The sequence below is a fragment of the Acomys minous genome, assembly GCF_964271855.1.
Source record: "Acomys minous genome assembly, chromosome: 4".
NCBI classification, from domain to species: domain Eukaryota; kingdom Metazoa; phylum Chordata; class Mammalia; order Rodentia; family Muridae; genus Acomys; species Acomys minous.
The window spans coordinates 64,993,174-65,137,352 of record NC_140486.1 but is presented as its reverse complement, the minus strand read 5'-3'; the positions used below and the strand labels follow the sequence as shown (position 1 = coordinate 65,137,352).

At 36.3% G+C, this 144,179-nt stretch overlaps 1 pseudogene across 1 annotated transcript; it reads right to left on the bottom strand.

Annotated features, from left to right (window-relative positions):
- Positions 1-30,181: 30,181 nt before the first annotated feature.
- Positions 30,182-32,620, bottom strand: LOC311596268 (histone acetyltransferase type B catalytic subunit-like; annotated as a pseudogene). The gene is made up of 2 exons: positions 32,516-32,620; positions 30,182-31,334 (listed from the first exon to the last, which is right to left on the bottom strand). The product of its transcript is annotated as a histone acetyltransferase type B catalytic subunit-like (transcript).
- Positions 32,621-144,179: the final 111,559 nt, after the last annotated feature.

The window sequence follows — 144,179 nt, the reverse complement described above, 5'->3', positions numbered from 1 at the left end:
GACCAACCTGAAGGCTTGTCTATGCATAGACTTTCATATCTCAGCCAGTCTCAGAGCTGTTCTCATGTAGTGGAATTAGCAATATAAATTATCTGCTTGTTTTGCAGTTTGAATTTTTTACATCCCGACTGCAGTCCCCTCCCCCATCACCTCCCGATCCCATCACCTCCATCATCATCCCCTTTCCCTTCCTCCCTTAGTCCTTAGAAAGGGTAGCCCTCCTCCCCTAATGTCTGACCTCAGATTATCCAGTGTCCTCTGTACTACTTGTAACCTCTTCCTCTTTGGCTTGGCAAGGCCACCCTGCCAGGATGGAAGTGAACAAGATTGGGAGGCCTGAGTCCATGTCAGAAGTAGTCCCTACTCCTCATATTGTGGGAACCACAAAGAGACTATGCTGCCTATCTACTACATCTAAACAGAAGGTCTAGGTCGACATTCCAAATGGACCTTGGTTGGCGCATCAGTCTCTACTGTACTGTGGTTAACCTGAATTAAGTGGCTAGTGTCCACTTATGAGTGAGAGTAGCCATGTGTGTCTTCCTGGGTTTGAGTTACCTTACTCAGGATGATTGTCTCTAGTTCCATCTATTTGCCTGAAAAATTTGATTTTTCTTTGTTTTTGATTGATGAATAGTATTCTATTGTATAAATTAACCATAGTTTTGTATCCATTCATCAATGTAGAGATATATAGGTTGTTTCCAGATTTTGTCTATTATGAAGAAGGATCAACATAGTTGAGTAAATGTCCTTGTTGTATGGTGGACCCTCTTTATGGTATGCTCCAGAGTGCTATGGCTATGTCTTGAGGTAGACTTATTCCTAATTTCTTGAGGTAGACCCAGTTTGATATGCAAAATGGTTGTCCAAGTTTGCACTCCCACCAGCAATGGAGCAGTGTTCCCCTTTCTCTGCATCTTTGCCAACAGGTGCCCTCACTTGATTTTTTTTTTATCTTAGCCATTCTGATAGATGGAATCTCAGAGCTACTTTGATTTGCATTTCCCTGATGACTAGGGATATTGAACATTTCTTTAAATCTTTCTCAGCCATTTGACATTCCTCTGTTAATAATTCTTTATTTAGCTCTGTACCCCATTTTTAAATTTGAATATTTGCTTGGTGGTGTTTCATTTCTTGTGTTCTTTATATATTTGGAGATTAGCCCTTTTCAGATGTAGAACTGGTGGAGATCTTTTCTCAGACTGTAGGATGTTGTTTTGTTCTGTTGACAGCTTCCTTTGCCTTACAGAAGCTTTGCAATTTCATGAGGTCCCATTTATTTATTGTTCACCTTAGAGCCTGGGCTGTTGGTGTTCTGTACAGGAGGTTGTCTCTTGTGCCAATGGGTTAAAGGCTCTTCCCCAACTTTTCTTCTAATAGATTTAGTGTGTTTGGTTTTAAGTTGAGGTTTTTAATAGATTTGAATGTTAGTTTTGTGCACAGTGATAAATATTGGTCAATCTGCATTTTATACATATAACCCTTCAGTTAGACCAGCACCATTTGTTGAAGATGCTATTTTTCCATTGTATGGATTTGCACTCTTTGTCAAAAATCAAATGACCATACATGTGTGAGTTTATTTCTGGGTCTTCTATTAGATTCCTTTGATCAACCAGCCTATTTCTATGCCAATACCATGCTCTTTTTGTTGCTGTTGCTCTATACTACAGCTTGAGATCCAGGATGGAGATTTCTCCAGAAGACCTTTAATTGTACGGGATTGTTTTAGCTATCATGGGCTTTTAGTTTTTCCATATGAAGCTGAGAATGATCTTTCATGATCTGTAAAGAATTAGCTTTAAATTTTGATGGGAATTGCATTGAAACTATAAATTGCCTTTGGTGAGATGGACATTTTTACTATGTTAAATCTCCCAATCCACGAACATGGAAGGTCTTTCAATCTTCTGACATCTTCTTCTAATTCTTTCTTTAGAGACTTGAAGATTTTTTTCACATAATTCTTTCACTTTTTTTGGCTAGAGTTACACAAAGATACTTCAACTCTTTGTGGCTATCACGAAGGGTGTAGTTTTACTAATTTCTTTCTCAACTTGATTGACAATTGTATAGAACAGGGCTACTGATTTTTTTTAGTTGCTTTCATATCCAGCCACTTTATTGAAGGTGTTTAATAGATGCAGAAGTTCCTTGGTGGAATTTTAGGGTCACTTATGTATATTATCATGTCATCTGAAAATAGTGATAATTTGACTTCTTCTTTTCCTATTTGTATCCCCTATATATCCTTTAGTTATCTTATTATTCTGGCTAGAAATTCACATACTATGTTGAGAGATATGGAGAGAGTGCACAGCCTTGTCTTATCCCTGATTTCAATAGAATTTATTTCAGTTTCTCGCCATTTTGTCTGATGTTGGCTATAGGCTTGCAGTATATTGCCTTTATTAGTTGAGGTATGTGCCTTGTGTTCCTGCTCTCTCCAAGACTAAACATGAATGGTTATTGGATTTTGTCATATGATTTTTCTGCATCTAAGGAGATGTTAGTGTGTTTTTTAACTTTGGTTTACTTATATGATAGATTACATTGATGAATTTCTATATATTGAACCACCCCTGCATGCCTGGTATGAAGCCAACTTAGTGATGGTTAACATTATTTTTGCTGTGTTCTTGTATTCAGTTTGCAAATATTCTATTGAGTATTTTTACATCAATGTTCATAAGCGATATTGATCTGAAATTCTCTTTCTTTGTAGAGTCTTTCTGTGGTTTAAGTATCAAGGACACTGTGGCCTCATAGAATGAGATTGATAAAGTAATTAATGTTCTTTTTGTTTCTATTTTGTGGCAAAGTTAAAGAGAATTGGTATTAGCTTATCTTTGAAGCTCTTTTAGAATTCTGTGATGAATCCATCCAGCCCTGGGCTTTTTTTAGTTGGGAGACTTTTGATGACTTCCTCAATTTCCTTAGGAGATATAGAACTATTTAATTTGTTTACCTGATCTTTGTTCAATTTTGGGAGTTGGTCTCTCTCAAGAATATTGGCCATTTGGTTTAAGTTTTCAAATTTCGTGGCATATAGGCTTTTGAAATAAGACCTAATGATTCCTTGGATTTCCTCACTGTCTATTGTTAAGTCTTCCTTTTCATTTCTGATTTTGTTGATTTGACTACTGTCTCATTGCTTTTTAGTTATTTGGCTAAGGGTTTGTCTGTCTTGTTGATTTTCTCTAAGAAACATTTCTTGTTTTTGTTTATTCTTTGAACTGTTTTTGTTTCAATTTATTGATTTCAACCCTGAGTTAGATGATTACCAGCCATCTACTTCTGTTTGGGGTGTTGCTTTCCTTTTGTTCTATAATTTTCAGGTGTCCTTTTAAATTTCTCATATGGGACCTCTCCAGTTTTTTTATAAGGTCACTTAGTGCTATGAACTTTCCTCTTAGCATTGCTTTCATTGTGTCCCACTAGTTTGGGAATGTTGTGCCTTCAGTTCCATTGAATTCTAGGAAGTTTTTAATTTCTCTTATTATTTCACCCCTTACCCAGATGTCATTGAGTAGGGAGTTATTCAATTTCCATGAGTTTGTAGCCTTCTGGTTGTTTCTTTTGTGGTTGAGTTCCATCTTTAATCCATAGTGGTCCATAGGATACAAGGAATTATTTCAATTTTCTTGTGTCTGCTGAGGTTTGCTTTGTCACCAAGTATGTGATAAATTTTGGATTAGGTTTCATGAGGTGCTGAAAAGAAGGTGTATTCTTTTGTGTTTGGGTGAAATGTTCTGTAGATATCAGATGGGTCTATTTGTTTAATGATGTCTATTAGTTTCACTGTTTCTCCATTCAGTTTCCATTGTGATGATCTATCTATTGGTGAGAGTGGGGTGTTCAAGTCTCTTATTTTTAAAGTGTGAGGTTCAATTTTGTGATTTAAGCTTTAGTAATATTACTTTCATGAATTTGCATACTCCTGTATTTGGGTCATAGATGTTCAGAATTGAGACATCATGTTGGTGTATTTTTCCTTTGATGAATATGAAGTGTCCTTCCCCATCTCTTTTGACTAGTTTTGGTTGAAAGTCTATTTACTAGATACTAGAATGGCTATTCCAACTGGTTTCTTTGGTCTGTTTGCTTGAAATACGTTTTTTTTTCCAGACCTTTACTCTAAGGTAATGTTTATTTTTATTGCTGAGTGAATTTCTTGTATTCAGCAGATTGATGGGTTGTTTTTGCATCCATTCTGTTAGCCTGTGTCTATTCATTGGTGAGTTGAGGCCATTGATGTTGAGTGATGTTAATGACCAGTGGTTAATGGTTCCTATTATTTTGATGTTGGTCATGGAGAGAGAGAGAGAGAGAGAGAGAGAGAGAGAGAGAGAGAGAGAGAGAGAGAGAGAGAGAGAGTGTGAGCGAGCTTCCTTTCTTTTGTTTTTTGTGGGTGTGGGCTTATTCATTTCCTTTGTTTCCCTTAGTAAAATTACCCTCCTTGGTTTGAAGGTTTCCTTCTAGTATCTTCTGTACAGATGGATTTGTGGTTATGTACTGTTTGAACTTCATTTTGTCATTGAATATATTGTTTTCTCCATCTATGGTGATTATCAGATTTGCTGGGTAGTCTGGGTTGGCATCTGAGGTTTCTTAGTGTCTGCACGACTTCTGTCCAGTCCCTTCTGGCTTTTTTAGTCTCTTTTGAGAAGTCAGGTGTAATTCTGATAGGTTTGTCTTTTTATATGACTTGACCATTTTCTCTTTCAGCTTTTAATATTCTTTCTTTTTTCTGTACTTTTAGTGTTTTCCTATTATATGGTGGGAGGATTTTCTTTTCTGGTCCATTCTATTTGGAATTTTGTAGGCTTCTTGTATATTTATGGACATTTCTTTCTTTTAGGTTAAGAACGTTTTCTTCCATGATTTTGTTGAAAATATTTTCTGGGCCCTGCAGTTAGGAATCTTCTTATTCTTCTATCCCTATGATTCTTAGGTTTGGTCTTTTCATAGTGTCCAAGATTTCTTGCATATTCTGTGTCATGAGCTTTTCAGATTTAGCATTTTCCTTTACTGCTGTATTGATTTCTTCAATCATATGTTCTATCTCTGATGTTCTTTGTTCCATCTCTTGAATTCTGTTGGTTACACTTGTGCCTGTAGATTCTATCCTCTTCTCTCAAGTTTCCATTTCCTGGATTATCTCAGATTGTATTTTCTTCATAGCTTGGATCTCCTGTTTTAGGTCATGAAACCTTTTATTCATTTATTTCTCCTGTTTGATAGTAGTTTCTGCAAGTGATTTGTTCATTTCTTTCTTTGTGTATTCCAGTTCTAGTTTGAGGGATTTATTTTCCTCCTTTAAGGTCTCTATCATTTTTGCAACCTCAGATTTGAAATCCTTCTCTTGTGCATCAGCTGTGATAGTATCTCCAGGGCTTGTTGTGGTGGTGGGACTGCTGGTTTCGGTTTCTGGTGTATCAAATGGTCCTGGGGATTGTTATTTCGGTTCATACAGTGACCTCTTCCCATTGTGATGTCTCTGGTTGGAGTGTATGCCCAGTGCCTTCTTGGACCTTGGAGCTTTTTGTGGTATTTCTGTGAGACTTGAGATCAGATCTGCTTGTAACCCCAACTATGAGGTCTGTTTGGTGGTAGAACCCATAGACACTGGTGACTTTGCAGATTCAAGCTAGAACTGTGCAATAAGAGTTTAAATGGCTGCCTGCTAGCAGGGCGTTTCACCGGCGCTGTGGCCGGGTGGCTGTTAAGGGACCCAGTAGTTCTCTCTGTGGCTTTTTTGGCTTACTTGAGATCAGATCTACTGTGATCCAGGCCTTGAGGTCTGCTTGGTCTAGGACCCACAGACGTTGGTAGTTTGGATGTCCCCAGCTATTTCTTTGCACTAGGGAATTCACAGACCTGCTTACCAGCAAGGCATGAGGTGGTAGCTTTTGGAGGCTTTTTACCCGTTCTGTGGAAACTGTGGCCAGAGGCTAGACACAACCATGCTCCAAAAAATTTGTATTCCTCTCACCTGTAACTCACCACAGTTTATGTTTTTTGAGTCTGAGACCATCCATTGGGTTGTTGAATAATCACAGCTATCCTGTTGACCAGACAAGGTGTGTGTTAGGCGCTGCCATCTTGGATCATCTTTCTATTCATTCTTAGTATCAACCATACATGTTCCTTTTGTAAGTTTTTATCTTACCTTTTTCTTAAAATTAATGTGCTCCTTTGGTAATTACTACTTGTCTAGATAATAGATTATATTGCTAGCTTGTTATCATTTGTTATCAAAAAGCTATGCATTTTGAAATGTATGTATTTGAAAAAACATTTATCATTGTAATTGTATTGTGTGTGTATATATGCCTTATATATTTGTACATATAAATAATACTTATTTATATAATTATGTATGTAAGTATGTAGGTATGTATATGTGAAGTGAGAATTTTGGGTTTCTTTCAAAAGACATAACTATTGGGATATGTCTTTTGTTTGGTTTACTTTTTATAAATATATGATTTATTCTGATTATGTCTAGATTGTTATCTCCTCACTTGTATCTTCCTATTCCCCTCTCCCTCCCTCCCTCTTTCACCCTATTCCCCTCTCCTAGACCTCTAACAGAATGGGACCTACTTCACCACCATATAATCACAGATTATCATCTCTCATCCAGATAGCCTGCCTCCCCATCCTGTGTGTGTCGCGGGGTCTCCCCACCAGAAAGAAGTGATCAAATTGGGGACCTCATGTCAGAGGCAGTCCCCACTCTCCCTATAGCTGTCCATTTGGCAATATCTGAACAGGAGCTCTAGTTTTAATGACTGCCTTCTCATTGGTTGATAGAACAGTTTGTTCAGGTTCCCATGGGTCCAGATCTGCCATCCTTGATGGTCTTCATGCGAAGCTCCTGAATCCTCTGTGTCCTTCCATGCTCCAATTCTTGCTGGAACTCCAGTTGAGAGCAGTATTGTTTATTTGTTTGTTTGCTTGATTGTTGGTTTGTTGGCTCGTCTTCTGAAACAAGGTTTCTCTGTGTAACAACTCTAGCTATCCTGGACCTACATTGTATACCCGGCTGGCCTCAGACTCATAGAGATCTGCCTGTGTCAGCCTCCGGAGTGCTGGAATTAAAGGCATTTTCCATCACACTAGGCTGGGAATATGTTTTTGTTTTAATCCCAGGTGTGGGAAATAGGGCTGTTTCAGATTGTCCACAGTAGCTGACTGATTTGCCTTGGGCTCTAGGAGGGGCAGAGTTTTTGACAGCTACAGACAGTTTCTGCAAGTGTATGACATTTGGAATTTGGGGACTCTTGAGAGTGTATATAAATGTGAGACCCTCCAAGAGGGGCTGCAGTAGCTGCTGCTGCTTCTACTGCTGAAGCTGCTGCTTGCTGGTTACTAGTTGCTATTGATGTGGTTAGTCAAGTGGTCATACATAGAAATGAAAAGAAACTAAAATCCTGATGGGGAAGGTCAAACATGCCCCGAGGAACTCAGTATCCCCAGTCAGCAGCAAGGAATCTAGCAATAATGATGCTCTCTGTCCCCTCTATCCTTCTTTCTTTCCTACACAGTGTTGAGTGGTTGTAGGGGTGAAAAAATTAAGTTCAAGCAGAAGAAAATAGGTGACTCCATGATATTCGGCTAATTGCACTAATGGGCATGTCAGTCACTATTATAACTTGCAAAGTTCAGAGTTGGCTATGATTGATGGTCCCTTGATTCATATGGTAGCTTGCATTGTATATTCCAAAACTACAAATAAACAGGAAAAATCTTTCGATTACTTTCTGTATTCTATGTTATATAAAATGAAACATACAGAGAAGTACCAGCATTATTGTTGTGTGAAAGCAGAATTCATGAAAATATGATTAAAAATAAGGAAGTAAATGTTTATGAGCACATGTATATAAAGACACACAGGTGCATTTTGTGAGTCAATTTACCATTACTTTAACACTTCATCATAGACAACTATGAAAGAAAAGTTTTATTTAGTCTTTCTGTTTTATATATTTCAGCGTACATTGTGATGGATTGGCCCATAGTTTTTTGGCTGTAGTAGAAACAGTGTGTCACAGTGGGAATGCATGATATACTGAAATACTTGCATCATGGAGTGCCAGAAAGACAAAAGAAAACAGGAAGAGATAAATGTCCCCAAATTTACTCTAAAGGCTTGGCCCAGTGACCAAAGCCAGGCATGATTATGTCACCACAACTCCCAACAGACCCAAGCCAAGGGCTATGTCTTACTACAAATGTACTGGTATAAACTATAGATAATTTAACAAAAAATAAAATAAAAATAAAAGTAAGATTTTAAATTATTTATATACTTCTTTTAATTTAATCTTGGCTGAGGTGACCTGTGCTATTTCAAGTAAAGAATTTTTAAACTCCTGATAATAATTAGTCAGTAGTATGACTTAATTTAAAAAAAAGATATTTTTTTAATTAAAAAAAAGATATTTTTGATCTCTACTAAATTTAACTTCCTTCTGAATTTCAGATTTCAGATTTAGAACTGTTAAGATATTATTTCTCTCTGCCATCAAGTTTAAGGACTCTATTTTCTTCAGAAAAGATCACAATGATGGTTGTGGGGTTCTATTCATCCCGACACCTTGTCAGCTTCCTGTTTTGCAAAGCAGCTTTCTTTCCTAGTCACTGAAATTTGACCATGAAGAGACAATATGACCAAAGTGGTTCTTACTAAATAAATAAATAAATAGATAGATAAATATTGATTTACATTATGAATTTTGGACTTACCAAGATAGGAAATATGTTTTCTTCAAGGTTGCCAAATGCAAATAGCCAAAACATAATGAATGTAACATTAATATAATTCCTGATTGTTTTGTACTACTTCTTGCTGTATGTAGTTTATTTTATATGTGTGTGATAATAAAAATGTATATGTAAAATATATTTTTTAAAAAGCAGTTAACTGGGAGCTTGTCTGCAGCTACAGAGGGGTAGATCCCTTATCATCATTCTGGGAAACAGGTGGGTATGACAGGGGATGGGTAGCTGAGAGGTATACAAGCTGATCCACAAGGAGCCCAGTAAGAGACACTGGGCTTGGTGTGGGCATTTTTATTTGTAGTTTATTATAAATATATTACAACTCAATTGCTACCCCCTTGCTGGTGTCTTCCCATTCCCATCTTCTCTCCCTCTTCTGCCTCATTCTTTTACTAGACCTCTAACGGGGGAGGGGACTTCTCCCCCACCATCTAACTGTAGCCTATCAGGATAGGCTCCATCCCCTGCCTCTGTATGCCTGCAAGGCCTCCCTGCTAAGGGTAAGTGATCAAACTGGGGCACTAGAATTCATGTCTGAGGCAGTCCCTGTCCCCCCCCCCCCGTTCCCTATTGTGGAGAATGAGCTTTCCATGATGTGCTAGCTCTGAACAAAGGGTCTAGGTTCTCTGCATGCAAATGCCTTGGGCTTTTTAAACTTCAGGGCCACTTCCAGAGACACATCCTCAACAAGACCACACCTCCTAACCCTCTGTAGTCAAGAGGGGTTAAGCATGTCTGTATATGAGCCTATGGGGCAACATTTTCATTAACTACTATGGGGGCATTCTCACTCACTATGCTTTATATTGTGATTTGACAAGTCATAAACTAACCAAGAATTATTGATAAGTTGTATATGAAAAAAATGAAACTGTTCTTACAGTGCTTCATTTGCATAAATTCTAGGTATGAAATTCTCATGAAAGTCTAGATCAATGAGACCTAAAACAAACATGGCATGAGACCTGGATCTAATTTCAAGTTCTTTAAATTTGCCTTTTTTTTTTTTTTTTTTAGTGTTTGAGTTTCTCTCTCCAAATCCTTAATGTAATATAAGTCCTTATATTATATCTACCTAATTAATACCTTTTATCCACTATTACAAGATTATATGTGTATGTATATACATATGTGTTCAAAATTACAAAAATACAACCTGCCCAGTTTGTAAATGCTGCTTGCATGTATGTTTTCAGGGTTGACAATTAAATATTAGGCAAACAGTATACGTCATTATTTAAGTATCTTTTTAATGATATTCATAATTTTATCTTAAAACAACTATTTGGCATAGATAACATTTTCTCTCTTTTGTTGTTGTTGTTTTTTTTTTTTGAAACAAGGTCTCTCTGTGTAGCCATGTGCATCTCAGACTAAATTTGTAGATCAGGCTGGCCTCGAACCCATAACAATCTGCCTGCCTCTGCCTCTCGAGTGCTGGGATTAAAGGCATGCACCACCGTGCTAGGCACATTTTCTCTTTTTAAGAATCAAGTTTGCATACTTATGAGGTAGGTATGATTTTTTAAATTTGTATTGTCTTTGAGAATGTCAAACATATATATAATGAATACAATTATATATAAAACATTTCTCCTTCCTAATTCTCTCAAATTCCCTTGGTTCGCTTCATGGGAAAATAAAAGTAGGATGATAAAACAATATAGTAGTTTGATATAAAATATCTATCAATTTGATTCTTGGTGAAAGGTCTAACAAATACAATACTCTTTTTGAAGTGTCAGCCATAAAAAAGCCAAGGAAGATCAACAATAATACAATAGCTATAACATTATTAAACAGTAATAGGTAAATAATGAATAGAGTAAGGAGCAAAATAATAAATAGTGAAATAGAAATTTAATGAAATAAAAAATAGCCATGACAATAATAGTAAGATGCATATTTTTTGGTTTTTAAATTTTAATTAATTTTATTTAATTAATGTTCAACCCATTTTAAAACTAAGAAATGAATGTCAGAGGGACACAGAGTCAAATCATCTTGGTGACACATGGATCTTAATTAGAATGGATGGAATATTCCTAAAGTGACTTACTGTTGGGAGGTGACAGTAAATGCACTGTTACCATGTTTATAACAGATACCCAAACATTTTTGTTAATTTTCGAGATTAAACTGTGTATTCCTGAGAAATAATTGATTTTACTAGAATATGTACCCATGAGTTATTATTTTTTCCAAAGACATTAATGAATACAAGTAAATCTGAAATAACAGAGAGCTTGAATAAAAGTAAAGGAATGATGTTACAATAGACATGTTAATACATGAGAGGGATAACAGCTAATACAGCTAATAAACTAGCCAGCCAATATACTTCAGCTAATTTTCTAAGTTTGACAAAAGTGTATGTGTTCATATGTATTTCAAGCAACTAAGAATAAATTTTGACTTGTTTCATCATAATTTTGTACAAGGAAGCTACACAATGGGTACTTGATTAAACGTATAATTATTTTCCTTTCCTAAATAAGTTGCATTTTAGTTGCTAAGGAATATGTTCTAGTTATTTGAAATTTAAAATACATATAGTTATTAGTTCAACAGGGGAAAGTGAGATTTTTTCATTTTTATGTTTTTTAATTAAACATTTTTTTGTTTTACATATACATTTATGTTATTGCACATATATACAATAAATTACCTATTGCAAGAAAAACCAAGGCACAATCAGGAATTATATAAATGTTACATTCTTAGTGGTTTGGCTATTTGTATTTGAAAGCCTTGAAGAAAACATCTTTCCTATCTTGGTGCATCTAAAATTCTGAATGTAAATCAATCTCCATCACATCATGTCATTATCAACTTAAAACACCTATCTAGACCTAAAGACATCTTATGACCTAAACAATTAAGCTTCATTGTACACTAAGCTACCTGGTCTTCAACTCCATGTGTGTGAGGAATAATCTAACATTTGAATTCTATACCACTGTATCTAAAGTGAAACTATATTGAACCCATATACTAAATTCTTTACCAGTGAATTAAAAATAAACTTGTGAGTGACAATTGAGGCATTATGTTGAGGAGTAGATTCACTAATCTACTTTTTGTTCTATCTTCTCTATATGTTTCTATATCCCCTATTGTTTCTTTTTCAACCCCTGTCCCCAAACTTAAGAATGTAAGATAATGGAAAAGAGAGACACCTCTGAATCTAATCTTCTTTTCTCCTCTAAATAAGACCAATAATAACTCAAGGCCAACCCCATTGATAATAACTCTCTATAGACTAAGAAGCAATCAAAAACCAAATGAACTCCCCTTATAGGAAAAGGGACATTATACTCTTATGGTTTCTTCTGCCTGAACTGGGATGAATAATACTTTTGTATGGGCCAAAATAAAATTGGAGAAATGGCTAAATAAGATAGGAGTAGCAATTTTGGTCAAATTTTTAAAGCTTGAGAAATTCCAGGCTTAATTAGAATCCTCTGTGGGACAATGTGTAATGCTGGACCAATTGGGATTGGAAGGTTTTTGTTTTGTTTTTTTGTTTTGTTTTGTTTTGTTTTTTGTTTTTTGTTTTTTGAGAAAGGATTTCTCTTTTTAGCCTTGACCTTCCTGGACTTGCTTTGTAGACCAGGCTATTTTCAAACTCACAGCAATCCATCTGCTTCTCCCTCCCAAGGACTGAGTTTAAAGCTTTTTTTTTAATTAATTTATTCAGATTACATCTAAATTTTTATCACTTTGATTGTCTCTTTCCATTCCTCCATCCCCCCTCTTTCACTCTGTGACAGAAGGGGACTTCCTCCCCCACCATTTGTTCACAACCTGTCATTTCTCATCTTGGTAGCCTGTCTATTCTTTCTCTGAGTGCCACCATGCCTCCTCACCAAAGGGAAGTGTTCAAATATGGGGCACCAGAGTTCATGTCTCAGAGTCAGTCTCTGCTCTCCATATGACTGTGGATAATGGCCTGTCCCTTGGCTAGATCTCTGTAGGGGTTCAATATTTACTTCATGTATTGTCTTTGTTGTGCAGTAGCTTGAGCAGACCCCCCTGGGTCCATGTCTGCCCATCATGATGTTCTTCTTGTAGGTTTCTAGAACCCTCTAGATCCTTCTATTTCCCATTTCTGCAGTACTTCTCTCACTTAGAGTCCAATAGGAGGTCCCTGCACCTATTGTAATCTCCTACTAAGTGAACACTTTCAGGGGGACATCCCTGCTGGGCTAGAGTTCAATTTTAAGTGAGTGTATACCATGTGATTCTTTCTGAGTCTAGGTTAATTCACTCAGTTTGATCATTTCTAGTTCCATCTATTTGCCCACACAACTTCAGGATTTTCTTGTTTTTAATAGCTGAGTAGTATTCCATAGTGTAAATGTACCAGTTTCTTTATCCATTCTTCGACTGAGGGACATTTAGATTGTTTCCATGTCCTGGCTATTAGGAATAAGGCTCCTGTGAACATGGTTGAGCATATGTCCTTGTTGTGTGGTGGTGCATGTTGTGGGTATATTCCAAGGAGTAGTATAGCTAGGTCATGAGGTAACCCTACTCCCAGTATTCTGAGAAAGTGCCAGATTGATTTCCAAAGTGGTTGTATATGTTTGTACTCCCATCAGGAATGAAGGAGTGTTCCCCTTTCTGCACATCCTTGCCAGCATGTGCTGTCACTTGAGTTTTTTATCTTGGCCATTCTGATGGGTGTAAGATGGAATCTCAGGGTTGTTTTGATTTGCATTTCTCTTATGGCTAAGGATGTTGAGTATTTCTTTAAGTGTTTCTTAGCCATTTGATATTCCTCTGTTAAGAATTGGCACAGAAGACAACTTCCAGAATAGATCTCCAACAGCCCAGACCTTAAGGTCAACAATTAATAAATGGGAGCATATGAGGCTGAGAAGCTTCTGTAAGACAGAAGATACTGTCAACAGAACAAAGTGACAACCTACTGACCAGGAAAAAATGTTCAACAAGCCTACATCTGACAAAGGTCTAATATCCAAAATATATAAAGAGCTCAAGAAATTCAGCACCACAAATCCAGATAACCCAATCAAGAAATGGGGCTCAGAACTAAATAGAGAATTCTCAACAATAAAGCTTTCTTTTAAAGTATTCTGGGAGTTGTGTTGTTCTGATGAGGAATAGCAACTGAAGGACTTGGTGTTGGAACATGAAGAATGCAGGATGTCAGTGTTCACCTTGTTGAGAGGAATGCATCCTGTCAAGTCTGATTCAATTTCAGTATCCAGCTGTTTTGTTCTGAAAACATAATTTCTCACAAACATTATACAGTCCTTTAATTATAGTTGTGTATGATGTGCATTATGCACAGAACAATTAAGGCTGGTTTTCTGCTTTTTGTATGTACAGAAAAAAAGACATCTGTAAATCATTCATGCCATATGAAAAATGATATCTAATAATAAGTTGTAGGGGTTCTTTAGCCAATAAGAAGCATTATTTATGCCTAGACATTCATGTCTCATCCAGTCTCAGAGCTATTCCCATATAGTGGGATTATGTTACCTGCTTCTTCTGCAGTTTAAATTCTTCAGATTCGGATTGTGTGCCCCTTCCTCATTTCCACCTGATACCCCCTCCTTCCTTTATCCCCTCTCCCTTCCTCCCTCAGCCCACAGAAAGGGGAGCCCTCCTCCCCTAACACCTGACCTCAGCCTACCAAGTCCCAACTGTACTGCCTGTAACCTCTTCCTCTGTAGCCTGGCAAGTCCATCTTGCCAGGGGGAAGTGATTCAAGTTCAGTGGCTAGAGTACATGTTTGAAGTAGTCACTACTCTCCACATGTAGTATCCACAAGGAGACTGTGCTATTACATCTAAGCAGAGGCTTTAGACCCACATCATACATAGTCCATGGTGATGTTTCAGTCTCTGTACTATAGTGTAGTTATCCTGTATTATGCAGCTAATATCTGCTTGTGAGTGTGTTTATTCGATGTGTGTCTGTCTCTCTGGGCTGGGTTACCTAACTGAGGATGATCTTTTCTAGTTCTATCTATTTGCCTGCAAATTTCAAGATTTCCTTGTTTTTAAGAACTGAGCAGTACTCCATTGTATAAATGTACCACAGCTTCTTTATCCATTCTTCAGTTGAGGGACATCTAGGTTGTTTCCAGATTCTGGCTATGACCAAAAAAGTTGCTATGAACATGGTTGAGCAAATGTCCTAGCTGTATGGTGGAGCGTCTTTTAGGTATATTCCCAGGAGTGATAGGACTGGGTCCTGAGGTAGAATTATTCCCTATTTCCTGAAAAAACACCAGATTGATTTCTAAACTGGTTGTACAAGCTTGCACTCCCAACAGCAATGAAAGGGTGTTCCGATTTCGCCACATCATTGACAGCATGTGCATTTTTTATCTTAGCTATTCTAATATGTATAAGATGGAATCTCAGAGTCATTCTGAGTTTCATCCCCCTGATAACTAGGGATGTTGAGCATTTTTAAATGTTTTTCAGCCATTCAATATTCCTCTGTTGAGAATTGCCTGTTTAGTTCTGTACCCTGTTTTTTTAATTTGGTTACTGGTTTTTGTGGTGTTTAATTTATTGTGGTTTTATATATTTTAGAAATTATCCCTTTGTCACATGTAAGGTTGGTAAAGATCTTTTCCCAGTCTGTCGGCTGTCATTTTTTTTTCTTAGCAGTGTCCTTTGCTTTGCGGAAGCTTTTCAGTCTCATAAGGTCCCATTTATTAACAGTTAATCTTAGGGCCTGAGCTGTTGCAGCTCTGTTCAGGAAGTTGTTTCCTGTGTCAATGAACTCAAGGCACTTCCCCACTTTTTTCTAACAGATTTAGTGTGTCTGGTTTTATGTTGAGGTCTTTAATCCATTTGGACCTCAGTTTTGCTCAAAGTGATAGCTATGGATCTATTTTCATTTTTCTACATGTAGCCATCCAGTTAGACCAGTACCATTTGTTGAAGATGCTTTTTTCTATTGTATGGACTTGATGTTTTTATCAAAAATAAGTGTCCATAGGTATGTGGCTTTATTTCTCTGTCTTCCATTCAATTCCTCTCCTTACCCAGTCTATTTCAAAGCCAGTGCCATGCTCTTTTTAATACTGTTGCTCTATAGTATAGCTTAAGATTCAGGATCATTTTAGCTATTCTAGGTTTTTTTGTTTTTCCATATGTAAGTTGAGAATTGATATTTCAAGTCAGTAAAGAATTGTGTGGATATTTGGATGGGAATTGCATTGAATCTGTAGATTGCTTTTGGTAAGATGACCATTTTTACTATATTGATTCTCCTGATCCACGAGCATGGGAGATCTTTCCATCTTTTGAAATCTTCGTCAAACTCTTTCTTCAGAGATTTGAAGTCTTTCTCTTTCACTTTCTTGATTAGAATTACACGAAGATACTTTATATTATTTATGAGTATTGTGAATGGTATTGTTTCACTAACTTCTTTCTCAGCCTGTTTGTCACTTGTATACAGGATGGCTACTAATTTTTTTTAGTTGGTTAGTATCCAGACACTTTGCTGAAGGTGTTTATTAGCTATAGGAGTTCCTTGATAGAATATTTTTGGTCACTTATATATACTATAATATCATCAGTGAATAATCATAGTTTGACTTATTCTTTTCCAATTTGAATCCCCTTGATCTCTGTTAGGGGTCTTATTGCCCTAGCTAATACTTCAAGTACTATATTGAAGAGTGGACAGCCTTGTCTTTTTCCTGATTTCTGTGGAGTTGTTTTCAGTTTATCTGCATTTACTTCAATGTTGGCTATAGGCTCACCGCATATTGCCTTTGTTATGTTTAGGTATGTGTCTTGTATCCCTTCTCTCTCCAGGACTTTTAATATGAATGGTTGTTGGATTTTGTTGAATGCTTTTTCGGCATCAAAGGAGATGATCATGTGCTTTTTTCCTTCAGTTTGTTTATATAATGAATTATGTTGATGGATTTCCAGATATTGAACCACCCCAGCATGCCTGGCATGAAGCCTACTTGGTCACAGTGAATGATAGTTTTGATGTATTCTCAAATTCGGTTTGCAAGTATTTTATTGATTATTTTTGCATTAAGATTCATAAGAAAAATTGGTATCAAGTTCTCTTTCTTTGTTGAGTCTTTCTATGGTTTAGGTATCAAGGTGACTGTGGCCTCATAGAATGAGTTTGGTAATGTTCCTTCTGTTTCTATTTTATGGAATAGTTTGAAGAGAATTGGTATTAACTCTTCTCTGAAGGTCTGGTAGAATTCTGCACTGAATCTGTCCTGTCTTGGGCTGTTGTTGTTGTTGTTGTTGTTGTTGTTGTTGTTGTTGTTGGGAGACGTGATGACTGCCTCTATTTCTTTCAGTGTGATAGGATTTTCATTTTGCTTACCTGATCTTGATTCAATTTTGGTAGTTAGTAGCTATCAAGAAAATTGCCCATTTCATTTAGGTTTTCAAATTTTGTAGCATATAGGCTTTTGAAGTATGACCTGATGATTCTTTGGATTTCCTCACTGTTGTTAAGTTTCCCTTTTCACTTCTTATTGTGTTGATTTGAATACTCTCCTTTTGCTTTTTAATTCGTTTGGCTAAAGTTTTATCAATCTTGTTGATATTCTCAAAGAACCAGCTCTAGGTTTCTTGGTTTTGTTGATTCTTTGAGTTGTTTTCTTTGTTTCCAATTTATAGATTTCAGCCCTGAGTTAGATGATTTCCAGCCATCTACTCCTCTTGGTTGAGTCTACCTCTTTTTGTTCTAGAACTTTTAGCTGTGCTGTTAAATTGCTTATATAAGATCTCTCCAGTTTCTTTATAAAGGCACTAAGTGCCATGAACTTTCCCCTTAGCACTGCTTTCATTGTATCCCGTAAGTTTGGGCAAGTTGTGCTTTCAGTTTTATTTAATTCTAGGAAGTTTTTAATTTCTCTTATTATTTCACTCCTTACCCAGATGTCATTGAGTAAAGAGTTGTTCAGTTTCTAGGAGTTTGTAGGCTTTCAGTTGTTTCTTTTATTGTTGAGTTCCATCTTTAATTCATGGTACTCTGATAAAAATGCAAGGGATTATTTCGATTTTCTTGTATCTTTTGAGGTTTTCTTTGTGACCAAGTATGTGGTAAATTTTGGAGAAGATTCCACGAGGTGCTGAAAAAAATGTATTCTTTTGTGTTTCGGTGAAATGTTCTGTATATATCAGTTAGGCCCATTTTTTTCATGATATATATTAGTTTCATTTTTTTCTCCATTGAGTTTCTGTCTTGATGATCTATCTATTGGGGAGAGAGGGGTGTTGAAGTCTCACACTATTAATGTGTGATTTATGAATAGTAATGTTTCTTTATGAATGTGGGTGCTCCTGCATTTGGGGCATAGATGTGCAAACTTGAGAAGTCATCTTGGCTTATTTTTGATTGATGTGGATATAGTGACTTTACCCAACTTTTTTGATTAAGTTTGGTTGAAAGCCTGTTTAATCAAATACTAGAATGCCTATTTCAGCTTGTTTCTTGGGAACATTTGCTTGGACTACAGTTTTCCAGCTCTTTACTCTGAGGTAACATCTATCTTTATTGCTGAGGTGTATTTCTTGTATACAGCAGAATGATGGATCCTGTTTTCACATCCATTCTGCCAGCCTCTATCTTTTTAATTGGAAGTTTAGGCCATTGATGTTAAGGGTATTAATGACCGGTGGTTGTTAGTTCCTTTTGTCTTGATGTTGGTAGTTTTAGAGTGTGTATTTCTGTGTTTTGCATTTGTGGATGTGGATTTATTTACTTCCTGTGTTTTCCTGGGTGTTGTTAGCCTTCTTGAGTTGGAATATTCCTTCTAATACCTTCTATTAGGATTGCTTTGTGGTTAGGTACTGATTAAACTTGGTTTTGTCATGGAATATCTTGTTTTCTCTATTTATGGTGAATGAAAATTTTGCTGCATGTAGTACTCTGAGTTGGCATCTGTGGTCTCTTAATGTTTACATGACTTCCATCCAGGCCCTTCTGGCTTCACAGTCTCCTTTGAGAAGTCATGTGTAATTCTGCTGGGTTTGCCTTTATATGTAACTTGACTCTTTTTCTTGCCGCTTTCTTTGTTCTGTATATGTAATGTTTGGATTAGTATGTGACGGGAATCTTTTCTTTTCTGGCAGGATCTATTTGGAGTTCCATAAGCTTCTTGTATGTTTATGTGCATTTCTTTCTTTAGCTTGGGAAGTTTCTTCTTTGATTTTGTTGAAAATATTTTCTGGGCCTTGGAGTTTGGAGTCTTCTCTAATTTTTCTGTGGGTTGGCTGGGTGGTCAGGGGTCGGATTCAGCTATGCTTCACACAATGTGGATTCCTCTAACCTGGGAATCAGTTGCACTGGTGTTTTTATAACTCTCAGTTTGGTCTTTAGATTGCTGTACAGTCCTGGTTTTCAGATGAAGTGTGTGGTCAGTGCCACCATTTTGGATAAAAGTCATAAATTTGATTTTTTTAAGAAGGCAAAGATAGCCATTAAAAGCATTTTTCAAAGAAACATATAATATATATATGGAAAAATTGCCAATACTCTGGATAAAACATGAAAATGGAAAGTAAACCCATGTCACATGAATTGTGGTAGCCATTACACAGATATTTTATGTTCTTCATAAATATTTAGAGTCAAAGTAAGGAAACCAAACAAATAAGTTTCAATAGAGGGTAAAGTGTGAAAGAGACACATATAGACAATGGAATATCATTTAGCCTTAAAGAAGAATTGATTTCTTACAGACGTCACCATATATTTGCCTTGAAGATGTTATACTAAGGGAAAATATTCTGATTCCAACACTGTCAGAGATGTGGGCAGGGGAATAGGTTGGAAGAAGGAGGGAAAGTTGGAAATAGAAAATAGAACCTTGAACTTAACAATTGGGATATAATATGAATAAATTATAATAATTTAAAAATTTAAAGAGCCTTGTGAATGTAACTAAATGCTGTTTTTTAAATATATAAATTCATAGAGATGGAAATAACAATGATTGTAATCCAGACCTTGCAAGGAATATGCTATATGGATGGTTGGATATGAAAGAGAAAATGGCTCCTAAAATGGATCAATATGAGTGATGGAATCATACAAAATTGTAAGTTCAAAGAACTCTGGCTACTGGTGTCAAAAAATTTGTTTTAATACCAGTGATGTATGTATATGTTTAAAATGATTCAACTAGAAAGTGTATGAAGACATACATAAAAATAAATTAGACATAATAATACTTTAGAAAAATAGAATTCCCACATTTAATAGACAGTGAAATAATTAACTACTTTGTTTCTCTTAGTTGGTCAGTTAATAATCAATAATATAGTTTAGGTAGTGTCTCTAAACACTTAAAGAATTACTTTGACATTCTCCTCATCTCCTTCAGGTATTTTCCTAAGCCATTAGTAACTATGGCATGAGTTTTGTAAATTTTCTTGACTCTATTAACTAGATAAGGAGAAAGAACAACAAATAACTTCCTTCCTTATTTTTATCGTGTAATTTTCATTAAATATTTATTGACTGTAATGGCTGTTCACATGATGCTAGGTCCACTAGTGATGTATCGGTTGCTCTGTTTGACCCTCTTCTCTCTCCTCCATTTTTATTCCTTGACTCCTCTTGCTGTTTGTTGTCATTTCCTCACTATAATTTTGTCACTGGAGATTCAAAAAACTTGCAATGCCAACCTATTATATAATATTAATTGAACCTCACATTTATTTACCTCACACACACAAATAAAACATGAGTGTAGAAAGAAGCACCATAATAAACAGGGATAATTTGGAGTTCTGTGCAAACACAATAATTGCCCATGAGAGAAGAGACTTGTAGTTGATCTTAAACATAAGTTAATGATAGTAAGTTTGATTTGATAAATTTGTTCCCAAACCTTTATAGGCATTACATGAAATATAACAGATTTTTCTCTTCACTGTGTTGCTACTAACATGATTTTCGAAAGAATGTTTTATATTGCTGCTTTCAGCATGAGGACAGTAGCTCCAGTATGTTCTCTCATTGCAAATTAGAAATGAGCTCTTTAAGAATGTTGAACCTAGGTTAGCACTCAGCACTCACCTAAGCCTTCCTTTTTTTTTTTCCAATACAGCAAGTAGAAATGTCCCGCATCCCTTCTCTTCTTCTGTTCTTTCTTGATTAGTTTTATTCTTTATTGATGCTGAATTATGCTTTTGCTCCTGAACTTAAGTTATAGACAAAAAATATTATTTTTTCACCTTACTGTGTGCATCATACTTCTAACATGACTTACAACTCAAGAAGCATAAAGTAAAATGATATTTTTAGTGAGGGAAGCAAAATAGATTTCAGAGTAACTCCAAGATAGCAATGCAAATTAAATGAAAATTGGAAGAACAAGATTTTTTTTTCAGATGAATAGGTATTTTCTTACAGAGTAAATACAGGGTTGCTTGAGCGGAAAAAGCACTGATTGGCAAAAGACAGGAGAAAGGCTTCTCTACTTTACATATAAATGAAACCAAGATTTTAAAATATGTTTATTGAAGTTACAGAACCAATTTCAACTCCTAGCAAGAATTTCCTAAACCTTCAAATTACCCATAAAAGAATTATAAATCTAATTAGCAAGTGAATATTTTTGACTTATTTGTGGAAGCACGAAAATGCATTTAATCCTTGTCCATAAGATAATTAATATATGCAGTATAAATGAAAATTTCAAACTAGAATCATTCACAGGATTATGTAATCCCTTTTTAAATAGATAAAAATTACTATGTAAGAAATATATCCATTGTAGCATTGTGGTAATCAAAAAACCCAACAACCATCATTTTAGGACATACAAATTCTATTTCCTAATATTTTTAATGTTTATGAATGTGGATGTATGCAGGGACATGTCCACAAGGACTGTGTGTCTGGTCATAGGAGGTTCATATCATGCCACAGGACATGCAAACTTTTCCTTTCAATTGTGGCTGCAAGAGCTTTTATCTGCTAATCCATTTCTCTGACCCCTAATATAACGTTCTTAATATAAAATAACATAAACACACCGAAAATGCATTATTCATGTAGGCAAACATTAGCACAAATTCTCGCTCTCAAGCTCTACTGATGAATCTCCAATATGTATTTTGTTTACACCTTGTAAGAGAAATTAGGCGGAGAGGCAGACAGCACTATCTCAATAGGCTGAGACTATTTAATGAAACAGGGAAGAGCTTCAGCTTTCCTGTGGGATGAAAGTTGAACATTCTTAGAGGGCCTACTAGGTAGGTGTATATGCCTTCAAAAAAACACACACAGGCATGCACATACACACACACACAGCTGAGGAAGTTACATCACTTTTTGTTGTTTTATTAGAAGCTGGGTGGGTTATTTTTGATAGCTGGACATATTATTCCTCAGGTGGACCTGGACAGTTAGGCTTGGGCCAAGTACTTCTTTATGGCTAATGGCTATTGGCCCATGCAGCCTGATTCACTTCATCATGGCCTGTTATACAACACACAATACACAGTTCAATAAAATTGGTGCATTTTTAGCAATTATTACTGGGGTGTATTGCTCCTTCCAGAAGCTATATTTTATTAACTTAACTTTTAGAAATGCCCAAGTAAAAATACAAAATTTTACTTTAGATACATTTAAAAATATAATAAAAAACATTCCTTAGTAATGTATATTTAAATTAAAAGTAATCACTAATTTTTTGGGGGATGGATATGCATTTCAAACTTGATAGTGTTCACAGCAAAATTATTTGTTAGCAATTTTAATTAGATTGTTACCATTTAGAGCAGTTTAATGAGTTGCATCAGTATAGATTTAAGTTGCTGTGGCAAATACTATGAACTAGATGACTTATCAGCAGCATACATTAATTTGTCCTTTTAGGTTTTGCCTTCTTGCTTGCTGTACACATTTGAATAAAAAATATAATGACAATTATTTGTTGATTTTCTAGATGCAACAAAGCCCTAAATTATTGCCTTCCAATATTGCTGTTTACTAAGCATCTGTGCCTCATGAATGGCTTTCTAGCCTCACATGCAGAGAAAGGGAAGAGGCACTCTGGAATCTCTTTCTTTTTTATTTTTTTTATTTTATGAATTTATTCATATTACATCTCAATAGTTATCCCCTCCCTTGTATCCTCCCATTCCTCCCTTGCTCCCATTTTCCCCTTACTCCCTTCCCTATGACTGTGACTGAGGGGGACTTCCTCCACCTGTATATGCTCATAGGGTATCAAGTCTCTTCTTGGTAGACTGCTAGCCTTCCTCTGAGTGCCACCAGGTCTCCTCATTCAGGGTCAAATATGAGGCACTAGAGTACATATGAAAGTCAGACCCCACTCTGCACTCAACTATGGAGAATGTCCTGTCCATTGGCTAGAAGAATGGATAAAGAAACTGTGGTACATATACACTATGGAATACTACTCAGCTGTTAAAAACAAGGAATTCCTAAAATTTGTGAACAAATGGATTGAACTAGAAATGATCATAATAAGTGAGTTAACCCAGAAGCAGAGAGTTAAATGGTATATACTTACTTATATATGCATACTAGCCCAAGGGGCATGTCCCAAAAATATCTTCACTAACCAGGAAACTAAACAGAGGGAAGGACATCCTACTGGCACTCTAAATGAGAGAAGCATGGGAGAATGGCAAAGTTGAAGGATCCAGAGAATCCTAGAAACCTACAAGAAGAAAATTATGATAGGCAGATTTGGGCCCAGGGGTCCCGCTCAAACTATGGCACCAGTGGAATCTCTTTCATAAGAACAGAAAACCGCCCATGAGGCCGTTGCTCCTGTGGGATAATCATTCCCCACATCTCCATTGCCCAAATCTATCGTCTTGGGAGATATTACTTCAACATATGAGCTTAGGGAGAATAAAATTATAGAGACCATAGATGATGGATGAACAAATTTAAAAGAAAGAAGATAAAGGGATAGGTAGATGATAGACAGACGGATGGATAGATAGATAGATAGACAGATAGATAGATAAATAGATAGATAGTTTGAATTTTTCCTTTGCAATTTGTATCCACTTGATCTCCTTTAGTTGTCTTATTGCTCTAACTAGGACTTCAAGTACTATAGTGAAAAGATACAGAGAATGGAGAAGGTTGTCTTATTCCTGATTTCAGTGGGATTGATTTAAGTTTCTCTCCATTTAGTTTGATGCTGTGTATAGACTTGTTGTATATGCCTTTATTATGTTTAGTTATGTGCTTTGTATTCCTTTCTCTCTAGGACTTTTAACATGAATAGGTGTTGGATTTTGTCAAACGCTTTTTCAGCATTAAAGGAAATGAATGATCATGCATTTTTTCTTTCAGTTTGTTTATATAATGAATTATATTAATGGATTTCCATATGTTAAACAACCCCTACATGCCTGGGATGAAGCCTACTTGGTCATGGTGAATGATATCTTTGATGTATTCTTGACTTCAATTTGCAAGTGTTTTATTGAGTATTTTTGCATCAATGTTCATAAGAGAAATTGGTCTGATATTCTCTTTCTTTATTGAGTCTTTCTGTGGTTTAGGTATCAAGGTGACTGTGGCCTCATTGAATGAATTTGATAATGATACTTATGATTCTATTTTGTGGAATAATTTGAAGAGAATTGGTGCTAGCTCTTCTCTGAAGATCTGGTAGAAAATACAATTCTGCACTGAATTAATTACGGTTATTTTGTTTTTGTTTTTGTTTTGTTTTGTTTTGTTTTGATTGGGAGACTTTTGATGACTGTCTCTGTTTTTTTAGGTGTTATGTCATCTTCTCCTTTGGGAAGGTGCTAATTGTACTCTCTGTATACTCGGGTAATTAACTTTATTCCTTCTCAAATCTCTGATAGGGTTTAAGACCAGATAGTTTAGTTTTACATTAAGCTTAGTAGTTTAGGGGTTAAGATGTTTTTACATCTAGATAGATGTTTTAAGTAGATACTGATGAGATATGATAGATATTGATACATTAAGAATTTTAGTTGAACCCAGATAGGAAAGATATTTTCTTCAAGTCTGCCAAGTACAAATAGCCAAAACATCATAAATGTAACATTTATATAATTCATGACTGTTTCGTGAATCTTCTTGCTGTAGTTAGCTTATTGTATATATGTGTAACAATATAATTGTATATGTAAAACTTTTAATAAAAAAGCAATAGTAGATAGATAATAGATAGGATGTAGATAGATAGATAGATGATAGATAAATTGTAGATGCTACATAGATAGGTGGTGGATATAAAATAGATGGGTTAATGTGGAAGGTTGAAAGATCAAAAAGGATTGATAGATGATAATTGACAGATAACAAAGACTGATATACGACTGGTGACAAATGTATAGATAGAAGGTAGAATTAAGGAAATAAACTAATAGGCACATGAGAAAATTCTGGAAAAATAGGCAAAATCCAATTCATTTAAGCATATTATAAGAAAATTATAGCAAATGAACACCTAAAATGAGGCCAAACTTAAATACATGTGTATAGGTAAAATCTAAATAGATTATTGCTAGTATAAATACCTTTCCTTAAGACTATCATTGAGAAACCTTTTATTCTATTTTCTGGTAAAATATTGAATTTAAAGATGACAAAGGATTTCTCATGCCACAAATTCAAAACAAGCAAAGAAAGACCCCAGCGATAATGTTGCATGGTGTATGCAATGAAATTCAGGATGATCAAATATCCACAACTTCACGAAAATATAATGGTGTAAATGAATGGAGGGGTTGATTATATACTACGGTTAATTCTTTGAGTCATCTTAGCTAGAGTGTGGGTCCAAAGTCTTTCATCTAATTCTTCTATGCAGTTTCAGATATAAACAATATTTGTGACTAGTTGGTTTAAATTGCCCATCTATACTGTATAATGCAGGGGGTTTCTCTTACTTATAGTCAAGAATAAAGAATGAGATGTCACAGAGGGAAGGTATTCTGCTTCATATTTGAAGCATAAATATCTTTCCATGGTTTTCATCCAGCAGATATACCTCTAATGGTTTGAATTAAAGGAAATTATATCAACTATATAGTTCATTTTTAGCATGCTGCCCCATCCTTCATATTTTGTGCTTTTAATTCTCACAAAATTATACAACAATTATTTGAAATATCTATAATTTTATCAGCTATATTCTGTACACCATGACTTTATCTCCCTGTATGCTTGTCTCATAGCAATAAAGTATTACAAAACATACACACACATATATATATAGTGATAAAACACACACACACACACACATATATATATAGTGATGAAACTAAAGAAATATATAAAACAGATAATTAATTACTCTCTACAACCAAGTAAATTCTGCAAGATGTATAGTCAAACAAATTATGCCTCAGGTATACTTCATCATGCACCAGTAGTCTGTAGATCATATATTCTCATATTAAATAGTGAGTGTATGTGATGAGCATTAAATAAATTGCCTAAAATGATCACATTTACATACACATATCACTCTGAAGCGAAAATTTCACATTTTATTGTATGTTGAAATGATGAAAGGTTTACGTTTTTCAATATTTATTGATGGTCATACAATATTGCCATCATTAAAATTTACCATTACTCTTCTGGTTAAATTTGACAAGCTGTTCATGGCATCAATACTTGTACTCATTAGGCTTATAATTATATCTGTAGGCATTTATCTTAGATATGATATTTTCATCATGTCAGTCTTTTAAAAACAGACTAGTAGCAAGAATTCATTCCTATACCAGAGATACAGTGTTTGGGGGTGGGGGGGAAGGACAACAAAAACAAAAAACAGAAGCCAGATAGTAGACACTTATATAATAAAATACAGTTTAGTTCATCTAAGATAATAAACATGTACTTAAGTTTTCTGATAATCTGATTTATCTGTATAAACCAATAATTTCATATAAATTTAGATTATGATTTTTGATTAATATGTATTGGTTATTCATATACTTGTAAAATATCTTTATTGTGATTTATATACATAGAGAAGGTATGTCAACTAGTTCCATTATATGTTAAAATATATGATTTAAGATGTTATATTAGTTTAGTTTATAACAGGCAAATTCTAACCAAAGTTACATTTGTTTTTCTTTCCCATCATTAATTATTTTCAAGATGATAAGAATTAGCCACATTGTAATGAGCACTATGTATTTTGCAATGATTTTCCATTAAGTATAATTTATGACATAAATTTGAATTCTCATTCTATCTTAAAATACTTATTGTGACAAACATATTGTGGTATGCATTTTCTGGGGATAATCTAAAGAAAGCAACAAATAGTGTGTTTCTCATGGAAATTAAAAAGCAGAGAAATTTCATACATTATGTATTTTATAAAGTTCACATGAGATGAACTTCTTTTTTAATACAAATTTAATTCCAATGGTACATTTTAAGCCACAGTTTATGGGCCCATTTTGAATAGATAAGTGTTTTATTTTATTTTTATTTATGCATCGAAGCGTGCCTGTGTGTGAATATGCACATGTAAGAGCACTTGCTTTTAAGTGCAGACATAATGGTGATGTAACTCTACTGGTATTTTAATTTGTTCATACCATCGAATGACACAATAACTGATTCAGGAACCACAGATCTCCACACAAGAAGAAAACAAAAGCAATGACAAAGCAGCAGCACCACCACACCAACAAAGAGGAAAAAGTGAGTATCAGCCAAGATTTTTAGTCATAATGCACTCTCTTTCCATCATTCTAAAATCATCTGCTCAGTTTGTGTTGCCTTTAAGTATTTATTTTACCTTATAGTTTACATGATCAAGGAAGCCATCCTTCTAAGAGAAAAGGGAGGAGAGATAGTGACACATTCAGCATACCTAAAATGTGCTAAAAAAAAATGTTAAAATATTTTCAAGTTCCTGTTCAAGAGTTTCACAAATATTTGAGAGGCATTCCAGAAATAACTCAGATGCTCCTATGGTTGACATTCAGCATTTAAGAAATAAACTTGGGCTCCAGCTGAAACAGATATCTCACTGAAACTGATAGTACGAAGTCAGAACTAGACACAGAAGGACCGCTAACAAACCTTTTCCAAGGCAATAAGGCAATCATACTTTGGATTAAAAACTGGGTGTTTCAAGTGGAAAGTTCTACTTGACTCACTGTATCGAATGGTTTTCTTGCAGAAAACGGCTAGTGGTTCAGAAAACAAACACTTCAGAACTCAAAACAGAGACAAGTGAATGGGAGGGAGAGATAAGACAAGACACTCTGAAGGGAGCCATTTTTCAAACTCTTCACAGTGTGAAGATTCATCACATATTTATCTAAAGCAAAGAACACACTTCAAGTGAGGTTGGTTGGCTCCTGTATTATCTTTCATACATTATTCAATACTGACAACAAAAAGAAAGTAAAAGTTTACCAGTATATCTTTGAAAGAAAAAATGTGTTTTTATTTTAATTTTCCATGGTTTACTTAGATGAAATTATTTTTAAAACTGGATAAATGAGTTGTGGATACAAATTAAATACTAGAATGTTTGCGAAATGAAGATGCAGTTTTGCATTACAGTAAGTTCACTGGAAACCATTCACTTAACAGTTAATGTTTTATATATATATATAGTCTTTGATTATCTCACTGCTTAAGTGCCATGCTAACATGCTTATATTCTGATTCCCAATCAGTCCAGAAAGAAAAGGTGCAAGATTATTTTGGGCCTTGCAGAAACCAGGGCTTCACACATCTGACAACACTTTAATCAGGACACTGAAATGAATGTAAAATCATTTCCACTTTTAGTTTCACAACTCTTTTGTTAGTGCTGCAAAAGAACAGGGTGTTATGATAACCGTTGGGTGTTTATTTTAGGTGTACCTTATTCTTATGAGCAAGTATTGAAATGCAAAGTTTGATTTTTTTTTTTTAGCACCATCTGGTTAGGTTGGACTCAGTGCAAGTTTACCTAAACCTGGCTGGAAATAGGAAATATTATTTCCAAAGGTATATGAAAAAGACAATGCCTCGAATTATTTAGGTATCATAATACCTAATGATTTCAGGAATACATTCAAAACCTAAGAGACATAGGCTGAACCAAAGAAAATAAGAACAAAGTCTAAGAAAAGAAACACACCAAATGCACTGCCTAGATCAAGCCATTAATGTGGATCTCTTAAGGTTAAAATATGAGGATCAAAATTCTCTTGTAGTAATTGCCCTTTTTAAATTTTTGCTCCAGAAAATTAAAGTGTTAGGCTTTCTTAATGCTATACTATTTTACATCAGAGTCTATGGAGTGTTGCAAGAGACACTCCTTTTGTTAGAAACACATAAAAATTAATAAAACATAACTCATGATTATTAGTCATAAATAATAATTGAAAAATACTAGCAAATCCATCTTATTTCTTAATTTAGAGTGGGTTGACATTTCCATGATACATTTTAAACTTTAATATAAATAGTACTAATCAAAAAGGTTATATGCTCACTTTACCTTTGCTCCAGTAAACAAATTTTAAGCGTAATAGCGTTTAAGGACATGTTTAAAGAATAAATTGTTATCTATTGCTAAATCCTCTAAGCTTAACACCCAAGCCCCTCCTTTCTCAATCAAATTCACAGTGCTAAGTAAATATTTTCACTCTCTAAAAACGATTAAATTAAAAATTGCAATTTCACTTCAGATTACTGCATCCAACCCTTATCATATTTTTGTTGGGTACATAAACCGTATCAGTTCAGGGGGATTGAAAATATGTAGTCCATGTTGAGTTCAATCTCTCAATATTTGTTACTGTATATTTATCAGGCTCATGGGGAATTTAACTGTTTCATTTGCTCTGAATCAGCTTCTTAATTGGTTAACCATGAAAATAACAATTTACTCTTCTGACAATATCATAGTGAATCATTTTCTAGTTTAGAACACAATGCGTGGTTTTATTCATTTCTAGAAGTTGCAACATAAATTTGATAGAAAACAGTTAATTTGAAGAAAATAAAGGATATCCGTTTAAATTTGAGAATTCTCATAAAACCATTTAAAGAGACAATGAAATTCAAGGGGAAGCAAAGAAAAACCTTGAAACAACTTTCATATTGACCAACCCCCAAAACGTTTGGGTCATTATATTGTACAATCATTTCCAAGGCTGGGCAGTGTTGTGTCAAATGAACTGTTCCTCTGATGGTGTTGAGACAATTTGACGGATGCTGGATGCATGCTGCAAGTAATGATTATTGACTTTTTAAAATTTCACAAACCACCTTTTATTCATGTAAAACATGTTATAAACTCTAGAGAGTATTTTAAAAATACAATCTCTCAGAAGGAAATAATCCACTAAGGTGAACATAGGTAACTTTAGGGTCCTCAGAGGTTTCAAAGCACAACGCACAGAAATCTGCAGGTATCCTGGGGAACAAGGGCTTCACTCTTGAGTGAGTCCTCAATGACCCACCAGCAGCCGTCCACCAACTCCTCCAGTTGCTCATGTTGGGTACTTCTATCGGGTTCATCTGATTTGTCAGCTCTCTGGTCTCGGGCATTTCCTCATCTTGGCAACATCTCTGCTTTTCTCATAAGGGCTAATTAATCTTCTTTTAGTATCCAGCCTGTAGCTTCTATATCATTCAGCATCACTCATGTCAGTTACCATACGACGAAGAATTTCATAAACCTGACTAACATTTTGCTTACTTATTTTGAACTTATACTAAGCTTGTATTGCCATATTTTCACTGAAACCTTTGCTTTAACACTTCCCAGGAAAAAAACAGGGTTAATCATAACAAAGCTTTAAAAGTACAAAATCTCAGTTTCATGTAGTTTTGGATAAATCTTCCACTGTGATATCAAGAACTGAAGGATATGCAGTGTTACCGTTTTAAGAATTTGAGCACCATGACCCTGACCTTGAAATGAAGTCAGTTTCAGGATCTTATTTACACTTGGCCGGGTTTTGTGGGGGGCACACATAGCAATTACAAACTGTAATGTAGCCTACAGTTGTAAAGAGCATTGCTCCATCCTTATTATACTTATTAAATACTAGGGAGTAGTGCCATCTCTCATCATCCACTTCAGTAAAGCTAGCAGTTTCAATAAACCACATCAAAAAGGCCTGAAGCCTTTCATGACATTCTCGAAAGGCCCTACTTGTCCTGTCAGCCTTGGATATCTGAAAAGCAAAGTTTTCTTCTCCCATTTGACTAGGAACTGAGTATGTATAAAGAAGGGTGCTAAGTGGGTTGAAATCGGCTTCCTTATCCAGCAAAAAAACAAAATCATTTGTGTTTGTGCAAAACCCAGGTAAAAGGATTTTGCTTTCAACATCATCTGCCTCCACACAGTCAAAGCTCTCATCAACTTTAGATGTGTATTCAACACGGAACATTGTTGACAGACTACCAGCAACACAGTACAGCAGAATCTTCAGACCCTTGTAACCCAAAGCAGTTTCATCATCCCCAAAGAAAGTGCTAGTGTGATTCTCAAAATCTTCAGGAAAATGAACTAATTTCTTTTTTTTTTCCTCCTTTATTAATTTATTCTTGTTACATCTCAATGGTTATCCCATCCCTTGTATCCTCCCATTCTTCCCTCCCTCCCATTTTCACCTTATTCCCCTCCCCTATGACTGTTCCTGAGGGGGATTACCTCCCCCTCTATATGCTCATAGGGTATCAAGTCTCTTCTTGGTAACTTGCTGTCCTTCCTCTGATTGCCAACAGGTCTCCCCGTCCAGGGGACATGGTCAAAGGTGAGGCACCAGAGTATGTGAGAAAGTCATATCCCACTCTCCACTCTACTGTGGGGAGTGTTCTGTCCATTGGCTAGATCTGGGTAGGGGCTTAAGGTTTACCATCTGTCTTGTCCTTGGCTGGTGCCTTAGTTTGAGCGGGACCCCTGTGCCCAAATCTGTGTATCATAATATTCTACTTGTAGGCTTCTAGGACCCTCTGGGTCCTTCTACTTTGCCTTTCTCCCATGATTCTCTCATCTAGAGTCCCACTAGAATGTTCTCTCCTCTGTCTCAGTTTCCTGGTAAGTGAAGGCTTTCGTGGGACATGCCCCTTGGGCTAATATGCAGTTATAAGTGAGTATATACCATTTGAGTCTTTCTGCTTCTGGGTTAACTCACTCATTATGATCATTTCTAGCTCAATCCATTTATCCACAAATTTCGGGAATTCCTTGTTTTTAATAGCTGAATAGTATTCCATAGTGTATATGTACCACAGTTTCTTTATCCATTCTTCTATTGAGGGACACTTAGACTGTTTCCATGTTCTGGCTATTATGAATAAGGCTGCTATGAACATGGTTGAGCAAATTTTCTTGCTGTGTGCTGGAGCATCTTCTGGATATATTCCAAGGAGTGGAATAGCTGGGTCTTGAGGAAGCCCTATTCCCATTTTTCTGAGATAGCACCAGATAGATTTCCAAAGTGGTTGTACTAGTTTGCATTCCCACCAGCAATGAAGGAGTGTTCCTCTCTCCCCACATCCTCGCCAGCATGTGGTGTCGCTTGAATTTTTGATCTTAGCCATCCTGATGGGTGTAAGATGGAATCTCAGCATTGTTTTGATTTGCATTTTCCTGATGATTAAGGAGGTTGAGCATTTCTTTAAGTGTTTCTCAGCCATTTGATATTCCTCTGTTGAGAATTCTCTGTTTAGTTCCATGCCCCATTTCTCGATTCAGTTTGACTACTTTGTTGGTATTACATTTGAACTCAGCCAGTTTCTTCTCCACTGAACTCCTATATTCTACCGTAAAAATTTTCAGTGCACCAAATCCAGCCATTTCTGAGCTGTAAGCACCCTTGGATGAGGAAGGACAAATCAACTCCGCTGACTACTGATGCTTATTAACAAATTCTCACTAATCTTGAAACTCATTTGAAAACTAAAATAGTGTATTATATAACTCAAATGTATCTCATTCCCCTGTTGAATATTCTGGTTTTCTGCTGATATTTGAGATTTCCTCTGTAGTTCTAGTCACGTTTGTGTGTGGTTTTTTGTTGTTGTTGTTTTATTTTGGTTTTTTTTCACATATGGCATGGCTTATTTTATTACCATTCCAACGAACATTATTTTAATCATGGTGTTTCATTTCTTTTTAATTGTTTTTATTTAATATTTTATTTTGTTTCTTTTTTTAGCATATATATTTATATTATTACACATGGGTAAAACAAACTACAAACAGCCATGTTTTAATCCTTCACAAAGCTCCTGCACTGTTTATTATTCTTTATTTTCAAAATCACATTGAACTTCATAAAATTTTTATTTATAAATTTATAAGAAAGAAAAAAATTTTGCCAGCAAAATTTTTAATTCAGTCATAAAAATATGTCTAGTTTTATTGTTTGTGTCATTCAGAAACATTTAATCCAAATAAAATATAACTTAGGAACAATTTTTTTAATTTTTATTAATTTATTTATATTAACATCTCAATTGTTAGCCCATCCCTTGTATCCTCCCATTCCTCCCTCCCTCCCGCTTCCCCCTCTACTCCCCTCCCCTATGTCTGTGACTGAGGGGGACCTCCTCCCCCTGTATATGCTCCTAGGGTATCGAGTCTCTTCTTGGTGACCTATTATCCTTCCTCTGAGTGCCATCAGGCCTCCCCATCCAAGGGACATGGTCCAATATGGGGCACCATAGTTTGTGTGAAAGTCAGATCTCCTTCTCCACTTAACGTGGAGAATGTCCTGTCCATCAGCTAGGCTGGGTAGGGGTTCTGGATCCTTCTATTACCTCATTCTCCCAGGCTTTTCACACCTAAAGTCTCAATAGGATGTCCTCCCCTCTGACCCACTTTCCTAGTAGGTAAAGTTTTTCATGGGGGCATACCCCTTGGATTAGTGTCTCGATATAAGTGAGTATATACCATTTGACTCTTTTTGCTTCTGGGTGAACTCACTCATTATGATAATCTCTAGTTCAATCCATTTGTCCACAAATTTTGGGAATTCCTTATTTTTAATACCTGAGTAGTATTCCATAGTGTAAATATACCACAGTTTCTTTATCCATTCTTCTACTGAGGGACATATAGGCTGTTTTCATGTTCTGGCGATTATGAATAAGGCAGTTATGAACATGGTTGAGCATATGTCCCTGTTGTGTGTTGGAGCATCTTCTGGGTATATTCCAATGAGTGGAATAGCTGGGTCTTGGGGAAGCCCTATTTTCATTTTTCTGAGAAAGCGCCAGGTAGATTTCAAAAGTGGTTGTACTAGTTTGCATTCCCACCAGCAATGAAGGAGTGTTCCTCTCTCTCCACATCCTCGCCAGCATGTGGTGTGAGTTGAGTTACTGATTTTAGCCATTCTGATGGGTGTAAGACAGAATCTCAGTGTCGTTTTGATTTGCATTTCTCTGTTGACTAAGGAGGTCAAGCATTTTTTTAAGTGTTTCTCCACCATTTGATATTCCTCTACTGAGAATTCTCTGTTTAGTTCTGAGCCCCATTTCTCTATTGGGTTATTTGGTTTGGTGGTGTTTAATTTCTTGAGTTCTTTATATATTTTCGATATTAGACCTTTGTTAGATGATAGGTTGGTGAAGATCTTTTCCCAGTCTGTAGGCTGTCGCGTTGTTCTCTTGACTATGTAGCTTGCTTTACAGAAGCTTCTCAGCCTCATGAGGTCCCATTTATTAATTGTTGACCTTAAGGCCTGGGCTGTTGGTGTTCTGTTCAGGAAGTTGTCTCCTGTGCCTATGTTTTCCAGACTCTTCCCCACTTTTTCCTCTAACTGGGTTAATGTCTCTGGTTTTAGGTTGAGGTCTTTAATTCACTTGGACTTGAGTTTTGTGCATGGTGACAAGTAGGGGTCTAATTGAATTTTTCTACATGTAGACATCCAGTTAGACCAGCACCATTTGTTGAAGATTGCTGTCGTTTTTCCATTGAATGGATTTGGCTTCTTTGTCAAAAATCAGGTGACCAAATGTGTGTGGATTCATCTCTGGGTCTTCAGTTCGATTCCATTGATCCGCTAGCCTATTGCTGTGCCAGTACCATGCTGTTTTAAATTACTATTGCTCTATAGTACAGCTTGAGATCAGGTATGAAGATTCCTCCAGAGGATCTTTTATTGTATAGGATTGTTTTTGCTATTCTGGGTTTTTTGTTTCTCCATATGAAGTTGAGAATTGTTTAATGTTGGCTATTGGTTTGCTGTATATAGCCTTTATTATGTTTAGATAAGTGCCTTGAATTACTGATCTCTCCAGAACTTTAAACATAAATGGGTGTTGGATTTTGTCAAATGCTTTTTCTGCATCTAAAGAGATGATTATGTGGTTTTTCTCTTTCAGTTTGTTTATATGGTGGATTACATTGATGGATTTCTGAAATTAATCCATGTAACGATAATTAGTCCACCAACCAGTCCAGCTGGTCAGTTATTGGGGGATCGAGGGGGGTCGCAACCTGTACATAAAGACATGGGCGGGAGAGAGACAGTAGCTCAAGCGAACAATTGCTTGTCAAGAGCTCGTTTATTAAAGGTAAGGGCAGGCTTTTTAAAACCTGCTTTAGGGCGGGCGGGGTACGCAAGGGAGTAGTGGAAAAGTACAAAATCTTCTGGGTTGAGCCCCGGGAACATTTGCAAGGGGAGGGGTCTTCCAGGTGAGACAAAGCAGGATGTCTCTGTGAATATCTTAGGATCAGATCGCTGTCTTCTCAGGACTAAGCCGGATGCCTTGCATACCTAATGAGTGGCCCAGCAGGATGTTTGCTGCAAATACTGAATGGGTGGGAGTCGGCCTCAGGCCTTTTGGTCCCTGGCCGATTTCTGTATGTTAAACCTTCCCTGCATGCCTGGAATGAAGCTTACCTGGTCATGGTGAATGATGTCTCTGATATGCTGTTGTATTCGCTTTGCAAGTATTTTGTTGAGTATTTTTGCATCAATATTCATAAGAGAAGTTGCTCTGAAATTTTCTTTTTTTGTTGAGTCTTTGTGGGGTTTAGGTATCAATGTGACTGTGGCCTCATAGAATGAATTTGGTAATATTCCATCCATTTCTATCTTTCTGAATAGCTTGAATAGTATCGGTATTAGCTCCTCTTTGAAGGACTGCTAGAATTCTGCGCTGAAACAATCTGGCCCAGGGCTTTTTTTTTGGTTGGGAGACTATCAATTGTTGTTTCTATTTCTATAGGCAAAATAGGGCTATTTAATTTGTTTTTCTGGTCTTGATTCAATTTTGACAAATGGAATCGGTCGAGAAAATTGTCCATTTCCCTTAGATTTTCAAATTTTGTGGAATAAATGGCTCAAAAGTAGGGTCTTATGATTCTTTGTATTTCTTCGGTGTCTGTTGTTATGTCTCCCTTTTCATTTCTGATTTTGTTTATTTGGATAGTGTTTCTCTGTCTTTTCATTAGATTGGCTAATGGTTTGTTTATCTTGTTAATTTTCTCAAAGAACCAGCTCTTGGTTTTGTTGATTCTTTGGATTGTTCTCTTTGTTTCTAATTTATTGATTTCAGCCCTGAGTTTGATTATTTCTAGGCATCTACTCCTCTTGGATGTTTCTGCTTCTTTTTCTTCTAAAGCTTCCAGATGTGTTGTTAAGTTGTTTATGTGGGATGTTTCCATTTTCTTTTTAAGGCACTTAGTGCTATGAATTTTCCTCTTAGCACTGCTTTCAATGTGTACCACAAATATGGGTATGTTGTTCCATCATTTTCATTGAATTTCAGGAAGTTGAATTGATATTCATTGAATTCCCCTTATTTCTTCCATGACCCATGTGTCATTAAGTAGAAAGTGGTTTAGTTTTCACATGTTAGTATGTTTTTTGTTATTTCTGTTGTTGTTGAAATCCAGCCTTAGACCATGGTGATCTGATAAGATACAAGGTATTATTTCAATCTTCTTGTATCTGTTGAGGTTTACTCCATGTCCAACTATGTGATCAATTTTAGAGAACGTTCCATGGGGTGCTGAGAAAAAGGTATACTCCTTTGCTTTTGGTTGGAAAGTTCTGTAGATATCTGTTAGATCCATATGATTCATGACATTGGTTAATGAAGTTATTTCCCGGCTTAGTTTTTGATTCAAGGACCTATCCTTGAGTGAAAGTGAGGTGTTGAAGTCTCCCACTATTAATGTGTGGGTATCGATGAGTGGTTCAAACTTTGTTAATAACTCTTTTACAAATGTGGGAGCCCTTGTATTAGGAGCATAGATGTTCAAAATCGTGATATTTTCTTGATTGACTTTACCTTTGACGAGTACAAAGTGTCGGTCCTCATCCCTTTTGATTAATTTTGGTTGAAAGTCTATTTTATTAGATATTAGAATGGCTACCCCAGCTTGTTTCTTTTGACCATTTGTTTGAAATATTTTTCTCCAACCTTTTACTCTGAGGCAATGTCTGTCCTTGTGGTTGAGATGTGTTTCTTGAATGCAGAAGAATGTTGGGTCATGTTTATGCATCCACTCTGTTTGTCTGTGTCTTTTTATTGGAGAATTGAGACCATTGACGTTGAGAGATATTAATGACCAGTGATTGCTAAGTCCCTTCATTTTTGGTATTTGTAACAGTCGAGATTTTGTGAGGTTGTGATTTTGCGATGGTATAGTTACCTATTTCCTATGTAGTTTTGGTTGTAGTTTGACCCTTTGGGGTGGAGTTTCCCTTGTACTAACTTCTGTAAAGCTGGATTTGTGGCTAGGTACTGTTTGAATTTGTTTTTGTCATGGAATATCTTGTTTTCTCCGTCAATGGTTATTGATAATTTCGCTGGGTATAATATTCTTGCCTGGTATCTGTGTTCTCTTAGGGTTTGCAGAACCTCTGTCCAGGCCCTTCTGGCTTTCATGGTCTCTGCTGAGAAGTCAGGAGTAATTCTGATAGGTTTGCCTTCATATGTTACTCGGCCTTTTTCTCTTGCTGCTTTTTATATTTTTCCTTGTTCTGTATATTTTGCGTTGTTATTATTATGTGGCAGGAAGATTTTCTTTTCATGTCTATTCTATTAGGTGTTCTGTATGCCTCTTGTATGCTCATATGCAGCTCCTTCTTCAAATTGGGGAATTTTTCTTCTATTATTCGATTAAAGTTATTTTCCGGGCTGTGGAGTCAGTTGCCTTCTCTTTCCTCTATCCCTATTATTCTCATGATTAGTCTTTTCATGGTGTCCTTGATTTCTTGAATGCTCTTTGTCAGGCACTTTTCAGATGTAGAATTTCCCTTGATGGTTGTTTCCAGTTCTGCAATTGTATCTTCAAGTCCTGGTATTCATTCCTCCATTTCTTGCAATCTCTTAGATAAGGCCACCTCTGAGATGCTTGCTTTCTTTTCTGATGCTTCTTGATTATGTTTTTCTTCTGTATGTTCCTTTATGATAGCTTCCATTTTTATCTTCAGGTCTTGAACTGTTTTAATGATTTCCTTCATCTGGTTATTTGTATTTTTCTGAAATTCTTCAAATGCCTCTTTATATGACTCTTTTAAGTCTTCAGCCCCCTTGTTTGCTTCCTCCTGCATTTGTTTACAGATTTTATTTGTTTCTTCCATTATCATCTTATTTACTAAGGACTTAAGTTCTTTTTCTTTTATATCAATTGTTGTTGTGTTCTCCAGGTTGTTTTCATTGGGATTGTTGGGATCTGGAGATGCCATCCTGTTTTGGTTTTTGTTAGTGTTCTTTCATTGTCCCCTTGTCATTTTGGTGACTCTGATGTTGGGAAGTGGTTTGTAGTGACCTTCCCTGTTTGGGAGTGGATAGTTGATGCCTGATTATAGGTGGGGTGCCCTTGCCTGTGGGGATCAGGGAGTATTTCTCTGGACCAGACAGGTGATTCAGAGTCTACTCCTGGAGATTTTTCTCAACACTTAGGCTCCAGGCTGAGTCATGGAAAGTAGGTTTCTGTTTGGGCCTTTTCACCTTACTGCTGTAACTCAAGTCAGCAGTTTTGGGATCTAGAGTAAGGTCAGCACTCTCTGGTTGTGTAGGTTGGTCCCAGCTGCCTGTCTTTCTTGTTGCTTTGTAGCCACGATCCCAGGAGGATCAGATCTTCTGGGTTGTAGCTGTCTTTTAGCTCTGCTTCTATACTCTGTAGGAGCGTCCAGCCTCTCCCATGAATTTGAGAGTTCTTGCTGTGTCTGCAGGAGCTGACCCAGCTAGGATCTGCCTGTTGGAGATTACAAGATCAGTGCCTGGTGCACCTGAGATAATATGATTTCAGGCCACAGGCATTATCCAAGGAGGCAGCAATTTCCACACTCCTGTAAGCCAGGACACTCCCAGATTGCTATAGATCAGCAGTTAGACTCTACAAGCACAACCCACAGCTCCCTATATCATGGGAAGTCCTGTCAAGCCCGCAAGAATGGACCCAGCTAGGTTCTGTTGTTTGGGGAGTGCCGGGTCAGTGCTGGCAGCCCGGCCCCGTGGCTGGCGACAATGGTGATTCAGACAATGGCGATTGAGACCACTGGCTGGAATCCCCTGTATCTTCTCTTCCGCCAGTGAAAGCCAGAATGCTCCCAGGTCCTTTTAGGTCAGCAGTTAGATCCTGCACAGCTTAGGAACAATTTATAATGAGATATATCAGGCTCCTGCTATCTGTTTTTTTCTCAGACAAAAATAACTATGGGTTTTTCTTTTGTTCAAGTCAAAAGATATTTGAATAGTGAAATTTAATACATATTCCTTGATCTGTGGTCACATTTTGATAAGTGATAAATTCTAAATATTTATTTTAGCTGATGTTTTTCAATTTTCTATTTCTTGTTATGACTAAAAATAAATAACCAGAATGCTTACCTGGAGGTGGTAGCCCATGCCTTCAATCCCAGCACTTGGAAGGCATAGGCATGAGGATCTCTATGTGTTCAAGGCCAGGCTGGTCTACAGAGCAAGTTCCAGGATAGCCAGGGCTACATAGAGATACCCTGTCTTAAACCAAACAAAGAAACAGGCAAATAAAAAAAAATAAAAAAAAAAAAAAGAAAAGAAAAGAATGCTTACATATGAAAAAATGCCAATTGAAGATTAGCACAACTGAATGTGTGAAAGCTATAGAATTATAAAACTTTTTGAGAAAAATAATGTTGATATTTTATCCCCACAGTCAAAACCCTTCTTACTCAACAGCAAAGCTACCTTTTCCCTGCATTTCCGCTATTTAATTATTTTCTTAATGTTCTTTTTTTCCAAATATAATTACATTATACAATATATTTTAACATCTACACAGAAATTATTTCTTTAGCTCTCTATGTCTGCTCCTTTTATAATGAAGATGTAATTTTAGGGGGAATGTTATTGTTATCAGTCAATGATAATTAAAATTTTATGTATCTGAAGCTTCCCAAGAAAATAATGTAACTTTGATTTTCTACATTTAGTTTTCCCCCAGTGGAAAGATGAGTCAGTGGTTATAAAAGATTTTTAAGTGTGAGAGCCTGAGTTCAGATCCACAAAATGAAACAGGGTCACATTGTGTTCACACCTAATAATTTAGCACTTTTATAGCAAGAATTGAAGCAGTGACAGAAGATTTTTCAAAAGATAATCACACACACACACACACACACACACACACACACACACACACACACACACACACAAACCACAAACACAAGGACTAAATAAATGCAAACTCAAGAAATGAATAAGCTGCCTTTTTTTTTATAACTTCCCACTATTGGAAAATATTTTATAGGAATTAATTTTATGGAATGACAATTGATTCTTGAAAATTAGTTAAAATATCTCTGGAAAGAAGTGCTCACTTTGAATACCTTGATCAGTTTTCTATATTTCAGTGCACTAATTTAACTTCTATCCCCTTAGCGGAGGTACACTAGGCAACTTATTCTAGAGGATTATAGCAAGAACACTAAGCACTTTCATGTGGTTTTATTTTTATTTCTATTATATAAACGTAAGTCTGTTATTTGAGTATTCAACATGTCATTTCATGCCCTGTCGAATGAGGGATTTATAACTTATTTTCTTCTAGTTTACACAACAAGAGGACATACTATTTGTATGACTTGAGAAAATATTTGCTGCAAATGTTGTTACAGTACAAACATCACTGTCTTAATTGTGGAGAAACCATTAAAAGAAGATGAATACTACACTCACGTAATTAGGATTGGTATCATTGTAAAAGTAAAATAAAGCAAGCAAGTAAGTACGCAAAAGGGTATGAATGGTAAAGATTGACAAATATCTCAGAATCTTTAAAACATGCTAATTTTAAATCTAGATATGCCTGCATGTATGTCTGTGTACCATAGATGTGGTAGTGCCCAAATATTTTTCTGTTTCTCTGGGCTGTATTCTAAAAGTGTTAGTGTTAATGTGTAAATGTATACGTATGTAGGGGTGTTCCTTCGTGCATACCTGTATCAGAATGTGATGAAGCTATTAGCTATACATACATCTGAGCAATAGTATAGGCATACCAATCTTCTCTGTCATTCAGGGTCACTTGTAATCATTCATTCACGATTAATTTTTTGCCAACATTTATACAGGGGGAGGTAATCCCCCTCAGGAACAGTCATAGGGGAGGGGAATAAGGGGAAAATGGGAGGGAGGGAAGAATGGGAGGATACAAGGGATGGGATAACCATTGAGATGTAACAAGAATAAGTTAATAAAGGAAAAAATAAAATGCAAAAATAAATAAAATAAAATGAAAAAAAGCCAACATTTATAAATGGAGGAGTGCAGATGTAGTAATAGTCATTCATTTAAAAAGCATTTTTCTACTAATTATTGTAAGTTCAATAATTTCTTAGCAGCAGTATAAGAGAATACTAATGGTATTCATTACATTTTAACAAAGAATTTTTACAATGTAGAAGTTTTAGCTCAAATAAATCCATACTGATTGTGAATAGAAGTAGTCCTCCCTCCCAGAAATATCCTTCAAGTCATAAAAGACGAAGTGAAATGTGCCTTATAAAATTGAATGAATTGTCAATTGACCAGTAATTCCTGAGCAGCTTTCCACAGGGCAAGATGGAAAATTCTATAAGAGTGAAGAGCAGGAAAAAAAAACATGAAATTGGTGTGGATTCTTTCAGAGGATAAGAAAAAAAATGTGCCACAGACAAAGGAAAGAGACTTTGGACTTGAAATATAATGAAAGTGATTTTTCTGAACAGATGAAGCAGATGGCATTTACAAAAGCAACTACGCTTTGTGAATAGTCTAGAGTTTTCTTTGGTTCCCTTCTATTCAGAGAATATGACACTTGAAAATGCACTTGGTCTGAAAGTTGATTACCAGGTTCTCACTCTTACAGAACCAGCTCAAGTTTAACCCTTGCTAGTTTCAAATAGCTAAAGGAGCCACTATTGTCAACAGCCACTGTTTTGATAGGAATAACTTTATGAAGGAATCAAGTATATTTATAAGCAACATTACATATATATGTGTGTGTGTGTGTGTGTGTGTGTGTGTGTGTGTGTGTGTGTGTTTATATAATACAAATACTAAATCTAAGACAAGAGACAAAAAATTAACACAGAAATTTCAAAATCTCCTAAATTACAAAATTTCTAAAATATGTTAATCCCTTTGGCAAATCTTAATGTCTTTCAAAATTCCTCTTTCAGTATCCAACATAATGCATGTACTTGATGAATGTATTTTTTCTCCATCACTACTGAAAAATAGCAGACAAAGTAGAGGACATATCATAAAGAACAGTGAATGTTTGTATTCGTTAGGCACAAATAAAGTATTAAATACACGTATGCAACATTAGGAATATGAAAGATTTTGTCAGTGGGGATGGATTTTTTTTCCAAATGTATCTAAACTACTATAGATATCTGTAGGTTTTGTGTTTCATATCTGAGACAATTAACTAACAAGAACAGCTTAGATTCACTGAATGCCTTACTATATATTCTACCCTGTCACCCCGGCTGTATTTTTCAGAAGACAAATTTCAAGCTCATGATTAACTATCAAAATTATGCAAAATTACTACAATATCTTAAAGCAGCCATCTTCAACCTGTGGGTCACAAACTCACAATAGACACATATCAGGCATCCTATATATCAGATATTTACATTATAATTCATAACAGTAGCAATTAGAGTTATTTAATAGCAACAAGCTTAATTTTACAGATGGGAGTCAACACAACAAGAGAAACTTTACTAAAGGGTCTAGCATTAGGATGTTTGGGAAACACTTTGTGCAATATAAAATCCACTAAACTATTGCTATTAGTGTGGGATTTTTTTTTCTTTCTCAATTTCCTCCCAGTGAACTCATTCTTTTAACCAGACACATTCCTTAGCTGAAAACTCTGAGTCCACATTTTATTTCCTGATTGGATATCCTTTCCTCTATTCAGATAATATATCCATCTACCGGCCATTAACTTGTCAGATACTCCTTGTGTTCATCACTGCTCTCCACTCACTGTACTAGTCCTGTCCATATGCTCCTGTAAGTAAAAGGTCTCCTGTTCATTCAGCAGTTTTGGAGATATAAGTCGCCTTCAATGATGCCTTTCCCTCTATTATAAAAACTCACCAGCAACATTCTTCAAATGATACATTTTTAAAAACCCTTGTTTTTGATATCCTCCTATCCATCTTGAAATTTTCCACAAAACACTTATAAAGAAAGTTTGAGTCTGTGCTGTAGCACAAGAATGCATTTTTTTATTTCTTTAAATAATAACCATCTAGTTATTTCCACATTCATTGACATACCATTTTAGTGTGTATGAAAACCAGCAATAAATTAATGAAGTATCATTCATAACAAAAACAAAAGATATAATAATAAAGAAGGAGAGAGGCAGGGGGTATAGAGGGGAGAGACTAGCTGGGCAGGATCTCACTGATTAAAAAAAGGCCATGTATCATAAATCTGAGGGATTTTGTTTCTGAACTGTAGGTGTTAAAGTCATGTGCCACAACACCTGACCTAAAATGTAATTTCAAGCCTTAAATCCATATTCTCCTTACATATATATGTGTGTGTTGTTATGTATATTCATGCAACGACACTTGTGTATATATATATGACAGATGATATATGATTGATAGGATAGATGATAGATAGATAGATAGATAGATAGATAGATAGATAGATGATAGCCAAATGATTGATTGATGTTGGTTGGAGGTGTCATGGTAAAGAGAGAAGCTCATAAAAATAGGAAGCCTGAATATCCTGAATTAGCATAGGGACTCACCCTCTTTATCAAAGATTGACACAAATCAAGGTCATTCTAGTTATTTTATTCAAACATTACACAAGGTTAATTGGGGCTCGGAAAAATTACAAATACCAAAGCTATCTTGTCCTGGCTGCTAGCAAGTTCAGACAACCCACAGGAGTTTCAGTCCCATTTGGTAATGGCTAGTCATACTCAAAACTAAGAAGTCCAGGTTTGCCAGGAGTGTCTTAAGACCAAGGTCTGTGCAGGTGCAAGCTTTCTTATACCACCAAGTGTAGACTCTCTAAAGAGACAACATTTACTCAAGGTTCTAACAGTCTCAAAAACTTTTCTCAGCTTCTAGTGATTAATTCAAACATAGCAAAGCCCTTGCTGAAATATTTCATTTAAAGCCAGACACAAAGGCTTTAACTATACATTTTACTACATATGTTCATATTTCACCTTTGACTGCCTGGCAACCTGTTTCGATCCTATAGAAAATAGGAATTATATCTTATGTTTTTACTATTGTGTCTCAAAACTCAATTCCAGTACCAAACTATACAGTTACATAGTAAATAAAAATAAGTTCAGGAGAATAGTAATACATTAAGATCAAAGTACAATTTTAAAAATTAAAAAGACATATTTCTTCATGGTTTATATTTTTCTGTGACCTATTAAATTAAAATATGTGAGCAACTGGTTCAAAAGACTCAGAAGGATAAATATTACATGTTTTCTCCATTTGTTAATACTAGGACAGATCTATATATACAGATATATTTCATATATATATATATAATTATATAATTAGATTGTCTTGAGGAATCAAAGAGGGCAAGGTGGCAGAAGTGAAAGGGGAGACATGGAGAATCAGAAATGCACACTATTAATTTATGTGATATAATGGAAAGGAACTAACATTTATTAAATCATCACAGCATGTAAATATTCTCCTATAAAAAGTTTACATTAAGTATTAAATACATCATGTCATTATTGTTTATATCTTACCAAAGTAATTTTATGACACTTCAAAGATTATTCCATTATTTACATAGTATTTTTGTACACATGAACAAGGGAATGATTTTCTACAATGTGATTGGGAGGCCTGGCAGTACACAAAGGAAAGGGAAGCAAAGTAATCAGATGTGATCTGACAGGCTTTGGTCATATGGTGGGAGAGGAGGTCCCCATTGCTCAGAGATTTAGGGAACGGGAATATTGTGAAAGCTGGAGCGGGGATGGGAATGGGAGGATACAAGTGAGGAGGTAACAATCAGTATGTAATCTGAGTAAATTTTAATAAAAAGTGAAAAGAAAACAAATATATTAGTAGCCCAATGCTGTGTACCTTTAAGCACACAACTGGGGAGTCAGAGATATAGTGATCTCTGTGGTTTGTTTAAAATCAGGAAGTTTCCAACTCATGAATGTCCCTGACTAAAACTCAAAGCGGAAGGCTCCTGAGGAATTATGCCTAATGTTTACCTCTGACCCCATTCATTTCAAAACATGTAAGTGCACCTGTACACTTGTCAATAACACAAACAAGCATAAACTATACAAATTAAATAATAAGTAAATAATTATATCTTCCTCAGTAATAGAATAAAGAATATTTCAATTAAAATAGTAAAAATAGGAAAATTATCATACATGTAGCCTAAGAAAATGTGAAAGTATTTCTTTCAAGAAATTTTTACTCACACATGTTGTAAAAGTCTATATGATGTTTGTTTATGTCAAAAACATCTAATTTAACCAATGTATTGGGTTGTGCCAGATTCTTTCCCTTTGGATTCCAACAATAAATGCCTTTATAAACTACAGGAACATTCAGCATATTACTTTTCATTAGAAATTCTGCAAACTGCTGCTTTTCTAAGCAACTGTCTTTCCATATATTTGTTCATTGTTATACTTTTAATCATTAAAATGTATTGATTTTCTTCAGGTTTCATGAATGTTCTATGTTGGTATACAATTTTAATGATATTTTCAAATGTGGACATTTTTCAAAACTTTACTTATCATTTAACTTGGCTAATATTGAGGGTCAACAATTGAGAACATTCATTTTGTTTGCTTAATTTTATTGGACATTGATTGGTTCATAAAAAATATTTTTCTTTCTTTTAAATTTATTTTTCCAGATATTTATTCTTCTCTCATACAATAGGTTTCTACCATAGACTGCCCTTTCTAAAATTCTCCCAGTTCATGCCCCATGACCTCTCTCTCCCAGATCTGCTGTTTCAGAAAATTTCAGGGCTTGCAGTGTTATCAATCTGATAAAAAAAAAGATGAGATAAAGCTAGACACAAACTCAATATCAAGGTTGAATAAAACAACCCAATAGCAAGAAATTCTTCCCAAGAGGAGGAAAAGTACTCAGATAAGCTCTGCCAGTCTACACTGCCAAGAGAGGGTAAAGAAGTCTTTAACAGTTCTTGCCTCACAAATATGTCTGCCAGATAAATTGGGCCAGAAGGCTGACGATGATGCTCCAGTGTTATAGAGAGTTTTGGGTGACTGTTCAGGCAGCAAACTGTTTCTGTCATCTCATTTGGGAAGATGCTAACCTACACCTCTTGTCTATCAAGGTAATCAATTTTATTTCTTCTCAAGTATATGATGGGATTGAAGTCCAGATAGCTTACTTGTCCAATTAAGCTTAGTGGTTATAGGAGTTAATATGTGTTTAAGCCTAGATATATGTTTTAAGCCGATAATGATGAGATATGATAGATATTCATTTACATTCTGACTTTTAGACACACCAAGATTGGAAAGATGTTTTCTTCAAGGCTGCCAAATATAAGTAGCCAAAAGACTAATGATGTAACATTTATATAATTCCTGATTGTTTTGTGGTTCTTCTTGCTGTAGATGGTTTATTGTATATGTGTGCAATAATATAAATGTATATGGAAAATAAAGAAAAATACCCAGAGGTATTTATTCTCAGTTGAATAACTATTTTTGTCCTGTAGTTCTTGTCAACTACATCAACTTGTCTCATTTTTTTCTACTACTACATTGCTCAGAACATTTGGTCATGTGTTCTGAGTCTTTTTTAATACTTTATATTACTACATTATTATACATGTTTTTTTCTTGAAAATCACACTTTCTTCATTACCAAGATTTAGAAAAACTGGATATGTGATAAAATAGTTTCTTTATATTTATATTTATTTTCAAATTACCATGGATCTCCTAGCCTTTTAGATAGATTATTAAGACATAGAATCAACTTTCTACTTATTCTCAGTAGCCTTATTAGGAGACAAATTGAAATTGCATTCAACTAGCATTCTTCTTCTTATTTATGAATATTATATCAAAATAAATATATTTTAACTTTTTCTAAAAATAAAAAATATGATTCTATATACAACTTTGAAAAAAGTTCAATTTTTGTTATGTTGCAAGTTGAACATTTTATTTTTCATATTAATTTGACTTTTAAAGTATTAATCCTTGCTTATAGGCATTAAAAATTTGCCATACAAAATTTCCATGTTAAATACCATTTAACTTATGATTATTATAGTTTTAAATTTTAGGGGTTTTATTTGACATCAGTTATAATGTCCTTTCTTCAACTTAACAACTAGGGCATGTCATTACATGTTGACCAGAATTTTCAAGAGCGGATGTCCCTATCAAATATCTGATCCTAACTAGAAGTAGAATAATTTTTCTTTAGCCAGACATAGTGGCTCATGTCTTTAATCCTAGAACTGAACTCATGGCCAGTCTTTTTTCCACAGTGAGTTCAAGGACAGCCAGAGATACATAATAAGACACTGTCTAAACACCCCTTGAAAAAGCATTATCAACAAATGATGCTGTTCTAACTGGATGTCTGCATGTAGAAGAATGCAAGTAGATCCATATTTATAGCCCTTCAGCAAACGCAAGTCCAAGTGGATCAAACACCTCACCATTAAACCAGACACACTGAACCTGATAGAAGAGAAAGTAGGGCATTGCCTTGAATGCATTGGCATGGGGTCAACTTCCTAAACAGAACACCAGTAGCATAGACAATAAACAAAACAATACAAAACAATAAATGAGATCTCCTGAATCTGAAAAGCTTCTGTAAGGCAAAGAACACTATTAATATGGAAAATACAGCAGGCTACACAATGGGAAAAGTTTCTCACTGACTCCCCATCTGATAGGGAAAATATATAAAATATATAAAGAACTCAGGATACTAGACAGCTAACGTAACAATCCAGTTAAAAACTGGGGCATAGATTTAAACAAAGAACTCTCAGTAGAGTAGAGGAACCTCAAACGGTTGTGAAATGCTAGGAATGTTTAATATCTTTAGTCATCAGGGAATTGCAAATCAACACAACTCTGAGACTCCATCTTACACCTGTGAAAATGGCTAATATCAGCAACATAATTGACAGCTCATTCCGGTGAGGATTTGGAGCAGGGGAGCACTCCTTTTATGTTGGTGGGAATGCAAATATGTAGACTCACAATGGAAATCAATATGATGGTTCCTGGAAAAATTTGAAATCAATCTACCTTAAGACCCAGCCGTACCATTCTTTGTCATGTACCCAAAGGACACCTCATTATACCGCAAGGACACTTGCTCAAACATTTTCACTGTGTCTTTACTCATAATAACCAGAAACTGGAAACAACCTAGATGTCCCTCAAATGAATAATGGATAAAGAGCATGCTTTATGTTTACACAGTGGAATATTACTCACCTGTTAGGAAAATTAGATCATGAAATTTGCAAGCAAATGGATGGAACTAGGAAATATCATCCTCATTAGGTCAACTTAAACCTGGAAAGACAATCAGGATATGTACTTCCTCATAAATGGGTATTAGCTGTAAAGTAAATGGTATTCTCAATACAATCCGCACACCCAGTGATAAGTAACAAAGAGGGTTCAAGAGAGGAGTGTGTGAAACTCCCTAGGAAGGGGAAATACGGCACTACTGAATTTCCATATATATCTGGTGTGTGTGTGTGTGTGTGTGTGTGTGTGTGTGTGTGTGTGTGTGAGTGTGTGTGATTCTGTCTATCTGTCTGTCTGTCTATCCCTCAAACCTGGTGGTGACCCAAGACACTGTGTAAGATTTTATAAAAAAAAACTGTATACATATCTTTTGGAAATATTTCTTTATTAGTTTAAAAAAGGGTATGTGTCTTTGCATGTAAGCATGGACACTTTTGAGAGCATGTCTTATGGAGTCCAAAAGAGGGTTTCAGATCCCGTAGAGCTGTAACAACAGTCTCTTGTGATCCACTTGATGTGGGTGATGCTAGAAAACACAGGTTTATTAAACCATCTCTACAGTGCTTGATCTTCTGTCATTCAATGTAGATTCTTCTGGCTTTATAATTGAGCTGAGATACTTGGAGATGCATTTCCCAAACTTAACACTGATAAGAACTGTCTAAAGGAGTGTTAAATTGGTTTGACATAGGGAACTGTTACTCTAACCTTCATCAGTGATCATCTCTGGATTTGTCAAATACCTATGAAGCTTTATTTCATCCAATTCCTTTGTTTTCAAATGAGTTTCACACTCTCCACACATACTGAACACCAACTGGTCTCAGATAAACTGTAGGAAAGTGGTAACATTACTGGTCACACAATGAATGTTTGGTTTTTAAGACTGACTATGAGAATGTTTGAGTCCTACATTGCATTTTTTCAGGAAAATTAATTATTGTCACTTTTTCAGACTATTTTTGAGCATACAGTTTCCTAACCAGCAGAAGATTGCTCTTGACATTTCATTACTATAAATGCATGCATTTACCCTGTCACATCCTAGTGGCAAATTTGATATAAGATTCTAAGTGCAACGTCTGCCATAGGTTAAATTACTGACATCTTAATTCATTTTATATTCACTATACAAAAAATATCCTGTTTTAATGATCAGATGTTTGAGGATTTCAGTTGCCAGGGAGGTTGTTTCTTAACACATAAATTGTATTGGAAAAGTTACATTTAATATGAGAAACACCTCTCACATCTCCCTCTACAATATAAACATTAGGGTGGAGATGTGATACTCAGAAAATGTGATTGTTTAGACATGGATTACTAATCTTAGTTTTAAAGACTACTTCTTTAAAGTGACAATATTATGCTCTAAAACTGATACATTAGAAATATTTAGATTTAATGGTTGTATAAAATATCTGAGCACGTAAAGCTCTCAGTGCTCTTAAAAATGAAACTGTAGACTGGTTCTTTCAATGTCCTGCTATTAATTCATATAAGCTTTTTTTCTATGCCTTGTCAGCATAGGAGATGAAGAGCGACTTTCAGTGCTGAAAGATGTTGTTCATGGTCGGAAGACGAATTCTCCATTCATACATCGCATTTCGTGACTTTCTTATAAACATCCATCTTAAACTGACACTCGTGCTTGCAACATTTTGCCAAGTGGCTGTTTTAAAAGCAGTGTAAACCTCAAGGTCATTTTCACCTAATTATACTCCATCCCTCAGAAACGTTATTGAAATATAGTCCTCCAACGAAGACATGATGAATAGGATGAAGGAAAGAAAACACCACTGCTTTCAGGGCAAGCTTTGTGCACCGTGAAATATTTACTGGTGCTTTGTTCCCCAGCTGCCTTTTTTCATTACCCATGAAGTGAGTTAGGGCTCAGATAATAAGTCTGACACACACAACTGTCTTAAAGTCCAGTTTTAGCTGGGAAACATTCAAAAGGAGTCTTCCCTCCTTTTCTTTGCTATTGATTCTTTCTCATTGTTTTTTTTTTTTTTAACATGGCACCAAAGGTCACACATTTTCCTGTTGTGTTAGATGTGGCTAGTTCTTTTAAAGGGATATTTTGAAGCTTGAAGAGTTATATGAAAGATTCTTTGCCATCCAGAACTCCAATTGCCAACTAAGGACTGGGAATATATGCAGGTGTCAAGAGACAGCCTTTATAAACTGTAACATTCCCTAAAAAAGAACAACTTGTGTCAACAAGAATCACATCCCTCGCTGCATACATTAAACGGACTATAATGCAGGATTTTTAAAGTTTGGGATCAAGTCAAAATGCATGTCATTAAGGATCTTCTTTATAAAAAACAAAAGCTTATTCAGCACTACTAAATTTGCTCGTAAGTTGTCGTCTCTGATTTAGTAGCTATTTTATAGAGAGGAATAAGCAGAGCTTGGCAGAAACATTGGGATAAGTTTTGGGAGCTAGTGAATGCGGGGCGGAAGTGGTCAGTGCAGAAACACGTTTTCAGTTTCTCAGAGTAATCACGAAAATATACTTCAGGATGTAGGAAAAACATCCAAAGGAACAGGGACTCGTGCACACAGACTTAGAGGCCGCTCTTGACCTCATGCAACTGCATCTCAAAATTAAGCAAATAAGCAAGCTGGCTCGGGCGTAGGTGGAAGGTTTGCCTTTTAGGACTAGCAGAAGATTGGAGACACTTACAGGTATAGTGTCCTCTGGGAAGGAGATTGACCCCCAACCCACAGGAATAAGTGTTCATAACAGTTAAGTATAAGGAGAGGGAAGGCAAAAGATGAGAAAATAAAGAAGACAAGAAAACTTCAACTGAAAACCTTGCATATGATGATCCCTTATGGCAAGAAACTTTATTAAGAAGTTCGCTTTGTAATATGCTTTTAGCAGGGGAAATTGGGACAGACTCAGAAGAAAGACAATTAAGCAATGTTTTGAAAGAAGGCAGGATACCCTGGAAACAGCTGCCTTAGGACTGATAAGCACACCCCAGTTGTCATGAGCTGCAACCTTAGCTCCTTTGAGTGTATGGCTGCATCCATATACATCCATACTTACAAGAAACATTGTACAGACTGAGTATGCTATATTAAGGAATATCAGTGTATGTACATACAGATAAATGCATGTAATAATAGTGAAAAAAGATATCATGATTTTTAAAAGAAAGAAGGGGTATACGGTAGGATTTGAATGAAGGAAAAGGAGGGAGGGATGATGTAATTATATTATACTCCAAAAATAAAACAAAACAGTATTTAAATATGTCAGAAGTTTTTTAGTACTTAAGTCTCAGTTAAATTATGCTTATATTTGTAATTGAAAACGCATTTTTAAGTTGACAATTGACAGAAGGTTGACCAAGTACTATGGAAACAATCTTAATTAACCAATGAATTTTTATGTGGAACAACTAGTCTGTTATTGTACTTTCAGATATTTTCTGTGACAAGAAACATTTTATTTAAACAGAAAAATATAATGTATATCATTCTGTAAGTTTTAATTGAGAAAAATGAATTTCTCTTAAACTGATGACTTAAAACTCTTAGCATATATAATGATGGCACGTAGAATAAGATGAATACATCTTTTAGCTTTATTATCATATTGTCTTTGAGTACAAGATAGCTGAGCAAAATCTGAAAATTTTACAGTATTTTGACTGACCCATAGTTCAACAAAAAATCGAGTAAATTTCATAATTATTGTTTTCAAAAATGGGCATGTCAATTTACAGTACAGTATTTTTTTTAAAGTCCTTTTCACAGTTTGTTCTTTATTTTCTTTTTCTTGACTTCCTTAACTGTGCCTGTTGAAACATAGGAAACCCACATTCATCAGCATGTACAGATTCTATACTTGCACAATGCGCAATGTGAGTTTCCTGAATATAGCCCACTCAGTCTGTATAATGTTCCAGGTATGTTGTATGTATGTTTCAGGGTTGATGATTTGGTACTGGATAAGACATTGGTGTGCTCATCCCTGGAGAACACTATGTCTCTTCTTGTCAGCATCCCTCAGTTGCCTGTAGTTCTTGTTGTAGTGTTTAAGCCTCTTGGTCTTTCCTGATCCACTTTGAAATGTCGATTGATGATATTCTTCCTCGGCGTGTATTCAGGCAGTCATGGTGGTGAGACTTGATGGACGGAGCCTCTGATAAAAAAAATGTTCTGATGGTCTTACAGTCTGATCTTACAATATTTTTACCTACTCTTCCACAGTGTTCCCTGAGCCTCAGGTACAGGAGTGTTTTATGCACTGGGAACACGGCTCCACAACTCTGTATGTTGATTGATTGTAGTTTTCTGTTCCTTGATGAGGTGAAGATTATGTTGGCCAACTACCCAGTATGAGAGAAGTCATGAACATTGGCAAGGAACCTACAACCAGCACATAATTGGCTAGGTTTCCAGTGCAAGTTTCTCTCATGCTCAACAGGTCTTGAGTTCAATTAAAGAGTTGTGGCTTACCTCCTATGTATGCACATTACTGATCCATTAGGGCTATCTCTCATTTTCAGTCTTTGTAGCAGACCATCACTGTAGCTGAATAGAACTGTTAGTTATTTCACTTCTATGGAAGCTTGTGTGGTGCTTTGTTGTACAACAAACTCTAGTCTTCAAGGAGGCCGTCAAGTTGTTTTCAAATCTGGGGTCTGAAGTACATGTTGTCTTCTGCAATATGGACTTACTATCCACTTTTGGAGGGCAACTCTCATGAATAACTCAAAAAACAACTTCTCAGAACTCGTATTTATTTATTTGTTTGATTACTTGTTTGCTTGGTTAATTTGACATTCCAACCCAATTTACTATCCCTTTTCTCTTCTGTCTTTCCCTCCTACCTCCCCTCCCTTTTCAGCCACTCTTCCTCACTTTTCTTCAAAAAAGAGAAGTCATAACATAGGTATCAATGTACTTAGGCATATCAGGATGCAGTAAGACTAAGTGAATCTTCTCTGATTGAGGCTAAAAGAGGCAGCAGTGTAGGGAGGAATGGTCCCACAGGCTGGCAACAAAATCACAGAAAGCGCCTGCTCCAGCTGTTAGGAGTCCCACATAAAGACCAAACTGCACAATTATTATATATGTGTAGAGGACCTGGGTCCATCCCATGCATGTTCTCCAGTTGGACTTTTAGTCTCTGTGAGAGTACCTATGGGCCTAGATTAGTCATTTTGTCTATTTTCTTCTGGTGTATTTGACTCCTCTGACTCCTACAATTCTTCCTCCCTATCCTCTACAGAATTCCCCATGTTCCAAGCAAAATAAGCTTGTGAGTTTCTGCATCTGTTTCTATCAGTTGCTGATTGTAGCTTCAAATAGGACAGTAATGCTAAACTTCTGTCTGCCAGTGTAGCACACTATCATTAATAGTATGAGAGGTGAGCTCTCTCCCATGGCATGGGTCTCAAACTCAGCCAGTAATTGGTTGCCATTCCCTCAATTTCTGCTCCATCTTTACCCATTCATATCCTGTAGGCAGCATGAATTTTGGGTAGAAGGTTTTCTGGCTGAGCTGTTGCCTTAGTCCCTCCATTGGAAGTTTTGCCTGGTTACAGGAGATGACAAGTGCAGACTCATATACCTCACTGCCAGGAGTCTTAACTAGCGTCTCTCTCATAGATTACTGGGAGCTTCCATTGCCCTAGTTTTCTATGTCATCCAAGAGATGGCTCTACCAACAATTCCAGTTGCCTCTCTCAGGACTATCTCTCTCCATACTACCCCACCTGATCCCTCCTGTTCCCATCCTCACTCCTTTTCCCATCCTGTCCAGTACTCCCATACCCCCCAGGATATCTATTCTATTCTCCCTTGTCAGTGAGATCCAAGTGGCCCACTGTCCCTTGAGACTTCCCTGTTACTTAGCTTCTTTGGGTCTGTGATTGTAATATAATTATTCTGTACTTTATGGCTAATATCCACTTACAAGTAAGTACATGCCATGTTGTCATTCTGGGTCTGGCTTACCTAATTCAGGATGATCTTTTCTAGTTCTATCTATTTGTCTGCAAATTTTATGGCATCATTGTTTTTAAAAGCTGAGTAATATTCCATTGTGTAAGTGTACTACATTTTCTTTATCTATACTGTGGTTTAGGGGACATCTAGGTTGTTTGCAGTTTACAGTTTCATGAATAAAGCTATTATGAACATAGTTGAACAAGTGTTATTGTGGTATGTCTAGCATCTTTTGTTCCAGGAGTGGTATAGCTGGGTTTTGAGATAGAACTACTGCCAATTTTCTAAGAAATTGCCAAATTGATTTCCAAAGTGGTTATACAAGGTATCATTCCTTCCAGCAATGGAGAAGTGTTTCCCTTTTTATATATTTTTGCAGACATGAGATTTCTCTTGAGTTTTTGATCTTAGCCATTCTGACATGAATAATATGGAATTTCTAATTTGTTTTGATTTGCATTTCACTGCTGACTAATAATGTTGAAAACAAACATAGACACACAGATACACACACAAACACACAGGCACACACACACACACACACACACACACACACACACACACACACACATATATATATATGATAAACATGCTACAAGCCAAAGACCCAAAGAAGCTAAGTAACAAAGTAACAAAGAGGTATGAAGAGCATATGAATCTCAGTGAGTAGGGGAAAATAAAATAGATATCTGGGATGGCTGGAAGGAAGGGACTTGAAGAGACATTGGTTTGGGATGGAAACCAGAGGGATGAAGTTGGTGGGGGGGGAATGAATGTGTGTGTATAGCACTGGGAGAGACAACTGGATTGCAGAATCATCTCTGGCATGAACTAAAAACCCAGGACAATGGAAACTCCCAGGGATCTATGAGGGTGGCCCTAGTTAAAACTCCTAGCAAAATAGGAAATGACTCCTGTAATGACCATCTCCTGGAACCAGTCAACTCTTCCAATGGAGGGACTAGAGCACCAAAACAGCTAGAAAACCCTAGCTACACAATTTGTCCTGCCAACAAGATATATAGGTGTTGTAGAAAAATATTATTTCTATATTAATTAGTACAGTAACTTAAGGCAGTAGTTTTCTTTAACTAGCTAGTTGGCTAAAGACTGATACAGACAGACTGCTTTATTTGTAAGCTGTAACCCTTATGCTGTGCTGATTCTGAGCTACCATAATCCTAGTACCTTTAAAACCCATATAGAAAGGAATCACTTGCCAATCTGATGACTCCCAGGGCAGCTTCTGCGCCATCAGTCTGTTCCTACAACCATATGCACATCATCATCTCCTCCTGCCCTCTTCTTGGCTTCCTTTGTTCTTCCTGCTTTTTTGCCATCTTCCTTTTCCTCCCTCTCTTGAGCCCAAAACCCTACCTCTTTGCTGCCCATACATAGGCTTCAGCATCTCTATTTAATTGATCAGAGATAGATGGGGAACATTCCTTATCATCATGGTTACAGGGGATAATCCAGCATTCAAACAATGGTCATGGCATGACATTAACCAGACCTCAATGCAATGAAATCAGCATTTTAAAATATTCTTGAACCTTCTTCCAAAATTCAAGGGTAAAAGATGGAGCAGAATTTTATAGAAGGATCAACCAGTGACTTATGCGGCCTGAGACTCATGCCATGAGAGGGAGCACACCACAGACCTGCCAGATTCTTCTATACTTTCATACAGGATCCTAGCATAACAGTCATCAGAGAGGCTTCACCCAGCAACTGATGGAAACTGATGTGGAAAACCATGGCCAAACATTAAGTGGATCCTGTGAAAGAGGGTGAGAAAGGACTGAAAGAGCCAGCAGGGTCAAGGACATCACAAAAAACTTACAGAAATCAACTAACCTGGGCCCATGGGGGCTTATAGAGACTGAAGTGCCAACCAGCAATGCATAGACCTAAGCACTCTACACACCTGTAATAGTTTTGTAGCTTGGTCCTCTTGTGGGACTCCAAAAGCAGTTGCAGGGGTTGTCCCTGATTATTTGTCCTGCCATTGGATCCCTTTCCCCTACCTGGGCTGCCTTGTCTAGCATCAATAGAAGAAGATGACCCTAGTCTTACTGCAACTAGATATGACAAGATTGGTTGATACCCATGGGAGACCTCTACTTTTCGGAGGAGAAATGAAGTGTGAATGGGTTCAGGGGAGAGGAGAGGGAGGGAATTGAAGGGGAGGGATGAAGGGAAGCTGAAATCATGATGTAAAGTAAATAAATAACTTAAATAATAAAACGTAAAAGTAAATAAAAAAGAAAAAGTTGTGTTAAAATATGGCCCAAATTCAATGTGTTAAATATATCTGTATGGTATTTTGATTTTCATTCAGAATAGACATTGAGTGGACAGAAATGCAACTATATTTTTAACTTGCTATTATTTTGCTTTTTTTAGATTACTTAAACTTTTCTTTGATACATAGTTAAAGTATATTAATGCTGACTTAGACTTAAAAGGCTATGCTGCAAATACTATCAGTCCATGGATTAACATTGGAAACTAAGTTTCAATTCTGTACTGAATTTCTTCTTCAAAATGCCAATTCCTACCATGATTCCCTATAACATGCCTATGACACCTTTCACAGAACTCTGATTGCTTATAATTTATTATTCAGGTCGTTTATTTGCCTATCCTTCCCATGGGTATCAAGTACTCCAGGTGCTTAAGAACATACACATTTAATGTGTTGTTTCAGTAATGGCAACAGTGCACAGTAAAAATGACAAAGAACAACCCAAATTACCTGAGCTTTAGGTAATGTGCTCCGTATTAATAAACCTGCCCTAGCTGTAATATTTTATTCGGAATGGTGCAATAAATGTAGCTGGCACCATCAACTAGTGAAGTATTGCTAATTCAGAGTTTTAAAACCTCAAGCTAGAGAGCAAATGAAATTCCATTAGCATAAAGCACCGAATCAAACGTGTTTCCGTTGCTACCACATTGAAACAGTGGAAAGAGGGATGGCTCTTCTCTTACCAGAATCTCCATGACAAGTGAAAAAGCTGGTAGATATTCATAGGGCTTAGAAGCATACATGACCTATGATTTGCCCATATATATGATGCATTCAATTGGAAAGTCTTTTGCCTATAGAGAAAAATATGGTGTCATCAAAAACATACCCTATAGATGGTATGTAATACATATAATATCATGCTTACTTTCCCCAATGTTAACCCAGTTAAGGGTCAATGCTGTGGAGTATGTGTCTACTAAGGTATTTGTGAGACAAGACTGAAAGGTGTATTTGAAGAAAATGAAAAGGTCATCAAGAAAAAGATGAATACTTATGTTCTATCCTTGCTACTGTTTAAGATTTTGAATTAAGTTTTTATCCACTTGGATCTAATTTCTTTGTAGGGTGATAGATATGGGTCTAATATCATGGTTTTACTCTAGACATTCAAATATGGAATACTATATTTTGAAGTTTTTATATTTTGTCCAGTGTATGTTTTTTGCCTCTTTACCAAATATAATGTGGATGTAGGTATGAATGGTCATGATTGGGTCTTCTGTTCTATTGCATTTTCAACATTCCTGGATTTGTACCAATATCATATGTTTTAATACAAAGTTACTATAATATAACTTGAATTCTGGAGTACCAATACTTTCAGCATTATTTTTGCTCAAGATTGCTTTGGTTTTTGGTATCTTTTCTAGCTGCATGTGGATTTTAGGACATTTTTCTTTTTATGTAAAGAATAATATAGGACTGTTGATTGAAATCTTATTGAATCTATAATTAGCTTTTGGTACATTGGTCTCTTAAACAATAGTTATTATATATACATATACATCATATGCACGCACATACACACATATAATCACAAGATGTCCTTGTTTTTTGGTCTTTGTAAATTTCTTTTTTCAGAGATTTAAAGTTCTCAATACATTGGTATTTTCCCCCATGGTTAGCTTTATTCAGCAATATTTTAGTGTCTTTAATGCGGTTCTAAATGGTGATGTGTCTTATCAATTACATCTAACTCTTCAATACCAGTTAGCCAAAATATTTTCACAGTAAAGAAAATATTCTGATCTATAGACTCTCTACTCACAATGTCACACATGATCATGACACAGTTTTTGCTTCCCTCTGTAACTACAGGAGACAGGGTTGCATTGCCTCCGTCTATCCCAAATCCCCAACATCCTATAACATCACACTAAGCTCTGAGCACTCAATGATGTTTACTAAATCCAGAGTCAATGGTCCTGCCATAATCCTTCTTCTAAAAAGCTACTTTCCCAGTGTCATATGAGCAAAACTCCATTCTGTGATTTTAGTTTCTGAGTTAATTAGGTTTCAGTTTTGATAATAAAATACTGACCAAACAAACATTTTACATGCTAGAGTTTGTCACTCAGGGAAGCCAAGGAGGAATCTTCTGGCAGGAACACCATAGAGATTTGCTGCTACCTCATTGCTTCTAATAACTTACTCATACTGACATTTTAGAACAACCATGACCACCTGCTTTATAGAGACACTTCCTACAGTGTGCTGGACCCTCCAACAGTAATCATCAATCAAGAATATGCCCTACAGATATGTCCATAGGGCAGTCTGTAGGAGGCCATTTCCTAATTAAAGATCACTCTTTGCATCTACATCTAACTAACTAGTATAATTTTAGTAATTTCTTGGTCTGTGGCTATGTCTTTCTAGTCATAATTGCCTTTATCCCCCCACCAGGGGATTATAAACCAAAATAAAGCCTGCCTTAAAGTTCTCTTGCCAGGTTGCCAGTAGATTTTGTCAAGCAAAAAGAAATCATCAAAATATTTACTACTTTATGCAAGCCATTTGCTCTAACAAAGTAGAAAGTCACTTATAAAAAGTTTAATATCTATACACATATAATTGTGTAAGATAAATTCTAGTAACAATGTACTAATGTTATTTTAATATAGAATAATGAGAAGAATTTGCAAGATTGTATTATTATTTATAGTTATATAACTCCAAACCAGCTTTTTTTTAAATGTATGTCTGACTTTCCTCATGTCCCTTTGAACAATCATGTATTCTCCTCATTTGATATATTATAGGTTCCAAGCTTAACTGTGACTAAAAGAATTAAAATATTACTCTACATAATGGTGAATACTGAAGATAAATATATTTTGAATTGTATTAGTATTAGTTGGTTTTCAGGAGCATTTATTTTATTTGCTAATTTATTCTGCTTGCAACAGCAGTGTATTTTCTGAGCTCTGTTCCCAGACCCTCTCTAGGAGATTTTAAAATAATAATATTTGTACCTCCAAAAAACATACCAAATGGAAAACAAATTGTCTAAATATAATGGATTTGGACAAAAAAATGCACCAATAGGGAACAGTGTACATAAAGTAAATTCCTTAACAGATTACTAAAACATGACTACCCAGTGTTATAGTTTCATAGCATTAAATCCAAATGTAGAGTAACAGTTCTTTTAGGATATGAAGAATTAAAGAAATATAATTCTTTAGTGATTTAATCCATTTTAAGAAGTGATGACATACAAATACATGTTTTCATTGCTGTCCATTTTTTAAACACACCAATTATTGACCAATTACCAAATTAACTAACATTTATTTCCAATTAATAGGGTATTCAAAACCTTCATCATTCTCTCTTTCTCTCTCTCTCTCTCTCTCTCTCTCTCTCTCTCTCTCTCTCTCTCTCTCTCTCCCTATATTGGCCAGACTGGTTTCCAACTCATAGATATTCATCTGCCCCTGGCTCCCAAGTGTTAGAATGAAAGATGAATGTAACTATTCCAAGTTACACATGATTTTGTTATCTTCTGATTATAAATTTTCTTTTATGAACACAAAAATATTTAAACCATGTGACACTATAAAAAAACTAAAACTAATATTAACAGACCATAGACTGATATATAGTTCTATAAAATTTATAAAAGTGTGTACTCTTGAAATATTAGAGTTTTTATTTTTCACAAAACAGCACTGTGCTGACATTATAAAAATTGGTGGTTGTGATTTTTCCTATTCCTGCTCTAACAATCTTTGATCTTTAGTAGCTCTCAAAGAGTACTGAGCCACAAATTAAAATTGTTCATAAAATAACTTGAGTAGGTCATTATGAATACCTAATGAAAGAAACACTGGGGGCCATTCTAAGTAACAGACTAAAAATTACATGTCAAATCGCATAAGCTACTCATTTAAACCTTCAGAAAAAACATTTGATGTAGCCAAAATGTAAGCCTGCCAACACTTAGCCAAACACCAGTTCTCCTGAGATGTATGTGAGTGATGTCATCTTGCTTGCCAGTCAATTTAAATTGACAATTTGTTAGAAAAGAAGTGTCTGGGAATAAAAGGTGAACATACTGAAATCTTTACTCATCAGTCAATTTTATTCTGCACACAAAATGTAGAACATCCTTTAGCCCTAGGTATGAAAATGCAACCATTAACAGAATAGCTGTAGTCTTTTCTTCCTTGTCCAACCTAAACAATTCATAGAAAACTGAGCACAAAGCACATACCTCAAATGATCTTGTAAGTTCACATATTTGCAGTATCAGGTGCTCTAACACATTCATTTTATTTTAAAATATCTAAGAAAACAAAATTCATTTTGTTTAATAAAAGAAACTAGCTGCTCATGTAGACAATCTAAAATTTTGAGCATCTATTTTAACATAATGCTGATATTCTAACCAGTCTAAACAAAGAGTATTACAGATATTTCCTATTCAGAAGAGTAGTATGTAATAGTTCTGGACAAGCAGTGTGTTTTGACATTTATATTTCAAGTTTGACCCGTCTGAGTGATCACGCTGAGAAACCACTTCTTACTGTAAGACATGACAACCTTAAAACACTTGAAGACAATAGAAAAACACCTCAGTTAGGCTTAATTTCTAACTGCTGTGGTGTGATTATAATATATCTCTTTTATTTATTTCCCTCTTCAAAATTTGGGTCCTGATTCCAGGCTATTAGTCACTGGAATGTATAAAAGTGACTGTGTCACACCCAAGATGAGGATATTAATGGAATCGTTTTCTTGAATTGTGTTCTATCTTGGTAAATCTAAAGTTTTCAACCTAAATCAACTTCTATTAAAGCTTAGATCCATCAACATAAAGTTATCTATCTAGACTTAAAAGTATCTTTTTAACTTTTAAACAACTAAGCTTAATTTTAAAATTAACCATCTGGTCTTCAACCTCATTAGAGACTTGAGAAGGAATAAACGTTAATTACATGAGTAAACCGGATGTGCAGGTTAGCAGCTTCCAAAATGAAAAAAATGACAGAGACAGTTTATTGCCTGAACAGAAACCCAAAACTATATAACGTTGGAGCATCATCTTCAGCCTTCTGGCCCAGTATATCTGACAGACATATTTGTGAAGCAAGAACCATTGAGGGCTTGCTTACCCTTTCTTGGCAGAATCTGGCTGTCAACTGCCTGCATCCATGCTTGCTCATTTTAGGCAGAACTCTGTCTGTCAGAGAAATGAGAACATATTTCCCCTGTGGCTGTTTTGTCACACTCAAAGCCATCTCCACAAGGAGCCTCTTCAATGTTCATCATCTTCTGTATTAGTCTGGGTAGTTTCAGGAGTTAACCTGTTTTATTGTGAAAGAATCCTTAAAACAAGCTGAGAGTGGTGGCACATGCCTTTAATCCTAGCACACAAGAGGCAGAGGCAGGAGGATTGCTGTGAGTTCGAGGCCAGCCTGGTCTACAGAGTGAGTCCAGAACAGCCAAGGCTACATAGAGAAACCCTGTCTCGAAAAACCAAAAATAAACAAACAAAACAGGAATACTTAAAACAATAAAAATATTTTAAATGACATATTCTGTCAGTCTCTGAGGTTTTTGAAGACCTTATCTAAATATTTTACCATTTCTATCTATAGAATCATATCTGTTAAACCTTGCATGTATATTGTTATACTTGACATGACTATGAAGTAATCAACAATTGAGATTTGGGCCCAGGGTTCCCGCTCAAACTAAGGCACCAGCCAAGGACAATACAGGCGGTAAACCTTAAACCCCTACCCAGATCTAGCCAATGGACAGAACACTCTCCACAGTAGACTGGAGAGTGAGATATTACTTTCTCACATATTCTGGTGCCTCACCCTTGACCATGTCCCCTGGAGGGAGAGACCTGGTGGCACTCAGAGGAAGGACAGCAGGTTACCAAGAAGAGACTTGATACCCTATGAACATATACAAGAGGAGGTAATCCCCCTCAGGAACAGTCATAGGGGAGGGGAATAAGGGGAAAATGGGAGGGAGGGAAGAATAAGAGGATACAAGGGATGGGATAACCATTGAGATGTAACAAAAATAAATTAATAAAGGAGAAAAAAGAAGTAAAAAAAAATTGAGTTTTATTACTTAATTATCCTAAGCAGCCTACAATAACTCTATCAGGTTATTGGAAGTCAACTTATGTATTAATTGAGCTGTATATGTACAATACCTCATAGTAGAGTAGAAATATAATGTGAAGATAATATTAAACTTGAATTCTATTTCAATGTATCAAAATTAAACTTATTTTGTACCAATATGCAAAATTTTATATCAATGCATCAAAATTAACCCTATTTATGAGTAACAATTAAGGTCTCAAGTTGAAGAGTAGATTCAATAATCTACTTTTTGTTCTATCATCCCTACATATCTCTATACTCCCCTTTCTTTCTTTATAACCCATATCTCCATACCTTTTACTGATAATATACACGTATAGGCTAAGAAAGCAAGCAAAAACCTACCCAATCCCCCTTAAGGGAAAAAGGCGTCTTTCTTTTAAAGATTTTCAACTTGATTTGGGGTGCCAAATAAAAATGGTTAAACAAACTGCCAACAGTACTCATGGTTTAGTCTCTAAATGTTGAGAAATTCCAGGCTTAATATTAGTCCTGTGTGGGGCAGTCTGAAATGCTCGACCAATTTGGACCAGGAGCCTTCTTTGAATCTGTCCTTCTTTGATGAGGAACAGCAACCAAAGCACTTGGGGCTGGAACATGAGGGAAGCAGGATGCTGCCTTGCCCCAGGTTAACTAAGACTACTTTAAAATATAACAAGTGTCCGGTGTCTTAATTGATTGCTAGCTGAGTTTACAATTAATCTGGATAATCCCCTGGAGGGGGAGACCTGGTGGCACTCAGAGGAAGGACAGCAGGTTACCAAGAAGAGACTTGATACCCTATGAACATATACAGGGGGAGGTAATCCCCCTCAGGAACAGTCATAGGGAAGAGGAATAAGGGGAAAATGGGAGGAAGGGAAGAATGGGAGGATACAAAGGATGGGATAACCATTGAGATGTAACAAAAATAAATTAATAAAAAAAGGGAAAAAAAACAATAAGAGGCACCCAACATGGTAGACAAGTATCCATACTTCATCATAGCTCCCAGAGAGCATCCATGGGCCAGAGCTAAGATGGCTACATACATGTGGCCAGTTGGAGAGGCAGACTAGCCTGAAAAGTGGAGTTAACTGCCTAAAAAATTAATAAAATGAAAACTACTATGGTCCCTGTTCAGATGCTAAATGATGTATCCCGGCCAGCACTATGAATCGAACCAGGGTTCACCTGAAAGAGGGAGTGGGGATTGAAAGTGGGGTACAGAGATGTGAAAAATGAATCCAGTCTGGAAATTTTTGATCAAGACTTTTTTTTTTTAATGTCGGAGAGTAAGATTTTTATAGTAAGGGAAATAGGATCTATTCTGATCCCTCTTTCCCTAGGTCTACCTATCTCCCGCCCTGCCCAGGTGGGATGGCTTTATATTAAACAGAAGTTGTGTCAGACAGAAAGCTGTAATTAATATCAAAATACATCAGTCCATCCCCCAACATATATTTACAGGTGGTTGTCAGCCATGTAACATAGGTGCAAGAAACAAGATCATCAGACTTGAAGGAGCAGCAATCACTATAAACAGCTGAGCTGTTTCTTCAGCCCTTACCATCCACTTTTAATTTCTTGAGTGGAGAGTGGGATATTACTTTCTCACATACTCTGGTGCCTCATGTTTGACAATGTCCCCTGGAGGGGGAGACCTGGTGGCACTCAGAGGAAGGACAGCAGGTTACCAAGAAGAGACTTGATACCCTATGAGCATATACAGGGGGAGGTAATCCCCCTTAGGAACAGTCATAGGGGAGGGGAATAAGGGGAAAATGGGAGGGAGGGAAGAATGGGAGGATACAAGGGATGGGATAACCATTGAGATGTAACAAGAATAAATTAATAAAGGAGAAAAAAATAAAATTATTATTTAGCTATTCTACATTCTTTCCCTCTCTGTCCCTCCCTCTCTGTCTCTCCTTCTCTCTCTCTCTCTCTCTCTCTCTCTCTCTCTCTCTCTCTCTCACTCACTCTCTCTCTCTCTCTTTTTTTCTCTCTCTCTCCTTTTTCTATTCCTCTCTATTTTTTCTCTTTCTATAATATATGTTTTGGTGTTGGATTTGTTGCCCATTCCTCACTCTACCAGTAGTACAATTTGCTTATAAAATTATTATATACTTTGAGGCTCAAGGCACAGTTGTATGTTGCTTTAGGGATGACTAAGAATCTGTACTTAGGATGGATGGCACATATATAATAGGTGGATATGTGTACCATAACAGGGAATCATAATCATGTTGAAAAGAAGTGAATTTTGGAATATTCTATAACTTTCATCTAATATGCTGAAAGAAATTAAAGGTCATTTGAAAGTTCTTTACTGGTAACATCAGGGTTTCACACTAGGCCCTACTCACCAAAATTCAAATAGCTCAACACCACTACCATAGTGACTAATCCTTTGATCACAAAAATTTGGGGAAGATTCATAGAACCATAAATATACACTATCATTATATCTTTGTAAGGAAATTCATCTATTTAAAAATTCATCCAATTCACTTTTATGTTTTATTTTATTTTTCTTTTTAGTTTTGGCATTATAAACAATTATCTTTTTCCTATTCTGTCTATAAACCCTCCAATATACCCTTGCCTTCCTCTTTTTCAAATTCATAACCACTATTTTCACTAATTGTTGTGATATGCATATAACATGGTCAGCTTATATAATGACACTTATAAGTATGTTTTCAGCACTTATCATATAATAAATTGGTGTGTCATTCCCCATGGAAGACTCTTTTTCTCACTTTAAGCAATCTTCTGTAGCCTGGAGGTTTTTGTTTGTTTGTTTGTTTGTTTGTTTAGAGAATTCAGGTCTCTTGGGCTTGGGCTTTCTCTGTCCACTTTGTTATTTCTATGATTGTTGTCTCTGTTCAGCTCATGTTCACAACACTTTATGATTGTAACTTCTGACAATACAGAGACAATCATCCAGCAAACTCCACGATCCTCTGGCACTTGCATGCCTTCCACCTCCTCTTTCTCAATGTCCCTTGAGCCTTAGATGCAGAAGTGATTTTTAGAAATATCCTTTGGGACTGGGCTCCACCACATTACTAAACCACCAAACCCCTAACTGCAGTCTAAACATATGTCCTTATATGTACAGATAAGTGTAACCCTCACTGCCCCTCAAGAAAACTTCTCTTTTCAAATGATAGACTATTGGGGTGGGGGGATTCAAGAGGGCAGAGTGGAACACACATATAGTTGTTCAGCCTGTTTTTTCAGCAGGACAGCAGGGACTACTCAGTGACCTAAGGACCGAACTGAGAACTACAAAACACCAGTGCTGGTGATCCCCAGATGAGAGCAGTACACTGTGTGAAGGATGGTTGGTTTCTGCCTTGGGCCACCCAGCTAATCCACAGAAAATCCTGGATCCCTGTAGGCATGGGCAAGGTCTTCAAGGGCTAGGCACGTATCTGGCTGGTACACAGCTCCAGCACTCTGTTTGTCAGAAGAAACTTTGTACTACAGAACACAGGTGTCTTAGTCTCCCTGTGGAGAGGAGACACTACGGTTTGAAACACAAGTAGATATGATCTCAGGTCACCACCTGGACCATAGAAAGTTCCCAGGCTTGATCTCAGTTCACCCACCTATCCACCTAAAATGGTCCCTTATCCCTGCAGGTGAGACATCTCAACCTATAGCCAGCCACTCACCTACAGGATGCTCTCAAAGGCTGGTGAAAGATATCAGAAACTACCACCAGTGCCAGAGACAGCAACATGTCTAAAGTCCAGCATTAAAAACACAAACAATAAAAGCCAAAATATTATGGCATCTCCAGAACCCAGTTATCCCAAAGCAATCAGACCAGGAAATTCTAACACATGTGAAATACAAGAAAATGATCTCTCATCTTTCCTAATGAAGATGATAATGGAAGAAGCAAATTAAATATGTAAACTAATATTGAAAGATACAGCTAAACAGATTGAAGCCTTTAGAGAGGCCATGATAGAGGCCTATAGAGAGGAAATGAAGATCATATTTTAAAAAATCCAGGAAGAGGCAAACAATCAGGTACTGGAAATCAAGACAATTGATAAAATAATTCAAGATCTAAAGATGAAAATGGAAACAATAGAAGCACAAATTGAGGAACACATGGAGAGAACTGAGAGAAGAAAGCAAGAAATTCAGAGGTAAGCATCACCAACAGAAAACAAGAGATGAAGTAAAGAATCTCAGAATTAGATGATACTATGGAAGAAATTGATGCCACAGAAAATGTTAAATCAAAAAGATTCCTGAAACAAAACATCCAAGAAATCTAGGATACCATAAAAAGACTAAACCTAAGGATAATAGGAATTAAGGAAAGAGAAGATGCCTTGCTTCAAGGCTTAAACAATATTTTCAACAAACTCATACAAATAAATTTCCCCCGTTTAAATAAAGAGAAGCCTATAAATATACAAGAGGCCTACAGAACAACAAATAGAGTAGACAAGAAATGAAAAACCTCCCACTACATTATAATCAAAACAGAGAGACTACAGAAGACAGTCCAGACTACTATTCCCAGCAAAATTTGCATAACCACTAATGGAGAAAACAAGATATTCTATGACAAAACAACTTTAAATACTACCTATACACAAGTCCAGCCCTACAGAATAATACTGGAGAGAAAACACCAACAAAAGTAGGCTAACTACACCAAGGAAATACAGGAAATAGATAGAACATCACTTTAGTAAAACAAAAATGAGGCAAGTACAAAAACAAACTAACAAAACCAACATCAAAGTAAAAGGAACTAGCAGTCACTGGTCATTAATCTCTCTTAATATCTGTGGAGAGCTGTGAGGTGCCGTGCCTTAATATGGCGTAGGCTTCCGCCTTCCGCCATCCTGATGGCGAGTGCTCTCTAAGATAAACAAGTCCTTATATGGCAAAAGGCTGTGCAAGGGTAACTGGTGATCTGATGACGAGCAGTCCTGCTCTGACGCGGACCTATGAGGAGGTGGCACCTGGCATGAGCTGATTGGCCCTTGAGTTGTACTTAAGCTTGGCCCTTCCCTTCTTCGGGGCCATTCCCACTGAGCTTAATCCTGAGTAAAGATCTCGAGAAGAAGTCTGGTTTTTGGTGTCTTATTTCCACTGGACTGTGCGGTGCCGACCAACATCAATGGTTGCAACTCTCTAATATAGTGACACGTACTAATAGAATGGATGTGTAAACAGGACCCAACATTCATCTGCCTACAAGAAACACACTTCAGCAACAAAGACAGGCATTATTTGAGAGTAAAGGACTGGAAGAAAGTCTTCCAAAATTAATCAAAAAAAGATGAGGAAAGGTATTTCATACTCATCAAAGAAAAAAAAACAACAACAACCATGATTACATCACAATTCTCAACATCTATGCCCCAAATACAAGGGCACTCACAGTTGTAAAAGAAACATTAATAAATCTTAAGCCATACATAAGTCCCCAAACATAAAGTGTGGGAAATTTCAACAGCCCCCTCTCAACAAAGGATAGGTCAATGAAACAGAAGTTTACCAGAGAAGTAGTGACACTAACAGATGTCATAAATCAAGTAGACCTAGCAGATATCTACAGAACTCGTCATTCAAACTCAAAGATTAAACCTTGTTCTCAGTACCTCATGGCACTGTCTCCAAAATTGAGGATATAGTAGGTCACAAAGCAAGTCTTATTGTATCCTGTGAGATCACCATGGACTAAAGCTGAACCTCAACCACACCATAAATGACAATAAGTCTACACACACTTGGAAACTGAACAACTCTCTACTCAATGATAAATGGGTCAGAGAAGAAATAAAGAAATAAGGGATTTCCTAAAACTCAATGAAAATGTAGGTACAACATAACCAAATTTTGGAGACCCAATGAAAGCAGTGCTAAAAGGAACACTCTTATCCCTAAGTGCCTTCATAAAGAGACTGGAAACATTTCATACAAGCAACTTAATGTCACATGTGTAAACCCAGGGGGCTGGGAACCAGTAACAATTAAGAGGAAGAAACAGCTGGAAATAATCAAACTCAGGACTGAAATCATTAAATAAAAAACAAAGAGAAAAATTCCAAGAATCAATGAAACCAAAAGCTGGCTTTCTGAGAAAAAATACTAAGGTAGACAAACCCTTAGCCAAACTTACCAAAAGGCTGAGAGATACTACCAAAATAAATAAAATCAGAAAAGAAAAAGGAGAACTAACAACATACACTGAAAAAATCTGAAGATTCGTTACATCTTACTTCACAAGGCTGCATGCCACAAAATATGAAAAACTAGATGAGCTGGACAATTTTCTATAAATATATCACTTACCAAAGTTGAATAAAGATCAGATAAACAAATTAAATAATCCTACTATATCTCCTGCAGGAATAGAGGCACATGTCAAAAGTCTCCCATTTAAAAAAAAAAGCCCAAGACCAGCTGGTTTCAGTGAAATAATCCATCAGACATGTAAAGAAGAGCTAATGATAATGCTTTTCAAACTATTCAACAAAATAGAAATGGAAGGAACATTACCAAACACATTTTATGAGACCGTAATCCCCCTGATACCTAAACCACACAAAAACCCAACAAAGAAAGAAATTTTCAGACCACTTTCTCTTATTACAAAAAAAATTCAATAATATACTCATAAATTGAATCCAAGAACACAGTAAAGATATCATTCACCATGACAAAGGAGGCTTCATCCCAGACATACACGCATGGTTCAATATATGGAAATCTATCAATGTAATCAATACTCAACATCAAATTAAATGGAGAAAAACTCAATGAAATTCCACTAAAATCAAGGACACTTTGCCCACTTTGTCCATAGCTCTTGAAGTTCTATCTAGAGCAAACAGAAAACTAAAGCATTTTTATTCAGAGATAATATGATAGTGCACATAAGTGACCTCCAAAATTCCACCAGATAATTCCTACATCTTATAAATACCTTATGCATAGTGGCCTGACAAAAGATCAATTTGAAAAAATTAGTAGAGCTAATGTATATAATAAACACATAGGCTAAGAAAGAAATGAGGGCAAGTATACCCTACATAATAGCCACAAATAATATAAAGTATCTTGGTATGACTCTAACCAAGCAAATGAAAAACTTGTATGTAAAAAACTTCAAGTCTCTGAAGAAAGAAATTTAACAAGATATTAGAAGATAGAAATATCTCCCTTGTTCATGGATTGGGAAGATCAACATAGTAAAAGTGGCCATCTTATAAAAATTAACCTACATATTCAATGCAAGTTCTATCAAAATACCTACACAATTCTTTACAGACCTTGAAAGATCAATTTCCAACTTCATATTGAAAAACAAAACTCCAGAATAGCTAAAACAATTGGGTAAAATGAAAGATATTCCAGAAGAATCTCCATGCCTGCTCTTAAGCTGTACTATAGAGCAACAGTAATAAAAACAGCATGGTAATAGCATAGAAATATGTTGGTTGGTCAAGGAATCAAATGAAAGGCCTGGAATTAAACCCACACACCTGTGGGCACTTGACTGTTGACAAAGAAGCCAAATCTATACAATGGAAAAGAGATAGCATCTTCAGCAAGTGATGCTGTTCTAACTTGATGTCTACCTGTAGAAAAATGCAAATAGATACATATTTATCACCATGCACAAAACTAATGTCCTAGTGAATTAGAATGTTCAATATAAAAATCACACACACACTAAATCTGTTAAAAGAAAAACTGAGAAAGAGCCTTGAACTCATTGGCACAACAGGCAACTTCCTGAACAGAATATCTAAGTTCAGGATCTAAGAACAACAATTAATAAAAGGGACCTTATGAAATTGAAAAGCTTCTATAAAACAAAGAACACTGTCAATGGATCAAAGAGACAGCCTACAGACCTGCAGAAGATCTTCACCAAGCCTACATGCAACAAAGGGTTAATATCCAAAACGTAGAAATAACACAATAAATTAAGAACACCAATCCAAATAATCAGTTAAAGATGAGTGCAGGGCTAAACTGAGAATTCTCAGCAGAAGAACATCAAATGTTGGAGAAACACCTAAAGAAATGCTCACTGTCCTTAGTTATCAGAGAAATGCAAATCAAAAGAACTCTGAATGGCCAAGGTAAAATAACAAGTGACAGCACATGCTGGAAAGATGTGGAAAAAGGGGACCACTCCTCCATTGTTGGTGTCAGTGCAAACTTGAAAAGCCACGTTTGAAATCAGTCTGGTGCTTTCTCACTAAACTGGGAATAGCTCTATCTCAAGACCCAGCTACACCGCTCCTGTATGGAGTTACTCCACCATACAACAAGGACATATGTTCAACTATGTACATAGCTGCTTTATTCATAATAGCCAGAATCTGTCCCTCAACCAAAGAATGGATGAAGAAATTGTGGTAAGTTTACAATGTGGAACACTACAAATCTTGAAATTTGTAGACAATTGAATAGAACTAGAAATGATCATCCTGAGTGAGGTAACCCAGACCAAGAAAGACTACCATGTTATATAATCACTTATAAGTGTGTATTAGACCAATATAGATGTCCTCTGAGAGAATCTACATAATGGGGGATCAGGACAGATTTTGGGACTAGCTGCTGGACTTTTGGTGGAACACTGAGAATGGTATGGAAGAAAGTGTGATGAAAGGACCAAGAGGGTTCAGGAGCCACACAAGGATACCATCAAGGCTGGTGGATATGGACCCTGGGTGGCCTGCACAAACTCTTCCACCAACCCAGGGCAATGCATGCAGTAAACCTAGACCCCATGTACAGATATAGCCAATTTACAGTTCATTCTCCATGGTTGTGGGGAAAGCAGGGACTGCCTCTTGAAATGAACTCTGGTGGCCCCAATTTGATCACTTCCCCTTGGTGTGGAGGCCTGATGGACACACAGAGTAAAGGGAAATACTCTACCCAGAAAAGACCTGATAGGCTGTGGTCATATGGTGGGAGAGGTGGTCCCCTTCTGTCAGTATTCTCGGAGAGGAATATAGGCCAGAAGAGGGAGGGAAGGTCTGAATGGGAAGATCAAAGTGAGGGGATAACAATATTTTTTCATCATTTTTTTACTCAATGTTTTAATTTGGGGTATTTTTTTCATTTTATCTATATGTGATGCTTCTTTATGGTAAGAATGAAATTATTCCATTTTATATAATAATATATTCAACCTCTATTTTTAAAGTTTCTTTTTCCTTTCAAATTTAACTTTCTGATTTAAATGCTCTTTAACATTATTTCCCTCATGCAGATATTTATCTCTACCCGAAATATTCCATTTCATTGCTGACTTATCATGCCACCCTCTGAAGGCATCTGTGGGACTTTAGTCCATTATAATGTCTTCAGGGTTTTTTCTTTTCCTAACTCTTTTCACATTCCTACACATTGAAATTAGTTTAAGAAAAGACCTGAGATTTGAGATAACTGAAACTTATGAACATTCTTTTAGCCATAAACAACAGGCCTATCCTCATTTTCTGAGGGAGGTTTTCTCCAATACATTTGAAATTATTCTTATGTATTTTAATAAACTACATCTAAGTATAAATTTTATTTTCATCATAAATAGGGGCATTCACATTGTTCTTTCTTTTTTAAATTACTGTGGTTTTAAAACTTAAACTATTGTGTGAATCTGTAACCTCACACTATCTGTACTTTAATGGGATTCTGACAATGCAATCAAGGCATTCATGACTTCACAGAGTAGGAATATTTTTATTATATGTGGAGAATATTCAGTAGTGTAATTTTGTGACTCTCTAGTACAACCCTTCAAGTTCTGATGAACACTCAACCATAAATTATTTTTTGCTACTTCATAACTGCAATTTGCCACTGTTATAAATCATAATGTAAATATTAATATTAAGATATATGATATGTGATCCCTGTAAAAGAATCATTTAGTTCCAAATAGTCACAACATAGAGTAGCAAAAATTTTGATGTCTATGGGACATTATTTTAGGTTTTCTGGTGGCTTGAAAATCTCACAGAGTAGCATATTATTTTCTTATGTTGCTGTAAACTTGTAGATATGCATGGTGTGTTCATTGGGGAAGTCCACCTTAAGCCTTGAACCTCTATATACCTGGCTCACAGTTGGTCCCGCTTTGAGGAAGGTTAGTAGATGACACTTATTTAGAGAAAGCACACGAGAGAGGCCCAGTTTTCAGGCTTAAAAAGAAATTATTGAAGCACTTTCCAGGTCCGGTCATTTTCTAAAATTTTAGAGCTGTTGTTGAGCTAATTTGATAAGCAGTTTTTCTCTAATATTCAAAGTAATTCATACACACATTGCTACTCACCATATCATCTTTCTTTCAATTGCTCTTATAAGTTGAATGCATTCTTACACACATTTTTTTTCTCTTAACATTCCGTGAGAAGCTTATATCAACATGGAAATAACCCTTCTCTTCCTAAAATTTGCACAGGACCCTTATGACCTTTTAAGTATTCTCCATTTTGACTGGTTGTCTTTTCCAATTACAGATTCAGGCAAATTGGGAGAGGTGGAATGGTAAGCGAGTCAAATTACAGAATATTAAAAAGGTCATAGTAGTTTTCTCTTCTGAGAACATGAAAGATGAAGTACAGTGTTCTAAACATGGGTAGACATGATCATGATATGATGCATGTATTTTTAAGTCCCTACTAATAAAGTGATGAGCAGCATATTTCGTTATTGCAATATTAAATTTCTTTAGAGTGCATGTAGAAACACATATTAATATGACAATTTTATGAAATTAATTGACATTTCAACTGTTAACATTTTTAAGTTGTTCGGTGTTTTTTAGTTGAAAATCTTAAGCGAATTTCTACAGACACTAACAAAATCACAAGTATTTACTGAGATAAATATCTCCTGTCCTGTTCCTTCAGAAGCAGCCTTAAAATACTGACCTCCAAGCTGCAGATTAATTTTCTTAAATTTTTCAGCTCTGTTGGACATTTACACATCTGGGTTTGATTTCCTTATTGCTATACCAGGCACAGAGGACTGGTTATTTCAGAGTGTTGTTTCATTCCTAAAGAGACAGCTTTTTAAAAGTAAAATACACCTAAATTAAAATTGGTTGTACAGGTTAATGCTATTCAAAACATAAATAGCTATATGGCTCTGAGTTCCAAATCCAATTTTCAACATCCATGTGTCTGAAGTGGTAATTGCATCAGAGCTGTGTTTACAAACCGAACACATGTGTCAAGATGTGGTGAGTTACTGATTGATGCTAACTGGAGGGCCATACTCAAGTGAAAAGTTAATTTACATAATTCCACTATCTTAACCAGAAACTCAACTCATCCAGTTCTCTCAGGAACACATGCTGAAAGCACACCTTTTCTTCAAAATGTCTTATTGTCAATGGCAGAGTTGGGAGAGTGCTCATGCAGAATTATGCATTCTGACACATTTTAATCAGGCCCTGTAGGTATGCCTGGCAGGATGGTTAAGGAAATAAAATTTCACCTTGTGGGTAGACACAAGAAACTATTTATCATATTTTGTAGGTTTTAAAACATTCATTCCTCGATTGGGCCAATGGACAGAACACTCTCCACAGTAGAGTGGAGAGTGGGATATGACTTTCTCACATACTCTAGTGCATCACCTTTGACCATATCCCCTGGACGGGAAGACCTGGTGGCACTCAGAGGAAGGACAGCAGGTTACCAAGAAGAGACTTGATATCCTATGATCATATACAGGGGGAGGTAATCCCCCTCAGGAATAGTCATAGGGGAGGGGAATAAGGGGAAATTGGGAGGGAGGGAAGAATGGGAGGATACAAGGGATGGGATAACCATTGAGATGTAAAAAGAATAAATTAATAAAGGAGGAAAAAATATTTTAAAAAAACATTCATTCCATATAGTAACAGGAACTTAGGAAAATATCTTCCCTTTTAAAATATTGGTTCATATGTTCATCAGTGAATTAGAGTAATATGCATTTATAAACTCATTCTTCTTTTTCTTTTAACATTTTAAGGGTGTTTAATACACAGAGATGAAGACTTTGTAATCAGTTTCCAAAGCATATCCTTTTGAATTCATCCATATTGGGAATCCCCTGGAGTAGGGATAACTGAGTAAAGCACAAATGTCCCCATGACTGAGTGTCTATCAGTGGTCTTGTCACTATCTCATCATCTGTGTGAATGCCTCTGTCACAATTGTAACTGTAGTTAATAACGCAAGTGGCTATGGATTCTTGGGAAGCAATCCATAGGAAGTTAGAGAAATCAAACTTAGATATCTGAAGAAAAATGGTTTAAGTAAGTGAAATGCCACCATGGATTCTGGTTAGCAAGTATGACAACCCTTAAGCATGGAGAATGTTCAATCTAAGTAAGCCAACATCATCATCACTAGCTGAGCTAATATGGCTCTTGTTTATGTTTTTTTATTTTCCATTATGAAACAAGATTTCTTGTTGCTCTTGTAGCCCTAGTAACGCAGGAGATTGAAGAGTTATAAACAACAAAGCTAATTTAAACATAAGGAGAATCATTCCATTCTCTCTCACCATCAGTTTTCTTAATCTGCCTTCTTTAGTCTACATCAGGCTGCTATTAGAAAATAGAGTAAGGTAATGAATTTTATAGAAGTTGAGTTTTGAGAAACCGTTCTACTAATCAGAGTCAGGTGAAAGATGTTGAAGACAAACATGCGGACCAAAGTCTCTCTAGTGAGTTTACACAAATAAACCAACTTGAACCAAACATGTTGGTCTGTATATAAATACCAAGACTGTGCAGCTGTTTGGATTGCATTTCCTACCTCTGTTCTTGACTATGTGCATTGAAGGCTACAATGTTCTAACAATCGTCATAATGTCAGTTTCTCTGCCTGCTGCCCATATTTATTGAATAAGACATATAGGTAATTATTAAGGATGTATAATTCCTTAAAGTTCTATATAGACTCCATTTTCATCTGCACAAGTTTACACATTTTGTTTGATTTAAAGTAATAGGTTTACTCTGCATTTTGCCTACAAAACAGTTGTTCCTTCTTATAAAAAGAATACAGAGCATTTAGTTGACAACCCTTTCCCTCCAGAGTCAGTGTAGCTAAATACCACTTACTTCTCTTGACTTGAAGTAGAGTCTTATCAGTATAAGTAAGTATGCTTGTCTATAACCTCCTTTGTTTCACAGTAAATATGAAAAAGAGAACTAAGGGTCATATTTCTGCTAATAATCATCTTACAAACTTAAAAATAATAAGATGGGGCAAGATAGCCTTTAGTAACAGGTGAGTTCCACAGAATCTTACAACTTAAACAAAAGGCATATTTAGGATGGCTGGCATTGAACATTTGTTATCTGAGGTAACACTTCTCTTTTTCACTAATCTACTCATTTTTTAAATAACATAAATGAATACATCTTGTTTGGTGTGTATTTGCTTATATACCGAAGTCACTTAAAAATAAGGTGTCCCCTTACACACCTCAGTGTCCTAAATCTCATACATTAGGCTCCAAGCTTACCCACTTGATTGTCTTGATTCACAGACACCATCTTGCAGCAAGCTACTAAGAAAGAGAAGAACATTTAGAGGCAGACTTCTATGTAGCGCATGTTCAAAGTGTCAACTCCTATATTTTTAGCTGAATTTTAATGATACAATCTGAACATGCCCAGAGGCATTCCTGCTCAAATTCTTAACCTTGTAAACATACTATAAAAAGCAAGTACAAAAACTGTCTACTGCTTTTTTTCTTCTCAAATTATGACTCTAAAATGAACATGTTGAAGACCACACTGCTCAAAGTTCTTCATGCTTGGTATTGGAATCGTAACCTCAGTATTGGGTCCCCAGATGAGACTCTAGGGCATCACCCCTTTATGAAGAACACTGCACTAGAAATCATGTCTATGCCTTCTTTGCCTGATGTGTTCACATGTCCATATGTCTTAGTTCTGATTGTAAAGTTTCCAAGACAGGAAACACTGGGTTTGGATACATTCCAGGCATTTTCTTTCAAGATATGTTGTATATGGCATAAGATATAACTACAAAATCAAAAACAGAGTGTTTGTCCACTGTTTTTAATCCAGAAATCTTTCTTTTCATGTTGTAAATATTTTTGATATCTTAGTATAATCAATCTAGATATACCTAATTTTTCTTTCTCTATAAGTGCGCTATATAACTCAAAGTAATTGAACAGTGTTTTACAGTTTTACACATCAGACGTTTATTGTGTTCAACTTGTATTTTTTTCCTAATTATTTGAGCTTACATGTCAAAAAGTTCACTCTCTGTTGAAAAAAACCACACATCTTTTGGACACTTTCATTGTGTCAGCATTGCTATGAAAAGTTTATTTTATGGCTTTATTTCTTAAAGTCTCTGGCGAGAAAATGACTGTTTAGAAATGATGTCCTTAATAAAGCGTAAAACAGTAGAGCCTGAGGAGAAGGCAATATCAGGCAGTGGGTTTCCTGTGTGAAACTGCATTTAAGATTGTTAAGACATGGACTTTTGTGGCTCACCCTCCAAATATGAGCAAGCTAGTATTGGGAACCGAATGTTGTCTAGTGCGATTCTGTACCTACTTCCACATCATTGGAAAACATAACAACAGAAATCTTGATCCTATAGCGTGGTTGGAAGCAGGCTTCCACTTACCAATGCTGTATATTATGTGCACTGGAAAAGCACTAGAGGGCAGTTCTTAAAGCTCTGGTGTACACACAACAAAAAGGGCAAGGCTTCTATTATTGTTAACTTTTTCGAGGATTTGAGTGTTTGTTGTTGTTGTTGATGATGATGTTGATGATGATGATGATGATGATGACGATGACGATGATGATGTTTTAAATAAAGTCTAACTGTGTAGTTCAGGATAGGCTGAAACTCATTATGCAGAACAACTGGCTTAAAACTCCTAAGAGTCCTCCTGGATCATATCTCCCTGTTGTTGGGATTACAGTGGTAGACAACTCACATAGCTAGGTTAAGCATCTTTGAAGAGAATTAACTAGGATGGCAGGGACTCCAAAAAGGGTTCCACACAGTAATTATAGTAGAGGCTGAACAATGCCCTGTTGTTTATTTGCCCATGTGGGAGGGCTTTATGTATTTCAAATGATTCAGAGAGCATCTGTACCTCCATGAACATACAGACCTCTTATCATTAAAGAGAATTGTACCCTAACAATGTTGTTTTCATCCAAATATAAACATTAACTATGTTTCTTATAAAGGAGAAATAACTTGATAAGGGCTTGAAGGTAAAAAGATAATTTAACTAATATCTCTGAGTATAGATAGCATCAAAAAAGCCTAAGCTGGCAAAAGTAACTGATTATTGGAGATAGGGGCCATGGAGTTTTATAACTATGGTCTAGACACTAATGAAACCATGCCATTAGGTATAAGTTTCAGGCGTTCACTTCAATTCATTTCCATTTAGTTACATAAAGTGTGCCCTAGAAGTGCATCCTATATTATATAATGGATTATTTGTTAATTTTCCTTATTGCTATAGGAAATTTTCTGGAAAAACATTTATATTTTCATGATGAATATAAACTCACAATCTGAATTTATTCTGGAATATATTTTTCATTTAACAACATTTATTCAATAATTAGATGTAAAATTAATTCATCAGTGCAGGTGTGGGCTTGCCTTTGAAACAACAGAATTTAGCCTTATGTCATACGAAGAAGTGGCCCACAAGTTCTCTTTCAGACAATGCTGAACTTTGCTTATGAACTGTTTCATATCATAATATTACTCAACAAATATAATTGTGCAAGTTTAACCAGGTGTAGTGATGCACACCTTTAATCCTAGCACTTGGGAGGCAGAGGCAGGCAGGTCTCCGTGAATTCGAGTCCATTCTAGGCTACAAAGCAAGTCCAGGAAAATCAGAACTCTGTTAATAAGAAAAACCCTGTCTTTAAAAGACTAAACTAAACTAAACAAATGAACAAACAAACATGCAAGTTTGTCAGGCAACCTATACTGAACTCACCTTTTGGAAGATACATTGAGAGAGGCTAGAGAGATGGTTCAGCAGTTAAAAGCACTAGCAGTTCTCCCAAAAGACCCAGGTCCAATTCCCAGCACCCATGTGGCAGTTCACAACTGTCTATAACTCCAGTTCCAGGGGATCTGACACCTTTACACAAACATCTGTGCAGGCAAAACGAAACAAAACAAAAAGGAAACCAAAACAAAATGAAAACCACCAATGCTCATAAAAACAAACAAATCATTAAAAAAAATAAATGTCCAGGGAGTTTGAAATAAATTACCATAATGATTTGTGTATATGTTCTCTCTAAATATAGGTCAGTCATAAGGGTTACTGGAAAGTGTCCTCCATTGTCAGATATCTCATTGTGTAAATGGTTTCAATTTTCTCATATACCTTGATTTAACAAAATGCAGTACTCTTGCCATTATATACCTACATGTGTATGTAGTATTATAGACTGAAAACTGTTGTGATGAACAAATAGCTTAGAATGAGTATAAGAGCTTATCCAGCAAAACCAACATCTGTTTTGATTCTGACTCTAATGTGTTAAGTCCTCTCAAGTGCTTCCTGAACCATCTGAAGCACCAAGTCCCACTCTCTTGAGAAACTCATGTTAAGTTCTCCTTCCAGGACCACATGGTGTCTAATGCTAGAGTTATTGTCCTTTTCTATCATATTTAAGATCATAGAATCTTCCCTTTCTAAATATTAGTAATTTGTCTTCACTTTTGTCTCTAGTTGTTTTCAAGTTTAATTCATAATATTTTCTTCATCCTAACATGACATCACTCTACAGTAAAACAAAATAAGACAAGCTGAATTTTCCATATTCTGAAAAGCCTGATCATAACCCCTCAGTTACAGTGAGATTAAGTCCAAAGTATCAAGTAATATTTAAGGAACTTTCCCACCAAATTCCTGTCAATTCTGGTTTACATTGTATATTACCCTAAATACTTTAGGCAAACTTGATCATTCGATTTTCCTCTCATGTGTATTAAATATTAAGTAGGCTAGTCCTAGGGTGATCTCTCTATAATTTGTTCCTACTTGAGAGACATTTTTTTCTTCTGAGTCTAAACATGACCACCTCCCCAAATCCTTCAAATTTCATATCTATGTAATTTTTCTTCTCTTAACTATCTTTAAAATTTTGCTTTACTTACTTATTAGATATGTCTTAGAAGCTTTAGAAAAGTTGATGTCATGGAAAATAAGTAAGATTAAAAGTGAACATCAAGAATTAGGAAGGTGGGGCTAAACATAGCTTTGTTTGCTCTGGATTACAGACAAAACATTCAAATATAGACAGATCATAACACTCTGGAACATAAGATAGTAGGGAAGTATGTGGCTTTGGTCAGCCTGAGGTACAATACAAAGAGTTTCAGGTTAGTTCAAGAAAAGAATGAAACACTTCCTTAAAATGAAGGAATATATATAAACTAAATACTTTTGTTTTCCATATGAAGAGTGCATTATCTTTAACAACCATTTTATCGTATGTACCACAATGTCTGAAAGAGACATTGTTGAATATTACCAACAAAAATAACTCAGGCTATTGACTGACATGATCACATCAGTATATAGATATAGATATAGCTAGATGATAGATAGATACTGAATAGATAGATAGACAGATAGATGGATAGATAGATGATACAAAGACAGAGAGTATATTATCAAATATTAGGGAAAAAAGTAAAAGGGTTGTATGTCAGTTGACACTCTAATACTCACTTTCAAAATTGTAGTGGTTTCAATGTGAAAATATGAGCTCTAAATTAGAATAACTTGGATCATCCTGTGTACTTACATCTCATCATATTAATATTTCATATTTAGTATTAATATTATGTACTCCAAGATGACAGACAGAATTTTATATAATGGAGTCGTTGTGAACAGCAAGACGTAGTGTCTCCAAAATGACATAAGGAGATGTTTGCCACTGGAAATGTTCATGGTTATGTTATAGAATTCATGAAATAAAGGTTCTGGCAATAATCATTCTATGTATGAATCACAAAATACATTTCTCTTAAACAGGTAAAAAACCGAAGCTGCTATTTTTATTTTCAGAATCTGATAAACTTTGAAAGGATTTCACACTTTGTTTTCATTCATTTTGTTCCTCTCTGTTATTAAGTGAAATGATCTAACATATTAGGTTGTTAAATTGATTTGTATTCCTGTATATTTTCCCCTAAACTTGTTCAATATTCTACATGAAATGGCTGATGGGAATGCCAGATATGTAATGGGATGTTGAAGATTGTGCTTCTTGGCTCGAGGACAACAGCAGAGAAGAGATACCCACATAGTATCTAAGTGCATTTTTTCAGTGGTTAATTAATTAATTAATTAACGTTCATTGATAAGCAAACAGCTTTTTGGAAAAAAGAAACACAAATACTTTGCACGTGTATGGAGATTCCCAGTGAATTTATAGTCACATAAGTTCCTTTTCCACCAAATCTTGTGGAAATTTTAATGCAGCATAATCAGTGCAACCTCAAGTAAAGGTTACGTTGAACTTATTTCCAATGACATTTATTTCACAAAAATAGAAGAAAAGGGATTTCATTATCAATATAATCTCTCCAGATTAAATTCTTTTCATGAATCTTAAAATCATGTCACTATGACATTTAGTACATAAAGCTGGAATTATAATGAGATTTATTTTCTACTTTTATGAATACTGTTTTCTCAGACTGTATTACTACATTCCTGCATACAAATTCAATCCTCATACTTGTATGTGGGTGTGGTGCGAGGGATGTGGAGTGTGGTAGGTTTAGCATTATGTTTGTCCAATACCAATAGTCCAAAACATTGCATATATTCCTGGGTCTTTCCTGAACAATTTAGATGTCCATTTAAATGTAGATTTAAAGAATGCTTGTGACTCCATCCTACAAAGATATGACCAGAAAACCATGCATGTTGCCACTTTACCTTATTTTTCTGGTGATAACAAGGTAAATGTAGCTGTGTGATTTAAAGAATTCAATCTGTAGACTAGTGATTTTTCCAGGTACAAGAGTTCTGTCTCATATGCATTTCTTATGCTTTTTAATGAATATTGGTATTAAAATTCCTTTACAGTATAGACCATTTCACTATTTTACAGTCAGTCATATCAAAATTTTGTTGTAAAAGCATGAAGTGTTTCTTGCCCATGTTGCATGGTCAGTGTGCTTCACTAGAGAATTGATCAACAGTCCTGAAAGCTCAAGAAGTGTAGACACAAATTCCTCTCTATAGGCACTGGCAAACATTTTATAGAAGATGGAAAATGAAAGCATTTGGGATTGTGGCATACTCACATAGATTCCAAACTGGATCTTTTTGTCAAGTGGCAGGTACTGTTTGGAGCACAGAAGCCCTTGTTTCCTCACTTGTGACACCTGCAGGAAAAGTATACATGCTTTAACTAAAGGTCACTCTTCAAACTCTTCCATATTGTTTTCTGATTATATCCTGAACTTATATTTTATTTAATATTTGAAATTGTTTTTCTATTTATATATTCACATATTTGTATAATACAATTTGATCATATCAATCACCATCCTCTTCCTTCTATTTGTTTCCCTCTTCCACACTTTTCCTCCCAACTTTCTGCCCTTGTCTCTCTGTAGGTCCCTATCCTCTCTCTCTCTCTCTCTCTCTCTCTCTCTCTCTCTCTCTCTCTCTCTCTCTCTCTCTCTCCCTCTACCTACCTATCTATCTCTGTCCATGTTATTACTGTTTCTATCTGGTTTCCTCTCTCTTCTCTTCCTCTCTCTCCAGAGTACTGACTTAGTACCGTCCCTCTGGACATGGCTTTGGGCCATGAATGGGAGCATGCCTTTCCTCTCAGTGGCACCCAGAAACTGTTCATTGTCAATGAATGCTCAGCTAGCAGTGTGGGTACAGTTTTCCCACCAATGTTTGGATTTCAGCTGACCTTCATACCTTGTCAGTCTTTTAATTGGTAATGTGAAGTGCCATTCTTAATATAATTTCAGTTGAACAATATCTACAAAGATGATGCTAACAGCAATTAGTTACATTTCATTGTTTAACTTTCTTCTTTTTGTTAAGAATACATAATTAAAATTGGAAATTTTCAAATAAAATTAATCAGTTTATGAATATATTCTTTTTTAAATGAGGTTATAAATATACATTGTAAATTGTTATTAGGGTAGTTCAGAAAAAGGAGCTTCAGAGGTGGCTCAGTAGTTAAAAACACTTATTTTTGCCTTTGACCTGGATTTGGATCCTATCATCCATGTGATAGCTCACAATTATCCTCACCTCCAATCCTACAGGAATTTATCCTCTTCAAAATCTGGAAGTCCTAGGTATAACATGATGCACATAAATACATGCATGCAAAGCACTCGGGCATATAAGTATATCTAAAAATTAAACTTAAGGAATAATTCAAACAAAGCAAAAACAGTTTATTCTTTGATTAAGAACATAATTAAAAATGTAATCAAAGACTAAAATTGATCAAAGAAAGGGTCACTTGATTATAAAAACTGTCACTTCAAATATAGAAATGCAAGTGCGCTTTGCAAATGTTAATATTAACCAAAATAACAAGAATGGAGAAGTTTATGATACTTAATTTACCAGAAAAATTTTTTATAGCATTAGATACACTATAAGCATTTTTATACAAAGTAAATTCGTGAAACTAATTCTTTTTTAAATTTTATTGAACTCTCTTCCTTACTGTTCATTGTCTTAACCAAAAGTTTTAACTTTTATTTTCTTTTCATTTGTATTATTTCAGATTTACAATAATTGCATTTAGCTATAATATCATTATATTGCTACATTTAATTGAGCATAGTTTTAACAAAGTAATATTGCTGATGCACACTAGGTAGATTCCATATATTGGACACAGAGAAGCAAGATGCCATCTTGGCATAGTGAATCTCTTGTATTTGGATATATTTTCAAAATCTGTATTAGTGGTTCATGTAGTGACATTTTCACAGAGTATGAATACATATCATGCAAAAATTACTGTGGAACTCCACATAAAGACATAAAAGCTAATTATCTTGATAAGAAAAAAATAAACTAATGCCATTATACAGCATGATTATAAAATATACTATAAATCTATAGTATCTAAAATAGGAAGGTACTTGCATTTAAACATATAGATCAAACAGTACCATATACATATTGTATGTATATATAAATTTAAACCCAAAGACAACACATGGCAGTAATTGTTCCAGATTTCTTGGTATCTAGTTTAATTTGCTTAACATTAAGAACTAAGTTATATGAAGGACTCCATACAGAAGAAAAGATTTATCACTGTCGTCAAAGATCTAAGGGATTTACCTAAGCCAGTCACCTCCAAAGGCATGACAAGGGTCACTAAGGAGGGAATCCCTATGAACATAAAGAATGTGGTAATGCCTTTGCACATCACTGTCTTCTTTGATGTCGTGAAAGAAGTCATACTGAAGAAAAGCTCTCTGAATATGGTAAAGCATTTACATTTAAAACTTAAGTTGAATTAAGGTGCTTGTTTAGGGCTAAAAATGCTTAGTGTACAATCAATGTGAGAAAGACCTCAGGTTTCCGAATAGTGTATGAGAAATGAAAGATCTCTTACTAAAGGGAATCTATGATCATAAAAGATGTGGTAAGATTTTCAGTCGCAACACTTCCTTTTAGTTACACAGATTATTACTTTTGAAGTGGCAGAGTCAGACAAGATAAGCAATCTGTACAAGCATTTCAATATGCATAAACTCATATGGAGCAATGCCTTATGTACTTCCACAATTTGGTAAGCCTTTGAGATGCTCAGCAGAAAAACATTATAGCTGTGTGTTCGTAAGTTTTACTGGGATCAAACAAAGACAAAGTGTGGAAAGGTTTGTTTTAGCTACTCCTTCCAGTGGTGTAAGAGCTCATCAGGACAGGGACGCATGGCTTCAAGTACATGGCATGGAAGCTGTAACAGGAAGTTGAGAGCTCACTTCCGCAACTAGAAGCAGAAAGCAGAGTGCGAAATGGAAGTATGTAAGGATTTAAATTCTCAAAGCACACCCACAATGACATATTTTTCTTTATTTTTTCATAACAGCTTTCTATTTTAGCACATTTCATTTTTTTGACAGAATTACACTATCAACACATCTATTCATAATTCGTCTTACAATTATTTGCATAAATATCTTTTGACACGGATTTAATGTACTTTGGTGAACCAGAATTAAATCAATTCTGTTAAATTAACTAAGATAATCTCAGTGCAGATAATGCTGAAGAACACTAGATTAAAAAAAAGAATTTACATAATAACCCCACAGTGGTGGTTTACTAAAGAATATACATTTCAGGGAAATGTTGCACAAGTAGATAACTGAGCAAGAGACAACTGGTTTGTTGCCTACCCACCACCAATAATTTGTAGGTTAAAATAATTTTAATTCAAAGTTTTACTTGCATTTTCATAAGATATTTCTGCATGTAAGCATGGTCTACATCCATAATATGACTACTAAGATCTCAAAATGACTGATCAAAGTACTTATATAGCTACTTTGGATTGAATAAACAATCCTGAAACAGAGTAGATGTTAGGTGTGTGCAATAACACGTAGAGGAACGCAGACAGGCAAGTAAACTTAAGATTCTGAAAAAATTTAAAATATGTCAGACCTTAGTCTTTTGAGCCTTTAGAGTCTAGACCAGGAAAACAATGTGTAAACGACATGGACAATGATACCATGGCTAACACATCTGTGCACATCAAGAAATTATGTAAAAGACATTGACAATTATAACATGATTCACACTTCTGTCTACAGTATATTGTCATTTTGAATCTATTCTAATTTAACTATCTCTTTTTATTAATTATTTTCATATGCATTTATATTATGCATACATACAATAAACTATGTACATCAAGAAGAACCATAACACAATCAGGAATGATATAAATGTTACATTTTAGTGTTTTGGCTATTTGTATTTGACAGCCTTGAAAACATCTTTCCTATCTTGGTGGGTCTAAAATTCTGAATGTAAATCAATATCTATCATGTCTCATCATTATCAACTTAAAACATCTATCTAGACCTAAAAACATCTTAACCTCTAAACAATGAAGCTCAATTATAAAACTAAACTATCTGGTCTTCAAGCTCATCAGAGACTGAAGGCAGCATTTAAGAAAGCTGGAACACTACCTCCAACTGAACCACTGCTCATTGCTCAAATGCCTCATAGTGTGCAGACCATTTTTCAATCAAACCTTGAAAGAATTTAAGAGATTTACAATGTGTTCTCATGTCACTGTGCTCTTTAAAGACATCAGCGAAATAATAGAGAGAAATGCCTTGAATGTAACCAATATAAAAAAAAATCCTAGATGTGACATGTCAGCCTTCAGTTACATGAGCAACTTTATGATGAAATAATACTCTGTAAGTGAGGTTTTTAGAATTTAAGACTTAGATGCTGCAGCATCTGAGTTACAGGAATGAACACTCCAGGAGAAAAATTAAGATGAGTTTATTCCTTTGAAAATTCCTTTTGTTTTGTTTAATATGCAATGTTAATGTGTCTGCATGTGGGTTAAGTACATGCTTGTTTTGGTTACCAAAGGAGTTCAAAGGTGTATGATCTTCCTGTAGCAGGAATTACAGAAAGTTGTCAGCCACCTGATCTTAATCCTTCGATTGAACTTATCTTAACTGCTTGACCTTCTCTTTATCTTGTAAAATATATTATTTTGTTGGGAACTAGGAAAGAAATCATAATACCTAAAATCCATCTTCATGTAAGCATTTTGCTGATGGCTTTAGACATCAGAGTTGTCTCTAGTTTCAAGAACATAATAGCGCTTTATTTATTTTTTAAAACATAATCTTGAAATAAATATCTATTTTATCTTGTTAACTCAAGAACTATGGTGTATGTCACTCCACTCTAGTTTGTACTGATAAATTTTGGAATAGCTATTGATGTATCCATTGTGTGTGGCAAATCTCTTTATTGAAGTTTCTCGGAGGTTCTTATATTGCTTATTTAGTTTCCATTCCGCTTCTATTGTGATTTTTAAATGGTTATAGCTATTTTTCTATTGTGATTTATACAATGAGATGCCAATCATAGAAATAGTCCATTATTATCTAAATACTGGGTGATGTGTGGCCATGCTATTCAAGCAATGCCTTTGAAAAAATTCTAGATTGTTATTGGTTTCTCTTTTTAGTGTTTTCACAAATGACCTTGCGATAGTCTTTATTTCATACTCCATTATTGCTTGACTGTCAGTAATTAGGCATGATTATTTTTAAGCTTATGATCCTTATGTGTAAGCCTTCCAAATAGTTGGATAGAAGATGTAGACCCAATGTTTTGTGTCTGGTCAACACTATTTAGTAATTTAAATGTTAAAATTATCAATAGTAGAAGATATCAGATTAAATATATCATGTATGTATCTAAAGCATGATTTTTGCCTACCTAAAGGTCATGTAATAAAGTAGGATATTCAGAAATCAGTGCACAACTGGACATTGAATATTCTACTATGTATCTATATAGTATATGAAACTGCATGCTATTTTATCTCACATGTAGTTATTTTTTGAGCATTTTATATTGAAGTACTTCTCTCTAAGAAGATTGACCAGAGATTGAAAAAAATCTAACTATAATTCAGGTTTCCCTTTACCAAATATTTGTGTAGTGTATGTTTGCATGTTTTCTTCTGTGTGTGTGTGTGTGTGTGTGTGTGTGTGTGTGTGTGTGTGTGTGTATGCTATTATAAGCATGTAGATTATGGCAGATATGTTGAGACCAGATGACACCTTTCTAAAGTATTCTCTCTGCCCTTTTTATATTTGCTCTGGGGATGAAGCTCAGGTTACCAGTCTTAAAGATCACTGAGAATTCCCCATTAAGCCATCTCTCTAGTGTCATTTAGGATTTCTAGTAATATCCTAACAACAAAGCTTTAAACCTATAAGCACTATTATCCTCCACACGTACTTGAATACAGGGCAATTTGAATAATAAATAATATGTGCAGGTGGAAAAAAACCTTCCTGTTCTGGGAATAACACAATGACTCAATAGTCAAGAGCACTTGCTCCTTTTGCAGAGGCCTGGAGTTTGACTCCAATCACTCATGCTGGGTGGCTCACAACCATTTTTAAGTCTAGATCCAGAGAGACCAATGCCCACTTCTGCCCTCAGCAGCATCCATTTACATGCAACATACATATATGCAGACTAATATGTATACATGAAGTATAAATGAAAATAAATCTTCATCTCCTCTTCCACAGACTTTCTTGAAAATGTTAATGTTCTGTTTCTTAAGAGTTTAATAAAACCACATATTCTTTATTCATTCATTTGCTAATGTACATCTAGGCTGGTTCCATTTATTAGCAATTGCAAATAGTGCCTCAATATATAAGTATAAAAGTGCAAATATCTCCAAGTACATTGACTTAGAACACCTCATTGTATACCCAGGGGTTTTGTGGTTGGGTTAGATATATCTGCTTCACTTTATTGCCAATCTAATTATAATTCTTACCAGGATTGAAAAATGTACCCATTTGCCCATATTCTCATTAGCTGTTGATCATCCTATATTTTTCTTGATGATAGACATTTTGAATTGAGTGTCTTTGAAATATTTTTACAATAAAAGTATTCATTATTTTAGAAATTATGAAAAATGTTAAACCAAAAAAAGAAGGCTGAAGACCACAGACAACTACATTGTTTCAAATAAAATAGTGTTATTAATTCCATTATTATGTTTAAAATATATTTACCTATTAGGATCCTGAATGCATCAAGAATTACAGAGTGTGATTCCTTACACATGGAATCTTGCACCTAGTTCTTCAATACAAACCATTCAAGACAGCCACTTTCTTCCTGGCATAGGCTTCTGAAATTAAATGTTAATTCATTTAGTTAGTATTATACAATCCATTAGAGTTTAGTAATGTGAATTCAAAATTTTAAAGGTAGGTGTTCTCAGGAAAAAATATGTCACTAAATTTTAATTATTAAACTTTATTTTTTACTATATTTTAATAATTTATTCATATTATATCTCAATTGTTATCCCATCCCTTGTATCTTCCCATTCCTCCCTCTCTCCCATTTCCCCCTTACTCCCCTCCCCTATGACTGTGACTGAGGGGGGCCTCGTCCTCCTGTATATGCTCATAGGGTATCAAATCTCTTCTTGGTAGCCTGCTATCCTTCCCCTGAGTGCCACCAGGCCTTTTGATTAAAAAAATCAAAAACATATTTTCACTGAATTTTATTGGAGTTTAGCCTTATAGTATTCATACTTATAAAATCTATGACTGTCTACTTACATCATTTTATAACTTACTTATGTAAGATTGAATAGTCCTGTTTCTTGCCAATAGATTCTAGAAGCCATGTGTTGACATTGAAATATTTAAAATCAGCTATTACCAACTGAACGTGCCAAATGCTATCTCTATTTGTAAATACATGTCAGGTAAAACATGTCATTAAAACATTGTTCTGTCATGTCCAATTAGTACGGCTCTGTAAGATAAGTGATTATTTACCTATATTTTAAGAAAACTACTGATGTTACCAAAGATTTGTAACTCCAAACATGCAATGAAATCCAAATAACTCCAAAAATGACAACACCACATCTCTAGATCCCCCTACTTTGCCACTAACATTAAAATTGTTTGTTACAAAAGCATTATCATTAATAAAGACATCTTAGTTGAATGGAGCCAAGAGCAACAACAATTGGACCATTTCTATGAAAGAACAGACTATAAAACATGAAACAATATCTCACTGCAGCTCAGGAAATGGAATATACGTGAGCAAAGGGGCAGAAATTAGGAGTAGTATATACCTTCACTGTCTATGAACTTGGCAACAATTCACTCAAAATAGATACCTGCAGCTTCCATTAACATGGATGGGGTATCCTTTGGCTATTTGATTTTGGTCATTTTTTGACAGTTCAAGACATTATTGTATAGGATTGTTTTTGCTATTCTGGGTTTTTTGTTATTCCATATGATGTTAAAATTGATATTTCCATGTCTTTAAAATATTGTGTAGGTATTTTGATAGAGATTGCATTGAACCTGTAAATTGTTTTGGGTAACATGGCCATTTTTACTATGCTAATTCTCCTGACCCATGAACAAGGGAGATCCTTCCATGTTCTAATGTCATGTTCAATCTCTTTCTTCGGAGATGTAAAGATCTTTTCAAACAAGTACTTCACTTACTTGGTTAGAGTTACTCCTAGATATTTTATATTGCTAGTGGCTATCATGAAAGGTGTAGTTTTCCTAATTTCTTCCTCTGCATGATTGTCATTTGTATATAGGAAAGCTACTGAAGTATTGAGTTAATTTTGTATCCAGCCAATTTGTTGAAGGTGTTTGTCAGCTGTAGGAGTTCTCTGGTAGAATTTTGGGGGTCACTTAGATACACTATCATGTCATCTGCAAGTAGGGATAATTTGACTTCCTCCTTTCCCATTTGAATCCCCTTGATCTCCTTTTGATGTCTCATTGCTCTAGCTCGAACTTCAAGAACTATATTGAAGAGAAATGGAGAGAGTGAGAAGCCTTGTTGGGTCCCCGATTTTAGAGGAATTTCTTTGAGTATCTCTCCATGTAGTTTGATGTTGGCTATTGGCTTGCTGTATATAACTTTTATTATGTTTAGATATGTACATTGTATTCCAGATCTCCCTAAAACTTTAAATATGAATGGGTGTTGGATTTTGTCAAATGTTTTTTCTGCATATAAGAAATGCTCATGTGGTGTTTTTCTTTACGTTTGTTCATATGGTGGATTACATTGATGGATTTCCATATTTTAAACCATCCCTGCATGCCTGGAATGAAGCCTACCTGGTCATGGTGAATGATATCTTGGATATGTTCTTGTATTCATTTTGTGAGTATTTTATTGAGTATTTTTGCATCAATGTTCATAAGATAAATTGGTCTGAAAATCTCTTTTTTTGTTAGGTCTTTGTGGGGTTTAGGTTTCAATGTGACTGTGGCCTCATAGATTGAATTTGTTAATGTTCCATCCATTTCTATCTTTTGGAGTAGCTTGAACAGTATCAGTATTAGCTCTACTATAGAGCAACAGTAATTAAAACAGCATGGTACTGGCATAGCAATAGGCTGGTGGATCAATGGAATCTAATTGAAGACACAGAAAGGAATCCACACCTATATGGTCACTTGATTTTTGACAAAGAAGCCAAATCAATGGAAAAAGGATAACATATTTAACAAATGGTGCTGGTTGAACTGGATGTCTACATGTAGAAAATGCAATTGGACCCATGTTTGTCACCATGTACAAAACTCAAGTCCCGGTGGATTAAAGACCTTAACATAAAACCAGAGACACTAAATCAATTAGAAGAAAAAGTGGGGAAGAGCCTGGAACACATTGGCACAAGAGACAACTTCCTAAACAGAATACCAATAGCCCAGGCCTTAAGGTCAACAATTAATAAATGGGACCTCATGAGGCTGAGAAGTTTCTGTAAGGCAGGAGACATTGTCAAGAGAACAAAGCAACAGCCTACAGACTGGGAAAAGATCTTCACCAACCCTGCATCTGACAAAGGTCTAATAACCAAAATATATAAAGAACTCAAGAAATTAAACACCACCAAACCAAATAACCCAATTAAGAAATGGAGCTCAGAACTAAACAGAGAATTCTCAACAGAGGAATATCAAATGGCTGAGAAACACTTAAAGAAATGCTCAACTTCTTTAGTCATCAGAGAAATACTAATCAAAATGACTCTCAGATTCCATCTTATACCCATTAGAATGGCAAAAATCAAAAATTCAAGTGACACCACATGCTGGTGAGAATGTGGAGAAAGAGAAACACTTCTTCATTGCTGGTGGGAATGCAATCTAGTACAGTCACTTTGGAAATCTATCTGGTGCTATCTCAGAAAACTGGGAATAGAGCATCCTCCAGACCCAGCTATTCTACTCCTTGGAATATACCCAGAAAATGCTCTACCACAAAACAAGGACATATGCTCAACCATGTTCATAGCAGCCTTATTCATAGTAGCCAGAACCTGTAAACAGCCTAAATGCCCCTTAGTTGAAGAACGGATAAAGAAACTGTGGTACATTCTCACTATGGAATACTACTCAGCTATTAAAAACATTGAAATCATGAAATTTGTGGACAAATGGATGGGACTAGAGATGATCATAATGAGTGAGTTAACCCAGAAACAGAAAGACTCACATGATATATACTCACATAATTGGGCACTAGTTCAAATGCCATGTCCAACGAAAGTCTGCACTTACCAGGAGATTGTGATAGAAGTGAGGACATCCTGATGAGACTCCAGAGGGTCCTAAAAACCTACAAGAAGAGCATCATGATGGGTGGATTGGGGCCCAGGGAGTTCTGCTCAAACTCTTGCACTAACCAAGGACAATACAATAGTAAACATTGAACCCCTACTCTGATCTACCCAATGGACAGGACATTCTCCACAGTTATGTGGAGAGCAGCAACTGACTTTGACATGAACTCTGGTGCTCCATATTTGACCACCTACCCTTGGTGGGGAGGCCTGGTGACACTCAAAGAAAGAATAAGCAGGCTACCAAGATGAGACCTGATAACCTATACCTATATAGTGGGGAAGGAGGTCCCCCTCGGTCATAGACCTGGGGGAGGGGAACAGGGTGAAAGAGGGAAGGAGGGAGGGATGCGAGGATACAAGGGATTGGGATAACAATTGAGTTGTAATCTGCATAAATTAATAAAATTTTTTAAAAAAGAAAAAAATCTGAGAAAAAGTCATGAATTATTATTTTTAAGTGGACAGTTCTCAATTTTATATTGAAAAAGAAAAACAAAAACAAAAAAACAGGGTACATAAAACAATACTGAACAATGAAAGAACTGCTGGAGGTTTCACTCTTACCTATTTCAAGCTATACAACAGAGCTATTATAATAAAAACCATATTTTATTGGGACAAAAGCAGATACATTGTTCAGTGGATTCAAATACAAAATCCTATGGACAGATTTTTTTAATTATTAAGTTTTTTTAATTTTTCACATACACATTTATATTATTACACATATATCCAATAAACTACCTACAGCAAGGAGAGTCATGACACAAACAAGAAGTATATAAATGTTATGTTCTTAGTGTTTTGGCTATTTGTATTTGGCAACCTTGAAGAAAACATCTTTCCTATCTTGGTACATCTAATATTCTGAATGTAAATCAATATCTACCGTATGCTGTGGACCTAGATCCTATGCTCAGATGTAGTAGCACAGTCTCCTTGTGGGTTGTAAATATGCAGAGTAGGGAATACTTTGGATATGTTCTCTGGCCACCAAACTTTGATCACTTCCTCCTGGCAGGGCGGCCACGCCAGGCTACAGAGGAAGAGGTACAGGTAGTACAGATGAGAGGTGGAGGTCAGAAGTTAGGGGAGGAAGGTTCCCTTTTCTGAGGACCTGGGTAGGGTGCAAGAGCGGATGAGGTAGGGAGGGCATGTTGGGAGGGCATGAGGGAGTGTGATACAATCAGGATGTGAAGATTTTAAACTGCATCACAAGCAGGTAACTTATATTGCTAATCCCACTATATGAGAATAGCTCTGAGACTGACTGAGATATGAATGTCTAGGCATAAACACTGCTTCTTGATGCCTACAGAACTCCTATAAATTACTATTAGATGTCATTCTTTATGTGACATCAATGAAGATTTACAGATATCTTTTTTTTTCTGCTCATAGAAAGAGCAGAGAACCTGCGTTATTTCTTCTGTGCATCCTTCATGTTCCAGCACCAAGTGTTTCAGTTGTTGGTCCTTACCAGAGCAAAACAGCAACACCTTCGAAGAAAGCTTTCAATGCCAGTTGGTCTGGCATTTCAGACTGTCCCACACAAGACTCTAATTCAGCCTAGAATTTTTCAGCATTTAGAATCTGGACCACAAATGCAATTCCTAGCTTCTTTAACCATTTCCCCGGTTTTACTTAGGCCCCTACGAAGGCATTATTCTTCCAAAGTCAGGCAGAAGAAACCTTAAGAGAATGACACCCCATTTCCTTTAAGGGGGATCAGATATATTTTTGGTTGCTTTCTTGGGTTATAGAAGATTATTTTCAATGGGAGTTGGTTATAAGTTATAATTGGTCTTATTTAGAGAGAAAACAAGGTTGAACTAAGGGATGTCTCTCTTTTTCCTTTATTTTCCATTCTTAGGTTTGGAGATAAGGGTTGAAAAGAAAGAAGGGGGGATATAGAAATATATAAGGAAGATAGAACAGAAAATAGATTAGTGAATCAACTCATCAACTTAATACTTCAATTGTCACTCACAAGGTAATTTTTAATTCACTGGTGTAGAATTTTGCATAACTATGCAAAATCAGTTTAATTCCAGATACAGTGGTATAGAATTCAAAAGTAAGATTATTCTTCATACACATTATATATATTTCTACTCTAATATGAATTATTATACTCCTATAATTCAATTATAATACAAGGTTTACTTCCAATACTTTGGAATTGCTAATGAAGACTTTTTAGGATAAATAAGTTAAAGAAGTTAATTATTAGTTGATCAAATCATCATCATATCAATTATTACTTTATCTTTATCACAAGGATATACACCTTAGGTGCAATGATAAATAGTTTCTATAGAAAGATAAGGTAAAATAGTTAGATAAGGTCTTCAAAATCCTCAGAGAAATACAAAGTATACCATTTTAAAATGTTTTTATTATCTTAAAGATTCTTGACAATAAGACAGGTTAACTCCTAGGAACACCCAGCTTACATGAATTCTGGGCAAGCTTGGAAGCAGGCTGAGTCAACAGCCAAACTCTGCCAAGACAGGGTATGCATGCAAATATGTCTGCCACATATATTGGGCCAGAAGGCTGAAAATGATGCTCCAACATTCTAGAGAGTTTTGGGTGACCGTTCAGGCAGCAAACCGTCTCTGTCATTCTTTTCATATGGGAAGCTGCTAACCTGTACCCCCTGTATACTCAGGTAATTAATTTTATTTCTCCTAAAGTCTCTGATGGTGTTGAAGTTTTACAATTAAGCTTAGTTGTTTCGGGGTTAAGATATTTTTAGGTCTAGATAGACAAGTTATTTTATCTTGGTTCAAAACACATTTCCTAAAAGAAATATAGAATACCCCCAAGTACAGTTTAATGATCTGCTTTCAGCTAAATACAATGCAAAAGAATTTCCAGGACAATGACTCAAACTGACACATGTTTGCTACATTGTCACATATAATCACCTAGTTCCACACACTGACTTTTATTTTCCTGGGGACTGTGCCAACAGATGTTAATGTGGTATAAAGGAGCATGTCAACTGTCTATTAACTGTGCTGAAAGCGTTAGAGAACTCAGCTCAACAGGAACACGCTGTGACCACTGCCTATTTTCTTATATCGACTTACTATTGTCCCTGCCCAAGCCTAATCCTACAATGTCATATCGCAGTTAATCTGAAACTCAGAAATATTGTTTCCTACATACTAATTCTGCTCTTTGTGTGAAGATGAACTGCCTTTCCTGGGCAGAAGCACTGAGAAATCAGGGCTTCTGTCCTATGTGTGATTTGCTTGAACAAATAGAACTGCTTTTATTTTGTGGATTAGGATTTCACTATTAATAGGTAAAATATTTTAGAAGTGCAATACAATCAAGATATTAGACGTTCATCCTCTCAGTGCACAGGATAGATTCTAGATGATTTTTTACCTAATTGCATGTGCAATACACTAAAGTGTCCATCACCAAGTGGCATCCGAAGGCAACTATGCTATTGAGCAAATCTCTATAGTGCTGTGTGTGTGTGTGTGTGTGTGTGTGTGTGTGTGTGTGTGTGTGTACATGCCCCAGTGCAATAGCTTGCTTAGGAATTGCATATTGTGGAAATTGAAACAGTATTGCTGTTGAAGTTTTTACCTCATAGTTCCACTGTAAACCCAGATATTCTGAAATTACCTGTGTAGCAGAAAACACAGAGATTGTTTTATGCTGTCATGATTTTAATGAACATGAGAGGAAAAATGGAATTTCCTTTTTAGCACTGCATCTTTGACTCAAAATATTCTAAGCATTAATTCTTTTGGAATGTTGAGATCATCATCCCTGTAATAAAATATTTACAGGATTGTTTCTAATGCACATATAAAATTTAGCTGAAATACGTGTCAGAATCTCAGCTTTTGTTGCATAGTTTTTGACAGTTCACTTGAAAGAAAGGTGAGTCTTTCCAAAATTTGATTTTACCACTTTCAACATTTTTAGCTTTTCAAGTGAAACCCTACGTGGTTCTAAAGAATTCTTTTAGTTAAATTTCTATGTTGCAAGTCTGTATGTTCATTTAATTTAAAAATCTGTAACTTATTACATAATGCCTAGGTGTTCCTTCTTCTTTATAAAAATATGTGGAAATTTGTGTATCTACTAAACTCTCTTCAGCAAAGCAGAATCTAATTCTCTTACACTCAGGTGTGGGCATGATTGGAAATGCACAGAAGCAGTATTATACTGTCGTCTCTTTAAAAACATCTATATGTATAGCAAGTGACATCACTGACACTCAGGCTCCTACAAATATGTGTCCCACAGAAGTACTCTTGAGAGTCACAAGAGGTTTTTGGTGTTCTGTTCAGGAAGTTGACTCCTGTGCCAATATGTTCCAGGCTTTTTCCCATTTTTTCTTCTAAGTGATTTAGTGTCTCTGGTTTTATGTTGATGTCTTTAATCCACTTGGATTTGAGTTTTGTACAAGGTGACAAATATGGGTCCAGTTGCATTTTTTTACACATAGACATCCAGTTAGACCAGCACCATTTGTTGAAGATGCTATCCCTTTTCCATCGAATGGATTTGGCTTCTTTGTCAAAAATCAAATGACCATGTGTGTGGATTCATATCTGGGTCTTCGATTCGATTCCACTGATCAACCAGCCTGTTGCTGTGCCAGTACCATGCTGTTTTAATTACTATTGCTTTATAGTACAGTTTGAGATCAGGTATGGGACTCCTCCAGAGCACCTTTTATTGTACAAGATTGTTTTAGCTATTCTGGGTGTTTTGTTTTTCCATATGAAGTTCAGAATTGAACTTTCAATGTCTTTAAAAAATTGTGTAGGTATTTTGATAGGGATTGCATTGAATCTGTAGTTGCTTTTGGTAGGATGGCCATTTTTATTATGTTAATTCTCCCTATCCATGAGCAAGGTAGAGCCTTCCATCTTCTCACGTCATCTTCAATCTCTTTCTTTAGGGTTTTGAAATTTTTTTCAAACAGGTCCTTCACTTGCTTAGTAAGAGTAACTCCTAAGTACTTTATATTGCTTGTGGCTAATGTGAAGGGTGTAGTTTTCCTAATTTCTTCCTCTGCAAGCTTATCATTTGTGTATAGGAAGGCTACAGACTTTTTTGAGTTAATTTTGTATCCAGCCAATTTGCTGAAGGTGTTTATCAGCTGTAGGAATTCTCTGGTGGAATTTTGAGGGACACTTATGTAGACTATCATATCATCTGCAAATAGGGATAATTTGACTTCACCAACCACACATCTGACAAAGGTCTAATATCCAAATTATATAAAGAACTCAAGAAATTAAATACCACCAAACCAAATAACCCAATTAAGAAATGAGCTCAGAACTAAACAGAGAATTCTCAACAGAGGAATATCAAATGGCTGAGAAACACTTAAAGAAAGGCTCAACCTCCTTAATCATCAGGGAAATGCAAATCAAAACAACGCTGAGATTCCATCTTACACCCATCAGGATGGCTAAGATCAAAACTTCAAGCGACACCACATGCTGGCGAGGATGTGGGGAGAGAGGAACACTCCTTCATTGCTGGTGGGAATGTAAACTAGTACAACCACTTTGGAAATCTATCTGGTGCTATCTCAGAAAAATGGGAATAGGGCTTCCTCAAGACCCAGCTATTCCACTCCTTGGAATATACCCAGAAGATGCTCCAGCACACAGCAAGAAAATTTGCTCAACCATGTTCATAGCAGCCTTATTCATAATAGCCAGAACATGGAAACAGCCTAAGTGTCCCTCAATAGAAGAATGGATAAAGAAACTGTGGTACATATACACTATGGAATACTATTCAGCTATTAAAAACAAGGAATTCCCGAAATCTGTGGATAAATGGATTGAGCTAGAAATGATCATAATGAGCGAGTTAACCCAGAAGCAGAAAGACTCAAATGGTATATACTCACTTATATCTGCATATTAGCCCAACGGGCATGTCCCACGAAAGCCTTCACTTAACAGGAAACTGCGACAGAGGAGAGGACATTCTAGTGGGACTCTAGATGAGAGAATCATGGGAGAAAGGCAAAGTAGAAGGACCCAGAGGGTCCTAGAAGCCTACAAGTAGAACATTATGATAGGCAGATTTGGGCACAGGGGTCCTGCTCAAACTAAGGCACCAGCCAAGGACAATACAGGCGGTAAACCTTAAGCCCCTACCCAGATCTAGACAATGGACAGAACACTCTCCACAGTCAAGTGGAGAGTGGGATATTACTTTCTCACATACTCTGGTGCCTCACCTTTGACCATGTCCCCTGGACGGGGAGACCTGGTGGCAATCAGAGGAAGGGCAGCAGGTTACCAAGAAGAGACTTGATACCCTATGATCATATAGAGGGGGAGGTAATCCCCCTCAGGAACAATAATAGGGGAGGGGAATAAGGGGAAAATGGGAGGGAGGGAAGAATGGGAGGATACAAGGGATGGGATAACCATTGAGATGTAACAAGAATAAATTAATAAAGGAGGAAAAAAAAGAGTCACAAGATGGCTCTTTCAAAAGCCTCCCCTTCTTTCTAGGTGCAGCTTGTCTCTAATGTCCACTTGTCACTGCATAGTGTCCACTGTACTGGATTCCGGTGATGTGGAGAGGAGACCTTATGTCACTCAGCTTTATCTCCCTGAAACATTGTGTGAACTGTGATACACTGGAGCTCACATTGTACCACATCAAAGGCTGTGCATTCTCTGCTTTGCCTGGCACACCTTTTTAGCTGGTAGGGTCTAGAGGAGTCTATGTCTGAAGTAATTTATTGAGGGGTGAAAAGGCATTGTCGTGAGTGTTTGAAGATTTTGGTTACAATTAAGAAAAGCCCTGCACATAGGCAGTTCCCAAAGGATTATCACAAAAGCAAGAGTGGGTACAATTATATAAAAAGGGAGCCATAGAAATCTTAACATCACAAGACTGAGTGGTTAGAGGTTGATTGACTCTGAAACAGCAAGAATAATAATTGACAAATTTGGTCACAGTGGGTACTTGTTTATAAAAACATCACTGTATGTTCTATATTCCTTTTGCATAATTGTCACCTTTCAAATTTGTTCACTGTACAAGCTAATTCAAAAAGACAAGTTGTCATTAAATCTCAAAGGTGGGAGGCAGATAAACTTTGCAGGCTTTTAGTGGTTCAAAAACTTGGTCAAACCATTTAAAGAACTTTATTGTTTGTATTTGTCATCTATAATATAAGATCCCTGTCACTACAATTAATTTTAGACATTCTGTAATCCCTGAATCACAGCTAAAATTGAAGGAAAGTCTGTAACCACAATGTCCTTGTGGGTTTAATATGATTATAGACTTGAAAATGCACATGGCTCTGTAGATATGTAATCAATACTGAGACGATATGTATGTTTTATTATCTATGCATTTCATATCATGTACCCCAGTCATGCTCATCTCCTGTTCCCTAATATCTGCCCTTCACCCTTGTCATCTCCCCCAAAATATAAAGTACACAAACAAAAAAAACCCCAAAGTATTGAACACATCTCATCTTGGGTGCTGCTGTATGTCATTGTGTTGTCCCCCACAGTTTAAACCTCTGACCACACAACTTCAATTGCAAATATTTATGACACCATCAGTATTATATCCTCATGTGGACTTCTCCCAGTTATCCTGTTGTTTCTCTGTGTCACAGAGAGCCTGTAGCTTTGGAACAATGGAACTGGCCTTTTCACATGTTCCAGCAGTTCACAGAAGATACAGACTTTGGAGCAGGCCTACTCAGAGTTCTGGATTTGAGCCTGGTAGGTAGCAGAACTGGTCAGCTCACCAGGTCTCCCTTATCGGTACCACAAGGGTGAGCTCCCCAGGACTGTTTTAGCTAGGCACCCAATGCCACCATCACCATGCATAGGAGGCAATATCAGGTGACCTGATCCTATTCCCTTTGGGCCAACTCACCGGAAAAAATGTCTCCAGTGTCAGTTACATCATGTCTCTCAGTCAGGGTGCAGGCCCAGTCTACAAACTCTTAAAGACTGTGAGAGGATGAGACTATTCTGCTCTCATACCCTCAGGGCTGGCTCACCATGTATTTGCCCTCAGGACCAGCTCCTTGTGTTGTCCAGACAAAGTGCATGGCTGTCTTTTCAAAGTGCTATTGCCAGTGAGGAGCCAGGGCTACCTCTTCCACTCTCATGGCCACTGGTCCAGCTCTTCTGATGCCTATCAGAGGTAGCAAGGAGGAAGGTGGAAGGGGGACATCATTCCACAGCCATACCACCTAACACAGCTGAGTGATGGGGCCAGCTCTCCCATGCTATAATCCTTGGGGCTGGCTCACCTATGCCTGGACCATGAAAGTCAACCGTGCTGTGCTGTTCAAGTGAAGTACAGGGTCTGTTCTCTCATGTTCTGTAGCTGGGGAGGGTCAGGGATAGCTCTTCCAAGCTCATGACTCCATGGGCAGCTTTCCAGATGGGGCAGAGGTGGCAAGAGGGGGGACATCAGCATTGTATTCATGACACACCACAGCAGATGAGTGGCTGCACCAACTCTCCCATGCTCATGCCCTGGGACCAGCTTAAACACATCCCTGCCATCAGGGCCAGCTCCCCTGTGTTGTCAGGGCAAGGTGCATTGCCAGCTCTCCTGAGTGCTGCCAGAGGTGAGAGATGGAGACATCTCTCTAGAGCACCACATCCAGTGAGAGTTGAGGCTACTTATAGACACACCTTGGACATGCCGGTGGTCCCAGGCAGCTGCCCCAACCAGGGACATCCTTATGTTCTCTAGTGGTAATATGAGCCATGGACATCAACACTGACCCCTACCACTGTATAGCCATGAACTCAACTATGGCCCTCAGTGACAGCTTGGCCTGGCCCTTGGTGGAAGGGCTGGACACTCACAGCAGGCTCCTTCTCTCCACGCTTGAGGCTCCACTTCCATCTCTCCTCTAAATGCTCTAACTGCCCCACTTCTCTTTCTCTATACTAACTAACTAACTAATAATACTAACACATTGTGGTGACTCCAGCTGCATCCAGGCCACAAGGCTGGAAGGCAATTGGGGGACATCTTCCATCTGTGCTGCATGACATGTCTGCAAGCAGGTGTCTATGGCCTGCCCGTGCCATGTAATGGAGGGCAGTTCTGTGGATGGCAGTGGCGGTCTTCAAGCAGGTTTGCCTGTCTTTTCCTTTCATGCTGCACTGCCTGGATATGATTTCATTTTGTGTTTATGACTCCTAGGCATAAAACATCTCTGACCACCAAGCTAGGCATCAAGCTAGGGTGAACAAAGACATGCCATCTGCTCTGCACCTGACTGGGATAAGAACACCATAACCAACAAGTTGTCTCTTTCCCCATCGCCAAGGAGAATATCCTATTTTTGAACCAATAAATTTGTTTTAGCAAACTGAGACTCTCAAAGAAAAATGTGGAACAGTTAAATAAATACTGAGTGTAGTGAATTATCTGTTGTTGACCTGGCACCACTACTTTCTAACAAATGCCTGGGCATTTCAGAAAGGAAGCTTGGAGCTCTGAGATTTTGAATGCATAATCTTTTGCAATTTCACAGTTTTCTGCATGAGAAGAAGTTGAGCCACCACACTGCACAAGTGAAACAGGGAGGGCTTATTCGACCAGAAGAATTTGCAGCCCTGACACTGGGTGCTATATCTGGTAATTTCTCCACAGCGACAGCAGAAGAGAAGTTTAGCAGATGTTCCTCATGCACCTTTTAAAAGAACAATCACAATTTCCTGAGGTGCATAGTTACTGATGTTACTTGAAAACTACTTGCCTGTGCTCTGAGTTAAGCAGCTGGGTTAGAATGCTTCTCTGTTTGTTGACTGGGAAAAGTAAAGGTAGGAATCAGCATAAACAAACATCAATGAATTTATTTTATGTTATTGTAGATTCTTTTCTTATACACTATAGCCTGAATATCTTCTCTCAACTCCCAGTCCCTTTCCCGACTCCTCCTACATGCTCTCTCCTCTGGACCTACTCCCTTTCTGTATCTCATTAAAAAAAATAACAGACTTCTAAGAAATAACAACAAACATGACAAAATAAAATATAATAATATGAAGCTAAAACTATTATACTGAAGTTGGGCATGGCAACCCAACATGAGGCAAAGTTCTCAAGAGCAGACACAAGATTTAGAGACCCACTCATTGCCAGTTAGGAATCCCATAAAAGTTCTAATGCTAATAGCTATAGTACATATGCAGAGGACCTGGTTGCAGACTTGGGGAGGCTCTGTGCATCCTGCTTCCCTCACTATGACATCACATGTTCCTTGTTTAGTTGACTTGGAATACCTTGTTTTCCTGGTCTCCTCCATTCCTTCTGGCTTTTACAATCTTTCTACTCCCTCTTCCTCAGGATTCCTTGAGCTCTGAGAAGAAGGATTTCAGGGAGAACTCTACTTTAGACTTTCAGCACAAGGTCTGGCTAGGGGTCTTTACATCTGTTTTGATCAGCTACAGGAGGAATCCTCTCTGATAAAGACTAGATCAGGCCCTGATCTGAGTATTACAGAATATCATTAGGTAAATATTTTATTGATATTTTTAGATGGACCAGTGGAATTTCTTAGCTGACAAAGATGCTTGCGACAAAAGCCTGCCTACTTGAATTTGGTCAGTGGAAAACACATGTGGAAGGAGAGGGCTGAGTGTGCAAAGTCCTGTGACCTCCATATATTACACCACACACACACACACACACACACACACACACACACACACACACACACACATTATTGTTTTAAGAGAGTATTTCTTTCTTTTGAAAACACTTGGAGATAAAACTAAAAAAAAAAGGAACATATTCATTTTGTTGCAACACTATAGAATAATGTTAATTAACATAATAGAAAACAGTACAAAAAAGCTAAAAAAAAACCCAGAAATAATTAGCTTGGTATAGTGTTTCATACACATTATTCTATGTAGGAAGTAGGTAGGTATTGGTGTGCATGAATAAGCATTAGGGAAACCAGGAATATGAAACACATAGGATTGTCTTTTCAAAGAAGGAGATGTGTAACTTTCCACCCAGAAGGCTAAAAATGAATGATATTAATGGACTCTTCACCTCTGTAGTATCTGTATGGTGAGGCCACGCCAGCTCCCCAAGTCTCTTATGTTTATTTCAGTCATGTATACTTCTATACTCCCATAACCATTATTTTATGCCTTGTTTACCTTAAGCGCTTTCCAGTGAATCTATAGAACCTATCACTACAAAAGATGTCACTTATACTTTACGAGAGTTTCAATTTACATCTTAAACTACGTTGTACCCCTGAGACTGAGTTAGTGATGCTGGGAAACTTATTTTCCAATTTGTACTGTACTTAAATATGCCTGAAATAAACAACTCAGTGTAACAATCCAGAAGTTTGCACCAACACCAGCTACTGACTTATATTGACAAAGACTTCCTTCTTGCCTCTCAGTGCATAGACACTCTGCTGGCTGTGGTGATCCCAGAGATTCCCACTATCCCAGCACTTGGAAGATGGAAACAAAAATGAGAATTTATGGCCATTCATGGATCTAGGTGATCTAGACTTACCTCAATAAAAACCAGTTTTAATTAGCATATTGACATAATGCCTCAAACCCTATGATCTCTGTAAATTTATTCATAATACGAGATGAAAATCAGATTAATATTCATCAAAAGATGATTATATAATAAAAAACTGGTATAATAAATGCAATTGGATAGTATTTTATTCTAAAATAGAAGAAACACTACCTTTTTGCGACAACATGAATGGATCTGGAGAATATTATTGCTAAGTGAAGAAAATCACTTGAAATGACTAATATCTTCTGTATTAGCTTAAATGTGGAAGCTCAATATAGCCAAATTTATTAAAAAGTCAAATCAAAAGGTAGAAGTGTCAGTTAACTGCAGAATTTAGTAGAGATAAATGCATAGATGATCGTCAATATATGATGCGTAAGTTATTCAAGATACATCCTAAAAAAATCTAATGTGTAAGATCAACTTAAGGCCATCAAATCTGTTTTATAATATTAAACATTGCTAGAAATATAGGCTGAATGTCAATATTGTTAATATAAGCAATTTTTATTATTAGAATGATAATGATGAAGATAATGATAATGGAGGTGGTATGACATAATTCATATTTTTGTTTCCTTTACCAAAAAAATAGATGGTTTTCTATGTCTGTGCTTATTCTGAAAATCATCAAATATAAAGAGTTATCTGTATGTCAGATCTGTGTGAGGCTGCTAATTAATTACTGTCATATGTTAAGTATTTGGCTTATTTATTTGAACACTGTTGAAGAATAGTTGCCTTTACACTGCTGTAGTCATATCTTAAATTCTCCGTGCTATGTTGGATGGTTCAAAGCCCCATAACCATGTTATGCCTTAGTACAGTGGACAGCAGTGTGTCCTCTTGCTCAATCTCCCTACATTCAGAGTTTATCTGCATCAAACTAGATTAGTCTCCTTGACTCCAGTCCTGCATAATTCATGTCTGACTGCCTCATATTGCAGAAAACAGTGTGTTTGCTAGGTAAAACAGAGAGCACTGATTAATCTCAGATTCTGCAGGGCTTCCCAGTTATACTGTACACATGAAATGTTCTGAGTTAAAGTCATACTATACCTAACACCTAGAGGAATGCTGAAGTAATTTTATCAAGGTTGTGATGGTATCAGAAAAATGTTTAATGTGAAAGATTTATATGATTTGCTTCATTTTTAACAAGATAAAATTATCCTATGTGTTTATAACTATATTTTCAGATGTATTACAGAATACCACACTATTACATTTCTAATAGGCATATCAAAATGGAAAATGTTACAGATTATGGAATATCTACCAGGATCATATTTTAACTATCATAGAAGATATTCTTTAATATATTGAAAGGAAAACTCATTTGACTTGATCATACTGTGGTTCATTCTGTTCATTGAGAGAACATTAACTGAAAACACACACCATTGCTTACCTTGGAAATTGATCTTGCATCTACCCTGTTGGTTGCTTTTCTCTGCAGGTGATTTTTCCAAAAGCCAAATTTCCAAAATCAAATAAAACCTATTATTTTAAATAAAGGTACCTGTCCAGAAAATAACTAAGTCACAAATAAATAAACAAAGGAAAATTTTCTTTGCATATATAAAAAATGGAGTGTAGTTTGGCTTGTAACATGCTAACTGTGCTTCTCATTCTCAATATAAATTTCAGCTTTCATGCTTACCTTTCAAAACAGCACAACCTAGTATGACCTCCACAGATAGTGATGAGTAACTTAAAAGACAGGCTGCTATGTGCCAGAGTATGAAAAGATTATATAGGCATTAGATCTATAAGCCAGTAGAGAGTTTGATTTTTGTTTCTCTCTTGAGATAGTGGGATAGGTGGGATGGAAAATTGTACTGTCTCTCAAAATGCTAGGATGCTTTCCAATGACTTCAGATCCTTAATCTATTTCATACCCACTCCTGTTGCTACAACTTCTTCTCCAAACTCTGTCAATTCGGCTGTTGGCTAGCCTCATACATTTATGAATCTGCCAGTTGTCAGTTCAGGTATGACTAAGATAGATGGTCATCATATATTCAGGTCTCAGAGATAGAATATCTTTCTTCTTCCATTTGTGTTTTACTCTGCTGTCAGATTGAAGTAAATATTAGATCAGGAATCTTTCTATTGTTATAAAAAGTCATTATCCTTAGGTTTTCAAATATATCGGAGACCACTAAACTTCAACATTTAAAGTATTTTGTCATCTACAGACTATTATCTGATGCTTCCCCCAAAAACCTATTGCAACCATCTGCAAGCCTTCTTAAATTTCTCAGATTCCTGTGAAAGAAACAAGCAAGTGATGTGGACTTCAGAGTTCTGGCAGCTACATCCCAACAGCTGCAAGTTCATATGAGTGAAGTGATGGCTGTTGTGGGATGTGAGACTTCCCAGAAGAGATGCTTTCATCCTTGCAGGCTTGGAATGGCAGTGGTCCATGATTATTGCTCTCACAAGAGCTTCCTGTCCAGATCCAGAGACAAAATGTGCCTTGAGGTAGAAGCTCATGCAAGAAGCCAACTTGTCTCCACTGACCAAGGTTGACAGGCTTGCAGTCCCCCAGCAGAGATGAGCATCTGACCACAAAGATGCTTCTTTATGCTCAGGCTGAAATGAAAGTCTAGAATTCCACTGATGACAGGATGAAGACAGGGATGTGCTTCTCTTTGGTGTTTGGCTATAAAAATATTTATTGTCTAAAATTTTTTTAATTTTAGAGGACTGATCTTTACTAGTCTTTTGGCTGGAGTTAGCAAGCTTTTCTCATGAATTTCCTGGTTAACCTTATTGTCTTCCAGGTTACTAGCTTTCTCTAACACACAGGCTAGAAGATGTAAACATAGGCATAATACTAATAGATAGCAACAACAGCAACAACAATAATAATAATATGGCTAAGAGAATTCATTGATATAAATTTTAATGAATCTTGAGGAAGCAGTGAGCTGTCATTTTTTTCCAGATTGTATCAGCTTTCTCGTTGGGTTTATTTTCACTTAGTGGAAAACAGGGAAATCATGAATGTCTCAGTTTATGAGATATACAATTTTGTTTTTTCCTCATGTGTCTCCAACCTTCAATAATATGATGATGGTTCAGAGTAGCAACATTCTGCCTAAGCAAATGACAATAAAAAATGCAATAAGGGTCTGGAGAGATGGTTCAGAGGTTAAGAGCACTGACTACTCTTTCAAAAGTCCTGAGTTCAATTCCTAGCAAGAACATGGTGGCTCCCAACCATCTGTAATGAGATCTGGTGGCCTCTTCTGAAGTTCAGGCACAAGTGCAAGGCAGAACATTATATACATAATAATAAATACATCCTTATTAAAATTACAATAAATTTGAACAAATAATTCATCTAAATTTTTACTCTAAGTCCATCTTATGCCTGTGTATATAGACATAAAATGGTCCTCCTGAGTTTGAAAATTTGATTCGTGGTCTTGGGTGTTGAAATCAGTCTCTGGGGGCAGGGCTTGAAGGTTGATAAGTCATCCTCATTCTTATGCCTCCTTTTTTGGGCAGAAACAATAGAAATTTATTTTATTTTTAAGCAGATATTTGTTTCTTGTAGTTCTTCATCTAAGAGCAGAGACTTAAGAGATTTCCTTTATCCACATTGGCATGTAAATTGCTATTGTCATTGTTCTGGTCCTCTTTAGATGACTATAGCTTGATACGTCATGGGTGTAGTTTCCTTGACATATATAGTAGATGTTATTTCAAAGCAGATGCCATGGTCCTCTTGCTCTTAGAATCTTTTCAGCCCTCCATCTAAAATATTATCCAAAATGTAAATGTAGAAGTTGTGTTGTAGATATAGAAACTGATGTTGGGCACCCAAAGCTAATTTAATCCCTGCATTTTGAGAAGTTGTGGGTTTCTACATGGTGTTAATATGTTGTAAAAGGAAACTTCTTTTTCTTTTCTTTTCTTTCTTTTTTCTTTTTTATCCACTTTGTGTTTCTTGATTGAGTTTGCAATAGAAGCATCCTTTTCACACTGGAGTAGACTGTATTCCTTCTTTAGCATAAGTAAATAATAAGATGCAAATAACATAAGTAAGTAATGTAAATCACCTTCGATCTCTTAATTTACTTATGGTCAGGTGTTTGGTAACAGAAGGAAAAATGACTTAAGCAGGATTATCAGTAACAGCGTTTATTACTTCTGCCTCTCTCTAGCCCCTCCTAGCTGCCGTTTCTTGGATCCCATTCCTGTATCTCTCCACAAACTCTCACATTATTAGTCTCTTTCCCGTTGATGTGTGTGTGTGTGTGTGTGTGTGTGCATGCACACGTGTGCACACATGCTAGCTCGTGCACATGCATCTGTGTGTTTTAAAGTATACACAGCCTGCTGTGTCTGGTTTTGTTTGTGAGTGTTGACTTCAAGCCTGATTACTGTGCACTGGACAAGCCCTGGAAACGGCTAATTTTTCTTCTTTTGCAATCATTAGCTTCCTGTAGGGAAGGGGCCCTTTAAAATATTCTCCTTCCACTTTAGCATGACCGTTGATATTGCCGCCGTCCTGCTCTTGTTTATGCAGGCATATTTAGGAAAGACTGTTTCACAGACAAATACTAGTATTCTGGTATTTAAAAATCCTTCCATCCAATGGAAGGAGGGGACTCACTGTGTGTGTGTGTGTGTGTGTGTGTGTGTGTGTGTGTGTGTGTGTAGAAGGAAAGAGGAGGGATCACGTTGGGAAAAGGACAATGGAAGAGAGTATGGTGAGAAAGAACTGGAATGGGTGAGAAAGGAAAGTTTTGGGGATGAGCAAGAAATCTAGAGCAATGGAAACTCCCAGGAATCTATGACCCCAGCTAAGACTCCTATCAGTGGGTGATATGGAGAGTGAAATGGCTACCTGCTGTAACCAGCCAAGACTTCCAATGGAGGGATTGGGACGCTAACCCAGACACAAGACCTAAACCAAAAATTTCTCCTGGCAACAGGATATGCAAGGGTAAATATGGAGAAGAAATTGGGAGAGCGGCCCACCAATGACTGGATCAATTTGAGATCCTTGCCATGAGACACAGCAAACCTGTGACACTATTAATAATATTCTGCTATACTGACAGACAGAAGGCTAGCATAACTGTCTTTTGAAATGCTTCACCTAGAAACAGAGGGAACATTTGCAGAGACCCACGGACAAACATTAGGTGGGGCTTGGGGAATCCTCTGGCAGAGGCAGAGGAAAGATTGAAGGATCCGGAAAGGTCAAGGACACCACAAGAAAACATCCACAATCAACTAACTTGGGCCCACAGGGGCACAGAGAAGCTGGACTGACAACAAGAAAGCAGGCATGGGATGAACCTGGGTCCCCTGCATATATGTAACAGATATGCAGCTTGATCTGTGTGTGGGACTCCTAACAGCAAGAGCAGGGTCTATCTCTGGCTCTCTTGCTTGCCTTGGAATTCCTTTTTCCTAAGTGGGCTGCCTTGTCTATCCTTAATAGGAGAAGATGTGCCTAGTCTTACTGCAACTTGGTATGCGAAGGGGGATTGATACCCATGGGAGACCTCCCCTTTTCTGAGAACAAAGGGAGAATAGTGGGTGAGAGAGAACAGGTGAAAGGAAGGGACTAGGAGGAGAAGGGAGAGAGGAAGCTGCAATTAGGGTGTAAAGTAAATGAAAAGGTAATTAATAATGCAAAGTCCTTTCATCCCACTGTCCCACATGCCTCCTGCGCCATAGATGCATTATTTTTTAAGCAGGATCTCTCATGTTTCTGCTTGTGTAAGTACACGTTAGCCTGCTCGCTTGCCTCTGTCTCCCATATCACTGTAGGAATATTGGCATTGCAGATGAGAACCATCACTTCCATCTTTTACGTCAGTTTTTCAGTTTTGGAGATTGAACTCAGATTAGCAGGCTTGAGGGGTAAGGATTTTACCATTTGAGCCATCTTCCTAGCCCCACATCTGATTGTTAATTAAATGTGAAATAAGTGAATATGTGACGTACTTTACAAAACCCATCTAAGCCCGCCAGCGGACTTGAAGCAATACGTATAGTTTGCACCAGTGCTTTCACATTCTCTATTAGTGAGACAATCATTCTATCCGTGGGTTTCTTTGGCGTCAGTCAGACTTGAACTGTGATATCCTACATGGATTAGCATACAAGGAAAGATTCATGTAATCTCCTATAATTACCCATTCTGTACACTGTGCACTTTGCAGTTATTGCCTTTTAGAAAAGCCAAGTAATTGTTTATATTTAGAGATTAAAATGTTAGCTCAGCATGAAGATAAATTAGCAGAGTTCACTTCCCCTCAAAATTTCACCATTTCATAATAAAAAATAATTTACTTAAAAACAGGCAGTTACATTCTCATTGTTTTTAGATGTATAAGTTTCTATTAAAGTATTGAGATTCCTGTGTAGACATTGAAACCAAGTTTATTGCTAAAAGTGATATTGTAATGAGGGTAGACCTATTTCATTTATATTTCTATACATTCTATTTTTTCAGGAAGGAGAAAACTATATTTTAAGCAATTTTCTATTAGGCAGTAGAGTCTTTGGTGCCTAACACATTTGACTGATTCTGGGATGTGTCTGATGGAATTAAAGAATAGTTTACTAAAATAGCATACTCAAAAGGACTGATGTGATTTTCAATGTGCTTAGATTTCTCATGCAGTAAAGTATGGTAATCTACTTAAATGAGTATTCTGGTCAAAAGCAGGGAAATATCAGCTATATTTAAAATACTAGGGAGAAATTACATTAGAAGTGGTTACTAATGAGGAATAGCTAATAAGTTCACTTGTTGGAAGTGACCCCTATGCTTCAATACTGAGAATTATCTCAAGCCAGTAATAGAGAAGCAAAATTAATAATGAGCCCGTTCTTGATGGACTTGCAGCTCAGTATTCCTTGAGACTGCCAAAACTATGAAAATTAAATAGTAATTGAGATCTATTTTGGGATTCTCACACATATATCTTATAAAATCCTTTGGATATATTTTGGAACTTTCTATCTGCTACCCTATTAACTTTCCTGTGCAAAAGAAGAATTCAACTATTTATAAAAATAAATGTGGCTCCTACACATACATCAAATCAAAAGTAAAATATTCATCCTCCAGGAATTTTCCCCTAAAATTGTTAAAGTATATATAGTCTAAATTTTAAAACTCTTTCTTATTAATTTATTGTTATTCTTCTTTCATAGCTTTTGACATCTTATTTTTCTTCTTCTTGTATTAGTGTTTGTATTGTATTACTCTCTTACTAGACCACATGATCTTTAAATGAAGATACTCTATTTAATTTTTTTACAGTTGTACTTCTAAAATCTTAAAGACTGCATTTTCACTTAGGAATGTGAGCACTGGTAGTGACTTATAATGTAACACATCTCCTGAAAGACTGAAGAGGTAGGCTGTGTGAGGTCATAGCCAGCCTGTGTACAGAGAATATAGAAAGGTGACTATAGAGAAAGACTTTCTCTTAAAAACTCACACAAACAAACTAACAAACAAATAAACCCTTACAAAACTCAAGACACAATAACTAAAAAAATATTTATTTTAATTTATGCTTTGTTTTAATTTATCTACTGATGAGATTCTTTTTCTTTTAAAAATATTTACTTTTATTTTATTTTATTCTTTTTTCTTTTTTTATTATTTTTTCATACAACAAATCTCAACTACAGGCTCCCCTTTCTTCCTTCTTCTCAATGCCCCCTTTACTTTAACTGTCCCACAGATACACTGTTCTGTCATTTCCCTTCAAAAAAAGACTCCTTCCAGTGACATCAACCAAAGACAGCATAACCCAATATAATAAGGCTAGTCAGAAACTTTCATATCAAGGCTGGACGAGATAAGCCAGTAGGAGAAAAAAAAAAAGGATACCAGGAGGAGACAAAACAGTCAGAGCCAATCCAGATCCCACTATCAGGAGTCTAAAAAAAATTCCCAGCTAAACAATAGCATGTATGCAGATGGCCTAGTGCAGACTCCTGTGCTCTGGGATTGTTGCCTTCCATTTCTCTGAGCCCATAAGTGCCCAGCTTAGTTGACTCTGTGTGTCATATTCCCCTGGTGTCCTCAACCGTTCTGGATCCTATAGTCCTTCCTCTCCCTCTTCTCTGGGGTTCCCTGAGCCCTACATAATGTTTGGCTGTGGCTCTTTGTATTTTCTCCCATGAGGTGCTGTAGGAAGCCTCCCTGATAATGACTGGGCTAAGTACCTATTAGTATAGCAGAACATCATTAAGAATGATATCAGTGGCTTTTTTCCCCATAATGATTACTTCTATCCTAGGTCTCTGATCCATTTGTAAGATTCTATCTCAATATTTCCTTATTTTTAATGACTGAGTAGTATTGCATTCTGTAAATGTACCACAGTTTCTTTATCCACTCTTCAGCTGAGGGACAGGTAGGTTGTTTCCAGATTCTGGTTATTACAAATAAAGCTGATATGAACATAGTTGAGAAATGTCCATGTGGTATGGTGGAGCATCTTTTGGGTGTATGCCCGGGGTGGTATAGCCGAGTCTTAAGTTAGAGCTATTCCCAGTTTTCTGAGAAAGTGCTAGATTGATTTCCAAAGGGTTGTACCAATTTTCACTCCCACCATCAATGAACGAATGTACCCCTTCCCCCACATCCTCACCAGCATGTGCTGTTGCTTGAGCTTTTCATCTTAGCCATTCTGACAGGTATAAGACGGAATCTCAGAGTTGTTTGGATTTGAATTTTCTGATGACTAAGGACAGTGGGCATTTGATTAAGTGCTTCTTAGCCTTGCGAGATTCCTCTGTTGAGAATTCTCTGCTTAGTTCTGAACAGCATTTTTCAATTGTGTTATGTTGTTTATTGGTGCTTAGTTTTTTGAGTTCTTTATATATTTTGGATATTAGTCCCTTGTCAGATGTAGGATTGGTAAAAAAAAAAAAAAAAAACTTTTCCCAATCTGTAGGCTGTCCTTGCATTACATAGATAATACCTTTGCCTTACAGAAACTTCAGTTTCAAGAGGTCACATTTATTAATTATTGATCTTAGGGCCTGAGCTGTTCTTGCTCTGTTTAGGAAATTTTCTCCTGTGCCACTGAGTTCAAGGTCCTCTACATAGATGTAGCCAAAGGTCCACTAGTAAAGGGAGTGGGGGCAGTCTCTGACTTGGACTCAGTTTTCTACTTTTCCATGAGTTTCCCCTGATGGGACTGCCTTGCCAGGCCACAGCAGAAGAGGATGAATTCAACCCAGATTCAACTTGATGAGCTGAGATAGGTGGATAGGGTACTCCTGGTTTGGGGGTTTTTGTTTGTTTGTCTATTTGTTTGTTTTTGTTTTGTGTGTGTGTGGCTTTTTTTTTTTTCAGAATAAGGGAGGGTGGGTGTAGGAGGGAGGGTTGGACTGGAAGGAGAGGGCAGAGGAGGCTACAGCCAGGTTGTAAAGTAAAACAAAAAAAAATTCTATGTCAAAGCTTAGACTTTCTTTTCTTTTTTCTTTCTTTCTTTCTTCCTTTCTTTCTTTCTTTCTTTCTTTTTGATACATTTCTCTATGGCACTTACCTGGACTCATTCTATTGTCTAAACCAGCCTTTGATTTGAAGTTTTCCTGCCTCACATGTCCAAGCACTAAGATTATGGATATGTGTTCTATTTTGCTTTCAACATGTATAATTTTCCTCTTTTTTTGAGATTTTTTTGAGAATTTTATATATGAGAACTGTATGTACATGATTTCTTCCATCCAAGTGCTTTTGCCTCTTCCCATATTCCTACTCATTCTCAAAATGCATAACCTCTTATATTTCCCTTATTATTATTGCACATAAATTTGTAAAATACGTCTTTAGAGTGCATTTAGAGTTGCCTGCCCATATACAGGTGTAGGGCTGAGCACTGGCACTGGTCATCCCATCAGGGCTCACTCCTAGAGAAGAACAACAGTGAGTGAACTAGCATGTGTGAGAGTGTCACCACTGTTCCACTCAACTGTTTCTCTTAACCTCTTCAAATGGCTTCATTTAAACTAGGATTAAAATTTTCACAAAGCAACTAACTATAACAAAATGGTAGAAAAATACAGAAAATCTTAGTTGATTCACTTAAAGTTTTAAAAGTCAAGTTCAATTATAATAAGAATATCAACAATTAAATTTAAGAATTTTCAGAAATGTAGAACTTGTTTTTCATTTTGGTGTATGCTTGCACAGTCTGTTTTCTTAATAATACTTCAGTTGCATTTGCTAACAATTCATAACAAAATTGACATTATATAAAATAATGAACCTCCACCTCCCCTTGGTGGGGAGGCCTGGTGGCACACAAAGAAAGAATAATCAGGCTACCAAGATGAGACTTGAGAGCCTATGACCATATAGTCGGGGAGGAGGCCCCCCTTGGGCTTAGACATAGGGAGGGGAAGAAGGTGAAAGCAGGAAGGAGGGAGGAATGGGAGGATACAAGTGATGGGATAACAATTTAGTTGTAATCTGAATATATTAATAAAATAAATAAATAAATAAAATAATGAACTTAGGTTACAAAACAGAGTGCAGAATAGATTTTTAACTAGGCTGGTAGCAATTTGTGTCTCACATGATGTTGACTAACCATTTATTTATTGATATAACTCAGAGGAATAACAGACCCTATTCAGTTCTAAGTTCACAAAGATTTAACACGTGTAGATGATCTTTGGGTCTGGAAATGTGTTATTTACAGAAATTTGAGGGTCATCATCAAAATGCTTGAGAATGCCTTTTTTTCCTTCACAGCACACATGTCTTGTAAAGTTAGAAATTTGCTTCTTTATGAGAAATTATCTGAGGTATTGCTAGCATACACAGAGCAATTATGTTGTGTAATATTCTTGTTACAGAACATCTTATTGATACAGATTATCTCCACTGGTCTCCATTATCCTACCTGCTATGCCTCATAAACTCATAAAGACCATGTTTAATTTACAAAATAAATCCAGTCATATCTGTTATCATCTGCTAAAAGCCTTTATAGACAAAATGACTGATACACACCCACTTCTCCACTAATTATGTCACCTCTACTCTGAATCCGTTGGTGGAAATCAGGGGAAATAATTTATTCATTTAAATAGACTTACTGAAATGTTTCAATTGTTTTGCTTGTTCAATTCAAGAAACAGAACAAATGCTTTTATGACTGCAGTTAATTCTTTCTTTTATCACAGAGAAAGGCTTTCACATTGTAGAACAGTTCAGAAGTAATCAGAACTGTTTTATACCCCAGGTTTCTTAAAACAACCCAAGTATAATGTGTAGCTTGAATTATCACATTTTTTATTTTGTTTTCTCATGTACTTCAAAAAGGATTTTTAGACGCAATATCTCTCATCTATCCTTAGCTATTCTGGAGCTCCTCACATAAAGCAGTCTAGTCCTGAATTAGTGACATTGTAGGCCCTGTCTCTTGAGATTTGGTATTACATATGTGAACCACCATATGTGACCTAATTTTTCCATTCTCAACAAAAAATAATCACATTAAAATCTATCATCTCTAAAAAAGAAGGTTAAGATTTTATGCATAACAATAAAGATGTATGTTAAATGCTTCTCTTGTACATGAAATTATTTTTTCTGTATACAAAGAGTAAAATTGTTTTTTTATTTACTTGATATAGTAGACTTTTAATTGCATGTGGATGTGTGTATACATGACTTAAAAGTCTTGGTTTCTGTAGTGTATATAGATGTACCCCTTCTGAAATATTTAAATAACAAGCATTTTCTGAAATCAGTGTCAAACTATAGGAAGTATGAGTTTCCTCATGTTATTTCACTCGTTTGGTTGCATTTTACAAATATCATATCCACCAAAAGGCTTAATTATGAAAATAAAGTCAAGATGCCAATTACACTCTATATGGCAGGAGCTTATGACTAGAAACTGATGCTTCACAGAATGCTACTATTGCTTCTTTTGCGTGGAGGGGTTTCTGTTATGCAGTCTCGTATTTCACAGTGCGTATACAGGTTTAATCCTAGCAGTTAATTTTACACTGTCACCTTGATTTATGATGAAATTATATTCATACATTTTTTATTTTTTTAAGTATCAATTTTGCACCTAGCGTACCATCAACTTATATAAAACCCCTGAAGTTTCAGACATCTCTATACATAATGACTTTTTTCCTGAGATGGCATCTGTGATGCAATGTGCCAATCAAAGCAACATGCATCATTTTACTGTATGTTTTCATGGTTTCCCTTGAAGGAAACCTTGCGAAACAGATTACAAAAATAAAACTTTAGGATAAGGAAGCATATGTATGTATGTATTATGTAGGTATGTATGGATATTATATTGCTTATATTTCTTTGTGTATGTGTTTCACTGCATGGTTAATGGTAATGGATTTAAATAACTAATTATTATTATAATGTAGCTTGACCAAAATTTTTCTACAGTTTATATTTATTCATATGGAAAATGAAATTTGACTTCTTAAACAGAGTGTACTACATGATAATTATATTGGGTTCCATGTTATTATTTTAAATTCAGGATTAATTTTATGTTCATAATGGATTTACTATAATCAAATGGAATAATGACTTCTGGTATATGTATACTCATAATTACTCACTCATCTAAATTATATGATCAATACATGAAAACTTAACATAACAAAAGAACAAGGTAATAATACCACTGTAACATACAACAATAGCTTGATAATTTTATCTTTTCAGTTGCTATTTGATTCTTCTGATATATGCATTTTATATTTGTAGTTTAAACAGTACTCAATATTGATTTGAATAAAAGTATGTCATTGCATAATTAGGTGTATTACTATGAACAGTTACAATATTTAGCCTTATTAAGTACTGCATAGAGTTTACACGCTCTGTTTATAACAAATGGTGGTTTTCTTATTTTGACGTATAGACTTTTATAAATGCCCATAAAGCTTTATGATTTACACACTATTACCTCAGTCCCTTATTGTTTTTTGTTTATTAGCCAACCTTGGTGTTAGGGTTGGTACCTCCTTATCCACATCTATCTATGTTCATGATTCTTTGCTCTAGTTCCTTGACACAAACAACCTTGGGAGAATGAAAGTATCATCCACTAAGTTATTTATAACAGGTATTTGCTCAAGAGACAGAGGTTCTGTAATTGGCTGTATAGGTGCTAACACACCCAGAGGTAGTGATTATTAGATACATAGGAGGCGGCCAACATTCAGATGAGACAATGACAGATATCTTACTAGAAATACTTTCCTTCATGAGATTACCTAGAAAACACTATGTGCTTGTCCTTGTTTTAAATAAAAACAGCACACTCAATCAATCCTGAAGATAATAATCGCATGTACAATATTAAAAGCACAATACTTGAGTCTTGGAATATTCATGCGCTCACGCAGGAAATTTATCAGTTGCCACTTTCTCTTTGCATGTGTCTCTCCAACTCATCAAACTTTCAGAAACATAAATGACAGTTAGAATAGGACTGAGTGCATTACTTTCTATTTCAATAGATGAGATGCTTAGGATCAGAGAGAACAATGCTCTAAGTGATCAGACACAGTTTCAGAAGATGGAATGTGAAAACTTTAAAACTAAAAACTAAAATGTGTGTTTATTTTTATACCTAGTAGTACCAAGAAATGGACTATGATTCTAAAGTCAGGGTGCTTACATTGTGCCTTAAATGGAAGAAAAGCAGCATTTTTGTTGTTTCTGCTTCCACATGCCACTTGAGTAACTCAATGACATTTACTAGAGTTTAACTGAGTAGATTTTAGATATTTGCCTGGGGGAAGATAAAATACACTTACAGTGCCTACACTGGAATGATGCAAACCACTTAAAACAACTGGGCAAGTGCCGAGAAATGACTTGTAAAGCAAGGCAAACACATATGTGTATCTTGACAAGTTCTCTATGGGTTACATCAGTGTGATAGCAGGGTTACTCTTTTTTAAAATGGGATTATATACTATCAAATATAAGAGTGATTTTATGGGTTTGGGGTGAATCTCTTTTTTATCTGTGTGAAATGGCTGCCTGATTTTCTCTGCTTGATCTAGATATGCGTAACAGGCTCCATGATCACCTGATTATGGCCTCAACTGCCATGTTAATCCCACGTTAAACTGAGAGCTCCATTTTTTTACACACATTCACAGCCACCCATCCACAAAAGTGAGCCAACCATAAACAAGTACTTCTACGTACACTCACACCGTACACACATATGTGTTTTTAAAAATCATCAAAAACTAAAACTTAGTAGTTGGGCTGGGGTTTGGGGGAAGAGGGGTAATCATCTTCTCAAAAAAGAAAGGAAAACACCATCAGTAGCAGTGAAGAGGCCATCTCTGTGACAAGCTGGAGACCTAAGGTAGGATATGCTCCTGGGGGCGTATGAGGGGGGATATGAGAGGTACTCTAGCAGAGATCCCTAGAAGCAGGGGCCATAGAGACTAAAAAGGACATCCTCTAACTAAACAAGTCTCCAAGTAGAAAGAGTGGAACACCAACCCACCCACAAAATCTTCAACTCAAAATTCACCTTGCCTACCTGAAGTGCAGGGATAAATATGGAGCAGATATAGCAGAGATTGAGGGAAGGTCCAACCAATGCCTGGTCCAACCAAAGACCCACCCAATGGGAAAGAACCAATCCGTGAATATTAACAACACTCTGCTATGCTTGCAGACAGGAGTCAAGCTGCACTGTACTCTGAGAGGCTCCATCCCTAGCAGTGATTTGAAAATGCTGTGACTCACAACCAAACACTGGGCAATGCTTAGAGAACATTGTAGAAAATTGGGGTGGCGGGGGGAGGAGAAAAGGTCCCGGAGATAATAGGGGCATCCAAAGAAGAACAACAGAGCCAACAAACCAGGGCCCAGAGGGACCTGCTGAGACTGAAGTACCAACCAAGAACCTTGTGAGGACTGGACCTAGGTACTCCACACAGATGGACAGCTTAGGCTTCCCCTCTGCTCCCTAGCAAGGGGAGTGGGGGGCTGTCTCAGACATGGCTTCTTACCAGCTTTTCTGTTCCTTCACCCTTGTGGGACTGCCTTGCCAGGCCACAGGAGAAGAGGATGTGCTCAATCCTGATAAGACTTGATGAGCTGGCATAGATAGGAAGAGGAGCTCCCCTTTTCTGAGGAACAGGACAAGGGAAGGGGAGAGAAAAAGGAGGTGGGACTGGGAAGTGAGGAGGAATGGTGCTACTACCAAGATGTAAAGTAAATAAATATTTTTTAGAAAGGAAAACACGAAGTAATCTGAAATTATAAGTGATATCATAAATAGCAATTTGTCAGCAACAATGAAGAATATGCGAAAAAGTAAGCTGGTGTAAATAACAAAACCCAGTTAAAACAACCCCCATTTATAAGATAGAGAAAGATTGCAGGTTAATTTAAAAGTAAAGGTTTGTTTGAAGATCAGACTGAATTGTCTTTGCATTATTCTTTTAATCCTAGAAATGAGCAGGTCCTGAAAAATAGTTCATACTTGCAAATTCTACAATTTTCCAGGGACGTAAGACTGAATTTGCATACATCAATTTTAATAGCTAGATGGAGCTTAGCCCAAAGTAGATTTAAGTTTTAAAAACAGGAATTGGTAAATCAATAAGTAATTCAGGAAAATGTAGAATTTATATTTCAGTAATTAATAGATAAAGGAATCAAAATATTTAGTACTCAAAAATATTAGCATAATTAACTCAAAGCAATAAGAAACCCCATGTGTATATAAAACCCTCCATCTGCTAGACAAAGGCTTATTTTTTGAAGGCCCACAAGCAGAATGGAAATGGATAATATATTAGGTTTATGACATTATAACAAATTTCAAAACTATTAGCATTATATAGCCTCATTTTCTGTTTCCAGTCAAATTAAATTCAAATAATAAAAATGTTAATGTAAATGAGGAGTGAAAATTAAGTTTTACTCCTTAATAATTCAGAAGTAAAAGGAAAATATATGCAAATATATCACATTAACAATGTCACCTTTTTATTGAAAAGATTCTTTTCTCATACAGTATATCCTGATTATAGTTTCCTTTCTGTCTACCCCCTCCCAGTTGCATCCAACATCTCTTACCTTATGGATCGACTTCCTTTTTGTCACCAGAAAACAACAGGCTTCTAGGTAATAACAATTAAACATGACAAATTAAAATATATTAAAATGAAGCAAAAAACTATCGGATCAAGGTTGGACATGGCAATACAACAGGAGATATAGAGTCCCAAGGGCAGACATAAGAGTCAGAGACCCATTCTTTCTCATAGTCAGGAGACCCACAAAAATATTAACCTGATAGTTATAGTAAATATGCAATGGACTTAGAGTAGATTTAGTAGGTCCTGAGCTTACTGATTCTGTCACAGAGCTCATATGTGCCTCGATTACTTGATTCAGAGGGCCTTATTTCTTGGTATCCTTCATTGCCTCTGCCTCTTACAATCTTTCTCCCCCTTTCTTGGGATCCCCTGAACTCGGGAGACAGGGAGGGCAGAATTTGATGGGAACCTACAGTATAGCCTCTTGCTACAGATCACAAAATTTCTGGCTATGTGTCTCTTCATCTGTTGCCATCTGATGCCAGAAGGAAACAGCTTGAATGTTGAATGACTAAGCCACTGAACCATGAGTATACTTGAATATCATATGGGGTACTTTTATTGATTTTTTTTTGTTCCTGTTTTTTGTGGGTAGGTGTGTTGAATTTTTTGTTGTTATTGCTTTGTTTTTTGTTTGGGGTTAGCCTTTTTTTTTTTTTTACAAGTAGTGTTTGATTTTACCCTGTGTCTCTGGGCTATCTAGTTTCTGGTTCTTGGTGACCCTAGCAGTGTAAAGTGTGTGTTCCTTCTCATGGAGTGGGCCTTAAGTCAAATCAGACATTGGTTTGGCTACTCCCACAAGTTCTGTGCTACCATAGCCATAGCATATTTTTAGGCAGAACAGCTAGTAGTAGGTCAAAGTTTTGTGCCTGGGTTTGATATAATATTTCTCTTTTGGTAGCATCCAGAGTACCTGTTCACACAAAAGAGACTATGAAATATGGGTGAGGGTCCATGTAGGCACCAGGTTAACTTTTCCATGTTCAACTAATTGTGTGGGTATCTTTTTCAGCAATGGGTCCGTACTGTCAGTTTGCAGAGAACAAACCCTTTGTCTGGCAATAGCCTGGGTTGTTTGAGGAGGTCCATGGGCCATGGCTTATACAACCACACAATTGAATACAACCAGTTCCAGCCACTGGAGCCTGGTCTGTCCACAAGAGATAGCCACAGGAGATTCTGTATCTCCTATGAGTAGAACTCCTCACTAAAACCACCTTCATGGGCTATAAGAAGTTTCCACTGCATTCATTTTAGACCCTACTTGCCAACTGCTCACCAGTTCCAGCTCTCTCACCACACCCTCTCCTCCACTTCAACACAACCTGAATCACCAGCTCTTATTTTCACCTGTCCCAATTCTACCCTTAAAACCTATCCTATTTCCCCCTCTGAGAGAGATCCAAACTTCCTCACTAGACCAACCTAACCTTTCTCGTGAGTTGTAGCTTCATAATCTTTTACTTAACAATTAGTATCCACTTATGAGCGAACATATACTGTATCTATCTTCCTGTGTCTGAGTTACCTCGCTCGGGATGATTTTTTCTAGTTTCATCCACTAGCCTGCAAATTTCCTGATGTCAAATTTTTAATAGCAGAGTGATACTACATTTTGTCAATGTACCACATTTTCTTTATGCGTTCTTCTGCTGAAGAGCATCAACTTTCAGTCTACTATGAGTAATACCACAATGAACATGGTGGGGCAAGGGTCTTTGTGGTAGGTACATTGGGTACGTGCTCATGGGTAGTATAGGTGAGTCTTGAGGTAGATTGAGAGTCAACATTCTGAAACCACCGTACTGACTTCCATAGTAGCTTACATGTTTGCAATCCCACCAGCAATGCAGGAGTACTTCCCTTGCTCCACATCCTTACCATGATGAGCTGTTGTTTGTGGTTTTGATCTTAGCCACCTTACAGATGTTAGATTCATTCTCAAAGTAGTTTTGATTTGCATTTCCTTGAAGCCTAAGGATGTTGAGAAGTTCTCGAGCATTTGAGTTTTGTCTATCGAGAATTCGCTGTTTAGATCTGTAGCTCAGGTTTTAATTGGGTGATTTTGATTTTTTTATATCTAATTTCCTGAGTTCCTTATGTATTTCAGATATTTGTCCTCTATCAAACATTAAGTTGGAAAAACTCTTTTACCATTCTGTAAGAAGCTACTATATCTGACTGGTGATGTCCTTTGCCTTAGAGAATCGTTTTAGTTTAATGATGTCCTTTTTATTAACTACTGTTCTTAATGCTTAGTGCTTGCTATATACAATTTCTGTTTAGGAAACTATCATCTGTACCTATGCATTTGAGGATGCTCTCTCCTTTTTTTCTTCTGTCAGGTTAAATGTCTCTGGATTTATGTTCTACATGTAGACATGCAGATGGATCAATACAACTTGATGACTTAAATCGAAATAATCAAAATTTTATTATAAATAAGGATTGAAAACTAAGAAAATCACAACTTAATAATTCAGAGATAAAATAAAACATATACAAAATTGTATCGCATTAACTATCACGATTTTTAAATTATCCAATTTAGGCAATGCTAAGAAAAACTGGTTTTATTAGAAACTTTAATACAAGACTTAATTGTTGTTAGTTGAAAGCCAGAACAAAGTACAGGAGATATAGTTCAGTGTAAAAGACAATAGATGTGCTTGGGTGAAATTTTGAACTGAAATCCTAATCACCAATGTAAAGAGTTTGTGGGGTTCCTTGCATTAATAACCCAATCCTAAGAGGCCAGCAACAGGAGGATCTCAGGGCCTTGAAGAACACAGAACTAGCTATAATGAAAGAGGCTGTCTCAGAGAAACAGAGAACTGAAAGATAGAACATGACATTAGAAAACTTCCTTTGGCCTCCAAGAATTTGTCCACATACATGTGTTTACCTAAACATAGGCATGTACAGGAAACACACATGCACACATGCACACATATACACAGAGAGACAGACAGGCAGACAAACATACACAATCATGCATATACATACACCATATGAAATTTCATAGCTTCCATTTATACACACATATATAAATATATAAATTTATAAATATATAAATATCTGTGTGTATAAATTGAATACATACATGAAATATGCATACATATATACATGTATGAAAAAATATATATATACATACATAAATATTAAGTCAAATTGAAAACCATTGTAATATAATTAACAAGCATGAGTAGAGAGGTAAAATGAAGAAGTTTTAAACAAAATGGTTTTATATGATTTCACTGGTGTTTATCTAAAAAATATCTAGTCTAAAAAGAAGATCATTACAAGAACAGCCTTCTATATGTTTGTTGAGTATGTAAGTACATGCTAGTGTATATGACAAGACATTGAAACAGCTATTATTGGAAAGTATAAAAAATACTCAGAGAAACCCTGTCTCGAAAAACCAAAAAAATAAATAAAAATAAATACATAAATAAATATATGTTCTCAAGAAGTCTCAATTTACTTGCAACAGAATAAAAATTCAAACAAATGAATCTAGACAATGGAAAGTAAAGAGCATTTGTGCTTCTTCTTAAACATTGTCAAGCTAAAAGTCTCACCAACTGCCTACAGAACACCATGTTGGCATTTAACAATTCCTCACCTAGGGCTTGCCAATCACTTTGATTTCCAGTCAGGAAAATGACACTCTTCATTCTGCTTGTTGATTTCATGAACACATGTCATGAACAATTAATCTCTTTTTAAAATTTTTATTAAATTTTTTTATCAATATGAATGTAGAGATAGTAACACAAAAGTTAAGAATTTTTGGTCAATTCATGAGAGAAAAATAGCTAGTTTGACTTCATCAGTCATCAAATGAGGTGCCTCAACTTGCTTAGAACTGACTAAATTATAAAGAAAATAACTGTGAAGCAATGTTTTATATATTCATAATAGTTACATAACAAAAGCATTTAATCCACTCTATTATAACTAAGTGAATATTAAAAACACTTTTTATAACAGAAAATATGAACTAATCTCAGAGACTATATGAATAGATACATGAAAAAATTAGTAACACCAAAGGATGGAATACTAAAATGTCGTGCAAAATTACTTTAGAAGCCCATACCTAAATAAATGATTAATTTATGACATAAACCTCAAAAATTTTGGTTCATAGTGTTTGCTATCCAATTGAAGATTTGTGTAAAATATTATGAAAAAAAGAAAAGAAATTTTGTCTTTGAAAGTATTATTTTATCAATTAGTGTAGTAATAAAAAAACAAACAAACAAAATGTACACATGACCACGTTGGTAAAGATAGGGCAGTCAATGCTATTAACAGAACCAACCAGGAGTGGGGAAGTATCTTGGAATCAAAAAGGTAGACGTTTCAACTACTGAGAAACTGTTTGAGCTTCCACTGAACAGATCCTCTGGGATGAGAAGAGAAAAGATGATCACCCAGAATTTAAAAAATAGTGGCCAGAAAAGAATGAAAGCAAATAAAGAGTGTCCTGTTGATGGTCCTAAAACTCCAGGAAGTTTTCCTCAATATAGCAAGGAGAAGGAGATATGAAGACCTGGAAAGGTGTGGAAAATGGTGATGTAAGAAATTGAAATGTCTCATAAAGAGAATGTGGAGACCACTTAACACATGTCACAAAATATATAAATTTTAAGGAAGGTATTAATTTAAAATTCACTCAGAGGACCTCTATGCTAGGGTCCCATCCTGTTTCTTCTCTTCAACTGCTCCCAGTGTCTATTCTATTTGTCCTTCTGAATGAGAATTATATCCTCCCTAGTGTCCTCCTTGTTATTTGGCTTCTTATGTCTGTGGATTGTAGTGTGGTTATCCTGTATATATGGCTAATATATGCTTTTACGTGAGTATGTACCATGCATGTCTTTCTGGGTCTGGCATACCTCACTCATGATGATAGTTTCTACTTCCATCCATTTGCCTGCGAATTTCAAAATTCCCTTGTTTTTAATAGCTGAATAGTATTCCTTTGTATAAATGTACCACAGTTTCTTTATCCATTCTTCTGCTGAGGGACATCTAGATTGTTTCTGAATTCTGGCTATTATGAATAAAGCTGTTATGCATATACTTGAGCAAATATCCTTGTTGTGTGGTGGAACATCTTTCAGGTATATGCCTAGAAATGGTACATCTGGGACTTGAGGTAGAACTACACCCTATTTTCTGAGAAAGAGCCAGAATAATTTCCAAAGTGGTTGCACAAGTTTGCACTACAACCAGCAACGGTGTTTCCCTTTCACTACATGCCCACCAGCATATGCTATCAGTTGAATTTCTGATCTTAGCCATACTGATAGATGTAAGATAGAATGTTAGAGTCATTTTGATTTGCATTTCCCTGATGGCTAGTGACAGTTAACACTTCTTTAACAGTTTCTGTCTTTCAATACTCCTGTGTTGAGAATTCTGTTTAGTTCTGTGCCTGGTTTTTTATTGGAATATTTGGTCTGGTGGTGTTTAATTTCTTGAGTTCTTTACATATTTTGGATATTAGCCCTCTGTCACTATAGGGCTGGTGAAGATCTTTTCCTAGTCTGTTGGCTGCTGTTTTGTTTTATTGACAGTGTCCTTTGCCTTACAGATGCCTTTCAATTTCAGGAGGCCCCATTTATTAAATGTTAATCTTAGAGTCTGAGCTGTTGGCATTCTATTCAAATACTTGTCTCCTGTGCCAGTGAGCTCAAGGCTCTTCCTCTTTTTGACTCCTTGGTGGGAGTCACCAAGTAACTGAAAATCAAGAAATCTCAATTTCCTATCTAGTAAGCAAGATCAAAAATACTGATTTAAAAATTGTTTTTGTCTTGCTTTGTTCTTATACATGCTTCCTTATCTCTCCCATGAGTTTCTCTATTTCACTTTTCTACATTTCCACTTCTTGGTAAAGATTTATCTTTTTAATTAAAATAACACTCATTCATTGTAAACCAGAAATTACACCATTCCTGCTCTAATCCCTTACTATTGTTGTTATTGTTGAGAGCAGATGCAACTACATTTTCCAGCAGGCATCAACGATCCAATATTTCTGCCTCCAGTTTCCAACATAGAAAAGAGTCACAGTGTTTGCCTCAGCCTTTTCTATGCTTCAAGTTATGCCATTCCAGACATTTGACCTCCTTTCCAGTTTTTCTAATTCTGTTTCTGTTTCTTTAAGCCTACTTTAAATAGTGCTTTTAAGCTAATTCTTTTCTAAGACACATTTAGGTCTCTGGCCCACAGAGATTATTCTGCAATTGAATTGCACTTATAGTAAGAACTACACAATGTAGTACTGATTGATTTCCTAATGTTCATAAGTGGTCATCTTGCTTCACTTCTTGATGCAAAATAGGGACATAATCTCCCTCTTATCTTTTTATGTGCCATTATTACACAGCATAAATCAAAATTTAAGCAGCATGACACAGTTAAATATATATATTCTTACAAAATTATATATATTTAAATTAATTTTGTTCTTATTTTCATTTAACTAAGGGTATAATCTGATGCTAAACTATATTTTGGAGTTGTAGCAATTGGAGTTCTGGCAGAGAACACAATTCAATACAAGTGAAGAAGTGGTGAGTTCAGCAGAGACTACAGACTTTCAGAGCCCATATGTTCATCTATGTCTAAAGCAATAGGAAGAAGGGCCATGCTCCTTAAGTTGCTGTGCACCAAAAGAGGAAGAAAGGAGTGTATAAAGTATAATATATTTCTAACCAGTCTAATATTCTTTAAGCTCACTGAGAAACTGACTTTTGAATTGGGTTAATCCATTCCTCCTCAGAATTTCATGCCAAGCATCCTCCCAAACCACTTTTCCTATATCAGGCTGGCCTCTGGCTCTATAACTGGTAGAGGCAGCAACCAAATATAACTATTAAAACATTGTAACATTAAATTGAGAAGGAGATAAAGTTGTAGATATTGAAAGAGTTTAGAGATGTAATAGAAATGGATAAGATAAAAAAACATTGTGCATGTGTATACAATTTTTATACATTAAAATAAATATTAAAATATTATCATAATACAAAACATTTGACCTTGATAAACATTGTAATGTAAACTATACCCAACTAAGATGACTATTGTTTATCCCATGTGTTCTTATTGTGGTAATGGGAAACCACAAATTCAGCAATAGGAAATATATACATGGGGAGGTAGATAGAAGCCTCTTTTGTGGTCTGTCTGGATCAGAACTTCTACCTGGCTGCCTCAACAAAGATTATCTAGTGTATTCCTATTGCATGTTTGATCCTCACATTTGATGGGAGTATCTGTTGTTTACTCCTTCATTTGGGCTACTGCACTGTTATCTGTAAACATTAGATACAAAGTTTGCTATCTGCTGATACTCTCTGTTACTTTATATGGATTCCTTTACTTTTGTTTGCATTTTACTTAATACATTCACTCACTCAAAGCCAAAAGTACAGAACATATATATGTAAAGGAGTCACTGGGTGGAAAACACTCTAAAAAGCTAAAGTGTCTAAGGAGAAATTAATAGCATGGTCTTTCTTGTTTTCATATTTTTGTGATTGTGTTCTATTAGACTTTTATGAAGTTAAAAAAGGACAAAATATTTGGTGAAATTTATATTAGAAATTGGACATGTAGAGCACAGAGCAGAGTAAAGGACAGGAGTGTCCAGTATATCCAACACAGTACACCAGGGGATGAGAGCTTGTATATTTCCTCCACTAGTTCTATCCTGATATTAATTAAAATAAGGGAAACAAATTTAATTCAATTATTTTGCTATTCAAAAGCCTGATGTGATTTTTGAGCATCTGTATTTTTATTGTACAGTAGCATTTCCAAAGAGAAATACTGTCAGATGCATGGAGAAAAGGTCTAAAGAAGTAAGCCATGTCTGAAAATTCTCAGAGAAGAAATAATATTTCACTTGTGCTTTGATTATATTTGACCATACTATTTACAAGTTGAAAACTTACATATATTTTCCAGAGACAGGTATAATTCACAATGATTAAGTCTTTATAATAGCTTTTTTAACTATGGTTGACTAAACTTACACTAAAACCATGATTTCAAACATCAAGTTAGCCTATGATCCATCCTCCATGCTCCAAGAGAAAGAGTTAAATAATTCAATCTTACGGGCATACTTGAATCCTAAAAATAAAGTCACCAATGTTTGTCTACTGTAGGTTTTGACTTTCTTTGGATGATCTGTACTCCCTGGCTAGTTTTATGTCAACTTGCACAAGCTAGAGTATCTAAATGGAGGAAATACTTAAAAATATGTCCATAAGATTTGGCTGTACTGCATTTTCTTACATAGTTGTTGATGGAAGGACACAGCAGATTGTGGGTTGTTCCATCCTCAGTCTGGTGGAGTCAAGTTTTATAATAAAGCAGGTTGAATATGATAAGCAAGCCAATCAGTACCATTCCTGCCCTGTTTGAGTTTCTGTCCTGACTTCCTCCAATGATGGACCATGATCTGGAAGACTAAAACAAACCACTTCTTCCTTGTGGTTGTTTGAATAGGTCTTGCCCCTCTAGACTTATTTTGAATGGTTGGCCCAGGAGAAGTGGTGCTATTGGGAGGTGTGGCCTTTTTTGGGAGTAGGTGTGGCCTAATTGGAGGAAATGTGTCATTGTGGGTGCTAGTTTAGAGGTATCCTATGGTCAGGCTCCTCCTAGTAGGAACACAGCCTTGTTCTGAGGCTTTTGGATTAAGATGTAGAACTATCAGCTCCTGCAGCAATATATCTGCCTGAATGCTGCCATGCTTACCACCATGATAATAATGAACTAAACCTCTGAAACTGAAATCTCATTAAATGATTTTCTTTACAGGTGTTGCCATGGGCATGGTGTCTCTTCATAGCAATAGAACTCTAACTAAGACATCTTGGTACTAGGAGTGGGGTATTACTATGGCAGACCTGAGAATATTTTCAGGAGTATTGTGGAAGGACTTTGGAACTTTGGGCTAGCAAAACCATTCAGTTTTGAGAACTCAGAGGGATATTCTTGAGGAACTTAGAAGATAAGACTGCTGAGAGCATGCAGAAGATGGAAACCTGGCTTGTAAAATTTCAGAGCAAAGTTTAAAACTCTATCATATCATTAGTTTTTTTTTTTAATTAAAATCTGTCATTCTGGAGAACTGGGGTTGAAGAGTCAGCCATGATTAACAAGTGACCAGCAGGATTGGAATGAAACCTTTATATTCCTGGGATAATTAATGCTGGTTAGCTGGGGCTAAGAAATTAGTAGTGATAGATAAGAGACCAGTGTCACTGAGGTGTAATCTTGGAAGTGCTTCTTCAGAGTCAGGACATAAAAGGTGTGTTCCACAAGTGACTGAGGTTGTACTTTGTGCTGGCAGCCTAAGACTGTAATGTAATAGTCATTCAGGTGGTACTCAGTTGGAAAGCATGAGAGGTTATGGAGGTCACCTGAGGCTTGCCTCAGTCAAGGTAAGAAAAAAAGACCAGGAGAGGCCATTGGTGAAGGCATAGCCTTGGTGGCAGATGAAGACACACAATTGAAGTTCTTGCAGAGAAGTTGAGGCTTGGGACCATAAAGAGAGACTATGTAAGGTTTCTGGTGAAAGTGCAGCAGAGTTACAGCAAGGGACCCTGAGAATTTTGAACATGTCATGATCATGGGATGACCACCATGGACATCAACAACTGTGATGTAGAGCCAAGAAGACAAACTATAAACGCTACAGAGGACAGAACTGGAGAAGAGCCACAAGGCCCATGAAGGAACCCAGAAGACTGTCAGTGAATCGCAGATAATTGGAGACTGAGTTATTTATACTTTTGCAGCTTGGTTTTACTTGGTTCAAATGGTGACTATGCCTTGTTTTTCTTCCTTCTTGAAGTGAGAAGTTATTTAATTTAACTTCAATTATACAGGAGCTTGAAAATCTTTAAATCTTAAAAGAGATTTGGGTCTTTTTAGAGAGCTTAGCTATTTTAAACCAACTGAAAATTTGGTGTGTTTGAATTTGTAAAAACTGGTAGCTTTAAAGTTATTTATATTTTTAATGTGAGATCTTGGGGATGAATAATAAAGGAAAAGTGTGGCTTAATAGTGATGTGTTTGTGTGTCAAGATGACAAGGAGTCAGTTGTGCTGTCTAGTCTTATGTCAACATGATACAAGATAGTTACCAGACTGGAGGAAACCCTTTCCAATTTGCTTTCAGGTCATGGTGTTTCATCACAACAATAGAAACCCTAACTAAGACACAATCTTATAGGTCCTATTCAATATTAATATTTTTCCTTCCAGATTTTGAATGACTCTTTCTAGGTGCCACACAAGTATGTGCTATAATTGTAAGTAATCAATTATTAGTATTAACAGATAAAATTGCTCTTACAAACCAAATTGTCAACTAAACCAAATTTTAAATTCCTCATTGCACATAGGCAATGCGAGTGAAGACTAGATTGCAAATGGCATAGCCTGCTCTGAAACTATGTATGGACTAGACCTAGGCTTCCTAAACATACATACCCAGTAAGTAGCTTGGTCTTCATCTATGTCAGCCTGCCAAGGCTGTCTCCAACAAGGAATTCTTGCATGCTTTTTGATCACTCTCCTTGGCAGGGCTCTCTTGCCAGGCAATCATGATAAAGGGTGTCTCAGTTCTGATGTGACTTGAGGTGATGAAAAGAGGGTGCTCCCTGTTTCTGAGGGAGACAGGAGGAGGTACACTGGGAAGTGGGAAGGAGGGCTGGACCTGGAGGAGAAAAGGGAGGAGCCTACTGTTGGGATGTAAAGGGAATAAATATTTTTTTTTACACATTTTTATTGAAAATTAAAAATAATTCCTATTACATCTCATTTTCTATCCCATCCCATGCATCCTCCCATTCCTCCCTCCCTCCCACTTTCACCCCAATCCCCCTTCCCTATCACTGTGGCTGTGGGGGACCTCCTCCGTAAAGGGAATAAATAATTAAATAAATTTAAATTAAAACAAACAAATGAAACAAAAACAAAATAAATAAATAAAACTACCTCCTAGTTTCTCCACAGTCTATTCATATATAAGTCTTTTGTCTGTGACTCTAAATAAAAGAATACAAAATATTTAAAAAAGAGAGAGAGAGAAAGGAAAGAAGAAAGAAAGAAAAGGAAAGGAAAAAAAGTTATTTATTCACACTATTTGTGCTGTCACCTCTGTATATTTGTGTTTGGCAGAAAAAGATCAGTGTATTGAAAGTGTTCAAAATATTAAAAAAGACTGCTAAGATGGATTGAATTAAATGATTGATCACATTTAGTATTATATCATGTAGCCCAAGCTCTTTTACTTACTGAGTGGTGTTAAATGCCTCAGAGTTCTTCTTCACATCTCTATTTAATACTGCCTGTTGTTTACTGTCTTCCTCCATGTATTTTTAGGGGCTAGTGTTCTGGCACCCTTTTAAAATCTAAACTAATTCTCAAATACTCCAATGATGTTGATGGTTGATCGCAAGAAGTTTCTATAAAAGAACATATATTTGTTTGGCTATGTAAGTGATATAATCCATTTAGTGTAGCCTTACTTTTGACAGGTATTTTTACTCTACATCATATTTGCCAGTTATCATTGGATATTTTGCCCATAAAGTTGTGTTTTAAAAAGGATACATATATTTTTTCATATATCAAATATATTTGCTTATCTGTGTTTATGTTTTTGCATGTAACTATATGTAAAACAATTGCTATTTAAACTTAGTGTCCTCTCTTTATTAATGTAATTGTCATTTTGCTCACATTGTACAGTTAATATAGATAAAGGGTAACAATGAAATTTCAGCTACTTAACTATTAATATAAATACTTTTGCTATTCATTCTGATATCAAGGAGTAATATAGATTTTTCTTAAAACTTTGACAATCTACAAAAATTACTAAAAAGTTTTGAATGCCTTTTAAAATGTAAAGACTACAGCTGGGCTTTATGATAAATGCTTTTAATCCCAACACTCTGGAGGCAGAGGCAGGCTGAACTCTGTGGATTGGAGGCCAACATGGCTTACAAAATAATTCTAGGACATCCAGGGCTCTTGTTACACAGAGAAACCCTTTCTTGAAAAAGCAAAAGGGGTGGGGGGAGTAAGACTGTAAAGACTAATAAGACTAGGTAGTTGGCTACCGTGAAAAGACACTGTCTTTCCTTACTTGATTTATTTCTGATAAACTGATGCTTCATATTTAGTTGAGGTAATACAAACACTTTGGGAAACATTCTTAAACATACTGAAACCTCTATAGTCATTTGTCCTATACCATAAAAGTGTAATAGTTGGTAATTCTGTCAACAGACATTTGTTTCTCTTACTTTATTTTACTTTAAATTGAAGATTAGAGTGCTGGATTAGAAATAGTTGTTTTGAATATTCTGTTAAAGACTACCAGAGGTGTGAGGAACCAATTACCTATTTTCATCCATCTCCACAGCAGACAAAATAACTAATTATTATTTTTACAAAAATGATAAAGTATGAGTATGAATTGCTAAACTAAAAAAACATTCAAAAGTGGATAAGAACAAAAATAGAAAACTTAAGAGCTTGAAAACACAAGGTACTACCTAGCATGTACAAGGCTATGAATTTGGTAGAGAATATAAAAAATTAAAATAAAAACTTCAAGACATAGTCAACTACATAGACATACACAAAATAGAACAAATGCCTATGACATCTCATTTCCTTAATTTTGTATTTATATTTGCTGAAATGTAATACCTACTGAATAAATAAATATTTTCAGTACTAATATAACAGTACCCTGACTCAATGAGACTTGTAAATTTTTTTTTTCTGAAATTGTAGGAAACATAACCAGGACTCCGCATAGTAGACCATGCCAATTCATTTTTTTTCTTTCCTTTGACTGGTAATACACTACTTTGTTATGTCAACTGTTTACTCACTGCTAAAATGTTATATTAAAACATGGAAATAATATGAACCTTTAATAATAGGAAAATTATAATACAATATGATAATATAGATGCTTATTTCTCTTAACTAAGCTGCTTTACACTCTTTGAATACGTGTGCTTTTACCAGTCCATTTTTAGATTACCTTCCAGCTATACATGACTTTGTAACTAAATTCTGGCCCAAACAATATAAAGCATTTGTTAAAGGAAGTACCTAGAGATGCTTCATGTCACAGAGTTTGTACACATTGTGTTTTCTCCAGATGCAGTTTTATTCTTTTCTGTGATGTTAAAATGCCATCTTCTTGAATCATGATGTTAAATCAATGTTCTAGAAATGTTTCTATCTGAATCATGAAGAATTTTCTGTGACAGTGCTGACACTCATACTCTAGCTGAGGAAACTGATTTCTACATTGCTTAAGCCACTGAGATAATTTTGAACATATGAGTGATAAACAGCAATTATTAATCCTCTAGCTATAATTGTTTAATTGTAATGTTATCAAATTTATTATAAAAACTGGTAGGAACCAAAAATAAATCTTCCTGTTTGGCTAAGTATGCCAACCTATAGAAATCTACAACATTGAATCTGGAAAGTTTGAAAGAGCCAAATACATTTATACCAAAAACTTAGACATAGAAACAAGCTTCAAGGTTAGGAAGCAGGCAACTGATAACCATTTCCAATCACATGCCATCCCCCAAATGTAAGCTCATTGAAAAGAATTAAAAGGTTGAAAGGTTCCTTAGTTCATTCTGTGCCATTATAATATAATCTTTGACAGCACCTGGTTTACAAAGAACAGAGATCTATTTAGACCATCGTTACAGAAATAGATGCATAAGAAACAAGGGCACTAGATTTTGGGAAGATGGGTGTGATTTGTCATCCTATGGCAGAAAAGCTAAACATCAGTAGCTCGGGCAGAGATCAAAACAAAGAGAAAAGCACTTCCATAATGAATCTACTTTTACAACATCACCATAATCTATTTCATTAATCTATTTATCAGAAAGAACTCCCACATCCTCACTACATCATAAAGATTGTGACTACCAATTAACTTTCAACACGTGTCTTGGAGATGCTATCCAAAAGCCCAGTACTTCTGTCTTAAGAAGCTACTTGATACATTGCCAAGGCAACCAGAGGGAATTAGCAAAATAGGAATGGATAAAGTTTTTCACATCAAAGGCTAGAGCACTCAGGCTTAAAACCTGGCTTTAAAGAGATTTTCTGCTGAAGGAACATAACTACAAAATTGACTAGGAAAAACAAATAATTTTATAGAGTTTTTGAATAGATCTCATTGCTTCCAAAAACATGAGATAAATTGATCAATAAAAGAGAGTGAATTGTAAACCAAAAGAAGCTCGGCCCTCTAAAACATATAACCAACATTAATGAAATCATTGACCATAAATAACAATGAGATTCTTTTCAAGGGCACTGACTATACTAAGAACAATGAAAAGTAAACCTTCAAATGGGGCAAAATTAGGGTTCTGGTGAGCATGGTTACAAAAGTACTCATCCTCGATCTGGGTTGGCTCTCCTCATTATTCTTGAGGAATGGGGCTTATTGGTTCCATGGGTTTACCTCTGCTGCTTGCTTTTCCTATACTTTCCCATTTCTACTACAATAATAGATCTGTGCACTACATGGGAAGATGCTTGACCACACAGCAAGGGACACTGAATTTAGAACTTACTCTTTAAGCTGAAGGCTATTTTACCTCTTTCACGTTTGCTTTTGGAGCTCAAACTCGGTTTGAGGTCTTTACTTTACTAAGTCAAATGTACCACTGTAGCGAATGTATCTCACTGTTATGGATGAGAAGAAGGGGAAAAACTGTGTTGAAGGCATTTTCACTATCATTTACTAACAGACATACATGAATTTTATAAACTTTAATTAAAGTTCATAAAAATAAAATACTAGGAAATTAGAAATATCTAGCTTTATTACTTAAAAATAAATTATTATAGACTGTGTTAAGATTTCAGAACTAGAGTCAGAGTTTCCAGGACAGAGGAGGTAGAGACAAGGGAGTTAGAGCTGAAGATCATGTTCAACTAGGTAGGAATTTTAAGGTTAGAATGGGCAATAATGAGCCTTTTCTCTTCAAAATATAAATAAGAGAATATTAATAATAAATATTAAACTTCAAATAAGGGGGCATCTTATAACAATCCACAAAATAGGAATTACATAGAAACACATGGAACCTCACATGAGTTATAGTAAAGTGTGTCAATGTTTCTAGAGCAGGTGTCAGCTGATGCTTCTAGAGACTCTATAAACCTCAGAATTACACCACTTAAGAGAAGTGTCCCCACAGCTAGCCTGGGCACCACAGTAGAGTTGGCCCTAGTGGCATGACATGGGAGTGGGTGACCTGGCCCTGAGGGCAATAGAGAGGCATGCTGAGGGCATGAGAGCTGGAGAGCTGGCCACAGCCCTAGTAGAAGTGCTGGAATGCTGTCCCTGGTGGCATGGATACAGAAGCAGTGACTTCAATGTCATGAGTGCAAGACAGTCAGTCCTGCCTCTTGGTGACTGTCACAACCAGGAAAGCTAGGCCCACGCCTCTCCTGGGCAAACCTAGAGAGCTGGCCCTGGTGGCAGGACAAACAACACAGCTGCCACCCAGGCCAAGGTCCAGGGGCTTTGAGTTGGCCCATCCCAATAACAACACCATCTATGCACTGCTGGAGCTCATTAAAGGGCCAGTCTTGAAGAACCAAAGCTGCAGGATCTCCATGACACAGGATATCTGAGAGGAGTCCCATGGTATCTAATATTAATAATGTTGCAGAAACCAGAGGCCTGAAACCAGACCAATGACTCATTGCAATGGAAATTTACAAGTAAAGCTGTTTGTGCAAAGGGCTATGCTGTCTGACACACAGTGACACACTGCAGCTTCCATAGCAAGATTTGTTTAATGTTATTTTTCTCACACTTTTCGTTTTTGTTTTCTTTTGTGGGTAATGTTGCCAGGGTGGAAGACAGATATGGAGGGACATGGAGATGAGTGGGATTGGGGTGCATGATGTGAAATTTAGGCAAAAATCAATAAAAACTTAAAAATAAGGTGTTTTCCTTGAAAAAATCATGAAAACTCAAAATTTTTGTAATTCATTTTTATCTAGACTGAATATCTCTTTGTTTAGAGATCTATGAATAAAGACATTTAGGGAAAGACCCTATAATAATCACAAGTTACTCAAACAAATATATATATATATATGACAATAATTCCTTTTTCTAAAAAAAAAAAGAGCATTTGAAACAGAGCAAGGAGGAGTATAATATGGAGGTTTGGGGGAGAAACAAGGAAATGGAGACACGATACAATTACACTATAACTTCAAAAATAATAGAAAAATGTTAAATACAGATTTGAGAATATTATTAATAATGATAGTTCATATTTCTGTAAATGTAATTTCTTTATATTTATCTATATGAGTTTTTAATGTATATGTCATCACGTAAACAGGTTTTAGTTTTCACGAAAGTGATTTCTCAGCATCTTATCTGAGATTCCAGTTTTCTCTGGTTACTTAAAGAAACCGAGTGTTAACCTGACGAAGTGCAGCTTGCTCTTGTTAGGAATCAAACTATCTGGACAGCCAGGTTAATTTCTGCTATGTCTGAGGTTTCTTTAATTTAGAGTGCAGGTAGCTTGAAGGCCTGCAGTTCTCTTCAGGAAATCCTGCCAACTGTAAATGCATCTAAGATGGCATCCTGAGTGTCCACCAGGCAACCTCCAATGCATTGCAACCTGATAGACTTAAACCACGACAAGAAGCATCAGACCTCAAAATCCAATGGGGAACAGGGAGGTGGACTCGGGAGATGGAGCAGAATCCTGTGATTTGTAATAGATAACCATCTTCCTTTCTTTTTACCTTCCTAATTCTTTTGTATCCTAATCTCTATACCCATGACTTCTCAGCTCTGCCAAGTAAGCATAACTCTGCAAGTGAGGCTGCCACCTTTGCATCCTTGTCCGTTTGTGTTTTTGGAGCTTAAACTCACTGTTGGGTTGTTACTTTGCATAATCAGACCCCTGTAAGAGTTTCACCTCCCTCTTGAAGATGCTGGACAACAAATTTGCTCATGGCATTTTGATTTATTTCTTACTCTTGGTATCTCAAGTGATAATCTGCATATTTTTTTCTGAAATACATCAAATGAAGTAGTTAGAAATTAATGTTATTATCAATACTGATTAACTTTTAAATAATACTCTATAAGTATTTATACCCCTGTAATAGCTAAAAAGATTTAGGAGGAGATTTTTTTCTGAATTGTTTGTTGTTGCTTTCTCCCCTGCTTTTGCATTTTTATCTGGTAAAATTACCCAAACACATACCAAAAAAGCAAATGTTACATTATTTTCTTCATTCAGTCACAACCCAATAGAATGGAAAAGAACCAAGATTCTTGCTGGCTTCTTTCTATTCCACACTGAAGCTCCTGAATAAAGATTGGCCTTTCCATGACTAACCTCTGAGGAGAGATAATTATGAGATAAGTCATGGGGTTGAGTGAAACAAAAACTGCTCAGCAAGGTAATTTTTTCACTTGCATTTCCACTTTGTCCCTATAAATATAAAGCTCAAAAATGCCCAACTGACCTGCTTGTCCAAACCAAAAACATTGAAAACTGTGTGACTATAATAACATGAGTTAACAATGCAGGTGAAATCTGCATCTGCAGATCTTTATATTTTAATGTGTTAAAAAAGCTATTTTTAACTGATTAAAATATTTTAAAATATGCCATGTTCTATATTAACTGCCTGGAATCCCCAACTGAGTCTTGCATTTAAGTGATGTCAAATCAATATAGTTAATTTATAAGTAATATTGTTCTTTTTTATTAAATTTATTCAGACTACAACTCAATTTTTATACCATCACATGTATCATCCCATTTTTCCCTCTCTCCCACTTTCACTCTATTCCCTTCCCCTAGGTCTGTGACCGAGGGGCACCTCCTCTCCCACTAGATGGTCATAGACTATCAAGTCTCATCTTGGTAGCCTGCATTTTTTCTTTGAGTGCAACCAGTGCTGCCCACCAAGGGGAGTTTGTTAAATATGGGGCACCAGAGTTTATGTCAGTGTTAATCCCTGCTCTCCACCCAAATGTGGAGAATATCCTGTCCATTGGCTAAATGTGAGTAGGAGTTCAATGTTTACTACTTGTAATGTCCTTGGTTAATACAACTCCCCTGGGTGGTCCACGTCTTAGAAGGCTCTTCTTATAGGTTTCTAAGATCCTCTAGATCCCTCAATTTCCCTATCTACTATATTTCTCTTACTAAGAGTCCCAGTGTGATGTCCTCACACCTATCACATTTTCCTGTTAAGTGAAGACTGTCATGGGACATGCCTTTTGGGCTAGTGCTCAATTATAAGTGAGTATATACCATGTGATTCTTTCTGCTTCTAGGTTAACTCACTCAGTATGATCATTTCTAGTGCCATCCATTTGTCCAAAAGTTGCAGAATTTCCTTGTTTTTTTAGCCAAGTAATATTCCATAGTGTAAATATACCATAGTTTCCTTATCTGTTCTTCAACTGAAGAACATTTAGGCTGTTTCCAGGTTCTGGTAATAATGAGTAAAGCTGCTATGAACATGGTTAAGCATAGGTCCCTGTTGTGTGGTGGAGCATTTTCTGGGTATATTCCAAGGAATGGAATAGCTGGGTTTTGGGAAGTGCTATTTCCCAGTTTTTGGTGAAAGTGCCAGAAAGATTTCCAAAGTGGTTGTACAAGTTTGCATTCCCACCAGTAATGAAGGAGTGTTCCTCTTTCTCCATATCCTCTCCAGCTTGTAGTGTCACTTGAATTTTTGATCTTAGCCATTCTGATGGGTGTAAGAAGGAATCTCAGAGTTGTTTTGATTCTCATTTCTCTGATGACTAAAGATGTTGAGCACTTCTTTAAGTATTTCTCAGCCACTCGATATTCCTCTGTTGAAAATTCTCTGTTTATTTCTACCCTCCTTTTCATAAGAGGGATATTTGGTTTGGTGGTATTTAATTTCTTGAGTTCTTTATATATTTCTGATATTAGCCCTTTGTCAGATGTAGGGTTGGTGACGATCTTTTCCCAGTCTGTAGGCTGTCACTTTGATTGACAGTGTCTCCTGCCTTATATAAGCTTCTCAGCCTCATGAGGTCCCACTTGTCAATTGTTGATCTTAAGGCCTGGGCTGTTGGTGTTCTCTTCAGGAAGTTGTCTCCTGTGCCAATGTGTTTCAGGCTCTTCCCCATTTTTTCTTCTAATTGATTTAGTGTCTCTGGTTTTATGTAGAGACCTTTGAACCACCTGGACTTGAGTTTTGTGCATGGTGACAAATATGGGTTTAATTGCATTTTTCTACATGTAGACATCCAGTTAGACCAGCACCATTTGCTGAAGATGCTATCATTTTTCCATTGAATAGATTTGGCTTCTTTGTCAAAAATCAAGTGACCCTATGTGTATGGGTTCATATATGGGTCTTTGATTTTATTCCATTGATCAACCAGCCTATTGATGTGCCAGTACCATGCTGTTTTAATTACTGTTGCTCTATAATACAGCTTCAGGTCAGGAATGGAGGATCTTTCATTGTATAGAATCGTTTTAGCTATTCTGTGTTTTTTTTTTTCCATATGAAGTGGAGAATTGACCTTGGAATGTCCTTAAAAATGTGTAAGTAGTTGATAGTGATTGCATTGAATCTGTAAATTGCTTTGGTTAAGATGGCCATTTTTACTATGTTAATTCTTCCAGTCCATGCATGAACAAGGGAAATCCTTTGATCTTCTGATGTCATCTTAAATCACTTTTTTCAGAGATTTGAAGTTTTATCAAGCAGTCCTTCACTTGCGTGATTAGAGTAACTCCTAGATATTTTATATATCTTTTGGATAACATGAAGGATGTAGTTTTCCTAATTTCTTCCTTGGGGTGATTGTCATTTTTATAGAGGAAGGCTACTGCCATTTTGAGTTAGTTTTGAATCCAGCCAATTTGCTGAAGGTATTTATCAGCTGTAGTAGTTCTCTGGTGGAATTTTAGGGGTCACTTATATACACTATCAGATCATCTGCAAATAGGGATAATTTGGCTTCCTCCTTTCCCAATTGGATCCCCTTGATCTCCTTTTGTTGATATATTGCTCTTCTTAGGACTTCAAAAACTATATTGAAAAGAAATGTAGAAAGTGGGAAGCCTTGTCTGGTCCCTGATTTTAGATGAATTTCCTTGAGTATCTCTCCATCTAATTTGATGTTGGCTAATGGCTTGCTGTATATAGCCATTATTATGTTTAGGTATGTGCCTTGTATCCAGATATCTCCAAAATTTAAACCTGAATTGGTATAGGATTTTGTCAAATGCTTTTCCTGCATATAAGGAGATGATCATGTGGGTTTTTTTTTTATTTTCAGTTCGTTTATAGGGTGGATTACATTGATGGATTTCCATATATTAAACCATCCCTGCATGCCTGGAATTCAGCTTACCTGGTCATGGTGAATGACATCTTTGATATGCTCTTGTACTCATTTTGTGAGTATTTTATTGAGTATTTTTGCATCTATGTTCATAAGAGAAGTTGGTCTGAAATACTCTTTTTTGTTGGGTCTTTGTGGGGTTTAGGTATCAACATGATTGTGGTCTCACAGAAAAAAATTTGGTATGTTCTATCCATTTCTATCTTTTGGACTAGCTTGAAGAGGAACAGTATTAGTTCTTTGAAGGTCTGGTAGAATACTGCATGGAAAACATCTGGACCTGTACTTCCCTGACCCATGTGTCATTAAGTAGAGAGTTATTTAGTTTCCATGTATGTGTAGGCTTCTTGTTCTTTCTCTTATTTTTGAAGTCCAGCCTTAGGCCATGGTGATCTGATAGGATACAAGGTATTAATTCACTCTTTTTGTATCTGTTGAGGCTTTCTTTCTGACCTACTATGTGATCAATTTTGGAGAAGGTTCCATTGGGTGCTGAGAAGGTATAATCTTTGGCGTTTTGTGAAAAGTTCTGTAGATATGTTACATTCATACGAATTATGATGTTGGTTACTGTCGTTATTTCTTGGCTTGATTTCTGCTTCAATTACCTATCCTTGGCTGCAAGTGGGGTGTGGAAGTCTCTCACTTTTAATGTGTGAGGATTGATGCGTGGTTTAAGCTTTGTTAGTAGTTCTTTTACAAATGTGTGTGTCTGTGTACTGAAAACATAGATGTTCCGAATTGTGATGTCATCTTGGTTGACTTTACCTTTGATGAGTATGAAATGTCCTTCCTCATCCCTTTTGATTAATTTTGGTTGAAAGTCTATTTTATTGGAGATTAGAATGGCTACACCAGCTTGCTTCTTGTAACCATTTGCTTGGAATATTTTTACCAGCTTTATACCCTGAGATAATGTCTGTCTTTATTGGTGAAATATGTTTCTTGAATGCATAAGAATGTTGGATCATGTTTTTGCATCCATTCAGTTAGTCTGTGTCTTTTTATTGGAGAATTTAGTCCATTGATGTTGAGACATATTAATGACCAGTGATTGTTAAGACCATTAATTTTACAAAATATTTTATTTAATTTTAATTCATTTGCGTTGGTGTGAGGTGTCAGATATTGGAATTACAGTTGTGAGCTGCCTTGTAGTTGCTGGGAATTGAACTCTGGTCCTTTGGAAGAGCAGGTGGTGCTCTGTCCTCGACCACCAAGAAAGATGCGACCACCAGTTCTTCTCTCAAGCGGTTTATTCAGGCTTTGTTTCCATGAGAATCCCCCGAGCCACTCCCGTCACGCCCAAACAGCCAATCATACTAAGCCACGTCTCACACGCTGATAGGCTCCTAGAGGCAGAGCTAATGCAAGCAGCGGGCATCTTCCAAATAAGGATTTGTTTACCTCCACCGAGGCAGCTCTGGCTGCATGCCAGGTGCCGTCTTGGGGCGAGGTCCACAAAGAGCTCTGTGGCTCTCCACAGTTCTCTCCCTTTGTTTTATTAGTGCTGACGCAACAGGTGAGAGTAGAGGTCTGATCTCCAGGAGGACACTGATGTATAACAGTCCACAATCTAAGCCCTCCAACAGATTGAGTGCTGAACCCTTCCTGTCGAATGGACACTGATGTACAACAGTACTCAGCCAAAGCCCTTCACTTGGCTCAGCACTGGACCTGTCCGGTACCTTTTTTTTGGAGGTGGGGTCTGGGGTACCAACCCACATGCAATCAGACTTGCTCCCCAGGAGGCCATTAACTGCAAACAATGTACCTCCTGTCCAGTGCTTTGCCTTGCACTCTGAGCGTGATGAGGTAATCAGTTCTTCATGACTGACATCCACACTTGAGGAGATTGCCCCGCTTCAACTACTGCAAATGCCTGAGCCGTCATGATTTGAGTATGCATCTGAGATGCACGCAAGCAACAAATACACCAAAAGCATATCACACATACTGCAAGCATCAAAAAACCCCAGGGCTCCTATTCCCGCCCACTCTTTCAGGTGGTTCATAGCCGCCGACATCCAGGAGGAGAAGCCCAATGCCATGGGAGGATCCACTCACGTTGAATTCACAGTGACAATGGCAAGGCGCAGATCTCTTAGGGTATGTTCAAACTCTGTGGACCAGTTCCCCTGGAGATAAGCTGAAAGACTCTTAGACAAATTAGCAGCTTGTGTAAAATTGTTATATGGCACAGATATAATGCATTACCCTGACATTTCCATTCGCATCTGAGCTGAACCACCTGTAACAGGATATCTACTTGTTCTTGTACCAGATCAACGTGTTGATTTAAAATTATGATGCCACCTTTCAAGTGTGTATTTATGTTGGTCTGAACCTCTAAGGCGGTGGCCAAATGCATACAGGAGTAGGGCCAAAAGAAACATTGCGTCCTGTAGCCACTAAAGCATTAGAAGTTTCAAAAAGGTCAGAAGTATTCCAACTGAAAGTAGCATTACCAAATGCTTCTCCATTAATCATGGCCATTGGCGTCAGCTGCAATTGACCCCACAAAGGAGCCAATTGTTAAAAGGATTGGACGGTATCGGGAGGTTAGTTGACCTGATACAACAAATCAGGGGGCTATGGTATCACATTCTGACAAAAAGGTTTCCAAGGTTTTACTCTTTAACTTGATTCCCTTTGATTTTAACAGCTCTTGAATAGTGGCAAAAACAGGATGAGACTGTGATGCACCGATATTTTCACTTTCTTTTCCGTGATAAACCTCATGTATTGGCTCCCTTCCGGAGACTTAAGAATTAGCTCCCTTCTGGAGACCTAGGAATTAGCCCCCTTCCAGAGACTTAAGAATTAGTTCCCTTCCAGAGACTTAAGAATTATCTCCTTTCCGGAGAATTTCCCCTTCCCCTGGGGTCGTAAGCTCCACTTACCAGGAACTTACCTGCCGGCAATCCCTGACCACTTGGAGTTCTGAACTTAATGGTACAGGCCACCACTTGTCGTGCCTCACTAAACCAGCAAGAAAGACGCGACCACCAGTTCTTCTCTCAAGCGGTTTATTCAGGCTTTGTTTCCACGAGAATCCCCTGAGCCACTCCCGTCACGCTCATTTATACCACCCAGAGAGCCAATCACACTAAGCCACATCTCACAAGCTGATAGGCTCGTAGAGGGGGAGCTAATGCAAGCAGCGGGCGTCTTTCAAATAAGGACTTGTTTACCTCCACCGAGGCAGGTCTGGCTGCATGCCAGGCGCCATCTTGGGGCAAAGTCCACAAAGGGCTTCTGTGG